The sequence below is a fragment of the Nerophis ophidion genome, linkage group LG26 (assembly GCF_033978795.1).
Source record: "Nerophis ophidion isolate RoL-2023_Sa linkage group LG26, RoL_Noph_v1.0, whole genome shotgun sequence".
Taxonomy (NCBI): Eukaryota; Metazoa; Chordata; class Actinopteri; order Syngnathiformes; family Syngnathidae; genus Nerophis; species Nerophis ophidion.
Window position 1 is genome coordinate 3,068,416 of NC_084636.1, and position 112,500 is coordinate 3,180,915.

At 40.2% G+C, this 112,500-nt stretch overlaps 5 protein-coding genes across 6 annotated transcripts in view; 2 read left to right on the top strand and 3 right to left on the bottom strand.

Moving 5' to 3' along the window:
- szt2 (SZT2 subunit of KICSTOR complex) overlaps nt 1-24,946 on the bottom strand; it is a 222,500-nt gene extending 197,554 nt beyond the window's left edge. The window contains exons 1-11 of the mRNA XM_061887771.1: nt 24,706-24,946; nt 21,610-21,735; nt 17,202-17,375; nt 16,972-17,142; nt 16,770-16,898; nt 14,320-14,482; nt 7,331-7,437; nt 2,693-2,903; nt 2,463-2,633; nt 2,173-2,404; nt 1,981-2,110 (exon numbers count right to left, since the gene is read on the bottom strand). Coding sequence (XP_061743755.1) covers nt 1,981-2,110; nt 2,173-2,404; nt 2,463-2,633; nt 2,693-2,903; nt 7,331-7,437; nt 14,320-14,482; nt 16,770-16,898; nt 16,972-17,142; nt 17,202-17,375; nt 21,610-21,735; nt 24,706-24,909 — 1,818 coding nt within the window. The 5' untranslated portion in view covers nt 24,910-24,946. The remainder of the gene's footprint in view (nt 1-1,980; nt 2,111-2,172; nt 2,405-2,462; nt 2,634-2,692; nt 2,904-7,330; nt 7,438-14,319; nt 14,483-16,769; nt 16,899-16,971; nt 17,143-17,201; nt 17,376-21,609; nt 21,736-24,705) is intronic.
- A 2,459-nt stretch (nt 24,947-27,405) lies between these two features.
- ddx10 (DEAD (Asp-Glu-Ala-Asp) box polypeptide 10) lies at nt 27,406-34,438 on the top strand. Its single transcript, XM_061887928.1, has 2 exons — nt 27,406-28,834; nt 31,905-34,438. Exons 1-2 carry the CDS (start codon nt 27,500-27,502, stop codon nt 33,036-33,038), a joined length of 2,469 nt encoding a protein of 822 aa, XP_061743912.1. The 5' UTR covers nt 27,406-27,499; the 3' UTR covers nt 33,039-34,438.
- Nucleotides 34,439-41,585: 7,147 nt separating this feature from the next.
- taf4b (TAF4B RNA polymerase II, TATA box binding protein (TBP)-associated factor) lies at nt 41,586-63,290 on the top strand. The gene is made up of 16 exons (XM_061888170.1): nt 41,586-41,970; nt 50,691-51,057; nt 51,131-51,246; nt 51,306-51,395; nt 51,461-51,562; nt 55,491-55,613; nt 55,695-55,784; nt 55,852-55,980; nt 58,172-58,283; nt 58,357-58,441; nt 58,500-58,660; nt 58,731-58,861; nt 62,553-62,678; nt 62,744-62,800; nt 62,877-62,972; nt 63,048-63,290. The coding sequence occupies exons 2-16, from the start codon at nt 50,724-50,726 to the stop codon at nt 63,171-63,173; spliced, it is 1,878 nt and encodes a 625-aa protein (XP_061744154.1). The 5' UTR covers nt 41,586-41,970; nt 50,691-50,723; the 3' UTR covers nt 63,174-63,290.
- LOC133543550 (uncharacterized) lies at nt 62,866-75,978 on the bottom strand. Its single transcript, XM_061888171.1, has 5 exons — nt 74,869-75,978; nt 72,784-72,932; nt 72,504-72,648; nt 68,063-68,344; nt 62,866-63,522 (listed from the first exon to the last, which is right to left on the bottom strand). Exons 1-5 carry the CDS (start codon nt 75,967-75,969, stop codon nt 63,355-63,357), a joined length of 1,845 nt encoding a protein of 614 aa, XP_061744155.1. The 5' UTR covers nt 75,970-75,978; the 3' UTR covers nt 62,866-63,354.
- Nucleotides 75,979-80,919: 4,941 nt separating this feature from the next.
- LOC133543277 (aquaporin-4-like) lies at nt 80,920-100,733 on the bottom strand. 2 transcript variants are annotated; one of them, XM_061887761.1, is made up of 6 exons: nt 100,592-100,733; nt 96,129-96,570; nt 95,890-96,054; nt 93,207-93,287; nt 92,800-93,131; nt 80,920-81,487 (listed from the first exon to the last, which is right to left on the bottom strand). In XM_061887761.1, exons 1-5 carry the CDS (start codon nt 100,624-100,626, stop codon nt 92,895-92,897), a joined length of 960 nt encoding a protein of 319 aa, XP_061743745.1. In that variant the 5' UTR covers nt 100,627-100,733; the 3' UTR covers nt 80,920-81,487; nt 92,800-92,894. The 2 variants fall into 2 exon arrangements, with proteins under 2 accessions (XP_061743745.1, XP_061743746.1); XM_061887762.1 differs by lacking the exon at nt 100,592-100,733 and adding an exon at nt 98,766-98,795.
- Between the last annotated feature and the right edge of the window lie 11,767 nt (nt 100,734-112,500).

Genomic DNA, 112,500 nt, shown 5'->3' on the forward strand with positions numbered 1-112,500 from the left:
AAAACCTCCTTCCATCAGTGAGAGCTTTGAATGGTTGACCAAATACTTATTTTCCACCATCATTTACAAATAAATTCTTTAAAATTCCTACAATGTGAATTCCTGGATTTTTTTTTCACATTCTGTCTCTCACAGTTGAAGTGTACCTATGATGAAAATTACAGACCTCTGTCATCATTTTAAGTGGGAGAACTTGCACAATCGCTGGCTGACTAAATACTTCTTTGCCCCACTGTATGTATGTTTATTCCCTTCCTTATTATGCATTTATGGCCGGTGCGACTTATACTCCGGAGCGACTTATATATGTTTTTCCCTTCTTTATTATCCATTTATGACCGGTGCGACTTATATTAGGTCTTTCCCTTCTTTATTCTGCATTTTTGGCCGGTGCGATGTATACTCCAGAGCAGGGGTAGGGAACCTATGGCTCGCGAGCCAGATGTGGCTCCTTTGATGACTGCATTTGGCTCTCGAATAAATCTGAGCTGATATTGCTTAACACGATAAGTAATGAATAATTCCACTTAAAAATAACGTTCAAAATATAAAACATGCTCATGCATTTTTGATCCATCCATCCGTTTCCTACCGCACCTGTTCAAGAAGTTGCGTTAAAGGTAAGAAGTTATTTATTTATTATTGGTTAGTGTGGGGCTTGCCCTCCTGGGGGTTCTTCAGACCACCAAGCACCGACATGAGAGCCTGTTTCAGGGTTACAATATTATTTTATGTTTTTAATTAGTCTCTCAGTTGCTTTTCAGCAATTGTCTTTTTCACTTTCGTTCTCGCTCGCGCTCTGGCTCCACCCCCAGCCCCAGCCCCAACCCCGTCTCTCCTCCTGGCTGCTGCTTATAACACAGCGACAGATGATTAGATAACAAGGCCCAGGCGGGCCATCTACACACCTGTCACTGATTTCAAGGCCGATCCTGGCAACACCCCGCTTTGCTGCAGGCCCGCAGGCCACGCCCCCTCCACATTTAGCTTCAGAATAACAATGTTATTACAAATAATAAGAGACCTATTATACTCTAGAAATGTTGGTCTTACTTAAAAATGCACGCGTTTAGTTGTGTTCAGTGTTAAAAAAATATTATGTGGCTCTTAAGAAAATACATTCTAAAATATTTGGCTTCTTGGCTCTTTCAGTCAAATAGGTTCCCGACCCCTGCTCCAGAGGGACTTATATATGTTTTTCCCCTTCTTTATTATGCATTTATGATCGGTGCGACTTATACTCCGGAGCGACTTATATATGTTTTTCCCTTCTTTATTATCCATTTATGACCGGAGCGACGTATACTCCGGAGCGATTTATAATCCGAAAAATACGGTATATGTTTTTCCTACTTTATTATGCATTTTTGGCTGGTGGGACGTATACTCCGGAGCGTCTTATTCATGTTTTTCCCCTTCTTTATTATGCAATTATGACCGGTGCGACCTATACTCCGCAGCGATTTATATATGTTTTTTCCCTTCTTTATTATGCAATTATGACCGGTGCGACCTATACTCTGGAGCGATTTATCTGTTCCTTCCCTTCTTTATTATGCATTTATGGCCGGTGCGACCTATACTCCGGAGCGATTTATATATGTTTTTCCCTTCTTTATTATGCAATTATGGCCGGTGCGACCTATACTCCGCAGCGATTTATATATGTTTTTTCCCTTCTTTATTATGCAATTATGACCGGTGCGACCTATACTCCGGAGCGATTTATCTGTTTCTTCCCTTCTTTATTATGCATTTATGGCCGGTGCGACCTATACTCCGGAGCGACTTATAATCCAAAAAATATGGTATGCGGAGCACCTCCACATTAGCGACACAACCGCAGGCCAGCACAAACACATTGCAACCCTCCGGGAGACGCTGATCACCTGTCAATCACAATCACGCCTGAAATCATCGATCTCGGCATCTAATGAGAGTTCAAGGTGACGACTGACCAACATGCAGCGTCTACGTTACCGGAGTCGTGGAGCCAGGAGGGATGTAGAAGAGTGGAACTCCGTTTTTGGTGCTCTCCGGAATCGTGTAGTTCTCAGGTATGGAGTTGAAGGACTGCAGGTGCACCAACATCTGATCCGTTTGGTTGATGCTGAGGGGAACAAGGACAAGGTTATCCCGCGGCTTCGTCTCCGGTGTTGGACGCCGCCGTACCTCTGCAGCGTGTTCCAGAAGCGGCGGATGACGGAGGTGCGGTAGGGACTGGTGATGGGCTTCCTCTGCGTGCAGCTGATGTCGTGCAGGATGTCGTAGCTGCCCTCCATGGTGACCTCCACGCGGGTGCTGCGCTTGCCGGGGTCCAGCGGCCAGGAGGAGGCCGCCAAGTACTCGATGTGCATGTTGTGTTTCCACAGCAGCACCAGCTTCACCTCCAGCTGGGTGCCGCCTGAAATAAAGCCAACACGTAAAGACTCGGACCTCTTTTTTTTTTCCCCCGCTCTGACCTTTCGTGAGACTTATCTCCCGGATGGTGTAGCCCTCCCTCAGCCGCACCGACACCACGCTGATCAAATGAGCGTGGACTTCCTTCTCCGTGTGCTTCTTCCTCCTCATGACCAGCGCCGGGTTTCCGCTGGCGGACACCAGGTGCTCGTTGAACAGCTTGTGCTGGGAAACTACAAAAACGTCTCCTTTTTTAGGTACTGTCGACTCCTCGGCCGTGTTATGGTCTCACCGCAGAAGGACTCGGAGTTCATGGACTCGGGGGTCTTGAGGAAGGAGTAGGTCAGGAAGGCCTTGTGGTAGGCGTTCATCTCCTGGCAGTCCCGGCCCGGTTGAGGACAGCTGGGGAGGTAGGAGCCAAAGGTGGCCATCGAGATGAACTTCATGAGCTCCACGTTGGGGATGTAGCCAAAGCTGCAGTCGTAGGAGTAGGCCCCGCCCACCTGGAGAGAAGAAAGACGGCGTCTTTTGTCAGGGCCGTGGAGGGTGTGTCAGTCCATCACCAGCCAGGCATTGAAAAAAAAAGACTTATTTATTACAGATGTTAATATCGGAAACTATCTGTATCGGTTTCAACCTCCCGATTTTCCCGGGAGACACCCAAATTTCAATGCCCTTATTTCTTTTTTTTTTCAATCCAATCAATCCAATCCACTTTATTTATATAGCACATTTAAACAACAATAACGTTTCCAAAGTGCTGCACAGCCATGTTAAAACCAATATTACGATCAACAAATGACTGAATAAAACAAAAAATAAATAAAAATAAAACCAATAAAAACAATATAAAACAAATATGATTAAAGACTATTTTAAAGGGTAAAATCAATTAAAACAATAAAATAAAAATCAAAGTGTATAAAAAACACAGAGGACAGAGGACCACACAACTCACGTAGTGTTAAAAGCCAAAGAATAAAAGTGGGTTTTAAGATGAGACTTAAAACACTCCACTGTGGAAGCAGTTTGAACATGGAGGGGCAGAGTGTTCCAGAGCTTAGGGCCGACCACAGAGAAGGCCCTGTCTCCCCTGGTCTTAAGTCTGGTCTTGGGCACCACAGCAGGAATGTATATTTGGATGAGGTCCGAGATATATTGAGGTGCCAGTCCATGTAAAGATTTAAAAACAAACAGCAATGTTTTAAAATCAATTCTAAAATGAACAGGGAGCCAGTGCAAACTCTGAAGAATTGGGGTTATATGCTGGCGTTTCCTAGCCCCTGTTAAAAGTCCTGCTGCCGTGTTCTGGACTACTGCAACCGGGAGAGAGCTTTTTGACTAATGCCAGCATAAAGTGCATTGCAGTAGTCCAGGCCACTTGAAATAAAAGCATGCACCACTTGTTGAAAAAGGTTAAAAGATAAAAACAGTTTAACCTTTACTAAAAGACAAAGGTGATAAAAACACGATTTTAAAACGCCATTGACTTGTTTGTCTAGTTTAAAATGGCTGTCTATAGTGACGCCAAGGCTGGTGACTTTGGGACACACATCATTTTGCAATAGTCCCAAGTCAGTGAGGGCCGGACCAAAAACAAAAATTTCCGTTTTTCCCTCATTCATTATCAAAAAATTCTGGGCTAACCAAGCCTTGACGTCACATAGACAGTTAAGAAGGGGTGTTTTTTTCTTCCTTGTCGTGAAAAAGGGAGGTTTTTGTGGTTGGTGCACTAACTGTAAGTGTATATTGTGTTTTTTATGTTGATTTAATAAAAAAAAATAAAAAATACATATATATATATATTTTTTTTTTGTCAAATAAAAATGAATGAAAATTCTTCTGCGGCCCGGTACCAATCGGGCCCGGTGGTTGGGGACCACTGCCTTCAAGGCACTGCCTTTAGCATCCTCTATAACCTGCCGTCACGTCCACTTTTCCTCCATACAAACAGCGTGCCGGCCCAGTCTCGTAATATATGCAGCTTTTACACACACAAGTGAGCGTCCCGGAAGAGTTAGTGCTGCAAGGGGTTCTGGGTATTTGTTCTGTTGTGTTGACGTTGTGTTACGGTACGGATGTTCTCCCAAAATGTGTTTGTCATTCTTGTTTGGTGTGGGTTCACAGTGTGGTGCATATTTGTAACAGTGTTAAAGTTGTTCATACGGCCACCCTTAGTGTGACCTGTATGGCTGTTGACCAAGTATGCCTTACATTCACTCGTGTGTGTGTGTGTGTGTGTGTGTGTGTGTGTGTGTGTGTGTGTGTGAAAAGCCGTAGATATTATGTGATTGGGCCGGCACGCAAAGGCAGTGCCTTTAAGGTTTCTCCCTACGTCCGTGTAGCGGCGTTTTAAAAAGTCATACATTTTACTTTTTGAAACCGCTAATTTCCGATATCACATTTTAAAGCATTTTTTGGCCGATAATATCAGCAGTCCGATATTATCGGACATATCTAGTCCTCAGCTATGATTCCGGCTGATATCGTATCAGATTAATATCAGTACCGACCAATACTCAAGGCTCTAATATCAGTATCGTATCGGACTTCTTTTCACTGGCGTTTGAGAGCGCTATAAATCTTGACTGACCTGAAAAAAATGACCGACAGGAAGGCCTGAAACACTTTTTCTTTCAACAGACTCTCGCGCCGTCAAAACTCTAAAAACCGACTGCACAGTTGCTGTCTTCACAATAAAAGCGCTGCTTCATCCTGCCTGCGCTAACAAAATAAGTCTCAGAAAGCCAGCGCACGCCTATGTATTTCTTGTAAAGTGTATAAAAAGGAGTATTGAAGCTGGACAAACTTTCATGTGGTGTTGGACAGGAAAGGAGGACTTTTTTTCTTCCTTCATTTGAAAATGTGGAGGTTAACATCACTACTGTCTGATTCCAATCAATGCAAGTCATCACAATCATACCTACTTATATTCTTGTCTTCATGAGAGAAACATGCTTGTATTATCATTAAACATATTTCACTTGCTAACCTCTCTTTTATGAATAGATGAATATAAATGATATATATCAGGGGTCGGCAACCCAAAATGTTGAAAGAGCCATATTGGACCAATAAAACAAAAACAAATCTGTCTGGAGGCGCAAAAAATTAAAAGCCATATTACATACAGATAGTGTGTCATGACATATAAATTGAATTAAGAGGGCTTAAAGGAAACTAAATGAGCTAAAAAATAGCTACAAATGAGGCATAATAATGCAATATGTACATACAGCTAGCCTAAATAGCATGTTAGCATCGATTAGCTTGCAGTCATGCAGTGACCAAATATGTCTGATTAGCACTACACTCAAGTCAATAACATCAACAAAACTCACCTTTGTGCATTCTGGACTAACCGCATTCTGGACTAGCTGCAACTGGGAGAGAGCTTTTTGGCTAATGACAGCATAAAGTGCATTGCGGCGCCGTTTTGTCCTAGTAATTTTGGCGGTCTTTGAACTCACCATAGTTTGTTTACATGTATAACTTTCTCCGACTTTCTAGGACGTGCTTTATGCCACTTCTTTTTCTGTCTCATTTTGTCCACCAAACTTTTAACGCTGTGCATGAGACTTAAAACACTCCACTGTGGAAACACTTTGAACATGGAGGGGCAGAGTGTTCCAGAGCTTAGGGCCAAGGGAGACAGGGCCTTCTCTGTGGTCGGCCCTAAGCTCTGGAACACTCTGCCCCTCCATGTTCAAAGTGTTTCCACAGTGGAGTGTTTTAAGTCTCATGCACAGCGTTAAAAGTTTGGTGGACAAAATGAGACAGAAAAAGAAGTGGCATAAAGCACGTCCTAGAAAGTCGGAGAAAGTTATACATGTAAACAAACTATGGTGAGTTCAAAGAACGCCAAAATTACTAGGACAAAACGGCGCTGCAATGCACTTTATGCTGGCATTAGTCAAAAAGCTCTCTCCCGGTTGCAGTTAGTCCAGAAGGCGGCAGCAGGACTTTTAACAGGGGCCAGGAAACGCCAGCATATAACCCCAATTCTTCAGAGTTTGCATTGGCTCCCTGTTCATTTTAGAATTGATTTTAAAACATTGCTGTTTGTTTTTATATCTTTACATGGACTGGCACCTCAGTATATCTCGGACCTCATCCAAATTTACATTCCTGCGCGCGCTCTGAGGTCCGAGAGCCAGTTCCAGCTCGTGGTGCCCAAGACCAGATTAAGACCAAGGGAGACAGGGCCTTCTCTGTGGTCGGCCCTAAGCTCTGGAACATTCTGCCGCTCCATGTTCAAACTGCTTCCACAGTGGAGTGTTTTAAGTCTCATCTTGAAACCCACTTTTATTCTTTGGCTTTTAACACTACGTGAGTTGTGTGGTCCTCTGTTCTCTGTTGTCCTCTGTGTTTTTTATACACTTTGATTTCTATTTTATTGTTTTAATTGATTTTACCCTTTAAAATAGTCTTTAATCATATTTGTTTTATATTGTATTATATAGCGTTAAAAGTTTGGTGGACAAAATGAGACAGAAAAAGAAGTGGCATAAAGCACGTCCTAGAAAGTCAGAGAAAGTTATACATGTAAACAAACTACGCTGAGTTCAAAGACCGCCAAAATTAGTAGGACAAAACGGCGCTCGCCAAATACTGAAATCAGTGAATCATGTTTAATATAAACAGTGTGCTTTATAACAATTAGGGAGGTCTCTGTCATGTTTGTCCTACAGAAATCATATTAAAAACAAAAAATGTTTTTTCCCCCCCATCATTTCCATTTTTCATATATTTTTGAAAAAGCTCCAGAGAGCCACTAGGGTGGCGCTAAAGAGAAGCATTCGGTTCTAGAGCCACGAGTTGCCGACCCCTGGTATATATAACTGAGGTAAATCCCCGCCACTTGGCACATTGGAAGGCCTGCTGACAAAGTGTGGCCACCCCTGGTGTGAAAAGAGGTGTGTGTGAGAACCTGCACAAAGGAGCAGGCGATGGTTCCACTCCGCAGCTGGTTCAGAAGCGTTTCGCACACGACAACATCGGGGACGCTCATCACGCCGTCGGTGATGATGATGATGCCTGGGACACAAAGTAAGCCATTCAAGTTAAAGTTAAAGTACCAATGATTGTCTCACACAGGTAAGACAATCAGGTGTGGCGAAATTATTCCCTGCATTTGACCCATCACTTTTGATCACCCCCTGGGAGGTGAGGGGAGCAGTGAGCAGCAGCGGTGGCCGCGCCCGGGAATCATTTTTAGTGATTTAACCCCCAATTCCAACCCTTGATGCTGAGTGCCAAGCAGGGAGGTAATGGCTCCCATTTGTATAGTCTTTGGTAATAATACACTATAAAAACTTTGGTATGACTAGAATAAATGTGAGTATATTAGAGAGGCACGGATCGGCAATTATTTCATCCGCAACCGCATCACAAAAGTCGTCATCCACCCGAACCAACATTTTATCAAAGCCACACCCACCCGCCCGTTGTTATATATCTAATATAGAGGATGCAAGGCATCAGTGAGGTTAGAAAGTGTAACTCCCCCCAAATAGCACAGACACAATGGCTTTCTTGAACTGATTTATTTGAAGGCTTCCTTTCCCTTCAAATCCACCGTGAAAACTGTAATAAATAAAGCACGTTACAAACGTAAAAATAAAAACATGTACAGAATGTGGATCAAACATTTTACCAAGTAAAATACCAACAAATGACAAACAAATACCTCGTAGGCCATACCCGGAAGTAACTTCCTTACATCCCTCGACAGACCAAACGAGACACTTCAAAATAAAAGTATGCACACATCCTGTTTCAAAGAGTGCTGCTTGTTCTACCGAGGATGTCGTAGTGGTTTGTGCAGCCCTTTGAGACATTAGTGATTTAGGGCTAAATAAGTAACCATTGATTGATTGTTTTTCATATGTGGGTAACAACATTGAACTATTTATAAATGGTTGATTTCTATAGGCTAGTAAGGTAAAGTGTTGTACCTGACAAGTTTGGGCTACCTTAATTCTGCAGCCTTCATCAGAGGTGTCACGTGATGTTAGCGTGACGTCGTCTGTGACGTGTTATATGGATTGTACCATCAAGTGTTGTCAGCCTTCATCAGAGGTGTCACGTGACGTTAGCGTGACGTGTCATATGGATTGTACCATCAAGTGTTGTCAGGTACAACACTTTACCTTACTAGCCTATAGAAATCAACCACTTATAAATACAAGTCAGTAGGCTGAATGAACCTCTTCAACATAACATTTAACTATGTGTATATATATTTCCCAATGGTTCAACCGCCACCCGCCCAAATCAATTTTTTCGTCATGTCACCCGCCCGACCCGCGGTTTATCCGCAGACTCGGCGGATGAGACCACAAACCGCGCATCTCTAGTGTATATGTATATATATATATATATATATATATATATATATATATATATATATATATATATATATATATATATATATATATATATATCCATCCATCCATCCATTTTCTACCGCTTATTCTCCTTTCGGGGTCGCAGGGGGCGCTGGCGCCTATCTCAGCTACAATCGGGCGGAAGGCGGGGTACACCCTGGACAAGTCGCCACCTCATCGCAGGGCCAACACAGATAGACAGACAACATTCACACTCACATTCACACACTAGGGCCAATTTAGTGTTGCCAATCAACCTATCCCCAGGTGCATGTCTTTGGAAGTGGGAGGAAGCCGGAGTACCCGGAGGGAACCCACGCAGTCACGGAGAGAACATGCAAACTCCACACAGAAAGATCCCGAGCCTGGATTTGAACCCAGGACTGCAGGACCTTCGTATTGTGAGGCAGACGCACTAACCCCTCTGCCACCGTGAAGCCCACTATATATATATATATATATATATATATATATATATATATATAAATAAAATGTGTAAAATTGTCTGTTCTTTTTTACGTATGCTGCACGAAACCATATCTTTAGATTCTACTGTATAAAACTGGCAGCTCAGTCAGCACAATTTTACCGTAATATTGGCATTTTCTTTATTTTTTTATTACAGAATATAAAATAAAAAAATACATGGAATTAAATTGAGTGCCAAATTTATATGGCGATTTCAAAAGGCCACGGCCCCCTGACACCCCTTCTTAACTGTCTATGCGACGTCAAGGCTTGGTTAGCCCAGAATTTTTTAATAATGAATGAGGGAAAAACGGAAATTTTAGTTTTTGGTCCGGCCCTCACTGACTTGGGACCATTGCAAAATTATGTGTGTCCCAAAGTCACCAGCCTTGGCGTCACTATAGACAGCCATTTTAAACTAGACAAACAAGTCAATGGCGTTTTAAAATCGTGTTTTTATCACCTTCGTCTTTTAGTAAAGGTTAAACCGTTTTTATCTTTTAACCTTTTTGAAGAAGTGGTGCATGCTTTTATTTCAAGTGGCCTGGACTACTGCAATGCACTTTATGCTGGCATTAGCCAAAAAGCTCTCTCCCGGTTGCAGTTAGTCCAGAACCCGGCAGCAGGACTTTTAACAGGGCCAGGAAACGCCAGCATATAACCCCAATTCTTCAGAGTTTGCACTGGCTCCCTGTTCATTTTACAATTGATTTTAAAACATTGCTGTTTGTTTTTAAATCTTTACATGGACTGGCACCTCAATATATCTCGGACCTCATCCAAATTTACATTCCTGCGCGCGCTCTGAGGTCCGAGAGCCAGTTCCAGCTCGTGGTGCCCAAGACCAGACTTAAGACCAGGGGAGACAGGGCCTTCTCTGTGGTCGGCCCTAAGCTCTGGAACACTCTGCCCCTCCATGTCCAAACTTCTTCCACAGTGGAGTGTTTTAAGTCTCATCTTAAAACCCACTTTTATTCTTTGGCTTTTAACACTACGTGAGTTGTGTGGTCCTCTGTCCTCTGTTGTCCTCTGTGTTTTTTATACACTTTGATTTCTATTTTACTGTTTTAATTGATTTTACCCTTTAAATAAATGATAAATGGGTTGTACTTGTATAGCGCTTGTCTACCTTCAAGGTACTCAAAGCGCTTTGACACTACTTCCACATTTACCCATTCACACACACATTCACACACTGATGGAGGGAGCTGCCATGCAAGGCGCCAACCAGCACCCATCAGGAGCAAGGGTGAAGTGTCTTGCTCAGGACACAACGGACGTGACGAGGTTGGTTCTAGGTGGGATTTGAACCCGTGCCCCTCGGGTTGCGCACGGCCATTCTCCCCACTGCGCCATATTTGTTTTTATATTGTTTTTTTTATATGGGTTTTATATTTATTTATTTTTTGTTTTTATTCAGTCATTGGTGGAGCATAATATAGTTTTTTTAATATTGTTTTTAACATGGCTGTGCAGCACTTCGGAAATGTTATTGTTGTTTAAATGTGCCATATAAATAAAGTGGATTCGATTGGATTATAATGGAAAAACGGTACCACTGTTTTTTTAAGGTAAAAATCCATGCAAGTTTTTTATACTGTTAAAACTACAGTTGTTGAGTTTTATAGTGTATTGTTACACTGTATTGAAAGTGGAAATTACTGTAAAAATGTTACATGAACAGTTTGTTGGATTACTCGCTTTGAAATCATAAGTTAAGCAGATATTTAAGTATGTATCTTAATTTGAAAGTGAGGGGACAAGCTATGATAATGACTGAGAATAAGTCCAAAAGGTGGACTATAAACGAGACCAACACCCTAATCAAATTGAAGACAAAGTTTGTTGACACTGTCATAAAAGTAGCTATGGCGATGGAATGTCTCCCAAGGTTTTCTGAGACCTAAATCTGTTACAAAATGAAGCATCTCAAGCGCCTGAGACCTTCAAGACCTGGGGCCGTATTTATCAAGCTTCTTAGAGTTACTCCTAAGAAGTCTGCTAAGAGTTGACTAATGAGTAAAGAAATTCTTCGCTGAAAGCTGCACTTAAAAGTGAGTTATCAAGCGTCTTACTCACACTTTCAGCGAAGTGTATGACTCAATCTTAAGGGGGAACATTATCACAATTTCAAAAGGGTTGAAAACAATAAAAATCAGTTCCCAGTGGCATGTTGTATTTTTTTGAAGTTTTTTTCAAAATTTTACCGGTCTCCGAATATCCCTACAAAAAGCTTTAAAGTGCTTGATTTTCGCTATTTGCGATGCGACCATCCATTTCCCTGTGACGTCACACAGTGCTGGCAATGTAAACAAACAATGGCGAATACCACAGCAAGATATAGCGACATTAGCTCGGATTCAGACTCGGATTCCAGCGGATTAAGCGATTCAACAGATTACGCATGTATTGAAACGGATGGTTGGAGTATGAAAGTATTGAAGAAGAAACTGAAGCTATTGAGCGAATAGCTATTGACGCTATTCACAGCCATAGCATGGCCGAATAGCTGCGTTAGCATCGCCGGTAAAACGATCAGGACTTTCGCATCTTGTGAAACAGGAGCAACTTAAATCCGTCGATTGGTAAGTGTTTGTTTCGCATTAAATGAGGGTGGAAGGAAACGTAATATAGTTGCAAATGCATCTGGAGGTTATCCATACATCTCTGTGCCATGTCTGCTTTAGCACCGCCGGTAAGTAGCATCGATTAGCTGGCAGTCAACATCAACAAAACTCACCTTTGTGATTTCTGTGACTTTATCGTCACAAATGCATCTGCAGGTTATCGATACATCTCTGTGCCATGTCTGCTTTAGCACTGCCGGTAAATAGCATGTTAGCGTCGATTAGCATAGCATGTTAGCATCGATTAACTGGAAGTCACGCCGCGACCAAATAATATCTGATTAGCACATAAGTCAACATCAACAAAACCCACCTTTGTGATTTTGTTGACTTTATCGTTGCAAATGCATCTGCAGGTTATCCATACATCTCTGTGCCATGTCTGTCATCGCCGGTAAAATGTGAGCCACTTTGGCACATTCAATGGGGGTCTGGCGGCAGACACTTTGGCATCTTCGGGCCAGTGGTGCAACTTGAATCCCTCCCTGTTAGTGTTGTTACACCCTCCGACAACACACCCACGAGGCATGACGTCTCCAAGGTTCCAAAAAATAGTCGAAAAAACGGAAAATAACAGAGCTGAGACCCGGTGTTTGTAATGTGTTGAAAATGAAAATAGCGCCTGTGTTACCTCGGAGACGTCACGTTCTGACGTCATCGCAAAAAGAGCGATAAACAGAAAGGCGTTTAATTCGCCAAAATTCACCCATTTAGAGTTCAGAAATCGGTTCAAAAAATATATGGTCTTTTTTCTGCACCATCAAGGTATATATTGACGCTTACATAGGTCTGCTGATAATGTTCCTCTTTAAGTGTCACACTCAGAGCTGAATGACGACATTACTATGTGCCGTAAACGGAATTTTAGGTGACGTCATTTCTGTGTCCATAGAAATGACCAATCACGGAAGGGAATCCCTTGTCTAAGAATAAAAAAATCCATCCATCCATCCATCGATTTTCTACAGCTTATTCCCTTTTGGGGTCGCTGGCGCCTATCTCAGCTACAATCGGGCGGAAGGCGGGGTACACCCTGGACAAGTCGCCACCTCATCACAGGGCCAACACAGATAGACAGACAACATTCCCACTCACATTCACACATTAGGGCCAATTTAGTGTTGCCAATCAACCTATCCCCAGGTGCATGTCTTTGGAGGTGGGAGAGGGCCGGAGTACCCGGAGGGAACCCACGCAGTCACGGGGAGAACATGCAAACTCCACACAGAAAGATCCCGCGCCTGGATTTGAACCCAGGACTGCAGGAGCTTCGTATTATGAGGCAGACGCACTAACCCCTCTGCCACCGTGAAGCCCAGAATAAAGAAATATCTTAGAAATATTTAAGTGGACAATGGGAGTGTATATTTTGACAATAAACTATAAAATAATACAACACAAACAAACAATATTGGCAATCAATCAAAAATAAATGTTTCCTTTTCTTTCCAATTCATTATTTAGGCAACTAATTAAATTTGTGGTGAGATATGGAAGCATTGTGATGAGCTTTAGTTGTGCTGTGAAAGCTCTGCTGCGTGATGCTGATGAGATCCATCCATCCATCCATTTTCTACCGCTTATTCCCTTTCGGGGTCGCGGGGGGCGCTGGCGCCTATCTCAGCTACAATCTGATGAGATGACGCCCCTTATTAAATCTGTGACAAAAATAATACCCGCTCTATCGAAACGATACCGTTTGATCAGCTGCTCGTCACCAAACAAAGCCAGGACATCCTTCCGCTCCCTGAACCTTGGCGCACGTCTCTCTGGCCTCAGTGCCAACCCCCGCTGGCAACTCCTAACCACTTAGGACACCTCTGAAGGTCTCTTAAATATCGTGGAGAGTAGGAGTGATTCTTAGACTTAAGAAAGTTGATAAATGGCTTTTATTCTTAAGTTAGAGAGGACTACATTTTGCAAATTCTCAGGACTTAAATGTAAAACGGCACTCTAAGACACTTGATAAATACGGCCCCTGACCTAAGTATTGAATCAGACCTAAGACCTAACCTGGGTGAAGGATCTCAGGCTAAAACAACAGTCGCAGTCGATCTGGTAGGCAACTTATAATACCGGGTTCAGGAAGACACCTGGAACAAGTAGTAAAGAAATGTTTCTCAGAAGAGCGGTTAGACTTCAAGTGTGGAAGAGAGCCATCGCCCTGCGGTTAAAGAATCAGAAAAGACGGTTCATTTAAGGACTAAATTGCTATAATATACATGTTTCACCTACCCTAAGATTTTTTTGTTCAAATAAAAACAAGAATGGCATTTTTTTGTGGTCCCCTTTATGTAGAAAAGAATCAAAATACATTTTGATACCGGTACCAAAATATTGGTATTGAGACAACCCTAGTGCTGACACTACTTTACTGGTTTATATCATGAGTCCAGAACAGTCCCCCTTTCAAGTTGCGTCCAAAGCAAACGTACCTGCACTGGAGTTGGGGGGCAGCAGCTGCAGGGCTAGGATGCCTTGGCGCACCATGCTGACCAGTCCCATGTCCGCTGACACCATGGAGACGCCCTGCCGCCTTTGAGGCTGCTCATCCAGGTTGTTGCTCTGAAGACCTCCGCTTTGGCTCGACTCGCCGCTCTAAAAGCAGAGAAATTGTACTCAAGTAAGAGTACTGTTACTTGAGAGATTTATTACTCAAGTAAAAGTAAGGAGTAGTCACCCAAATATTTACTTGAGTAAAATAAATAGTATGTTGTGGAAAAAACTACTCAAGTGCTGAGTAACTGATGAGTAACCTGTTCCTTTAATGATTACGGCAACAAATAATGCACAAAAACATAAAAATAGCAACAAGCAAATTCAGAGCCAGGAATATCTCTTAAGCAACTAAAACAATAATATATATTAAATAGTAATACATTAAAATAAAAAAAAATTAAGGCAAATTGAGCCACAATAACTTAACAGCACCATAGGCTCAGTAGGCATTCATTGATTGATTGAAACTTGTATTAGTAGATAACACAGTACAGTACATATTCCGTATAATTGACCACTAAATGTTAACACCCCAATAAGTTTTTCAACATGAATCAATTACTTAAATGACCAAGTCGAGGTGATCTACCTCATGAATACATATACACACACATATCATATATATACATATATACAGTATATAATTTATATTTATTTATTTTGCCGTTTTTGTTGACATGTTAAAGGTGTTTTAATGAATATACATGCATGTTTAACATATAGATTCCTATCTTTAATGAAGACAAGAATATAAGTTGGTGTATTACCTGATTCTGATGACTTGCATTGATTGGAATCAGACAGTATATTACTGATAACGTCCACGTTTTGCCGTATTAGACAGAAAAGTTCCTCTTTTCTTTCTAATACCACATGAAAGTTGTTGGTTTTTGGCATCTTATTTGTCCAGCTTCCACATTGGTTTTTATACACTTTACAAGAAATACATTGGCGGCAAACTCCGTAGCTTGCTAGCTTGTTTGCGCTGGCTTTCGAAGACTCTTATTTAGTTAGCGCAGGCGCGATGGAGCGGCACTTTTATTGTGAAGACAGGAACTGTGCGATCAGTCTTTAGGCTTTTGATGGGAAGTACGGTTGAAATAAAAAGTAGCTTTTTTCCTTTACACTTCTGATTGATTGATTAAAACTTTTATTAGTAGATAACACACCTTTCTGTTTATCGCTCTTTTAGCGATGACGTCAGAACGTGACGTCACCGAGGTACTACAGCCGCCATTTTCATTTTCACATTACAAACACCGGGTCTCAGCTCTGTTATTTTCCGTTTTTTCGACTATTTTTTGGAACCTTGGAGACATCATGCCTGGTGGGTGTGTTGTCGGAGGGTGTAACAACACTAACAGGGAGGGATTCAAGTTGCACCACTGGCAAGAAATCTGCCGCCAGACCCCCATTGAATGTACCAGAGTGTCTTCACATTTGACCGGCGATGCTAAGACAGACATGGCACAGAGATGTATGGATAACCTGCAGATGCATTTGCAACCATTAAGTCAACGAAATCACAAAGGTGAGTTTTGTTGATGTTGTTGACTTATGTGCTAATCAGACATATTTGGTCACGGCATGACTGCCAGCTAATCGATGCTAACGTGCTATTTACGCTAGCTGTATGTACATTTGAAACTAGATACCCACATTTAATGCGAAACAAACACTTACCAATCGACGGATTTAAGTTGCTCCAGTGTCACAAGATGCGAAAGTCCTGATCGTTTGGTCCGCACATTTTACCGGCGATGCTAATAAAGCAGCCATGCTATGGGCCACTTCATTAGGTACACCCATGCTATGACCGAATAGCTACTCGCTCAATAGCTTCAATTTCTTCTTCAATTTCGTTTTCGCTATCTGCCTCCATACTCCGACCATCTGTTTCAATACATGCGTAATCTGTTGAATCGCTTAAGCCGCTGAAATCCGAGTTTGAATCCGAGCTAATGTCACTATATCTTGCTGTGGTAACCGCCATGTTGTTTGTATTGGCAGCACTGTATGACGTCACAGGGAAATGGACAGTCGCATCGCAAATAGTGAAAATCAAGAACTTTAAAGCTTTTTTTAGGGATATTCCGGGAGGTGTAACATTTTGAAAAAAACTTTGAAAAATAAAACAAACCACTGGGAACTGTTTTTTCTTGTTTTTAACCCTTTTCAAATTGTGAAAATGTTCCCCTTTAATTATGAGCTCTGATTAAAAAAAACATTTCAAAATGTTCCTTTAAACCACAATTTAAAAGCAATGCCTGATTTCCAATTAGTATTTTTTTGTATATTTTGGTTAGTTTTCAATGATGTCAGTGATTCTTGTGAGTGTTTCCTTGTGTGGTATAAGACTGTGCTCGTGTGCATGCGGTTTACGTACAGCTGGCACCTCAGGCTGCTGATTGAGGGCGTCTGCAATGTTGCTCTCCACCGCTTTCAGCTGCTGGTAGATGTAGTGCAGGAACTCGCCGAGGTCCGTCCGGTCCAGCTGACAGCCCTGCACCAAAACCTGCACGTGCACAACCAGGTCAACTTTGAGGACCAAACAAAACAACAAAAGTTTAAAAAAAAAATACAAAGACCTGATGGGAGGCGAGGCCAAAAATGGAGGAGTACACCAAGATAGTGATGAAAATCTTTGGCTTGAAGAGCTGATGTGTTCCAGGGACCTCGAAGGGCTGCACCAGGCCGGCCAGACATCGCGACAAGGCGTGAAAAACCTCGTCGAAAATCATCTCCCCTGTGCTGTCGTCCTGGGAATCCACACAGAGTCAAGCTTTGCACCTTTTTCAGGTCCCTGGGCAGAACTTACCACGATCCCTGTGGAGGGGCTGAGGTCCAGCTCGATGATGAAGCGGTACCTGCGGGCCAGGAAGGTGGCCCGGGAGGAGGGCATCAGCATGGAGGGCCGCGTGGCGCTGGGGACGTCTTGCTGCCATCCTTTGGGTAAAATGCTCAGCAGGTCTAACTCGTTGTCAGAGTTGAGCTGTGAGTCAAAGGCGGGAACAAATGCTTCATGTTTTTGCTTCTCTCTAATGGCAATAGAGCACATGGCTCCGCCTACTTTTTGTCATCGGTCGAGGCTGAGGATGGGTACCAAACTTGCTACTTTTTTTTGGAAGTGAAGTGAATTATATTTATATAGCGCTTTTCTCAAGTGACTCAAAGCGCTTAACATAGTGAAACCCAATATCTAAGTTACATTTAAACCAGTGTGGGTGGCACTGGGAGCAGGTGGGTAAAGTGTCTTGCCCAAGGAAACAACGGCAGTGACTAGGATGGCACAAGTGGGAATCGAACCTGCAACCCTCAAGTTGCTGGCAAGGCCACTCTACCAACCGAGCTATGCCGTCCCACAACCGGCCAAATCCTACCGAACACCGATTCACGTAAAATCTAATGGCGCCATGTTACGGTACCTGGGTTGCACTTCAGCGATCACTCCAGCAGCACTGAGAGCTTACTTGGTCAAACTGACTCTAGGTAAAGAATTTAACTCACAAAAACTCTCAAATGCCAGTAAAGTAAGACTCCACTTTTCACAAAAATGCGCTAGCTTGATGCTAATATACATTGGCTTTGCTATTGACGTTCTACTGATTAGCATTAGCCGTTATATTTTTTTTATGTCAACACCATCCATCCATCCATCCATTTTTTACCGCTTATTCCCTTTTGGGGTCGCAGGGGGCGCTGGCGCCTATCTCAGCTACAATCGGGCGGAAGGCGGTGTACACCCTGGACAAGTCGCCACCTTATCGCAGGGCCAACACAGATAGACAGACAACATTCACACACTAGGGACCATTCCAACACTATTACATATTGTTATGAAGGGGTCTGTTACTACATTATATATATATATATATATACATACATACATACGTACATACTGTACATACATACATACATATATATATATACTTGCAGTGTGTAAATTGTACATATTACATATTGTTGTGAAGGTGTCTGTTACTACATTATAAATAAACTTGGAGTGTGTATATTGTACAAAAGCCATGAGCAGTGAAGTTGTCAGGTTGTGTAAATGTTAAATAAAAAGAGAATACAACAAATTATTTTCAACTTATATTCAATTGAATAGACTGCAAAGACAAGATACTTAACGTTCAAACTAGTAAACTGTTTTTGTTTTGTTTTTTTTACAAATTTTAGCTCATTTGGAATTTGATGCCTGCAACATGTTCCAAAAAAGCTGGCACAAGTGGCAAAAAAGAGTGAGAAAGTTGAGGAATGCTCATCAAAGACTTATTTGGAACATCCCACAGGTGAGCAGGCTAATTGGGAACAGGTGGGTGCCATGATTGGCTATAAAAACAACTTCCATTAAATGCTCGCTCATTCACAAACGAGAACGGGGCGAGGGTCACCACTTTGTCAACAAATGCCTGAGCAAATTGTTTAGGAACAACATTTCTCAAGCAGCTATTGCAAGGATTGTGGTGAACAAGGGGATGGGTCAAAGGCAGAGGACAAATTTCACCCCACTTAGTGTGTTTGACAATCACTGGTACTTTACTTTAACTTAACTTGACATTGTCTTGCTAAAATAAGCAGGGGCGTCCATGATAACGTTGCTTGGATGGAAACATATGTTGCTCCAAAAGCTGCATGGACCTTTCAGCATTAATGGTACCTTCACAGATGTGTAAGTTACCCATGCCTTGGCCACTAATACACACCCATACCAACACACATGCTGCCTTTTACACAGTCCAGATGGTTCTTTTCCTCTTTGGTCTGGAGGACAAGACGTCCACAGTTTCCAAAATCAATTTGATTGAGACCACAGAACACTTTTCCACTTTTCATTAGTCCATTTTAGATGAGTTCAGGCCCAGCGAAGCCGGTGGCATTTCTGGGTGTTGTTGACAAATGGCTTTGGTTTTGCATAGTAGAGATTTAACTTGCACTTACAGATGTAGCGACCAACTGTAGTTACTGATAGTGGTTTTCTGAAGTGTTCCTGAGCCCACGTGGCGATATCCTTTACAGACTGATGCGGCTTTTTTTATGCAGTACCGCCTGAGGCAGGGGTAGGGAACCTATGGCTCTATAGCCAGATGTGGCTCTTTTGATGACTGCATCTGGCTCTCAGATAAATCCGAGCTGACACTGCTTAACACGCTAGGTAATGAATAATTCCGCTTGTAATCACAGTGTTAAAAGTAACGTTCAAAATATAAAACATTCTTGTGCATTTTAATCCATCCATCCGTTTCCTACTGCACCTGTTCAAGAAGTTGCGTTAATGGAAAAAAGTTATTTATTTATTATTGATTCGTGTGGGGCTTGCCCTCCTGGGGGTTCTTCGGACCCCCAAGCACCGACATGAGAGCCTGTTTCGGGGTTACAATGTTGTTTTATTTTTCAATAAGTCTCCAGTTGCTTTCCAGCAATGGTCTTTTTCTCTTTCGTTCTCGCTCGCGCTCTGGCTCCAGCCCCAACCCCCTCTCTCCTCATGGCTGCTGCTTATAACATAGCGACAGGTGATTAGATAACACTACGCACCTGTCGCTGATTTCGAGGCAGGTCCTGGCACACCCCGCTTCGCTGCAGGCCCGCAGGCCACCCCCACCCTCCACAGTTAGCTTCAGAATAACAGTGTTTTTACAGAGAATAACAGACTTATTATACCCTAGAAACCCCTTCCAACCCGCACCAAGCCAGCGTGGAAGGTGTAGGCTAATAACCAGCATGAAAAGTACGCCAAATGGCAGAAACATGCTGAGGCTTTCGTCCAGCAGTGGACCGACAACGGCTGATGATGATGATACCCTACAAATGTTGGTTTTACTTTAAAATGCACATGATTAGTTGTGTTCAGTGTAAAAAAAATATTATTATTAATGGCTCTTACGGAAATACATTTTAAAATATTTGGCTTCTTGGCTCTCTCAGGCAAAAAGGTTCCCGACCCCTGGCCTGAGGGATCAAAGGTGCGTAATATCATGGCTTACGTGCAGTGATTTCTCCAGATTCTCCCAACCTTTTGATGATATTACGGAGCGTAGACGGTGAAATCCCTAAATTCCTTGCAATAGCTGCTCGAGAAATGTTGTTCTTAAACAATTTGCTCAGGCATTTGTTGACAAAGTGGTGACCCTCGCCCCGTCCTTGTTTGTGAATGAGTGAGCATTTCACACAAGCTGCTTTTATAGCCAATCATGGCACCCACCTGTTCCCAATTAGCCTGTTCACCTGTGGGATGTTCCAAATAAGTCTTTGATGAGCATTCCTCAACTTTGTCACTCTTTTTTTGCCACTTGTGCCAGCTTTTTTGGAACATGTTGCAGGCATCACATTCCAAATGAGCTAATACTTGCACAAAATAAAGTTGTCTTTGCAGTCTTTTCAATTGAATATAAGTTGAAAAGGATTTGCAAATCATTGTATTCTCTTTTTATTTACCATTGACACAAGGTGACAACTTCACTGCTTGTGTAGTACAGGGACCATTTAATGAATGAATTGAACTAGGGATGCACCGATTAATCGGTAACCGAATATATTCGGCCGAATATGGCAAAAAAAGCCACATTCGGCCATCGGTGGAATGAGTTAAAAACAAGGCCGAATAGTGGCGTGTGACGCAATTTTTTGACGCGGTGACGCAATCAACCAACGTGCAGTGACGTGGTGATATGTTGTGTACCTGTATAAGTGTATGAGGTTACAAGCACGCACTTAATTGAGATTTAGTGAGGCCTCTGTTTACATTATTAGCCTGTTGTGTAGGCTACCTGTATAAGTGTATGAGGTTACAAGCACACACTTAATTGAGATTTACTTAAGCCTTCTGTTTACATTATTAGCATATCTACTGTGGCTAAGCAGACTTTTGCCAAAAGGACAATCATTCATTTGTTGTGGGTTTATCCACTTTAATGCACTTAACTTTTTTTTGGAATGCATGTTTTATTTGAAGGCCTAATATAAATGAAAAGCTGTGCTTTTTTTTGAAAAGCAAAGACTAGTGGAATATTAAAAAAATGTCAATATTCAATAAAAAAATACTTCATTTGAAAAACATGTCTAAATATTTATTCTAGGCTATTTATGCAATATTAAAAAAATGTGAAAAACTGCATTCATTATTCGGCCAAGCGTTTAAATTTTATTCAGCTTCGGCCACAAATTTTCATTTCGGTGCATCCCTAAATTGAACACGTAACATAAACAGAAGGACGCAAACTCACCAGCTCAGGCTTGGAGGCGGGCCAGATGACTTGGTTGAGTTTACCCAGGAACCAGGCCAGGCGCACGTTCCTGGAGATGCGGTACTCCTCCTTCATCAGCAGGTAGATGTGGTCGGCCTCCTCCACCTGAGGGAACACACACGCTCAGCACGGGAACTTTGAATAGCTGCAAAGTCGCGGAGGAGCTTGCAGCTGAGGCTCCTGAGAAAGCGGAAGACGTTTCTGCAGAGGCCGGACCTTACAAGCAGCTCAAGACCGGACTTCACCCAGGTTGCTAGAGGCTTTTAAATCTCAAGTTAAAACACACTTGTTTAAACTGGCTCCAACACACAATTACACACAAGTGTTGTTTTTTTTAATTGTTTTAAAGGCCTACTGAAATGAGATGTTCTTATTTAAAGGGGGATAGCAGGTCCATTCTATGTGTCATACTTGATCATTTCGCCATATTGCCATATTTTTGCTGAAAGGATTTAGTAGAGAACATCCACGATAAAGTTCGCAACTTTTGGTCGCTAATAAAAAAAGCCTTGCCTGTACCGGAAGTAGCAGACGATGTGCGCGTGACGTCACTGGTTGTGGAGCTCCTCACATCTGAACATTGTTTACAATCATGGCCACCAGCAGCTAGAGCGATTCGGACCGAGAAAGCGATGATTTCCCCATTAATTTTAGCGAGGATGAAAGATTTGTGGATGAGGAAAGTGAGAGTGAAGGACTAGAAAAAAAGACTATACAGAGGGAGCGATTCAGATGTTATTAGACAAATTTACAAGGATAATTCTGGAAAATCCCTTATCTGCTTATTGTGTTACTGGTGTTTTAGTGAGATTATATGTTTGTACCTATACAACCTGAAGGTCCGCCCTGCACCTCTCTTCAGCACCAACCGACGGGTGGTAGCAATGCCCATCTCTGCCCTTCCAAACACGATCTTTCGAAATGATCGCTGCATAATACACTGTACTTTGTGTGTGTGGTCCAATCCAACCGTGTTCGCTTGACCGCTCTGTTCCATAGTAGAGCTTCACCGTCATCTTTCGGGAATGTAAACAATGAAACCCTGGCTGCGTTTGTGTTGCTAAAGGCGGCCGCAATGCACCGCTTCCCACCAACAGCTTTCTTCTTTGACGTCTCCATTATTCATTGAACAAATTGCAAAAGATTCAGCAACACAAATGTCCAGAATACTATGGAATTATGCGATGGAAAGAGACGACTTATAGCTGGGAACGGTGCTGGAACAAAATGTCCTCTACAATGCGTGACGTCACGCGCACGCGTCGTCATACCCTGACGTTTTAGTATGATACTTCCGCGCGAACTTTAAAATTGCAATTTAGTAAACTAAACAAGCCGACGGGTGGTGGCGATGCCCATCTCTGCCCTTTGCAGGCGACCCTCTTCCAAACATGATCTTTCGAAATGATCGCTGCATAATACACTGTACTTTGTGTGTGTGGTCCAATCCAACAATGTTCGCTTGACCGCTCTGTTCCATAGTAAAGCTTGACTGTCATCTTTCAGGAATGTAAAAAATGAAACACCGGCTGCGTTTGTGTTGCTAAAGGCGGCCGCAATACACCACTTCCCACCTACAGCTTTCTTCTTTGACGTCTCCATTATTAATTGAACACATTTTTGGTCGCTAATAAAAAAGCCTTGCCTGTACCAGAAGTAGCAGACGATGTGCGCGTGACGTCACGGGTTGTGGAGCTCCTCACATCTGAACATTGTTCACAATCATGGCCACCAGCAGCGAGAGCGATTCGGATCGAGAAAGCGACGATTTCGCCATAAATTTGAGCGAGAATGAAAGATTTGTGGATGAGGAAAGTGAGAGTGAAGGACTAGAAAAAAAGACTATACAGAGGGAGCGATTCAGATGTTATTAGACAAATTTACTAGGATAATTCTGGAAAATCCCTTATCTGCTTATTGTGTTACTGGTGTTTTAGTGAGATTATATGTTTGTACCTGTACAACCTGAAGGTCCGCCCTGCACCTTTCTTCAGCACCAATCGACGGGTGGTAGCAATGCCCATCTCTGCCCTTCCAAACACGATCTTTCGAAATGATCGCTGCATAATACACTGTGCTTTGTGTGTGTGGTCCAATCCAATCGTGTTCGCTTGACCGCTCTGTTCCATAGTAGAGCTTCACCGTCATCTTTCGGGAATGTAAACAATGAAACCCTGGCTGCGTTTGTATTGCTAAAGGCGGCCGCTATACACCGCTTCCCACCTACAGCTTTCTTCTTTGACGTCTCCATTATTAATTGAACAAATTGAAAAAGATTCAGCAACACAAATGTCCAGAATACTGTGGAATTATGCGATGAAAACAGACGACTTATAGCTGTGAACGGTGCTGGAACAAAATATCCTCTACAATGCATGACGTCACGCGCACGCGTTATCATACCCCGACATTTTAGCATGATACTTCCGCGCGAAATTTAAAATTGCAATTTAGTAAACTAAAGCGGCCGTATTGGCATGTGTTGCAATGTTAATATTTCATCATTGATATATAAACTATCAGACTGTGTGGTCGCTAGTAGTGGCTTTCAGTAGGCCTTCAAGCTGTACATCAAGCAAGAATGGGAAAGAATTCCACTTCCAAAATGTGTCTCCTCAGTTCCCAAACCTTTACTGAGTGTTGTTAAAAGGAAAGGCCATGTAACACACTGGTAAAAATGCCTTTTTTTTTGCAATGCGTTGCTGCCATTACATTCTAACTTCATGATTATAATAAAAAAAACTTAGTTTCTCAGTGTGAAGATGAAATATCTTGTCTTTGCAGTCTATTCAATTGAATATAAGTTGAAAAAGGTTTGTTGTATTTTCTTTTTATTTACCTTTTACACAACTTGACTGTGTTTGGGGTTTTACATGTGCAGTCGACGAGCCACCTTATTACTTTAACAGACAATAAATGAACTTTTAAGGAACTTTTTCAACAATGCTGTAACTGCCCTACAGACTATTAGTATTATTATTATATTTATATATATATAAAAATATATATAATAGTTTCATGGTTACACCAGCACTACTTTTAGCGGCGTAAACATGATTGTTGTTGCGACGGTACCTCATGGTCCTGTCTCTCCGCCATGCCCTGCGTCTCATAAGGGCTGCAGGGATGTAGTCGGCCCTGAAACAGCAGACTTTGAGAGAATTCAAACTGCAGACTTGGAGAAGATTTTCTCCCAAAAGAAGAATTTTGGTCGTCCTGTTTGTCATGTAGCTTCAGTCTTGTGGGCCGCCTCTTCCTCGCATCTCTTGACGCCAGCATGGAAGAGCGCCCCTCACCGCACCTCCGCCACCGTGCGGTTTGGAGTGGAACAAAGGCTTTTAGCTTTTTTTTTTTTTTTTACTTTTATTTATAAATTTCCTCATTTACAAACAGACGAGAAACAATCATCAAAATAAGTGCAAAAACGGTAAAAAACAAAAAACAGTACAAAATAAAATGTATCTGTTTATCTGGAGAAATCTAAATCCATCAAAGGAAAATAGCCCCAAATACAATTTATGGCAATATTTTTTGTTTTGAAATCTGCGATATGTAATTTAAAAAAATCGAAAAGTGGCCCTAATTTGAATGTAAGGTTCCAAATACATTCTAGCCAGTGTCACAAACCTACCATGAATTGATTAACGTGGACCCCGACTTAAACAAGTTGAAAAACTTATTGGGGAGCCAATATACTAATAAAAGTTTCAATCAATCAACCAATAGTAATCATCCCTGCTTTTACTTTGAAAATAAGCTTCCGGTGTCCGTAGATGGAAAATATTTCCCTTTTTTTGTCTGTTTTTCCGTTTCTGTTTACTATTTTTTAAAATTATTTTCATTTTCTGCAGCTTACAAAAAAAATGTATCAATAATTGTTTTGGTGTTTGAAATAAAATTGATATATATATATATATATATATATATATATATATACATACATATACATATATACATATATATATATTATAAGACGACTGCGGGACTTGTTGATGACGTCATCCTCACGTTCCTATTTACTATTTTTTAAAATTATTTTCATTTTCTGCAGCTTACAAAAAAAATAAATCAATAATTGTTTTGGTTTTTGAAAAACAAATATATATATATATATATATATATATATATATATATATATTTAAAATAAGACGACTGCGGGACTTGTTGCTGACGTCATCACCACGCACCTAAAGAAGAATGCAAAATATAATTTTGGCTCACACAAGTTCCGTAAATAATCCACATTTGGAGCACAGCATCATAGTGTCACAGCTCTTTGGTTGTTAGAGGTAGAAATGTAGGATTCCAAATACATTTTAGTCAGTAATTATTTCTGCTTTTACTTTGAAAATACAGTTTCGGTTTCTGTAAATGGAGAAACGATACATTTTTGGTCTTTTTTCCGTTCCTGCTTACTTATTTTTTAAAGTATTTCCTTTTGTGCACATTGAATACAAAATAAACCAATGTTTTTTTTTTGTTTTTGAAATAAAAGTTTATATATAAATATTTTTCTTATAAGAACGCGGGGCTTGTTGATGACGCCATCACCACGCACCTAAAGAAGAATGCAATATATAATTTTAGCTCATACAAGTTCCATAAATAATCCAAATTTGGGGCACAGCATCATAGTTTTATTTTTTACATCTTTTTGGTTGTTAGAGGTAGAAATGTAGGGTTCCAAATACATTTTAGTCAGTAATTATCTCCGCTTTTACTTTGAAAATACAGTTCCGGTTTCCGTAAATGGAGAAACGATACATTTTTGGTCTGTTTTTCCGTTCCTGCTTACTTATTTTTTTGTAAGTATTTTCTTTTGTGCACCTAAAAACAAAACAAAACAATGTTTTTTTTGGTTTTGAAATAAAGTTTAGATATATTTTTAATAAGACGACTGCGGGGCTTGTCGATGACGTCATCATCACGCACCTAAAAAAGAATGCAAAATATAATTTTGGCTCACACAAGTTCCATAAATAATCCAAATTTGGGGCACAGCATCATAATTTAATTTTTACAGCTTTTTGGTTGTTAGAGGTAGAAATGTAGGGTTTGTAATACATTTACCATGAATTGATTAACGTGGACTTAAACAAGTTGAAAAACTTATTCGGATGTTACCATTTAGTGGTCAATTGTACGGAATACGTAATGAACTGTGCAATCTACTAACAAAAGTATCAATCAATCAATCAATCAACTTTAGTCAGTAATTATCTCCGCTTTTACTTTGAAAATAGTTCCGGTTTCCGTAAATTGAGAAACAATACATATTTGGTCTGTTTTTCTGTACCTGCTTACTTATTTTTTTGTAAGTATTTCCTTTTGTGCATCTTATAAACAAAATAAACCAATCATTTTTTTCGTTTTGAAATACAGTTTATAATAAAAAACAGACGGACGACTGCAAGGGCTTGTTGATGACGTCATCCCCACGCACTTAAAGAAGAATGCAAAATATAATTTTGGCTAACACAAGTTCCATAAATCATCCAAATTTGGGGCACAGCATCATAGTTTTTTTTTACAGCTTTTTGGTTTCAAAAGGTAGAAATGTAGGGTTTCGAATACATTTTAGTCACAAACCGGTGGTAATTATCTCTGCTTTTACTTTGAAAATACAATTCCGGTTTCCGTAAATGGAAAAATATAAATTTTTGGTCGTTTACTATTTAAAAAAATATTTATCCTTTTTTGTATCTTAAAAAACAGGTAAACTAATCGTTGTTTTGTTTTTGAATTAAAGTTTAGATTTAAAAAACAAACGACGACCGCGGCGCTTGTTGACGACGTCATCAGAAAGCAACGCGTCGTCCACGCTGATCAACACATCTCGCTGACTCTCCTTCTTAGTTTCGTTTAAAAAATGGACAAACTCGCCTCTTTGGGCAAGAAAGCGCCGACGTCAGACCCGGAAGATCCCATCCGAAGCTTCGAGAAATGGAAGAAGAAATACAACCTGACCAAGTCTCGCGTGAAAGAGGAGCGGCGGGGCAGGAAGAAGCCGGAGTGGCAGGCGGAGCGGGAGAAGATTGACATGCTGATCAGCAGGTACGCTGACATCAACTCCAAAGACGCCATTAAGTTCTCCGACTTCCCCATCTCCAAGAAGACCCTGCTGGGCCTCCAGCAGTGTCAGTACAGGCTGCCCACGGAGATCCAGCGGCAGACCCTCGCCCTGGCCCTGCAGGGCAAGGACGTCCTGGGCGCCGCCAAGACGGGCTCCGGGAAGACGCTGGCCTTCTTGATCCCGGTGTTGGAGTGTCTGTACCGCCAGCAGTGGAGCTCCCCGGACGGCCTGGGCGCCCTCATCATCTCCCCCACCAGGGAGCTGGCCTACCAGACCTTCGAAGTGCTCCGCAGGGTGGGGAAGAACCACGACTTCTCCGCGGGCCTGGTCATCGGCGGGAAGGAGCTGAAGGCGGAGTCGGAGAAGATCCACCGCACCAACGTGGTCATCTGCACCCCGGGGCGGCTGCTGCAGCACATGGATCAAACGGCCGCCTTCCACGCCTCCGGCCTGCAGGTTCTGGTGCTGGACGAGGCCGACCGCATCCTGGACATGGGCTTCGCCGACACGCTCAACGCCATCATGGAGAACCTCCCCCGTGGCCGCCAGACGCTGCTCTTCTCCGCCACGCAGACCAAGTCAGTCAAGGACCTGGCGCGGCTCAGCCTGAAGGACCCGGCGTACGTCTGGGTCCACGAGAAGGCCCGCTTCAGCACGCCGGCCACCCTGGAGCAGAGCTACGTGGCGTGCGAGCTCCACGCCAAAGTCAACATGCTCTACTCCTTCATCCGGAGCCACCTGAGGAAGAAGATCATCGTCTTCTTCGCCTGCTGCAAGGAGGTGCAGTACCTCTTCCGGGTCTTCTGCCGGCTCAGGCCGGGCCTGCCGGTCCTGGCCCTCCACGGCAAGCAGCAGCAGATGAAGCGGGTGGAGGTCTACCAAGACTTCCTGCGCAAGAGCACCGCCGTGCTGTTCGCCACCGACGTCGCCGCCCGAGGCCTGGACTTCCCGGCCGTCAACTGGGTGCTGCAGTACGACTGCCCCGAGGACGCCGACACCTACATCCACAGGGTGGGACGCACCGCCAGGTACAAGGAGGGCGGCGAGGCGCTGCTGCTGCTCCTCCCCTCCGAGGAGGAGGGCATGCTGGCACAGCTGCGGCAGAAGAAGGTGCCCATCAACAAGATCCAGGTCAGGGTTTTGCTTATATTTCATTCCTACAGAGTACCGCCTCTGGAAAAACTTAACACTCCAAGTGGCAACATTGAACTACAGTAGCACAGTAGGTCCAAGTATTTATTAAAATCAAGGTTTTACTTTTTTTAAGGCATATATAATATTTTTGGCCACAATTTGAACCAGGGGTCACCAAGGCGGTGCCCGCGGGCACCAGGTCGCCCGTAAGGACCAGATGAGTTGCCCGCTGGCCTGTTCTAAAAATAGCTCAAATAGCAGCACTTACCAGTGAGCTGCCTCTATTTTTTAAATTGTATTTATTTACTAGCAAGCTGGTCTCGCTTTGCTGGACATTTTTAATTCTAAGAGAGACAAAACTCAAATACTGCGATGAGGTGGCAACTTGTCCAGGGTGTACCCCGCCTTCCGCCCGATTGTAGCTGAGGTAGGCACCCGCGACCCCAAAAGGGAATACGCGGTAGAAAATGGATGGATGGATGGACAAAACTCAAATAGAATTTGAAAATCCAAGAAAATATTTGAAAGACTTGGTCTTCACTTGTTTAAATAAATTCATTTATTTTTTTTTACTTTGATTCTTATAACTTTCAGAAAGACAATTTTAGAGAAAAAATACAACCTTAAAAATGATTTTAGGATTTTTAAACACATATACTTTTAAAATTCCTTCCTCTTCTTTCCTGAAAATTTAAATCAATGTTCAAGTAATTTTTTATTTTTTTTACTGTAAAGAATACATTTCAATTTAATTATTCATTTTAGCTTCTGTTTTTCGACAAAGAATATTTGTGAAATATTTCTTCAAACTTATCATGAATAAAATTCAAAAAAATTATTCTGGCAAATCTAGAAAATCTGTAGAATCAAATTTAAATCTTATTTCAAAGTCTTTTGAATCTCTTTTAAAATGTTTGTTCTGGAAAATCTAGAAAAAATAATGATTTGTCTTGTTAGAAATATAGCTTGGTGCAATTTGTTATATATTCTAACAAAGTGCAGATTGGATTTTAACCTATTTAAAACATGTCATCAAAATTCTAAAATTAATGTTAATCAGGAAAAATTACTATTGATGTTCTATAAATTATTTTTTTATTTTTTTCAAAAAGATTTGAATTAGCTATTTTTTCTATTCATTTCTTTCGGTTGAATTTTAAAAAGTCGAAATTGAAGATAAACTATGTTTCAAAATTTTATTTTTATTTTCTTCCTGTTTTCTCCTCTTTTAGACCGTTCAAACGTTTTTTTCATCATTTATTCTCTACAAAAAAACCTTCCGTAAAAGGAAAAAAAATGTACGACGGAATGAATGCGTGGGTTCCCTCCGGGTACTCCGGCTTCCTCCCACTTCCAAAGACATGCACCTGGGGATATGTTGATTGGCAACACTAAATTGGCCCTAGAGTGTGAATGTGAGTGTGAATGTTGTCTGTCTATCTGTGTTGGCCCTGTGATGAGGTGGCGACTTGTCCAGGGTGTACCCTGCCTTCCGCCCGATTGTAGCTGAGATAGGCGCCAGCGCCCCCCGCGACCCCGAAAGGGAATAAGCGGTAGAAAATGGATGGATGGAATGACAGACAGAAATACCCATTTTTTATGTACATAGATTTATTTATGTGGGCCTACTGAGGATGTCGTAGTGGTTTGTGTTGTGGTTTGTGCAGCCCTTTGAGACACTAGTGATTTAGGGCTATATAAATGAACATTGATTGATTGATTATTTATTAAAGGTAAATTGAGCAAATTGGCTATTTCTGGCAATTTATTTAAGTGTGTATCAAACTGGTAGCTCTTTGCATTAATCAGTACCCAAGAAGTAGTTCTTGGTTTCAAAAAGGTTGCTGACCCCTGATTTGAACAGTAATACTGTGTTTGAATATAGGAAAAAAAAACGCTGTACTTTTAATCAATGGTTATTTGGAAGGCTACACATGTAAAATTTGCTAAAAATAAAAAAAACAACCCAAAAAACTAAGCATGTGTCAAGTACCAAGTTATATATGGTGTTCAGCTGTAAAATTGGCTAAAAAAAAGAAGTTTGCATGCTAATAGTTAGCGTGTGCCAAGTTATAGGACTTTGAGGTGTTTGGCTGCAAAATTGGCTAAAAAGCATTATTCATATGTGAATAATAATAAATACAGTATTATACAGCATGATTCACATGTGAATCATGCTGTATATTACACTCTATATTATTCACATGTGAATAATATAAATATTATCTATTATACAGCAGAATTCACATGTGAATCATGCTCTATAATAGACTGTATTTATATTATTTGTATTTTTTATTCACATGTGAATAATGCTGTATAATAGACTGTATTTATATTATTCACATGTGAATAATATAAATATTGTCCATTATACAGCAGAATTCACATGTGAATAATGCTGTATAATAGACTGTATTTATATTATTTGTATTTGTTATTCACATGTGAATAATGCGGTATAATAGACTATTATATTCACATGTGAATAATGCTGTAAAATAGACTATTATTCACATGTGAATAATGCTGTATAATAGACTGTATTTATATTATTTATATTTATGTTATTCACATGTGAATAATGCTGTATAATAGATTGTATTTATATTATTTGTATTTGTTATGCGCATGTAAATAATGCGGTATAATAGACTGTAATTATTATATTCACATGTGAATAATGCTGTAAAATAGACTATTATTCACATGTGAATAATGCTGTATAATAGACTGTATTTATATTTATATTTATGTTATTCACATGTGAATAATGCTGTATAATAGATTGTATTTATATTATTCACATGTGAATAATGCTGTATAATAGACTGTATTTATATTATTCACATGTAAAAAATACTTAAGTGTTTATTGTTAATTGTGAGCAAACTGTGGTGCTGAATTTCCCCCAGGGATCAATAAAGTACTTTCTATTCTATTCTATTCTATTCAATGTACTGATTTATTTTGTATTTATGGACAAAATTAGGACACCCCTGCGCTCGTGGTGCATAGGTTGAGAATGGCTGTTGGACTTCCAGGTACTCACACAGTTTGTTTGCAGGTGAACCCGGAGAAGATTCAGGACATCCAGCCCAAGCTGCAGGCCTTCCTGGCGCAGGAGAAGGAGCAGAAGGAGCGCGCCCAGCGGTGCTTCGTCTCCTACCTGCGCTCCGTCTTCTTGATGAGGAACAAGGAGGTGTTTGACGTCTTCAAGCTGCGGCTCCGCGAGTATGCGCTCTCCCTCGGCCTGGCGGTGGCGCCGCGGGTGCGCTTCCTCAACAGAGCCCAGGCGCAGCGGGCGGGGAAGGCGCAGGAGGCGGAGTCCGAGGAGGAGGAGGAGGAGGAGCTGCGCAGTTTCACAGCCCAGCTGAGAGGAGAAGATGCTGAGTCAGAAGACGATGAGGTTGAGGTTAAAACGCTCCTGGGTGAAGACGGTGAGGAGGATGAGGACGACCTCAAAGACTTGGATATCCTGACTCTCAAAACTAAGGATGTGTTCTGCCGGGAGGAGGACCAGGACAGCGAGGAGTCCACCTGCGGCCCTGCCAAAAGCACCCAAAAACTCTCAAAGTTCAAGCAGGCCAAGAAGGTCCTGAAGAGGAACTTCAAGGTGAACACCAAAGTGGCTTTCACCGATGAAGGACAAGCCCAGCAGGTCTGGCCTCCGCTCCAGCGCCCGGCCGCCAGCCTGCAGGAGGAGGACGAGGACGACGAAGAGGAGGTGTCCGGCATCAGCTTGGAGAAAGCCAAGGAGCGTCTGAGGAGGGAAGACCGGGAGTTCGACAAGCCAGAGTACAGCCGCAAGGTGAAGGCCAAACACCGCGAGAAAAAGCTGAAGGCCAAGGAGGCCAAAAAGGAGGCCAAGAAGAAGCCTGCGCCCACCTCTGGCAGCGAGGACCAGGACGAGGAGGATGAAGTCATTGCGTACCTGGACCATGACGGCCAAGACCACTTTGACCCCAGCACCCTGCCGGACCCTGACCGACGCTCCTCGGACGAGGAGGAGGAGGAGGATGATAACGCTCGGCCCGCCAAACGGCGCCACAGCAGTGACAGCAGCAGCGAGGAAGAGGAGGAGCCCCCAGCTGGCAGGAGGAAGAAGGTGAGGGAGGAAGAGCTCGCCACGCTGGACACGGGACTGACTCTGGCCGAGGATGAGGAGCTGGTCCTGCAGCTGCTGGCTGGGAGGAGGTGAAGTGGACTGGCTCTGACCCCGCCCACGTGTACATCATCATCATCATATATATCTGACCCTGCCCAGATGTACATCATCATCACTGTCATATGAAGCTGACCCCTCCCACATGTATATTATCATCACTGTCATATGAATCTGACCCCGCCCATGTGTACATCATCATCACTGTCATATGAATCTGACCCCGCCCACATCTACATCATCACTGTCATGACTCTGACCCCACCCACGTGTGCATCATCATCACTGTCATATGAATCTCACCCCGCCCACGTGTACATCATCATCATCACGGTCATATGAATATGACCCTGCCCACGTGAACATTATCATCACTTCCATATGAATATGAGCCTGCCCACGTGTACATCATCACTGTCATATGAATCTGACCCCGCCCACGTGTACATCATCACGGTCATATGAATATGACCCTGCCCATGTGTACATCATCACGGTCATATGAATATGACCCTGCCCACGTGTACATCATCACTGTCATATGAATATGACCCCGCCCACGTGTACATCATCATCATCACGGTCATATGACTATGACCCTGCCCATGTGTACATCATCACTGTCATATGAATATGACCCCGCCCACGTGTACATCATCACTGTCATGAGACTGCACATTCAGCACTTGTGCTCATGCTGACCTTTTGTTGTGGATGATGTACACACTATTACACACTCACAAATGTTATGTCCTGCTTGATTTAAACGTTCATTCATCAACTTAGGTATAAAGTTATTCTATGAAGAATGTCTTTTGTAATGTTTCCTTCAAAACGGCATCAAATAAGACACATTTTAGTAACACTACTTCATATTTAAATATACAATCATGTAATGTACTTTGAAAAGAGAGCAAGTCATGTGTGAATGCTCTAAAACATTCACACATGCTTTTTTCTATACTAAAATGCATCTATTTAAAACTCCACATTTTGGCGCGCTTTACCTTCCTCATTTTTCATCCGATTCAAAACGTTCCAACTTCAAACTGTTCAGCCTATTCTGAATCGCGGGCTTTCCCTTGACAAATTCCAAAAATTTCCAAAATTCCAGGTTTCAAACTTCCACAGTTTCCAACCAATTCACACCATTCCACCTTCAACTTATTCCACCTCCCAGGAAATTCAAAAACATTCCAGGATTTTCCAGAATTCCTGGTTTACCAAAGCCATATTTTCACCTTTTGTTCTGGCGACTACTCCTTCCACATTTTTCAACCCACTTCAACCGTTCCACCGACAAAACTTACTTAGGACAAAAAAACAAAGTTGTTTTTTGAACTCCAAAAATTCCAGGAATTCCGTAATACCATTTCTCAATTAAAAATGTTACTACTTTGACATTTTTTGACCGATTAAAAAAATTCCAACACCAACTATCACATTTTTTTTAGCATTTTCCCCCCAAAATTCCCAAACTACAATTCACTACTTCAACATTTCTTGCCCGATTTAAACAATTCCAACACCAACCAATTCAGCTCATTCATGCTCCTAATCATTTAAAACAAAATCTCGCTTTTTCCCGCATTTCCAGGAAGTTCCCGTTGAAATGAATCGGACATTTTTCCAAGTTGCACAATTCTTACATGTTTCACCCCATTCAAAGTGTTCCAACTTCAAACTGTTCAGCCTATTCTGTACACTGCTGCTGGAATTTAAATTTTCCTGAGGAAACTCTCCCAAAGTAATCAAAGTACTATCTATCTATTCGGGAAACCTTGAAAAATTCCAAAAATTCCCCCATTTTTCCAGAATTCCAGGTTTTACGGGACATTTTTTACATTCAAAATGAATTGGCCATTTTTCTAACTTCCACCATTTCCACAGTTTTAAACCTATTCAAACAATTCCACCTTCAAGAAAATTCAAAACATTGCAGGATTTTCCAGAATTCCTAGTTTTCCAAAGTCCTATTTTCACCTTTTGTTCTGGCGACTACTCCTTCCACATTTTTCAACCCACTTCAACCGTTCCACCGACAAAACTTACTTAGGACAAAAAAACAAAGTTGTTTTTTGAACTCCAAAAATTCCAGGAATTCCGTAATACCATTTCTCAATTAAAAATGTTACTACTTTGACATTTCTCGACCGATGAAAAAAATTCCAACACCAACTATCACATTTTTTTTAGCATTTTCCCCCCAAAATTCCCAAACTACAATTCACTACTTCAACATTATTGCCCGATTTAAACAATTCCAACACCAACCAATTCAGCTCATTCATGCTCCTAATCATTTAAAACAAAATCTCGCTTTTTCCCGCATTTCCAGGAAGTTCCCGTTGAAATGAATCGGACATTTTTCCAAGTTGCACAATTCTTACATGTTTCACCCCATTCAAAGCGTTCCAACTTCAAACTGTTCAGCCTATTCTGTACACTGCTGCTGGAATTTAAATTTTCCTGAGGAAACTCTCCCAAAGTAATCAAAGTACTATCTATCTATTCGGGAAACCTTGAAAAATTCCAAAAATTCCCCCATTTTTCCAGAATTCCAAGTTTTCCGGGACATTTTTTACATTCAAAATGAATTGGCCATTTTTCTAACTTCCAGTTTTAAACCTATTCAAACCATTCCACCTTCAAGAAAATTCAAAACATTGCAGGATTTTCCAGAATTCCTAGTTTTCCAAAGTCCTATTTTCACCCTTTGTTCTGGCGACTACTCCTTCCACATTTTTCAACCCACTTCAACCGTTCCACCGACAAAACTTACTTAGGACAAAAAAACAAAGTTGTTTTTTGAACTCCGAAAATTCCAGGAATTCCGTAATACCATTTCTCAATTAAAAATGTTACTACTTTGACATTTCTCGACCGATTAAAAAAATTCCAACACCAACTATCACATTTTTTTTAGCATTTTCCCCCCAAAATTCCCAAACTACAATTCACTACTTCAACATTTCTTGCCCGATTTAAACAATTCCAACACCAACCAAATCAGCTCATTCATGCTCCTAATCATTTCAAACAAAATCTCGCTTTTTCCTACATTTCCAGGAAGTTCCCGTTGAAATGAATCGGACATTTTTCCAAGTTGCACAATTCTTACATTTTTCACCCCATTCAAAGCGTTCCAACTTCAAACTGTCCAGCCTATTCGGGAATGGCGGGGCTTTCCCTTGACAAATTCCTAAAATTCCCACATTTTTACAGAATTCCAGGTCTTCCGTGAAATTTTTCCCATTCAAAATGAATTGGCTATTTTTCAAACTTTCACCATTTCCACATTTTTCAACCTATTCAAACCATTCAACCTTCCAGGAACAAAACAATTCCAAGATTTTCCGGAATTCCTGGTTTATCAAAGCCGTATTTTCACCCTTTGTTCTGTCGACGACTCCTTCCACATTTTTCAACCCACTTCAACCGTTCCACCGTCAAAATTTACTTAGGACAAAAAACAAAGTTGTTTTTTGAACTCGAAACATTCCAGGAATACCGTGGTACCATTTCTCAATTAAAAATGTTACTACTTCACCATTTCTCAACTGATTATAAAAATTCTAACACCAACTACTTTTTTTCTTTCTTCTTTTTTTTTTTAGCATTTTTCAAAAAAAATCCCGCCTTTCCCCAAAATCCCTAATATCATTCACCACTTCAACATTTCTTGCCCTTTTTTTCAACAATTCCAACACCATCCAATTCAGCTCATTCAGGACATTCATGCATTGAATCGTTTTCCCAAAATTTCGCTTTTTCCCAAATTTCCATGGACATTTTTTCCATTGGCCATTTTTAAAACTTCCACCATTTCCACAGTTTTCAACCTATTCAAACCATTCCACCTTCAAGAAAATTCAGAGCATTGCAGGATTTTCCAGAATTCCTAGTTTTAGATTTTCACCCTTTGTTCTGGCGACGACCCCTTCCACATTTTTCAACCCACTTCAACCGTTCCACCATCAAAACATTCCTCTTAATCAGGACAAAAAATTCCATAAATTTAATTTCTCAATTAAAAATGTTACTACTTCAACATTTCTCAACACATTAAAAAAAATCCAACACCAACTGTTTCAATTCAATTACAAAAATCTTTTTTTTTTTTTTTTTTAGCATTTTCCCCAAAAATTCCCGCGTATCCCAAAATTCCCTGATACCATTTACTACAACCTATTCAAACCATTCAACCTTCCTGGAACAAAACAATTCCAAGATTTTCCAGAATTCCTGGTTTTCCAAAGTCCTATTTTCACCTTTTGTTCTGGCGACTACTCCTTCCACATTTTTCAACCCACTTCAACCGTTCCACCGACAAAACTTACTTAGGACAAAAAAACAAAGTTCTTTTTTGAACTCGAAAAATTCCAGGAATTCCGTAATACCATTTCTCAATTAAAAATGTTACTACTTTGAAATTTTTCGACCGATTAAAAAAATTCCAACACCAACTATCACATTTTTTTTAGCATTTTCCCCCCAAAATTCCCAAACTACAATTCACTACTTCAACATTTCTTGCCCGATTTAAACAATTCCAACACCAACCAAATCAGCTCATTCATGCTCCTAATCATTTCAAACAAAATCTCGCTTTTTCCTACATTTCCAGGAAGTTCCCGTTGAAATGAATCGGACATTTTTCCAAGTTGCACAATTCTTACATTTTTCACCCCATTCAAAGCGTTCCAACTTCAAACTGTCCAGCCTATTCGGGAATGGCGGGGCTTTCCCTTGACAAATTCCTAAAATTCCCACATTTTTACAGAATTCCAGGTCTTCCGTGAAATTTTTCCCATTCAAAATGAATTGGCTATTTTTCAAACTTTCACCATTTCCACATTTTTCAACCTATTCAAACCATTCAACCTTCCAGGAACAAAACAATTCCAAGATTTTCCGGAATTCCTGGTTTATCAAAGCCGTATTTTCACCCTTTGTTCTGTCGACGACTCCTTCCACATTTTTCAACCCACTTCAACCGTTCCACCGTCAAAATTTACTTAGGACAAAAAACAAAGTTGTTTTTTGAACTCGAAACATTCCAGGAATACCGTGGTACCATTTCTCAATTAAAAATGTTACTACTTCACCATTTCTCAACTGATTATAAAAATTCTAACACCAACTACTTTTTTTCTTTCTTCTTTTTTTTTTTAGCATTTTTCAAAAAAAATCCCGCCTTTCCCCAAAATCCCTAATATCATTCACCACTTCAACATTTCTTGCCCTTTTTTTCAACAATTCCAACACCATCCAATTCAGCTCATTCAGGACATTCATGCATTGAATCGTTTTCCCAAAATTTCGCTTTTTCCCAAATTTCCATGGACATTTTTTCCATTGGCCATTTTTAAAACTTCCACCATTTCCACAGTTTTCAACCTATTCAAACCATTCCACCTTCAAGAAAATTCAGAGCATTGCAGGATTTTCCAGAATTCCTAGTTTTAGATTTTCACCCTTTGTTCTGGCGACGACCCCTTCCACATTTTTCAACCCACTTCAACCGTTCCACCATCAAAACATTCCTCTTAATCAGGACAAAAAATTCCATAAATTTAATTTCTCAATTAAAAATGTTACTACTTCAACATTTCTCAACACATTAAAAAAAATCCAACACCAACTGTTTCAATTCAATTACAAAAATCTTTTTTTTTTTTTTTTTTAGCATTTTCCCCAAAAATTCCCGCGTATCCCAAAATTCCCTGATACCATTTACTACAACCTATTCAAACCATTCAACCTTCCTGGAACAAAACAATTCCAAGATTTTCCAGAATTCCTGGTTTTCCAAAGTCCTATTTTCACCTTTTGTTCTGGCGACTACTCCTTACACATTTTTCAACCCACTTCAACCGTTCCACCGACAAAACTTACTTAGGACAAAAAAACAAAGTTCTTTTTTGAACTCGAAAAATTCCAGGAATTCCGTAATACCATTTCTCAATTAAAAATGTTACTACTTTGAAATTTTTCGACCGATTAAAAAAATTCCAACACCAACTATCACATTTTTTTTTAGCATTTCCCCCCAAAATTCCCAAACTACAATTCACTACTTCAACATTTCTTGCCCGATTTAAACAATTCCAACACCAACCAATTCAGCTCATTCATGCTCCTAATCATTTAAAAAAAATCTCGCTTTTTCCTACATTTCCAGGAAGTTCCCGTTGAAATGAATCGGACATTTTTCCAAGTTGCACAATTCTTACATTTTTCACCCCATTCAAAGCGTTCCAACTTCAAACTGTTCAGCCTATTCGGGAATGGCGGGCTTTCCCTTGACAAATTCCTAAAATTCCCACATTTTTACAGAATTCCAGGTTTTCCGTGAAATTTTTCCCATTCAAAATGAATTGACCATTTTTCAAACTTCCACATGTTTCAACCTATTCAAACCATTCAACCTTCCAGGAGCAAAACAATTCCAAGATTTTCTGGAATTCCTGGTTTACCAAAGCCGTATTTTCACCCTTTGTTCTGTCGACGACTCCTTCCACATTTTTCAACCGTTCCACCGTAAAAACTTACTTAGGACAAAGAACTAAGTTTTTTTTTTAACTTGAAACATTCCAGGAATACCGTGGTACCATTTCTCAATTAAAAATGTTACTACTTCAACAAATTCTAACACCAACTAATTTTTTTCTTTTTTCTTTTAGCATTTTCCAAAAAAAAATCCCGCTTTTCCCCAAATTCCCTAATATCATTCACCACTTCAACATTTCTTGCCCTTTTTTTCAACAATTCCAACACCAACCAATTCAGCTCATTCAGGACATTCAATCATTTCCCCAAAATTTCGCTTTTTCCCAAATTTCCAGGGACATTTTTCCCATTGGCCATTTTTAACACTTCCACCATTTCCACATGTTTTAACCTATTCAAACCATTCCACATTCCACCTTCCAGAAAGTTCAAAAACATTCCAGGATTTTCCAGAATTCCTGGTTTTCCAAAGTCCTATTTTCACCCTTTGTTCTGGCAACTACTCCTTCCACATTTTTCAACACATTTCAACCGTTCCACCATCAAAACATTCCTCTTAGTCAAGACAAAAAACTAAGTTGTTTTTTGAAATCGAAAAATTCCGTGATACCATTTCTCAATTAAAAATGCTACTACTTCATCATTTCTCAACCGATTAAAAAAATTCCAACACCAACCATTTCAACTCAATTACAACAATCACATTTTTTTAGTATTTTCCCAAAAAATTACCACTTTCCCCAAAATTCCCTATTACCACTTCAACATTTCTTGTCCAATTTAAACAATTCCAACACCAATCCATTCATGCTTTGAATCATTTTCCAAAGATCTCACTTTTTCCCAAATTTCCAGTAAGTTCCCAATCAGATAAATGGGAAATGTTTTCCAAGTTGCACAATTTCCACACTTTTCGACCTATTCAAACCATTCCAACATCAACATGTTCCATTCATCCTGGACATTCAAACTTAACACTAACCCAAGTTCCAAATCAAATTCCCGTTTTCCTGGAAATTAAAACTCTTCCACATTCAAACTGTTCATTTCACTTCAACTTCAGCATTGGAACATTCACATCAGGGGTGTCAAACCTACGGCCCGCGGGCCAGATCATGCCCACGTAAAGGTTTTATCCGGCCCGTGGGATAAATTTGCTCAGTATAAAAATGAGCCGGAATTTTCGAATGAAAGAAACTGCTGTTCTAAATGTGTCCACTAGATGTCCCAATAGCAATTCTTTGTATTTTTGTCGATGATGCTACATATGTAAAAAGAAAAACACACAAAAAAACACATGTTAGTACACCAGTTGGGGAAAATGATCAAACTTCATAAATAAAATCCTGTAATTTGATTTTGATATTTTTTTATATTGATTAAAAATGAACACCAATGAGATGACTGATTACATTATCACATAATTTAATCAGAAAGTATAGAAAAACGACAAAAAAAGATAGAATGCTATTAAACGCAACATGTAAGTGTAAAAAAATATATAGCAACAACACAATGAGGTGGCGACTTGTCTATGGTGTACGCCGCCTTCCGCCCGATTGTAGATAAGATAGGTGCCAGCGCCCCCCGCGACCCCAAATGGGAATAAGCGGTAGAAATGGATGGATGGACAATGATTTGTACATTTTCCTGTTCTATTTTTAAACAAAAAAAAACAATCACAAGTTGTCTTTATTTTTAAGTTATCGTGCCGTTATTTTTACCAGTTCGGCCCACTTGGGAGTACAATTTTCTCCACCTGGCCCCCCCATCTAAAATGAGTTTGACACCCCGGATTCCTTCAAGAATTGCCTTTTCTATTCAAATAAGCCTTTCTTCTGCTTATTATTTTAAATGGATAGTAGTCTGTTTATTTAAATTCTTAATCTTTAATACTTCTTGTGTAATTTATTTTTATCCCATATTTGCTTCCACTACCGCACCTTACAAAATCGTTATTTGCAAATATAATGACAATAAAGTCCATTCTATTCTGCAGTACACAAGTGCCCCCGCAGGATGGCGGTAGTTCTCAGGTTCCAACTTCCACGAGAAGAATATTCACGCTGAAAAAACAATGACATTTGTCATTTTAACAAGCGAGTCAATGAAATTAACTAGAATTGTTTTGTTTTTTCCCGTGTGCACCTGAACGCATCACCAGGTTGCATTCAGGAAACGTGAGAGAAGTACGGAATTTACACACAAGTCCTCTTAACATTTAACTTGGCGGTTTCGTGGGAAAGTCGCTGCAATTCAAGCCCTCACTTTAATGACTTACTCCGCCAGTTGAGTTCCAAGTGTCGTGTTGTTGATAATCCAGCTGTCCCTTGTTGAGTCATCTTAAAGAGCGACGTCACGACCACCTGTGACCACATATAGCATCTCTTTCATCACATGCTAGCTGGCGTTGGCCGCTTAGCCGCACTCAGTCCGCCTTAAAGCCCACGCCGAGGTAAGTTTGTACCGCCTTTTCTCAACCATACTCCTTTTTTATGGACGCCTCTATGTTGGATACCGCCAGAAAAGTTTGGCTTTTAATTGGTTTTGTGTCACCTTGCGTTCGGAAATAGAAATGTGACGTTTGCGAACGGTTCGAGTCTTTTGAACGGCTCTTTTAAATTGAACCGATTCGAAGTTCTGAGGCAATTTTTAAGTACATTCTGATAAAGCGGCGGCAAACTAGAAAACTAGCCACCATAAGTAACAGAATTTGGATTTCATAGTTTTATTAAATAGATAAAAATTTGAAATAAAGATGTGACGTTCGCGAATGGTTTGAGTTTTTTGAACGGCTCTTAAATTGAACCGATTCGTAGTTCTCAGGCGATTTTTAAGTACATTCTAATAAAGCCATTGGCAAACTAGAAAATTAGTCACCATATGTAGCAGAATATGGATTTACTTGTTTTATTAAATGGATAAAAATTTGAAATAAAGATGTGACGTTTGCGAATGGTTTGAGTTTTTTGAACGGCTCTTAAATTGAACCGATTCGTAGTCGAGGCGATTTTTAAGTACATTCTAAGCGGCGGAAAACTAGAAAATAAGTCACCATAAGTAGCAGAATTTGGATTTCATTGTTTTATTAAATAGATACAAATTTGAAATAAAGATGTGACATTCGCGAATGGTTTGAGTCTTTTGAACGGCTCTTTTAAATTGAACCGATTCGTAGTTTTCAGGCGATTTTTAAGTACATTCTGATAAAGCGGCAGCAAACTAGAAAACTAGTTACCATAAGTAGCAGAATTTGGATTTCGTTGTTTTATTAAATTGATAAAAATTTGAAATAAAGATGTGACGTTCGCGAATGGTTTGAGTCTTTCGAACAGTTCTCAAATTGAACCGATTCGTAGTTCTCAGGCGATTTTTAAGTACATTCTAATAAAGCATTGGCAAACTAGAAAATTAGTCACCCTACGTAGCAGAATATGGATTTACTTGTTTTATTAAATGGATAAAAATTTGAAATAAAGATGTAACGTTCGCGAATAGTTTGAGTCTTTTGAACTGCTCTTAAATTGAACCGATTCGTAGTTCTGAGGCAATTTTTAAGTACATTCTAATAAAGCATTGGCAAACTAGAAAATTAGTCACCATAAGTAGCAGAATTTGGATTTCATTGTTTTATTAAATAGATAAAAATTTGAAATAAAGATGTGACGTTCGCGAATGGTTTGAGTCTTTTGAACGGTTCTAAAAAAATTTAACCGATTCAAAGTTCTGAGGGGATTTTTAAGTACATTCTGATAAAGCGGCGGCAAACTAGAAAACTAGTCACCATAAGTAGCTGAATTTGGATTTTATTGTTTTAATAAAATAAAAATGTGAAATAAAGATGTGACGTTCGGGAATGGTTTGAGTCTTTTGAACGGCTCTTAAATTGAACCGATTCGTAGTTCTGAGGCGATTTTTAAGTACATTCTGATAAAGCGGCGGCAAACTAGAAAATTAGTCACCATAAGTAGCAGAATTTGGATTTCATTGTTTTATTAAATAGATAAAAATTTTAAATAAAGATGTGACGTTTGTGAACGGTCCGAGTCTTTTGAACGGCTCTTAAATTGAACCGATTCGTAGTTTTGAGGCGATTTTTAAGTACATTCTGATAAAGCGGCGGCAAACTAGAAAACTAGTCACCATAAGTAGCAGAATTTGGATTTCATTGTTTTATTAAATAGATACAAATTTGAAATAAAGATGTGACATTCGCAAATGGTTTGAGTCTTTTGAACGGCTCTTTTAAATTGAACCGATTCGTAGTTTTCAGGCGATTTTTAAGTACATTCTGATAAAGCGGCAGCAAACTAGAAAACTAGTTACCATAAGTAGCAGAATTTGGATTTCATTGTTTTATTAAATTGATAAAAATTTGAAATAAAGATGTGACGTTCGCGAATGGTTTGAGTCTTTCGAACAGTTCTCAAATTGAACCGATTCGTAGTTCTCAGGCGATTTTTAAGTACATTCTAATAAAGCATTGGCAAACTAGAAAATTAGTCACCCTACGTAGCAGAATATGGATTTACTTGTTTTATTAAATGGATAAAAATTTGAAATAAAGATGTAACGTTCGCGAATAGTTTGAGTCTTTTGAACGGCTCTTAAATTGAACCGATTCGTAGTTCTGAGGCGATTAAGTACATTCTAATAAAGCATTGGCAAACTAGAAAATTAGTCACCATAAGTAGCAGAATTTGGATTTCATTGTTTTATTAAATAGATAAAAATTTGAAATAAAGATGTGACGTTCGCGAATGGTTTGAGTCTTTTGAACGGTTCTAAAAAAAATTAACCGATTCATAGTTCTGAGGGGATTTTTAAGTACATTCTGATAAAGCGGCGGCAAACTAGAAAACTAGTCACCATAAGTAGCTGAATTTGGATTTTATTGTTTTAATAAATAAAAATGTGAAATAAAGATGTGACGTTCGGGAATGGTTTGAGTCTTTTGAACGGCTCTTAAATTAAACCGATTCGTAGTCGAGGCGATTTTAAAGTACATTCTGATAAAGCGGCGGCAAACTAGAAAACTAGTCACCATAAGTAGCTGAATTTGGATTTTATTGTTTTAATAAATAAAAATGTGAAATAAAGATGTGACGTTCGCGAATGGTTTGAGTCTTTTGAACGGCTCTTAAATTGAACCGATTCGTAGTTCTCAGGCGATTTTTAAGTACATTCTAATAAAGCCATTGGCAAACTAGAAAATTAGTCACCATATGTAGCAGAATATGGATTTACTTGTTTTATTAAATGCATAAAAATTTGAAATAAAGATGTGACGTTTGCGAATGGTTTGAGTTTTTTGAACGGCTCTTAAATTGAACCGATTCGTAGTCGAGGCGATTTTTAAGTACATTCTAAGCGGCGGAAAACTAGAAAATAAGTCACCATAAGTAGCAGAATTTGGATTTCATTGTTTTATTAAATAGATACAAATTTGAAATAAAGATGTGACATTCGCGAATGGTTTGAGTCTTTTGAACGGCTCTTTTAAATTGAACCGATTCGTAGTTTTCAGGCGATTTTTAAGTACATTCTGATAAAGCGGCGGCAAACTAGAAAATGAGTCACCATAAATAGCAGAATTTGGATTTCATTGTTTTATTAAATAGATAAAAATTTGAAATAAAGATGTGACGTTCGCAAATAGTTTGAGTCTTTAGAATGGCTCTTAAATTGAACCGATTCGTAGTCGAGGCGATTTTTAAGTACATTCTGATAAAGCGGCGGCAAACTAGAAAATTAGTCACCATATGTAGCAGAATATGGATTTACTTGTTTTATTAAATGCATAAAAATTTGAAATAAAGATGTGACGTTTGCGAATGGTTTGAGTTTTTTGAACGGCTCTTAAATTGAACCGATTCGTAGTCGAGGCGATTTTTAAGTACATTCTAAGCGGCGGAAAACTAGAAAATAAGTCACCATAAGTAGCAGAATTTGGATTTCATTGTTTTATTAAATAGATACAAATTTGAAATAAAGATGTGACATTCGCGAATGGTTTGAGTCTTTTGAACGGCTCTTTTAAATTGAACCGATTCGTAGTTTTCAGGCGATTTTTAAGTACATTCTGATAAAGCGGCGGCAAACTAGAAAATGAGTCACCATAAATAGCAGAATTTGGATTTCATTGTTTTATTAAATAGATAAAAATTTGAAATAAAGATGTGACGTTCGCAAATAGTTTGAGTCTTTAGAATGGCTCTTAAATTGAACCGATTCGTAGTCGAGGCGATTTTTAAGTACATTCTGATAAAGCGGCGGCAAACTAGAAAATTAGTCACCATAAGTAGCAGAATTTGGATTTCATTGTTTTATTAAATAGATAAGAATTTGAAATAAAGATGTGACGTTCGCGAATGGTTTGAGTCTTTTGAACGGTTCTAAAAAAATTGAACCGATTCATAGTTCTGAGGGGATTTTTAAGTACATTCTGATAAAGCGGCGGCAAACTAGAAAACTAGTCACCATAAGTAGCAGAATTTGGATTTTATTGTTTTAATAAATAAAAATGTGAAATAAAGATGTGACGTTCGCGAATGATTTGAGTCTTTTGAACGGCTCTTTTAAATTGAACCGATTTGTAGTTTTCAGGCGATTTTTAAGTACATTCTAATAAAGCATTGGCAAACTAGAAAATTAGTCACCATAAGTAGCAGAATATGGATTTACTTGTTTTATTAAATGGATAAAAATTTGAAATAAAGATGTGACGTTCGCGAATAGTTTGAGTCTTTTGAATGGCTCTTAAATTGAACCGATTCGTAGTTCTGAGGCGATTTTTAAGTACATTCTGATAAAGCGGTGGCAAACTAGAATACTAGTCACCATAAGTAGCAGAATTTGGATTTCATTGTTTTATTAAATAGATAAAAATTTGAAATAAAGATGTGACGTTTGCGAATGGTTTGAGTTTTTTGAACGGCTCTTAAATTGGACCGATTCGTAGTCGAGGCGATTTTTAAGTACATTCTAAGCGGCGGAAAACTAGAAAATAAGTCACCATAAGTAGCAGAATTTGGATTTCATTGTTTTATTAAATAGATACAAATTTGAAATAAAGATGTGACATTCGCGAATGGTTTGAGTCTTTTGAACGCCTCTTTTAAATTGAACCGATTCGTAGTTTTCAGGCGATTTTTAAGTACATTCTGATAAAGCGGCAGCAAACTAGAAAACTAGTTACCATAAGTAGCAGAATTTGGATTTCATTGTTTTATTAAATAGATTAAAATTTGAAATAAAGATGTGACGTTCGCGAATTGTTTGAGTCTTTTGAACGGCTCTTAAATTAAACCGATTCGTAGTCGAGGCGATTTTTAAGTACATTCTGATAAAGCGGCGGCAAACTAGAAAATTAGTCACCATAAATAGCAGAATTTGGATTTCATTGTTTTATTAAATAGATACAAATGTGAAATAAAGATGTGACGTTCGCAAATAGTTTGAGTCTTTTGAACGGCTCTTAAATTGAACCGATTCATAGTCGAGGCGATTTTTAAGTACATTCTGATAAAGCGGCGGCAAACTAGAAAATTAGTCACCATAAGTAGCAGAATTTGGATTTCATTGTTTTATTAAATAGATAAGAATTTGAAATAAAGATGTGACGTTCGCGAATGGTTTGAGTCTTTTGAACAGTTCTCAAATTGAACCGATTCGTAGTTCTGAGGGGATTTTTAAGTACATTCTGATAAAGCGGCAGCAAACTAGAAAACTAGTCACCATAAGTAGCAGAATTTGGATTTCATTGTTTTATTAAATAGATAAAAAATTTGAAATAAAGATGTGACGTTCGTGAACGGTGCGAGTCTTTTGAACGGCTCTTTTAAATTGAACCGATTCGTAGTTTTCAGGCGATTTTCAAGTACATTCTGATAAAGCGGCGGCAAACTAGAAAATTAGTCACCATAAGAAGCAGAATTTGGATTTCATTGTTTTATTAAATAAAAATTTGAAATAAAGATGTGACGTTCGCGAATAGTTTGAGTCTTTTGAACGGCTCTTAAATTGAACCGATTCGTAGTCTTGAGGCGATTTTTAAGTACATTCTGATAAAGCGGCGGCAAACTAGAAAATTAGTCACCATAAGAAGCAGAATTTGGATTTCATTGTTTTATTAAATAAAAATTTGAAATAAAGATGTGACGTTCGCGAATGGTTTGAGTCTTTTGAACGGCTCTTAAATTTGATTGATACTTTTATTAGTAGATTGCACAGTACAGTACTTATTCCGTACAATTGACCACTAAATGGTAACACCCGAATAAGTTTTTCAACTTGTTTAAGTCGGGGTCCACGTTAATCAATTCATGGTAAATTGAACTGATTCGTAGTTCTGAGGCGATTTATAAGTACATTCTGATAAAGCGGCAGCAAACTAGAAAACTAGTTACCATAAGTAGCAGAATTTGGATTTCATTGTTTTATTAAATAAAAATTTGAAATAAAGATGTGACGTTCGCGAATGGTTTGAGTCTTTTGAACAGTTCTCAAATTGAACCGATTCGTAGTTCTCAGGCGATTTTTAAGTACATTCTAATAAAGCATTGGCAAACTAGAAAATTAGTCACCATAAGTAGCAGAATATGGATTTCATTGTTTTATTAAATAGATAAAAATTTGAAATAAAGATGTGACGTTCGGGAATGGTTTGAGTCTTTTGAACAGCTGTTAAATTTAACTGATTCGTAGTTCTCAGGTGATTTTTAAGTACATTCTGATAAAGCGGTGGCAAACTAGAAAATTAGTCACCATAAGTAGCAGAATTTGGATTTCATTGTTTTATTAAATAGATAAACATTTGAAATAAAGATGTAACGTTCGCGAATGGTTTGAGTCTTTTGAACGGTTCTAAAAAAATTGAACCGATTCATAGTTCTGAGGGGATTTTTAAGTACATTCTGATAAAGCGGCGGCAAACTAGAAAACTAGTCACCATAAGTAGCAGAATTTGGATTTTATTGTTTTAATAAATAAAAATGTGAAATAAAGATGTGACGTTCGGGAATGGTTTGAGTCTTTTGAACGGCTCTTAAATTGAACCGATTCGTAGTTCTGAGGCGATTTTTAAGTACATTCTGATAAAGCGGCGGCAAACTAGAAAATTAGTCACCATAAGTAGCAGAATTTGGATTTCATTGTTTTATTAAATAGATAAAAATTTGAAATAAAGATGTGACGTTCGCGAACGGTGCGAGTCTTTTGAACCGATTCGTAGTTTTGAGGCGATTTTTAAGTGCATTCTGATAAAGCGGCGGCAAACTAGAAAATTAGTCACCATAAGTAGCAGAATTTGGATTTCATTGTTTTATTAAATAGATAAGAATTTGAAATAAAGATGTGACGTTCGCGAATAGTTTGAGTCTTTTGAATGGCTCTTAAATTGAACCGATTCGTAGTTCTGAGGCAATTTTTAAGTACATTCTGATAAAGCGGCGGCCAATTAGAAAATAGTCACCAGAAGTAGCAGAATTTGGATTTCATTGTTTTTTTAAATTGATAAAAATTTCAAATAAAGATGTGACGTTCGCGAATGGTTTGAGTCTTTTGAACAGTTCTCAAATTTAACCGATTCGTAGTTCTGAGGCAATTTTTAAGTACATTCTGATAAAGCAACGGCAAACTTGAAATTTAGTCACCATGAGTAGCAGAATATGGATTTACTTGTTTTATTAAATAGATAAACATTAGAAATAGACATGTGGCGTTTGCGAATGGTTTGAGTCTTTTGGACGGCTCTTTTAAATTGAACCGATTCATAGTTGTGAGGCGATTTTCATGCACATTCTGATAAAGCATTGGCAAACTAGAAAATTAGTCAACATAAGTAGCCTTTGGATTTACTTATTTTATTAAGTAAATAGATACAAATCTGAAATAGATGTGGCGTTCACGAACGGCTCTTTTAAACTGAAGGATGAGAATTGATTCGCAGTTGTGAGGTGATTTTTATGCACATTCTGATAAAGCGTCGGAAAACTAGAAAATTAGTCAACATAAATTTACATGTCTTAAATAAAAATGTGAAATAGAGATGTGATGTTAACGAACGGTTTGAGTCTTTTGAACGGCTGTTTTAAATTGAACCGATTCGTAGTTGTGAGGCGATTTTTATGCACATTCTGATCAAGCGTCGGAAAACTGCAAAATTAGTCAACATAAATAGCAGCATTTGGATTTACTTGTAGATAAAAATGTGAAATAGAGATGTGACATTCGCGAACGGCTCTTTTTAAATTGTATGAGAACTGATTCGTAGATGAGAACTGATTCGTAGTTGGGAGCCAATTTTTATGCACATGTTGAAAAAGTATTGGCAAACTAGAAAATCAGTCAACATAAACAGCATTTGGATTTACTTGTTTTGTTAAGTAAATAGAAAAAAATCTGAAATAGAGATGTGACGTTTGTGAAGGGGTATTTTTAAATTGTGTGATGAGAACTGATTCGTAGTTGGGAGGCGATTTTTATGCACATTCTGATAAAGCGTCAACAAACTAGAAAAGCAGTCAACATAAATAGGAGCATTTGGATGTATTTGTTTTATTAAATAAATAGATAAAAATGTGAAATACAGACGTGACGTTCGTGAACGGTTCCAGTCGTTTAAACGGCTCTTTTAAAATGAACGGTGAGAACCGACTCGTAGTTGGGAGCAGATTTTTATGCACATGTTGATAAAGCGTCGGCAAACTTGTACATTTGTCAACATTAATAGCAGCGTTTGGATTTACTTTTTTTGTTAGATAAAACAAATATTTGTATTCACTTCCGGTTCATTTTTCTGATATGTGAAGTAGTTCTACAGTAGCCTCAAAATTCTACACACAATACCCCATAATGACAATGTGTCGGTAAATGTATCCTCATTTTTATTATATTCAGATTTTTACCTGAGTTGTACACATTTTATTCTTACATTTCATTGGTATATTTTTTTCTATCGGTAAAATGCGCTTGTGCTACAATATTTTTTAGCTGAGGAACATTTCAAAATAGTGATGTCACTGTCTAAGCCTGGGGATCTGGCCCCGCCGTATGGAATATTTACGATAAAAATGCAAATAAGCGCTATTTCAGAATACAGTAACTCCCACAAATAGTGTGATATTTCTGTGAATTGAAATAATTCTCATGCACGTAATACAAGTATTTTTCAAGGGCCCCTCAAGATCCCATCTCAATTGGGAAATAATGATGTCCACAAGTAAAGAACCCACTGGGACGATGACGTCAGCCAAGTGTGGCCCCGTACCTTCTTCAGCTGTCTCCACTGGGCCCGTCCACCAAGCCAACATCTCCTCAGTTCTGTCCCCGCAAACGTCCCCCGCCGCCGTCATGGTGGTGACCAAGGTCTCCAAGGGCGTGGTCGGCACTAACTATTTGGGCAAAGCGCCTCTGGGCCAGGCCGGCACCACTCAGGGCAGGACCATGGTCATAACCGTGCCGAAGTCGGCGGGGCCGCCGGTGGCCGTGGCCCCTCGGCCGGTCCAGACTCAGCTCCCCACCAACCTCCAGATCCCGCCGGGTGAGCCTCGGGTGTTGTTGATTTCTCCGGTCCTGCGGAGTGAAAGTGAAAATGTGCGTTGACGGGTCGACAGGCATGGTGCTGATCCGCAGCGACAGTGGTCAGCTGATGCTGATGTCCCAGCAGGCCCTGGCGCGAGCTCAGCAGGGAGTGAGGAGCAGCCAGGCCGCAGGATCCCTGACCCCGCAGGTGTGCGTCGGGACGCTGGGGTGGGTCGGGTCATCCACGCTTTTTTTCTCAATCTCCAGGCGTCCACGGCGGCTGCCGGTCAGAGCAAGGAGAAGGTGACGGTGATCCACGTGACGGCGCCGGCGGTCCAGAAGACGGCTTTGGTGAAGGTACCGCCGTCCGGGGTTGGGGAAGGAACCGCGCCAGGGTGACCCGTACTGTACTCTGCCTTCAGGTGATCAACGTGGCCCACAAACCAGCCGTGGTTCACGCCCGCAGCCTGGTGCCGCCGGTCGCCGTGGAAACCAAGAAAGAGCCTCCGCCGACATTTAGTCAAGTGAGCGTCGCATTTTTGTAGCCCAAGGCTGTGTCTCAGTTAGCACACTTAAGTGCATTCAAACCAAGTACACTTAACACGAGCGCTTAGGGTTGTACAGTATACGAATACTAGTATGGTACTGCGATACTAATGAATCATATTCGGTACTATACTGCCTCTAAAAAGTACTGGTACTGTTGCGTTTGGACCAGATGTTCCTCCAAGGGAATTTAAATTACTGGTCATTCCTAAGTTCTTTTGATGACACATAAGCTGAGTTTAAATGATCACTCTGAACAGAATAGGTATTTTGCAATTTATTCCAAAGCTCTGGGGAGACCAACCTAAAAAAACACATTCAAATCGCGTCGCCAAGTTGATCTGAAAACGTTACAGACGTTTTGTCTTTTTCAATATGTCCCTAGAACGAATACACATGTCTATTGTTCTCCTTAGCTGGGAACAGGATGAGATAAGAAGGGAGTATTGCTACTCCTCACATTCCTAAAGCCAAGGTTAACTAGCAGTGTACCATGGACATGAGATTAAAAAATAGAAAGAGTACAAATGGAAAACACTAGCTATTTCAAATATGACTATAGAAAGAAATAACTCTTAAATATAGATATCTATCGACGTCAGTACCCTGCCCCCCATCGTCGTCATGACATTGCTGGTTTTACGAGCAGAGGAGCATGTTCGGCAGCGCGCACACACTGAGTACTTACAAGCAGACACAGTGTGTAGACAGAAAAGGAAGAAAGGATGCATTTTGGTGTAAAAAGTCAAGATAAAGGTGAAGTTATAACACAAACACCCTCAGGAAGAGCTGCTTTAAGACATTGGTTGGCTAGCTAGCAGCTAACCTCCATCCACAGTGTTTTAACTACTTCTAAATCACTAATCCTCGCCTCCATGGGGACAAAGTAAGTACGTTTCTTACACGTAACATTATCACTGGAGGACGAGGAATAGCTAAACATGCTTCGTAGGAGGATACAATAGCTCAGCGGGCGTCACATTGTAAACAAACGTCATGGGTGGATCCACACCTGACATCCACTGTAATGATACCAAGTACAGGAGCGTATCGAGTCGATACCACTATAATTACATCGGTATTTTTGGGCATCACATCTCCTTTCATTTAAAAAAAATTCATATGTTTATAAAGTCAGTAAATATGTCCCTGGACACATGAGGACTTTGAATATGACCAATGTATGATCCTGTAACTACTTGGTATCAGATCGATACCTAAATGTGTGGTATCATCCAAAACTAATGTCAAGTATCAAAGAAGAGAAGAATAAGTGATTATTACATTTTAACAGAAGTGTAGATAGAACATGTTAAAACAGAAAATAAGCAGATATTAACAGTAAATGAACAAGTGCATTAATAAAACATTTTTTACAGTTTGTCCCCTCATAATGTGTACAAAATAATAGGTGTATAAATGACACAATATGTTACTGCAGACTAATTAGGAGTCTTTGTTTGTTTACTTCCTACTAAAAGACAAGTTGTCTAGTATGTTCAACATTTTATTTAAGGACTAAATGACAATAATAAACATAAGTTTCATGTACACTAACATTTTTGTTCCAATAAAAACAATATTTTAGATTAGCATCTAAATATATTTTGGTACCGGTACCAACATATTGGTATCGGGACACCCCTAGTAGTTTCCTGATCGGTTTTGGATGATATCAGCTTGCATGTAATCTACATATTCTTGGTAATACAATGCCCATCATAGCTCGGTTGGTAGAGCGGCCGTGTCAGCAACTCAAGGGTTGTAGGTTCGATTCCCGCTTCCGCCATCCTAGTCACTGCCGTCGTGTCCTTGGGCAAGACACTTTACCCACCTGCTCCCAGTGCCACCCACACTGGTTTAAATGTAACATAGATATTGGGTTTCACGATGTAAAGCGCTTTGAGTCTCTCGAGAAAAGCGCTTTATAAATATAATTAACTTCACTTTCAACTGATTCCGACCTTTCAACAATCAATTTTGTTTCAACAATCCTCCCACACGCTTGAGACTCCCCAATTTCAGTGCCCCTCCCAAAAATCTCCCGGGGCAACCATTCTCCCCAATTTCTCCCCATTTCCAACCGGACAAATATTGGGGGGGCGTGCCTTTAGTGTCCTCCACAACCTGTCGTCACTTCTGCTTTTCCCCTATTTGAACAGCGTGTCAGTCACGCAATGTATGCGGCGTTTATATACACACACACACGCAAGTGAATACAAGGCATACCTGGTCAACAGCCATACAGGTCACATAAACAACTTTAACACTGTTACAAGTATGCGCCACACTGTGAAGCCACACCAAACAATAATGACAAACACATTTCGGGAGAACATCCACACCGTAACACAACATACTGTATTTCCTCGAATTGCCGCCGGGGCGCTAATTAATTTAAAACCTCTTCTAACTCCGTCGCTTACCAAAGGCATGTGGTAAATTTAGACCTGCGCTTATAAATTTGAGTGTGATGTAAGGATACCATCATAAAAAGCACATTTAATAAAAAAAACGTTATTATGGTCTTACATTTACTTATAAATGAAGTCCATGCACAGCTCCTTCTGATCAAAGGCATCGATAACTTGTTTATAGAAGTCTTCTTTATCTTTCTTCAGTTTTAAAAGTCTCCCTGTCTCGATGGAGATCTTCCTTTATTACCTCCTGCTTCCATTGAAAGTCCAGTTTAGAAAACAGTTTTATTTTAGATATGTAATCCTCCATGTTAAAAGTGCAAGCGAGAGGAAAAAATAAACGATCGCTGCTTGTTGTCACTTCTTCTGCAGCCGAGTAGTCGCAAGAAGGATCACTAGCGCCCTCTACCACCAGGGGGCGGGAGTCATTTAGTGACTCATATTTGACACAAGCAGCTACGGTATATTAATAAAACATAGCTGCTTGCTGTTCTTTTTAGCATATTCAATAGTTTGGACCTTAAATGATAAATAAATGATAAATGGGTTGTACTTGCATAGCGCTTTTCTACCTTCAAGGTACTCAAAGCGCTTTGACACTACTTCCACATTTACCCATTCACACACTGATGGAGGGAGCTGCCATGCAAGGCGCCAACCAGCACCCATCAGGAGCAAGGGTGAAGTGTCTTGCTCAGGACACAACAGACGTGACGAGGTTGGTTCTAGGTGGGATTTGAACCAGTGACCCTCGGGTTGCGCACGGCCACTCTCCCACTACGCCACGCCGTCTTAATCTTCTTCCCTTTATGCCATTTGAAATGATTGAAATCAGCCTCCTCCATTTTGAAAATGATGACAGGTGAAGTGTCAGTCGTGACGTGACGAGTTTGACCCGGGGGAAATTCTTGGCATATGCTAATTATTTGGCGAAACGAGTTTGACCCGGCGGAAATTCTAGACATTCGCTAATAAAAATTATATTTTGCGACACGAGTTCGACCCGGCGTTAATCCTGAGCCGGCGGTAATGCTAAGCATGCGCAAATTATTTTGTGAAACGAGTTTGACCGGTAGTAATTCTAGGCAGGCGCATACTATAAACCCGGCGGCAATTCAAGGAAATACGGTAACAACACAACAAATAGCCAGAAGCCCTTGCAGCACTAACTCTTCCGGGATGCTATAATATACACCCCCGCTACCAACCCCTCCATCTCCTGAATTCGGAGGTCTCAAGGTTGGCAAATATGTCCCACACTACTTTCTGATATATCAGAACTTCCCGGTTTTCCTGGAATGTTCTCCCCATTGACAAAGTACTGCACAGGAAGTGTTGTCATGACAACAGCGGCGCCCTCAAAGCATGAATAAAAGTAGGCACACAGGGGCACTCGGCAGGATGGCAAAGATTGCAAATAGAGGCGAGGTTCCACTTGAAGTGACGAGAAATTGACCAAGTCCTTGTGTGCGGGACTTCCACCCGGCAGGAGACCATGGAGAGCGTGAAGAAGTGCAAGAACTTCCTGGTGACCCTCATCAAGCTGGCGTCCAGCGACTCCAAGTCCACCAGCATGGCCAACAACGTGCGAGGCCTGGTCAGGAGTCTGCTGGTGTGCTTCTACCCTCTCCTGGTCCCGGTCCCAGGTCCACGTCGGCCGCCTGGTCACGTGTCCGCCCTGTCTCACCCGCAGGAAGGCAAGATGGAGGCGGAGGAGTTCACCGAGGCGCTGTACCGGGAGCTCAAGTCCACGCCGCAGCCGTGCTTGGTGCCTTTTCTCAAGGTGCATGGTCACATGACTTCTCCCGCTCACTAAGCACACAACTCAACTTCTGTTCTCCAATCCACAGAAAAGTCTTCCGGCCGTGCGTCGCCTCACCTCGGACCCCCAGTCCTTCATCCAGCAGGCCTCCTGCTGCCCCCCTGCTGTGAAGAAGCCCAGTGCCAACGCTGCGCCAAGTCCAAGACCAGCCCAGCAGGTGGACTTCCTTTTGAATTATGGATGTAACGTGTCAATGATGATGATTCTCAGTCCTCACCATCAAGCTGCTCAGTGGCTTAGTGGTTAGTGTCCGCCCTGACATGGGTACGTCGTGAGTTCAAACCCCGTCCAAGTCATACCAAAGACTAAAAAAAATGTGAGCCATTACCTCCCTGCTTGGCACTCAGCATCAAGTGTAGGAATTGGGGGTTAAATCACCAAAAATGATTCCTGGGCGTGGCCACTGTTGCTGCTCACTGCTCCCCTCACCTCCCAGGGGGTGAACAAGGGGATGTGTCAAATGCAGAGGACAAATTTCATCAAACTCATTTTATACTGGTACACCTCAGATTCAAATACCTTATTACTTGACACATACTAACTGCTAGCATGCTAACTTTATTTGCTAATTCTGCAGCTGTGCACCTCAGAGTCAAATACCTTATTACTTGACACATGTTAACCGTTAAAATGCTAACTTTTTTGTTAGTTTTGCAGTGAAACGCCTTAAAGTCAAATACCTTATTACTTGACACATTAACTGTTAGCATGCTAACCGTCTTTGCTAATTTTTTCAGCCATACACCTCAGAGTCAAATACCTGATTACTTGACACATGCTAACTGTTAGCATGCTAACTTTTTTTTGTTAGTTTTGCAGTCAAACACCTTAGCTTCAAATACCTTGACACATGTTAACTGTTAGCATGTTAACTGTCTTTGAGAATTTTGCAGCTGTACCCCTTAAAGTCAAATACCTTATTACTTGACACATGTTAACCGTTAAAATGCTAACTTTTTTGTTAGTTTTGCAGTCAAACGCCTTAAGGTCAAATACCTTATTACTTGACACATTAACTGTTAGCATGCTAACCGTCTTTGCTAATTTTTTCAGCCATACACCTCAGAGTCAAATACCTGATTACTTGACACATGCTAACTGTTAGCATGCTAACTTTTTTTTGTTAGTTTTGCAGTCAAACACCTTAGCTTCAAATACCTTGACACATGTTAACTGTTAGCATGTTAACTGTCTTTGAGAATTTTGCAGCTGTACCCCTTAAAGTCAAATACCTTATTACTTGACACATGTTAACCGTTAAAATGCTAACTTTTTTGTTAGTTTTGCAGTCAAACGCCTTAAAGTCAAATACCTTATTACTTGACACATGTTAACTTTTAGCATGTTAACTGTCTTTGATAATTTTGCAGCTGTACCCCTTAAAGTCAAATACCTTATTACTTGACACATGTTAACCGTTAAAATGCTAACGTTTTTTGTTAGTTTTGCAGTCAAACGCCTTAAAGTCAAATACCTTATTACTTGACACATGTTAACTTTTAGCATGTTAACTGTCTTTGCTAATTTTGCAGCCGTACCCCATAAAGTCAAATACCTTATTACTTGACACATGTTAACTTTTAGCATGTTAACTGTCTTTGATAATTTTGCAGCTGTACCCCTTAGTCAAATACCTTATTACTTGACACATGTTAACCGTTAAAATGCTAACTTTTTTGTTAGTTTTGCAGTCAAACGCCTTAAAGTCAAATACCTTATTACTTGACACATTAACTGTTAGCATGTTAACTGTCTTTGCTAATTTTGCAGCCGTACCCCATAAAGTCAAATACCTTATTACTTGACACATGTTAACCGTTAAAATGCTAACGTTTATTGTTAGTTTTGCAGTCAAACGCCTTAAAGTCAAATATCTTATTACTTGACACATGTTAACTTTTAGCATGTTAACTGTCTTTGCTAATTTTGAAGCTGTACCCTTTAAAGTCAAATACCTTATTACTTGACACATGCTAACTGTTAGCATGCTAACTTTTTTTTGTTAGTTTTGCAGTCAAACACCTTAGAGTCAAATCCCATATCACTTGACACATGTTAACTGTTAGCATGCTAACTGTCTTTGCTAATTTTGCAGCCGAACACCTCAGAGTCAAATACCTTATTACTTGACACATGTTAACTGTTAGCATGCTAACTGTCTCTGCTAATTTTGCACCCGTACACCTGAGTGTAAAATAACTTATTACTTGACACATGCTAACTGTTAGCATGCAAACTTTTTTTTGTTAGTTTTGCAGTTGAACACCTTAGCGTCAAATACCTTATTACTTGACAGGTTAATTTTTTGGTTAGTTTTACTGTAAGGAACATCATGTGACCTCACTTAGCTTCAGGTCCAGCAGTCCAGTCTCAGACCTGAGCTCACCACGTTGGCCCAGTCCAGAACGTTCCCCTCCATGAGCATCAGACCCAGCTTCCAAACAGGAAAACATGTCCCAGGTGAGAGATGACTCCTATCAAAGATCCTTTATTGGAGCAGGAGGTCCTCCTCTTGCCCTCCATGTGGTCTTAGGAGCCATGACGCTGAAGCAGCCTTGTGCAGGAGATCCAGCTGGCACCAGCAGAACTTCATCCAGGGAGAACTCCGCATCTTACAAGTAAGAAGACCACCTCCTCCTATGTAAGTCCTGGTCTTATCCGCCCGTGTCCTCTCAGAGAAGACGACGACATTAACGACGTGGCGTCCATGGCCGGAGTCAACCTGCGAGAGGAGAACGCTCGGATCCTGACCAGCGCGGTCGGCGCCGTGGTCCAGTCCTGCCAGGACCAGCTCTTCCTGTCTTCTCCACCCGTGCTCAGCAGAATCCTCCACACAGGTGCAGGCCACTTGACCCATGACCCCCCCCCTCGAATAATGGACTTGTTTTAATTCCGCGCACGTCTCAGGGCGGGAACTGGGGGTGACTGAGGTGGGCCCGGAGGTGGTGGCTCTGGTCTCTCATGCCACCCAGGAGTGTCTCCGTGGGATCCTGGAGAAGCTCTCAGCCATGGCAGAACACCGCAAGGCCGGTCTTAAGGTACTGACCCGTCTGTGTCTTCAAGTACACTTCTCTATTCACATGTCCTGTGGGATACTTTGTTGTGGTCTACTGAGTCAAACAAAAGTGTTTTTTAGCATCTATCCCTCGTACATTAAAGGCCTACTTAAAGCCACTACTAGCGACCACACAGTCTGATAGTTTATATATCAACGATGAAATATTAACATTGCAACACATTTAGTTCACTAAATCGCAATTTTAAATTTCCTGCGGAAGTATCATACTAAAACGTCGCGGTATGATGACGCGTGCACGTGACGTCACGCATTGTAGAGGACATTTTGTTCCAGCACCGATCCCAGCTATAAGTCATCTGCTTTAATCGCATAATTTTACAGTATTCTGGACATCTGTGTTGCTGAATCTTTTGCAATTTTTTTCAATTAATAATGGAGACGTCAAAGAAGAAAGCTGTAGGTGGGAAGCGGTGTATTGCGGCCGCCTTTAGCAACACAAACACAGCCGGTGTTTCCTTGTTTACATTCCCGAAAGATGATAGTCGAGCTTTACTATGGAACAGAGCGGTCAAGCGAACACGGTTGGATTGGACCACACAGACAAAGTACAGTGTATTATGCAGCGATCATTTCGAAAGATCGTGTTTCGAAGAGGGTCCCTTGCGAAGGGCAGAGATGGGCATCGCCACCACCCGTCGACTGGTGCGGAAGAAAGGTGCGGGGCCGACTTTCAGGTTGTACAGGTACGACTATATCTCACTAAAATACTAGTAACACAATAAGCAGATAAGGGATTTTCCCGAATTATCCTAGTAAATTTGTCTAATAACATCTGAATCGTGGGGCTTCACGGTGGCAGAGGGGTTAGTGTGTCTGCCTCACAATACGAAGTTCCTGCAGTCCTGGGTTCAAAATCCAGGCTCGGGATCTTTCTGTGTGGAGTTTGCATGTTCTCCCCGTAAATGCGTGGGTTCCCTCCAGGTACTCCGGCTTCCTCCCACCTCCAAAAACATGCACCTGGGGATAGGTTGATTGGCAACACTAAATGGTCCCTAATGTTTGAATGTGAGTGTGAATGTTTTCTGTCTATCTGTGTTGGCCCTGCGATGAGGTGTACCCCGCCTTCCGCCCGATTGTAGCTGAGATAGGCGCCAGCGCCCCCCGCAACCCCAAAAGGGAATAAGCGGTAGAAAATGGATGGATGGATGGATGGAACATCTGAATCGCTCCCACTGTACAGTCTTTTTTTTTCGTCCCTCACTCTCACTTTCCTCATCCACAAATCTTTCATCCTCGCTCAAATTAATGGGGAAATCGTCGTTTTCTGGGTCCGAATCGCTCTCGCTGCTGGTGGCCATGATTGTAAACGATGTTCAGATGTGAGGAGCTCCACAACCCGTGACGTCACGCGCACATCGTCTGCTACTTCCGATACAGGCAAGGCTTTTTTATTAGCGACCAAAAGTTGCCAACTTTATTGTCGATGTTCTCTACTAAATCCTTTCAGCAAAAATATGGCAATATCGCGAAATGATCAAGTATGACACATAGAATGGAGCTGCTATCCCCCTTCAAATAAGAACATCTCATTTCAGTAGGCCTTTAAAGCAGGGGTGGACCTAAAGTAGTGTTGGGTTTGGTACCGGTACCAAAATGTATTTTGATACTTTTCTACATAAAGGGGACTACAATAACGTCATTATTGACTTTATTCTAACAAAAAATGTTAGTGTACATGAAACATATGTTTATTATCATCATTTAGTCCTTCAATAAAATGTTGAACATAGTAGACAACTTGTCTTTTAGTAGTAAGTAAACAAACAAAGACTCCTAATTAGTCTGCAGTAAAATATTGTATCATTTATACACCTATTATTTTGTACACATTATGAGGGACAATCTGTAAAAAATCAGTTATTAATCCATTTGTTCATATCTTCTTATTTTCTATCTACACTTCTGTTAAAATGTAATAATCACTTATTCTTCTCTTCTTTGACACCACACATTTAGTTTTGGATGATACCACACATTTAGGTATGGATCTGATACCAAGTAGTTACAGGATCCTACATTGGTCATATTCAAAGTCCTCATGTGTCCAGGGACGTATTTACTGACTTTATGAACATAATATCAATTTTAAAGGAGGGAAAAACATTTTGTGGTACTAAAAATATCAATGTAATCATAGTTGTATCGGCTATATACACTCTTATCCACTTGGTATCATTACAGTGGATGTCAGGTGTAGATCCACCCATTGCGTTTGTTTACATTGTGACTAGAGATGTCCGATAAATGCTATAAAATAATATCGGAAATTATTTGCATCCGTTTCAAAAAGTAACATTTATGACTTTTTAGAACGCCGCTGTGTACACGGAAGTAGGGAGAAGTACAGAGCGCCAATAAACCTTAAAGGCACTGCCTTCACTTGCCGGCCCAGTCACATATCTACAGCTTTTCACACACACAAGTGAATGCAAGGCATATTTGGTCAACAGCCATACAGGTCACACTGAGGGTGGCCGTATAAACAACTTGAACACTGTTACAAATATGCGCCACACCAAACAAGAATGACAAACATTTCGGGAGAACATCCGCACCGCAACACAACATAAACACAAATACCCAGAACCCCTTGCAGCACTAACTCTTCCGGGACACTACAGTATACCCCCCCAACCCTTACCTTGTTTCATTGTTTAATGCACACAGCCGGGTATCACAACAAAATTAGGCATAATAATGTGTTCATTCCACCACTCTATATATTGGTATCTGTTGATATCGGTATCGGTTGGTCAATATCGGATACCAACAATAAAAGCCATTATCTGACATCTCTAATTTCTATCTGCACTTCTGTTAAAATGTAATAATCACTTCTCTTCTTTGATACTTTATATTAGTTTTGGATGATACCACACATTTACGTATCGATCTGATACCAAGTAGATACAGGATCGTACATTGGTCATATTTAAAGTCCTCATGTGTCCATGGACGTATTTCCTCAGTTTATAAACATAATATGATTTTTGAAAAAAGATTGTGTGACGATTAAAAAAATAAATGTAATCTCAGTAGTCGACGCGATACGCTATTGTACTTGGTATCATTACAGTGGATGTCAGGTGTCATGGCCTTTGTTTACATTGTGACTCTGGTGAGCTATTGTATCCTCCTACGGTGTGTAGTGAAGCATGTTTAGCTATTCCTCGTCCTCCAGTGATAATGGTACTTGTAAGAAAGTTACAATTTTGTTGTCGCCATGGAGGCGAAGGTTATCCAAATATAGCAATGTTTGATTAAACGTGAATCGATACATTTAGTATCCGACCCAACTGTACACCTTATAAAGCTTTAGTGATGCCACCGCTGGAACTGATTATTATGTTATATTATACTTCCGGTTGAAAGCTCAGTCCAAAAGAGGATGCTGTAGCACAAACGACAACACACCTAGTCTGTGTGTTTGCTTGTTTTTTTTTTCTTCCAAAAACTATTTGCATTAAAAATCCATAAATGAGCTGCGCCATTTTATAAGCTGCAGGTTTCAAAGCGTCGGAAAAAAGTAACGACTTACAGTCAATCGAAGTAGAATTGCAAGATGAATCTAAAATGCTCACCTTCGCCAGTCCTCCATGGGGGTCTAGAGAGAGATGTCCCGGTTGTAAGGATTGCGATCATGTCCCAAGGAAGACCCGCTGCACGCCAAGGTGAGCGACGTGCGCGGCCAGCTGCGCTTCCTGGAGGAAGTGGAGAGCGTGAAGAAGAGGAGGAAAGAAGAGGAGGAGCGGGAGAGGCTGCTGCGCCTGGCCCGGGTAAGTCGGGGACACCAGGTGGACCACCTGACCATCAGTCCGTCTCACGTCCATCCCTCTCACAGAGCCGCTCCCACCCCGAGGACCCCCTGCTGCAGCAGCTCAAGCAGCGCGCCAAAGAGGTGACCCTTGACCCCGACTAAACACCCCCCCCCCCCCCCCCTTCCCCCCCGCTGAGATTGTGACCTCTGCCTTCAGTTGCAACAGCTGGAAGAAGCCGAGCTGCAGCAGCGTGAGGCCAACCTCGCCGCCCTGGCCGCCATCGGGCCGCGCAAGAAGCGAGCGGAAGGCCAGGTAAGGGTTTTGTGAGACCACCTGTCCCATGCCCCCCCTCCCCCTGCGGGTCTTTATTCTTCTCTCGGGCGTCAGGTGTCTCTGCCGCCAAGACCGGGCTTCCAGCGCGTGACCCGGGTCATGCTGCGTGACCTCCTGCTGTGCATGGAGCAGGACCACTTCCTGCGCCGCTCCCTCACCTTCTACAGAGCCATGCTCTGATGCCTCCTGGCTCCTCCCACTATCACATCTACACCTTTTGTAAATAGCTCTTCTTTTCATTTCTTCACAAAATGGGTTTAATGGTTTGAGCGCCACATTAAAAAATGTCCACAAGCATTTTCTTGTCTTGTTGTTTTGTGGCGGAGGTGACTCAGACACAATGACATCACCTCACTTCCTGTCAGGCGCAGTCCAGCTCTTCCTGTTTGACTCGTCCGGGGGAGGGACTCCGGCCACTGAGCCCCGCCCTCTGCAGCACGTACTCGCTGAAGTGGGAGGGGGAGTCTGCGCCGCCGCCGCACGAACCACACGTGATGCGGAATCTTCTCTGCTGCAGTCGCTCCAACACCTGCACACAAGTAACACACACACCTGTCATGTTACAACACACATGTCAACAGATGTTTCATGTTACCACAACACATGTGACATGTTACCACAACACACCTTTCTTGTTACCACAACACGTGTCCTCTTACCACAACACATTCCTGTTACCACAACACATGTGGCATGTTACCACGACATGTGTCGTTGATACAACACACCTGTCATGTTACCACAACACACCTGTCATGTTACCACAACACACCTGTCATGTTACCACAACACATCTGTGTCATGTTACCACAACACATCTGTGTTGTGTTACCACAACACATCTGTGTCGTGTTACCACAACACATGTGTCATGTTACCACAACACATGTGTCATGTTACCACAACACACGTGGCATGTTACCACAACACACGTGGCATGTTACCACAACACACCTGTCATGTTACCACAACACACCTGTCATGTTACCACAACACATCTGTGTCATGTTACCACAACACATGTGTCATGTTACCACAACACATCTGTGTCATGTTACCACAACACATCTGTGTCATGTTACCACAACACATGTGTCATGTTACCACAACACATCTGTGTCATGTTACCACAACACACCTGTCATGTTACCACAACACACCTGTCATGTTACCACAACACACCTGTCATGTTACCACAACACATCTGTGTCATGTTACCACAACACACGTGGCATGTTACCACAACACACCTGTCATGTTACCACAACACACCTGTCATCATGATACCACAACACATATGTGTCATGTTACCACAACACATATGTGTCATGTTACCACAACACATAAGTGTCATGTTACCACAACACATAAGTGTCATGTTACCACAACACATAAGTGTCATGTTACCACAACACATAAGTGTCATGTTACCACAACACATCTGTGTCATGTTACCACAACACATGTGGCATGTTACCACAACACACCTGTCATGTTACCACAACACACCTGTCATGTTACCACAACACATCTGTGTCATGTTACCACAACACACGTGGCATGTTACCACAACACACCTGTCATGTTACCACAACACACCTGTCATCATGATACCACAACACATAAGTGTCATGTTACCACAACACATAAGTGTCATGTTACCACAACACATAAGTGTCATGTTACCACAACACATCTGTGTCATGTTACCACAACACACCTGTCATGTTACCACAACACATCTGTGTCATGTTACCACAACACACGTGGCATGTTACCACAACACACCTGTCATGTTACCACAACACACCTGTCATGTTACCGCAACACATCTGTGTCATGTTACCACAACACATGTGTCATGTTACCACAACACATGTGTCATGTTACCACAACACATCTGTGTCATGTTACCACAACACACCTGTCATGTTACCACAACACATGTGTCATGTTACCACAACACATCTGTGTCATGTTACCACAACACATCTGTGTCATGTTACCACAACACATGTGTCATGTTACCACAACACATCTGTGTCATGTTACCACAACACACCTGTCATGTTACCACAACACACCTGTCATGTTACCACAACACACCTGTCATGTTACCACAACACATCTGTGTCATGTTACCACAACACACGTGGCATGTTACCACAACACACCTGTCATGTTACCACAACACACCTGTCATCATGATACCACAACACATATGTGTCATGTTACCACAACACATATGTGTCATGTTACCACAACACATAAGTGTCATGTTACCACAACACATAAGTGTCATGTTACCACAACACATAAGTGTCATGTTACCACAACACATCTGTGTCATGTTACCACAACACATGTGGCATGTTACCACAACACACCTGTCATGTTACCACAACACACCTGTCATGTTACCACAACACATCTGTGTCATGTTACCACAACACACGTGGCATGTTACCACAACACACCTGTCATGTTACCACAACACACCTGTCATCATGATACCACAACACATAAGTGTCATGTTACCACAACACATAAGTGTCATGTTACCACAACACATAAGTGTCATGTTACCACAACACATCTGTGTCATGTTACCACAACACACCTGTCATGTTACCACAACACATCTGTGTCATGTTACCACAACACACGTGGCATGTTACCACAACACACCTGTCATGTTACCACAACACACCTGTCATGTTACCGCAACACATCTGTGTCATGTTACCACAACACATGTGTCATGTTACCACAACACATGTGTCATGTTACCACAACACACCTGTCATGTTACCACAACACACCTGTCATGTTACCACAACACATCTGTGTCATGTTACCACAACACATCTGTGTCATGTTACCACATTACACGTGGCATGTTACCACAACACATCTGTGTCATGTTACCACAACACACGTGGCATGTTACCACAACACACCTGTCATGTTACCACAACACACCTGTCATCATGATACCACAACACATATGTGTCATGTTACCACAACACATAAGTGTCATGTTACCACAACACACCTGTGTCATGTTACCACAACACACCTGTCATGTTACCACAACACATGTGGCATGTTACCACAACACACCTGTCATGTTACCACAACACACGTGGCATGTTACCACAACACACCTGTCATGTTACCACAACACACCTGTCATGTTACCACAACACATCTGTGTCATTGATACCACAACACACCGGTCATGTTATCACAACACATGTGGCATGTTACCACAACACACCTGTCATGTTACCACAACACACCTGTCATGTTACCACAACACACCTGTCATGTTACCACAACACACCTGCCATGTTACCACAACACATGTGTCATTGATACCACAACACACCGGTCATGTTACCACAACACATGTGTCGTTGATACCACAACACGTGTCGTTGATACCACAACACGTGTCGTTGATACCACAACACGTGTCGTTGATACCACAACACACGTGTCGTTGATACCACAACACGTGTCGTTGATACCACAACACATGTGTCGTTGATACCACAACACACGTGTCGTTGATACCACAACACGTGTCGTTGATACCACAACACGTGTCGTTGATACCACAACACAGGTGTGTGATGTATGGGATGAATATGTTGAGTGTAAAAGTTGCATGGAGACATGCTATCTTAATTTGATGACCAATACATTCCAAATAAATTAATATTTTTGCATAAACAGAATGAAGTTACATCCACCTAATGTGCACCTTCTTTAGAAGTGACTTACTGCCACAAGTGGTGGGAAGGTGCATTACATGTGAGAGTTTTGGTGTTTAAGAATTGAAGTAATGCTGACTAAAGATGATGCAACTAAATATCAGGGTGACTTTTTGAGGCCAGACAAGGTTCAACTTTTGTCGGCGTTACTGGAAACTAAAGTGCAGTACCAGCTAGAGTTGTTCCAATACCAATATTTTGGTACCAGGACCAAAATGGATTTTGTTACTTTTCTAAATAAAGGGCACCAGAAAAAATTTCATTATTGTTTTTATTTGCAAAAAGTCTTAGCATACATGAAACATATGTTTATTGTCATTTAGTCCTTAAATAAAATGTTGAACATACTAGACAACTTGTCTTCTAGGAGTAAATAAACAAAGACTCCTAATTAATCTGCTGTCATTTATACACCTATTATTTTGTACACATTATGAGGGACAAACTGTAAAAAATCAGTTATTAATCCATTTGTTCATTTACTGTTAATATCTTCTTATTTTCTATCTACACTTCTGTTAAAATGTAATAATCACTTCTTCTCTTCTTTGATACTTGACGTTAGTTTTGGATGATACCACACATTTAGGTATCGATCTGATACCAAGTAGTTACAGGATCATACATTGGTCATATTCAAAGTCCTCATGTGTCCAGGGACATATTTACTCAGTTTCTGAACATATGATTTTTTTAAAAAGGAAGAAGGATTGTGTGACGATTAAAAAATAGATGTAATCCTAGTAGTATCGATGCGATCTGCTATTGTATATGGTATCATTGCAGTGGATGTCAGGTGTAGATCCACCCATGGCGTTTGTTTACATTGTGACGGCGGTGAGCTATTGTGTCCTCCTACGGTGTGTGGTGAAGCATGTTTAGCTAGTCCTCCTCCTCCAGTGATAATAGTACTTGTAAGAAACTTGATGGATGTTGGCTGCTAACTTGCTAGCCATGTCTTAAAATGTTTCAGTCTTATAACTTCACCTTTATCTTGACTTTTTACACCAAAATGTGTCCGTTCTCTCTTTTCTGTCTACACACTGTGTCTGCTTGTAAGTACTCTGTGTGCGCGCGCTGCCGAACATGCTCTTCTGCTCGTAAAACCAGCAATGTTACCACGTGAAAGGGGGGGGGGCAGTACTTTTTAGAGGCGGTATAGTACCGAATATGATTGAAATACTAGTAAATGACACTGTAGTGTACTAGTAGGGGTCTAGCGTACAAGTGCAGTCCTGAGTAGAAGGTAGTGCACTAGTAGCTGACCAAGATGGAGGCTGAGTTGAGTACCTGGACAGAGTTGAGGCCGCAGTGGTCACTGAGGTGAAAGTGCGTGAGGTGGGTGGAGTCGTCGGGGGAAGCGCACAAGGCCTCCGTCACCTCCGGGAAGACCTCCTCGATGGCGGCGCGGCGGCCGCTCACGCCGATCCTCTCTTGCGCCACGCGGACCACCACGCACTCCCGCGCCTCCGACGCCTTGTCGCGCTGGCGCTCCGCCCGCCAGCGCCGCAGTTCCGCCTGCAAGGGCGCCAGCTGGAAGAAGGAGGCCTCCTCGTACAGCAGAGAGTACTCCTGAAAGGTCAGAGGTCAGACTGGACTTGTCTTATCACGCTGCACCTGTGTGACCTTGACCCCGCCTTATGGCTAACATGACAAATATACTCGGGCAGCACGATTGTAGGGGACAAGGTGGGCGGGGATAGTGACAAGGTGGGCGGGGATAGTGACAAGGTGGGCGGGGATAGTGACAAGGTGGGCGGGGTTAATAATACCTTAAAGCTACTTTTTCAATTGACCTCATTCATCTACACTATATTGCCAAAAGTATTTGGCCACCCATCCAAATGATGAGAAGCAGGTGTTCTAATCCCTTGGCCCAGTGTATCAAATACAGCACTTAGGCAGGGAGACTGTCTCTACAAACATTTGTGAAAGAATGGGCCGCTCTCAGTGATTTCCAGCGTGGAACTGTCACAGGATGCCACCTGTGCAACTAATCCGGTCCTGACATTTCCTCGCAGCTAAATATTCCAAAGTCAACTGTTGAAACAAAAATACAAAACTATAATAGTACATAACATAACTAAAAGTAATTACCATAACTATAAAAGTAAATGATAAATAAATGATAAATGGGTTGTACTTGTATAGCGCTTTTCTAGCTTCAAGGTACTCAAAGCGCTTTGACACTACTTCCACATTCACACACACATTCACACACTGATGGAGGGAGCTGCCATGCAAGGCGCCAACCAGCACCCATCAGGAGCAAGGGTGAAGTGTCTTGCTCAGGACACAACGGACGTGACGAGGTTGGTTCTAGGTGGGATTTGAACCAGGGACCCTCGGGTTGCGCACGGCCACTCTCCCACTGCGCCATAACAATTATAATAGTAATTAAAACAACTATAATTGTAACTAACATAACTATAATTTTAAATAACTTTAATAGTATATTACACTACAAATACTATTAATTACCATAACTATAATTGTAATTAACATAACTATAATAGTAAATAACTATGATAGTATATTACACTACAAATAGTAATTAACATAACTATAATAGTAAATAACATAACTATAATAGTAATTACTATAACAAATATAATAGTAAATAACAACTAATAGTAATTAACATAACAGCTATAATAATAAATAACTATAACAGTAAATAACAATAGTAATGAACATAACAGCTATAATAGTAAATAACATAACTGTAACAGTAATTAACATAACTATAACAGTAAATAACATAACTATAATAGTAATTAACATAACTATAACAGTAAATAACATAACTATAATAGTAATTAACATAACTATAACAGTAAATAACATAACTATAATAGTAATTAAAACAACTATAATTGTACTTAACATAACTATAATTTTAAATAACTTTAATAGTATATTACACTACAAATAATATTAATTACCATAACTATAATTGTAATTAACATAACTATAATAGTAATTAACACAACTATAATAGTAATTAACAGCTATTATAGTAAATAACATAACTATAATACTAATTAACATAACTATAATAGTAAATAACATAAGTATCAGTAAATATTCATAACAATTATATTAGTAACATACTATAATAGTAATTAACATAACTATAATAGTAAATAACATAACTATAATAGTAATTACTATAACACATGTAATAGTAAATAACTAATAGTAATTAACATAACAGCTATAATATTAAATAACTATAAAAGTAAATAACATAACTAACAGTAAATAACATAACTAATAGTAATGAACATAACAGCTATAATAGTAAATAACTAACAGTAATTAACATAACTATAACAGTAAATAACATAACTATAATAGTAATTAACATAACTATAACAGTAAATAACATAACTATAACAGTATATAACATAACTATAATAGTTATTAACATAACTACGATCGTAATTAACAGCTATCATAGTAAATACCATAATACTAATTAACATAACTATAATAGTAAATAACATAAGTATCATAGTAAATATTCATAACAAATATATTATTAACATACTACAATAGTAAGTAACATAACTATAATAGTATAAAACATAACTGTAATAGTAATTACCATAACTATAATAGTATACAACATAACTGTAATAGTAATTACCATAACTATAAAAGTAAATAACAATTGTAATAGTAATTAAAACAACTATAATTGTACCTAACATAACTATAATTTTAAATAACTTTAATAGTATATTACACTGCAAATAATATTAATTACCATAACTATAATTAACATAACTATAATAGTAAATAACTATGATAGTATATTACACTACAAATAGTAATTAACATAACTATAATATTAAATAACATAACTATTATAGTAATTACTATAACAAATATAATAGTAAATAACAACTAATAGTAATTAACATAACAGCTATAATAATAAACAACTATAACAGTAAATAACATAATAGTAATGAACATAACAGCTATAATAGTAAATAACATAACTGTAACAGTAATTAACATAACTATAACAGTAAATAACAAAACTATAATAGTAATTAACATAACTAACAGTAAATAACAACCATAACAGTAATTAACATAACTATACCAGTAAATAACTATAACAGTAATTAACATAACTATAACAGTAAATAACATAACTATAACAGTAAATAACACAACTATAATAGTAATTAACACAACTATAATAGTAATTAACAGCTATTATAGTAAATAACATAACTATAATAGTAATTAACATAACTATAATAGTAAATAGGGCTTCACGGTGGCAGAGGGGTTAGTGCGTCTGCCTCACAATACGAAGGAATAGTAAATAACATAAGTATCAGTAAATATTCATAACAATTATATTAGTAACATACTATAATAGTAATTAACATAACTATAATAGTAAATAACATAACTATAATAGTAATTACTACAACAAATGTAATAGTAAATAACAACTAATAGTAATTAACATAACAGCTATAATAATAAATAACTATAACAGCAAATAACATAACTAACAGTGAATAACATAACTAATAGTAATGAACATAACAGCTATAATAGTAAATATCAACTGTAACAGTAATTAACATAACTATAACAGTAAATAACATAACTATAACAGTAAATAACATAACTATAACAGTAAATAACATAACTATAATAGTTATTAACATAACTAATAGTAATTAACATAACTGATAGTAATTAACAGCTATCATAGTAAATAACAACTAGAATACTAATTAACATAACTATAATAGTAAATAACATAAGTATCATAGTAAATATTCATAACAATTATATTAGTAACATACTACAATAGTAATTAACTTAACTATAATAGTAATTAACATAACTATAATAGTATAAATCATATCTGTAATAGTAATTACCATAACTATAATAGTATACAACATAACTGTAATGGTAATTACCATAACTGTAATAGTACAAAACACAACTATAATAGTTAATAACATGAAAAATCCATTATAGTAAATAACATAAAAACTACAATAGTTAACATAAAAAAACTACAATAGTAATGAACAAAAACTCTAATAGTTATACATAAAAATGTTGCTGCGCAAATCAGCGGGACAAGTAATAACACAACTATAATAGTTAATAACATTCAAAATATATTCAACAAATAATTTTTGCAACAACATTTGGGGAGATTTAAAATGGTGGGGTGGGGGGCTGCTATGAATAATACATTCATAACATAATAGTAAACAACATAATGATAATAGACATGTGGGGGGTCTGCTATGAATAATAATACATTAATAACTTAATAGTAAATAACATAATAATAATAGACATGTGGGGGGCTGCTATGAATAATAATACATTAATAACATAATAGTAAACAACATAATGATAATAGACATGTGGGGGGTCTGCTATGAATAATAATACATTAATAACTTAATAGTAAATAACATAATAATAATAGACATGTGGGGGGCTGCTATGAATAATAATACATTAATAACATAATAGTAAACAACATAATGATAATAGACATGTGGGGGGGCTGCTATGAATAATAATACATTAATAACATATAATAGTAAATAACATAATAATTAGACATGTGGGGGGGGGGCTGGATGACATCACTGGTTAGAAAATGTATTTTGGAAGATGTTGAAAAGAAGTTATTTGAATATTTTCTTGGATAAAGGATCCAACTCACCTGGAAGTCATCGGGGAGGAGGAGCTTGGAGGTGCGCAGGAAGTTGAGGACGTGGCGGAACATAACGCCGTCGCGGTCGATGAAGTAGCGGCGCTTGAGGCGGTCCAACACCACGGGCTCGCTGCCGTCGAACAGGCGTCCGATCCTGACACACACACACACACACACACACACACACACACACACACACACACACACACACACACACACACACACACACAGACACAGCTAGCACGCCTCCCCGACAGGAAGTAGTGTTGTTCCAGTAAGTGTAGATTACCGTGACTCGGGGTACCTGCCCAGCGTGGCCAGGCTGCTGGTGTACATCTGCCCTCCTACGTCCATGTGCACCGCCCCCCTGCTCACACTCAGCTGGCCTGCACACGGCACGCAGGGGGAGTCCAGCACCGTCACACTGCTGTCATCGTCCTGACACACACACGCACACACAAACAAACACTCACGCACACACACACACACACGCGCGCGCGCACACACAGACACACACACATGCACGCGGACAGACAAGCACGCACACAAACACGCACGCACACATGCACATGCGCACACAGACACACACGCGCGCGCGCAAACAGACACACACACACATGCACACTCACACACCGACACGCAAGCACTCACACATGCACATGCGCGCCCACACACATGCACACGCACACACACACATGCGTGCACACACACACACATGCACACACACGCGCACAGACACACGCACACATGCACGCGGACACACAGACACGCAAGCACGCACACGAACACGCACACACACGCAAGCATGCACGCGCGTACACACAAACAGACACGCAAGCACGCACACATGCACATGCGCGCACAGACATGTACACGCGCACACACACCGACACGCAAGCACTCACACATGCACATGCGCACGCACACACACATGCGTGCACACACACACACACCCAGACACACGCACATGCACGTGGACACAGACACGCAAGCACGCACACAAACACGCATGCGCACACACGCAAGCATGCACACGCGCACACACAGACACGCAAGCACGCACAAATGCACATGCGCGCGCACACACACCGACACGCAATCACTCACACATGCACACGCGCGCGCATACACATGCACACGCACACAGACACACATGCATGCACACACACAGACACACATGCACGCACACACACACACACCCACACACACAATTTACCTTTAATAAATAAATCTATATATATAAAAAAAAAAATGTATTTCTGTCCGTCATTCCGTCGTACATTTTTTTTTTTCCTTTTACGGAACGTTTTTTGTAGAGAATAAATGATGAAAACAACTCTTAATTGAACGGTTTAAAAGTGGAGAAAACAGGAAAAAAATTTAAATACAATTTTGAAACATAATTTATCTTCAATTTCGACTCTTTAAAATTCAAAATTCAACCGAAAAAAAGAAGAGAAAAACTAGCTAATTCGAATCTTTTTGAAAAAATTTAAAAAAGAATGTATGGAACATCATTAGTCATTTTTCCTGATTGAGATTAAGTTTTTGAATTTTGCTGACATGTTTTAAATAGGTTAAAATCCAATCTGCACTTTGTTAGAATATATAACAAATTGGACCAAGCTATATTTCTAACAAAGACAAATCATTATTTCTTCTAGATTTTCCAGAACAAAAATGTTAAAATAAATTCAAAAGACTTTGAAATAAGATTTAAATTTGATTCTACAGATTTTCTAGATATGCCAAAATATTTTTTTTGAATTTTAATCATAAGTTTGGAAAAATATTTCACAAATATTTTTCGTAGAAAAAACAGAAGCTAAAATGAAGAATTAAATTAAAATGTATTTTATTATTCTTTACAATAAAAAAATAATAAAATACTTGAACTTTGATTTAAATTGTCAGGAAAGAAGAGGAAGGAATTTAAAAGGTAAAAAGGTATATGTGTTTAAAAATCCTAAAATCATTTTTAAGGTTGTATTTTTTCTCTAAAATTGTCTTTCTGAAAGTTATAAGAAGCAAAGTAAAAAAATTAAAGAATGTTTTTAAACAAGTGAAGACCAAGTCTTTCAAATATTTTCTTGGATTTTCAAATTCTATTCGAGTTTTGTCTCTCTTAGAATTAAAAATGTCCAGCAAAGCGAGACCAGCTTGCTAGTAAATAAATACAATTTAAAAAATAGAGGCAGCTCACTGGTAAGTGCTGCTATTTGAGCTATTTTTAGAACAGGCCAGCGGGCGACTCATCTGGTCCTTACGGGCACCGCGTTGGTGACCCCTGGTGTAAATAAAACCAAATAAACACCAAAAGTCGAAGTATGACGCAACAGAAACATCATGACGTCACGGGTCAGGTGATTTTTACCTGTTTGACGGCGCGCCGCGCGTGTCTCTTCGGGTGAGAGGCGGCGACGTGACCCTGACGCGTCTCCGCGGCGGCGCCCACGACAGCGTCCAGCGTCGCTATGGCAACGGCGCCGATGCAGTGGTTGGTGTAGGTCTTGGACAGGCCGGCGGCGCGCGACAACATCTGCATGCGCGTGCCCAGCAGGTTCTTGCCGATGGCCTTGTTCTCGAACCACGTGACCTCAGCGGCGCCGCAGCGGTCCCGCGGCCGCTGGAAGAAGGCGCGGCAGAGCGGGTGGCGCTTGGCCAGGTAGCGGCGGAAGCTGGCGTAAGGACACAGCGGCGTGCGTGTCTCGTACATCCGCGGCAGGGTGACGTCATCGCGCGCCGCCGCCTCGGGCTTCCTCCTCGGGGGCGGGGCTTTGAAGTAGACGAACTTCCGGCCGTCCCGGTCCGCGGCCAGGCCGAAGGAGTCCTCCCGCAGCTCGCGCTGGTTCTCGCGGCCGCGGGTGCAGAAGTACATGCAGGTCTCGAACCAGACCTTGTTGAGGAGTCCGAGCGGCGTGTCCGCGTCGAACATGGACGACGCGTACAGCCTGCGCAGGTCCGCGCGCGCGATGGCCTGCTTCTGCACCACCGGCCCCGCCCCCTGCGCCTCCAGACGCCGGATGACCGCCGCCAGGGTGAGGTTGGCGCCGCGCAGCTCCGGGTCCTTGGTGAGGTCCAGGGTGCGGCAGAAGGGCGGCTCGTTCAGGTGGCGGTTGAGCGAGCTACGGATGCTGACGAGGGACGACTTGCTGTACAGGTGGCCGCTTTTGGCGCGCGCCTCCGCGTAGAAGGAGCGCAGCCGCGCGCACAGCTCGGCCTTGGGGAGACTCTCGAAGTCCGGACTGTGGGCCTTCTCGCCCAGGTAGTCCCGGAAGATCCGCACCGCGTAGCGGGTCGCCAGGCGCGTGTTCTCGCTCAGCTTGTCCCGCGGCGGCGGGAAGTGCGCGGCGGCCAGGTGAGGGTCAGTCCCCGCGCGGGGGACCTCCGCGTCCGCGTCTCCGCTGATCCGCGCCTCCCGGACGTCCTCTTCGTCCCCGCGGCCGGCGTGCTGCGCGTCGGACATTCCCGCCATATTGCAGGCTGCATCCCGCACTGCGCATGCGCTATATTGGACCGCAGCGCCAAAAAAAAAAAAAAAATGGGTAAAAAAAGCCCGGCTGTGTTTTAGTGACCTTCACCATCATCCTGCTCACTAACCTGTTTGTTCTAGCGGAAGTGCCTCCTCGCGGACACGTGACAGCACACACCTGGGCTCCGGTTGAACATACCTGCGGCGACCACTTCATTAAGTACACCATCACACTCATAGACATGTTATAGGTACACGCAGCATTGGCTGCTGTGACGCGAGAAATCGGGCCGCCATCTTGAAGTGGTGATGAGGAGCCGGCGAGCAGCCTAAACTGACAGTTGACAGGTAGAAAACAAAGATGCTAAAGTGACAGTTGACAGGTAGAAAATAAAGATGCTAAACTGACAGTTGACGGGTAGAAAACAAAGATGCTAAACTGACAGTTGACGGGTAGAAAACAAAGATGCTAAACTGACAGTTGACGGGTAGAAAACAAAGCTGCTAAACTGACAGTTGACGGATAGAAAACAAAGATGCTAAACTGACAGTTGACAGGTAGAAAACAAAGATGCTAAACTGACAGTTGACAGGTAGAAAACAAAGATGCTAAACTGACAGTTGACGGGTAGAAAACAAAGATGATAAACTGACAGTTGACGGGTAGAAAACAAAGATGCTAAACTGACAGTTGACGGGTAGAAAACAAAGATGCTAAACTGACAGTTGACGGGTAGAAAACAAAGATGCTAAACTGACAGTTGAAAGGTGGAAAACAAAGATGCTAAACTGACAGTTGACAGGTAGAAAACAAAGATGCTAAACTGACAGTTGACAGGTAGAAAACAAAGATGCTAAACTGACAGTTGACAGGTAGAAAACAAAGATGCTAAAGTGACAGTTGACAGGTAGAAAACAAAGATGCTAAAGTGACAGTTGACAGGTAGAAAACAAAGATGCTAAACTGACAGTTGACGGGTAGAAAACAAAGATGCTAAAGTGACAGTTGACAGGTAGAAAACAAAGATGCTAAACGACAGTTGACAGGTAGAAAACAAAGATGCTAAAGTGACAGTTGACAGGTAGAAAACAAAGATGCTAAACTGACAGTTGACAGGTAGAAAATAAAGATGCAAAACTGACAGTTGACAGGTAGAAAACAAAGATGCTAAACTGACAGTTGACGGGTAGAAAACAGAGATGCTAAAGTGACAGTTGACGGGTAGAAAACAAAGATGCTAATGTGACAGTTGACAGGCAGAAAGCAAAGATGCTAAAGTGACAGTTGACAGGTAGAAAATAAAGATGCTTAACTGACAGTTGACAGGTAGAAAATAAAAATGCTAAACTGACAGTTGACAGGTAGAACACAAAGATGCTAAACGACAGTTGAGAGGTAGAAAACAAAGATGCTAAAGTGACAGTTGACGGGTAGAAAACAAAGATGCTAAACTGACAGTTGACAGGTAGAAAATAAAGATGCTAAACTGACAGTTGACAGGTAGAACACAAAGATGCTAAACGACAGTTGACAGGTAGAAAACAAAGATGCTAAACTGACAGTTGACGGGTAGAAAACAAAGATGCTAAACTGACAGTTGAAGGGTAGAAAACAAAGATGCTAAAGTGACAGTTGACAGGTAGAAAGCAAAGATGCTAAAGTGACAGTTGACAGGTAGAAAACAAAGATGCTAAAGTGACAGTTGACAGGTAGAAAACAAAGATGCTAAAGTGACAGTTGACAGGTAGAAAACACAGATGCTAAACGGACAGTTGACAGGTAGAAAACAAAGATGCTAAACTGACAGTTGACAGGTAGAAAATAAAGATGCTAAACTGACAGTTGACAGGTAGAACACGAAGATGTTAAACTGACAGTTGACGGGTAGAAAACAAAGATGCTAAAGTGACAGTTGACGGGTAGAAAACAAAGATGCTAATGTGACAGTTGACAGGTAGAAAGCAAAGATGCTAAAGTGACAGTTGACAGGTAGAAAGCAAAGATGCTAAAGTGACAGTTGACAGGTAGAAAACAAAGATGCTAAAGTGACAGTTGACAGGTAGAAAACAAAGATGCTAAAGTGACAGTTGACAGGTAGAAAACACAGATGCTAAACGGACAGTTGACAGGTAGAAAATAAAGATGCTAAACTGACAGTTGACAGGTAGAACACAAAGATGCTAAACGACAGTTGACAGGTAGAAAACAAAGATGCTAAAGTGACAGTTGACAGGTAGAAAACAAAGATGCTAAACTGACAGTTGACAGGTAGAAAATAAAGATGCTAAACTGACAGTTGACAGGTAGAACACAAAGATGCTAAACGACAGTTGACAGGTAGAAAACAAAGATGCTAAACTGACAGTTGACGGGTAGAAAACAAAGATGCTAAAGTGACAGTTGAAGGGTAGAAAACAAAGATGCTAAAGTGACAGTTGACAGGTAGAAAGCAAAGATGCTAAAGTGACAGTTGACAGGTAGAAAACAAAGATGCTAAAGTGACAGTTGACAGGTAGAAAACAAAGATGCTAAAGTGACAGTTGACAGGTAGAAAACACAGATGCTAAACGGACAGTTGACAGGTAGAAAACAAAGATGCTAAACTGACAGTTGACAGGTAGAAAATAAAGATGCTAAACTGACAGTTGACAGGTAGAACACGAAGATGTTAAACTGACAGTTGACGGGTAGAAAACAAAGATGCTAAAGTGACAGTTGACGGGTAGAAAACAAAGATGCTAATGTGACAGTTGACAGGTAGAAAGCAAAGATGCTAAAGTGACAGTTGACAGGTAGAAAGCAAAGATGCTAAAGTGACAGTTGACAGGTAGAAAGCAAAGATGCTAAAGTGACAGTTGACAGGTAGAAAACAAAGATGCTAAAGTGACAGTTGACAGGTAGAAAACAAAGATGCTAAAGTGACAGTTGACAGGTAGAAAACACAGATGCTAAACGGACAGTTGACAGGTAGAAAACAAAGATGCTAAACTGACAGTTGACAGGTAGAAAATAAAGATGCTAAACTGACAGTTGACAGGTAGAACACGAAGATGTTAAACTGACAGTTGACGGGTAGAAAACAAAGATGCTAAAGTGACAGTTGACGGGTAGAAAACAAAGATGCTAAAGTGACAGTTGACAGGTAGAAAGCAAAGATGCTAAAGTGACAGTTGACAGGTAGAAAACAAAGATGCTAAAGTGACAGTTGACAGGTAGAAAACAAAGATGCTAAAGTGACAGTTGACAGGTAGAAAACAAAGATGCTAAAGTGACAGTTGACGTGTAGAAAACAAAGATGCTAAAGTGACAGTTGACAGGTAGAAAATAAAGATGCTTAACTGACAGTTGACAGGTAGAAAATAAAAATGCTAAACTGACAGTTGACAGGTAGAACACAAAGATGCTAAACGACAGTTGAGAGGTAGAAAACAAAGATGCTAAAGTGACAGTTGACAGGTAGAAAGCAAAGATGCTAAAGTGACAGTTGACAGGTAGAAAACAAAGATGCTAAAGTGACAGTTGACGGGTAGAAAACAAAGATGCTAAAGTGACAGTTGACAGGTAGAAAACAAAGATGCTAAAGTGACAGTTGACAGGTAGAAAACACAGATGCTAAACGGACAGTTGACAGGTAGAAAACAAAGATGCTAAACTGACAGTTGACAGGTAGAAAATAAAGATGCTAAACTGACAGTTGACAGGTAGAACACAAAGATGTTAAACTGACAGTTGACGGGTAGAAAACAAAGATGCTAAAGTGACAGTTGACGGGTAGAAAACAAAGATGCTAATGTGACAGTTGACAGGTAGAAAGCAAAGATGCTAAAGTGACAGTTGACAGGTAGAAAACAAAGATGCTAAAGTGACAGTTGACGTGTAGAAAACAAAGATGCTAAAGTGACAGTTGACGTGTAGAAAACAAAGATGCTAAAGTGACAGTTGACAGGTAGAAAATAAAGATGCTTAACTGACAGTTGACAGGTAGAAAATAAAGATGCTAAACTGACAGTTGACAGGTAGAACACAAAGATGCTAAACGACAGTTGAGAGGTAGAAAACAAAGATGCTAAAGTGACAGTTGACAGGTAGAAAACAAAGATGCTAAACGACAGTTGACAGGTACAAAACAAAGATGCTAAACTGACAGTTGACGGGTAGAAAACAAAGATGCTAAACTGACAGTTGACGGGTAGAAAACAAAGATGCTAAAGTGACAGTTGACGGGTAGAAAACAAAGATGCTAAAGTGACAGTTGACGGGTAGAAAACAAAGATGCTAATGTGACAGTTGACAGGTAGAAAACAAAGATGCTAAACTGACCGTTGACGGGTAGAAAACAAAGATGCTAAACTGACAGTTGACGGGTAGAAAACAAAGATGCTAAGGTGTTTAAAATGCTAACTCGGGCCGTGAATCCTTGGGCACCACCCGATTCAATTTGTGGGGGTAATTATTCCACTCAGAACCGATTCTCGATTCAAATCAATACTTTTTTAATAACATTGTGTGCCAGTTTTATGATGAACTACATTCCTCAACAAAATAAACAAACAGCTCTAATGTTTGTATTAAATAAAAGAAAACTGGTTTTGTTTAATAAAATTCTAGCCAAACATTTAATAAAGTGAAATACAAATAAGACAACAGAAGTATCCGACATATCTCTTTTCTAAAGTCAATGTGCACAGCAATTATGATCATCTACTATAGGATGTATCTGAGTGTCTAAACAGGACAAGTAAAAAAAAAAAATATATATATATATATATACACATAAATATATATATATGTGTATATACACACACACACATATATATATATATATACACATATATATATATATGCACACACATATATATATATAAATATATATATATATACACACACACATATATATATATATATATATATATATATATATACACACACACACAATTATATATATATAAATATATATATATACACACACATATATATATTCTAAGAATCATTACAAGTAGAAATTCATTCAAAAATCAATTTTTTGACAAACACTAATACTAGCCTTAGCATACAAGTACCAAAATATGACTGAGGTTTGTACCTACAAAATGCACTAAAACAAGCTAGCATACTAACCTTAGCATGCTAACAGGTGACATCCGTCAGGTAACAAGATATTTGACGCCAATGTGTATACGGTAGCTGCAAAGTTAGCAAAACCAACTAGCATGGTAATACAAAAATGCTAATGATTGTACCGCAAATGTCCACCGGGCCGCACTTTGGACAGCCTTGAATGAGATGAAGCTTTTGTTTTCAGACTGGATTGTTGAGCACAGAGCGCAAACACGCCCACAGACACAGGTGGGTTGTACCTCAGGGATCCTTCTTAGGTACACTTCTGTTCTCTTGAAAGGACGTCTCCAGTCTTTCCTCTTCTATTAAACCTCTTTTTTGTTTTCTTTAGACTCCAACTGTCCAAACCATCCAGACTTGAGTCCACTCCTGCTCCTCCTCCAGGTAGATTCCATGCAGGATCTAAAAGGAAGTAGAAGCTGTAGATGTAAACCAAGCCAGTGTACAATTATGCATTAAGAATGTCTCCAAACTTCAAATTCAGTTATTGAAATTAAAGTTGAATTATGATTTGAACTAGGATTTAAATTTCAATTGATAATTTTTGTGTAGGGCAGCACTGTGGTAGAGGGGTTAGTGCATGTGCCTCACAATACGAAGGTCCTGAGTAGTCCTGGGTTCAATCCCAGGCTCGGGATCTTTCTGTGTGGAGTTTGCATGTTCTCCCCCGTGATTGCATGGGTTCCCTCCGAGTACTCCGGCTTCCTCCCACCCCTAAAAAGACATGCACCTAGCACCTAGGGATAGGCCCCTCCCACCTCCAAAGACATGCACCTAGGGATAGGCCCCTCCCACCTCCAAAGACATGCACCTAGGGATAGGCCCCTCCCACCTCCAAAGACATGCACCTAGGGATAGGCCCCTCCCACCTCCAAAAACATGCACCTGGGGCTAGGCCCCTCCCACCTCCAAAGACATGCACCTGGGGATAGGCCCCTCCCACCTCCAAAAACATGCACCTGGGAATAGGCCCCTCCCACCTCCAAAGACATGCACCTGGGGCTAGGCCCCTCCCACCTCCAAAGACATGCACCTGGCGATAGGCCCCTCCCACCTCCAAAAACATGCACCTGGGGCTAGGCCCCTCCCACCTCCAAAGACATGCACCTGGGGCTAGGCCCCTCCCACCTCCAAAGACATGCACCTGGCGATAGGCCCCTCCCACCTCCAAAAACATGCACCTGGGGCTAGGCCCCTCCCACCTCCAAAGACATGCACCTGGGGATAGGCCCCTCCCACCTCCAAAAACATGCACCTGGGAATAGGCCCCTCCCAGCTCCAAAGACATGCACCTGGGAATAGGCCCCTCCCACCTGCAAAGACATGCACCTGGGGATAGGACCCTCCCACCTGCAAAACACATGCACCTGGGGATAGGCCCCTCCCACCTCCAAAGACATGCACCTGGGGATAGGCCCCTCCCACCTCCAAAAACATGCACCTGGGGCTAGGCCCCTCCCACCTCCAAAGACATGCACCTGGCGATAGGCCCCTCCCACCTCCAAAAACGTGCACCTGAGGCTAGGCCCCTCCCACCTCCAAAGACATGCACCTGGGGATATGCCCCTCCCACCTCCAAAAACATGCACCTGGGGCTAGGCCCCTCCCACCTCCAAAGACATGCACCTGGGGATAGGCCCCTCCCACCTCCAAAAACATGCACCTGGGAATAGGCCCCTCCCAGCTCCAAAGACATGCACCTGGGGATAGGCCCCTCCCACCTCCAAAGACATGCACCTGGGGATAGGCCCCTCCCACCTCCAAAGACATGCCCCTGGGGATAGGCCCCTCCCACCTCCAAAGACATGCACCTAGGGATAGGCCCCTCCCGACTCCAAAGACATGCACCTGGGGATAGGCCCCTCCCACCTCCAAAGACATGCACCTGGGGATAGGCCCCTCCCACCTGCAAAACACATGCACCTGGGGATAGGCCCCTCCCACCTGCAAAACACATGCACCTGGGGATAGGCCCCTCCCACCTCCAAAGACATGCACCTGGGGATAGGCCCCTCCCACCTCCAAAGACATGCACCTGGGGATAGGCCCCTCCCACCTCCAAAGACATGCACCTGGGGATAGGCCCCTCCCACCTCCGAAGACATGCACCTGGGGATAGGCTCCTCCCACCTCCAAAGACATGCACCTGGGGATAGGCCCCTCCCACCTCCAAAGACATGCACCTGGGGATAGGCCCCTCCCACCTCCAAAGACATGCACCTGGGGATAGGCCCCTCCCACCTCCGAAGACATGCACCTGGGGATAGGCCCCTCCCACCTCCAAAGACATGCACCTGGGGATAGGCCCCTCCCACCTCCGAAGACATGCACCTGGGGATAGGCCCCTCCCACCTCCAAAGACATGCACCTGGGGATAGGCCCCTCCCACCTCCAAAGACATGCACCTGGGGATAGGCCCCTCCCACCTCCGAAGACATGCACCTGGGGATAGGCCCCTCCCACCTCCAAAGACATGCACCTGGGGATAGGCCCCTCCCACCTCCAAAGACATGCACCTGGGGATAGGTTGATTGGCAACACTAAATGGTCCCTAGTGTGTGAATGTTGTCTATCTGTGATGACATGGCAACTTGTCCAGGGTGAACCCCGCCTTCCGCCCAAATGCAACTGAGATAGGCTCCAGCACCCCCTGCAACACTGAAGGGAATAAGCGGTAGGAAATGGATGGATGTCATGCTTCACAGTACATTCCATAGAAATATTAATATTACTACTTTTAACTTTTTAAATGATGGAAAACAGTAGAACAGTGGAACTTCCATTTACAAACCTGTCTATCCATCCATACATTTTCTACCGCTTGTCCCTTTTGAGGGGGCTGGAGCCTATCTCGGCTGCGTTCAGGTACACCCTGGACAAGTCCCCACCTCAGTTCAGCTTGCTGTTGTTGTTGAGGCTTGTTATTAAAGTGATAGTTAATTCATCACCCACCTTGTTGACTATACAGTACTGTATAATACTTTATGTTGTGTTCAAAGTGCACAAACCTTCACTAAAATATGGAGATTTGTCCAGGCCAGAACCAATTATTCACATTTACATTGTTTCTTATAGAGAAATTTGCAAACTATGCAAACCTTTTGATTTGTGAAACCCATTTAAGAACCAGTTAAGTTGCTAATTCAAAGTTCGTATTTTGAGTATTTTTTAAAACCTTTTACAAATCCTTTCAGTGCAAAAAGGAGCTGACAAAATATAAGATGAAAGTACTAAAACTGGTGAAATGAGCCGTCCAACGAAACCAGTTCATTTGACTTGATAAGACAATTCTGTATCCATAGTTTAAGGCAGAAATACATATTTTATTCTGCAATTCTTAAATTAAGCAGCCTCGGGATGTTTAAACTACATTTTCTATGTTGGAAAAAAATAAATATTTTATTTGAATAGGTTTTTTTCCAAACTTTTTACATTTTTAACTTCTTAAGGCCCAAGCTGTTTGTTTACATGTTTTTTTCATTTCTTTGTTATTTGGGCTTATTGGACCCTAATTAGAATAAAAACTAAGAATCATCTTTTAATATGATGTACTTATTAGCCCATAAGTACACAAATGTGTACTTCATGTTTAGTGACATGCTAATTCTTATTTTTCCAAATTCCATTGTATGTTGTACTCTTCTGACACCAGCAGATGGCAGTATAAGTGTCCACATAAGTGGCCATAAGACCCCAATTTAGTAGTGTACACCATTTTGGAAATAAGAGCTAAAATGTGCTGTCCACGCATATGGAAAGTACCGTATTTCCTTGAATTGCCGCAGGGTATATAGTATGCGCCTGCCTAGAATTACTGCCGGGTCAAACTCGTTTCGCAAAATAATTAGCGCATGCTTGGCATTACTGCCGGCTCAGGATTAAGGCCGGGCCAAACTCATTTCGCAAAATATTTTTATTAGCGCATGTCTAGAATTTCCGCCGGGTCAAACTCGTATCGCTAGATAATTAGCATATGCCTAGAATTTCCGCCGGGTCAAACTCGTCACGTCACGAGTGACACTTCACCTGTCATCATTTTCAAAATGGCTGATTTCAATAATTGAAATCGCATAAAGGGAAGAAGATTAAGATCTATTCAGTAGGATTTAAGGTCCAAGCTATTGAATATGCTAAAAAGAACAGTAAGCAGCTATGTTTTATTAATATACCGTAGCTGCGTGTGTCAAATATGAGTCCGCCTCCTGGTGGTAGAGGGCGCTAGTGATCCTTCTTGCGACTACTCGGCTGCAGAAGAAGTGACAACAAGCAGCAAGAGTGAGCAGCGATCCTTTATTTTTTCCTCTCGCCTGCACTTTTAACATGGAGGATTACATATCTAAAATAAAACAGTTTTCTAAACTGGACTTTCAATGGAAGCAGGAGGTAATAAAGGAAGATCTCCATCGAGACAGAGAGACTTTTAAAACTGAAGAAAGATAAGGAAGACTTCTATAAACAAGTTATCGATGCTTTTGATCAGGAGTTGCGCATGGACTTCATTTATAAGTAAAGGTAAGACCATAATAACGTTTGTCGGAGCCTAAATGCTGTTTAAATTAATTTACATTTTATGAAAGGTGCTTTATGTTTATTCAGCCAAAAGGGGACTATTTACTTTATTTGCATGATAAGAAAATTGATATATTGAATGCTTAGAGTAATTATATAAAGCTCACTTTAATTGTAATTATTACATTTGTCAAAATAATTTGATGACGTAACTGTTTTAAGTGCATATATGGCGGAAGGATCTGGGAGGTAAGGGGGGTTTTGGACGCAAGGTGTTATGGGTAATTGCTGTCAGGTGCGGTGGAATCGAGCCACACAGTTTTTTGAACTCACTCATACTTATTCTCATTCATACTTTTCCCAACTCGTACTGCAACAAACTCTCTTTATTTTGTCATTCATTTGTTCCCACATCGTGACTGTTTTATGTTTTGAATGATTAAGATCACAAGTAAACGAAGAAGAACGTCTGGAGTTTTGTTTTGTTGTTGCCGCAACAAGCGGAGTGAATGTGATAGTAGAGGAGCGTCAAGCTTAAGGCTACTTTAGGAATCTACAACGTTTTTTTTTGTTTTTTTATTAAATGTGCTTTTCATGATGGTATCCTTACATCACACTCAAATTTATAAGCGCAGGCCTAAATTTACCGCATGCCTTTGGTAAGCGCCGGACTGAGAAGAGGTTTTAAATTAATTAGCGCCCCGGCGGCAATTCAAGGAAAAACGGTAAGCTTTTAGTTAAACTGCAATAAACAAATGATAAAGATTACTGCTAAATGATGACTGAAAATAACTTTTAAAACTACCGACATTTCTAGAAATAACATGTTAAATCTTGGCAAGTGGCATGTTCTTTCTCTTGGATGAAGTATATTTCTCAATTCATTTCATTCCAATTCAAAATCTAAAATTCCAATCCTTCAATGAACTTTGAATCAAAATTCGCAATTTTGCACAAGCCTGCATGTTTGTTGACATATTTCCCGCTCCGCCGCCGCCGTCATGTGACCAGAAGTAATTCAATAGTGAGTCAGTTGCTGCTCACTTAAAGGCCTACTGAAAGCCACTACTATGCAGTCTGATAGTTTATATATCAATGATGAAATATTAACATTGCAACACATGCCAATACGCCCGCTTTAGTTTACTAAATTGCAATTTTAAATTTCCCGCAAAGTGTCGTGTTGAAAACATTGCAGAATGATGACGTGTATGATGATGCGTGTTTGTGACGTCTCGGGTTGTAGTGGACATATTAGCACAGCACCACTTACGGCTAAAAGTTGTCTCTTTTCATCGCATAATTACACAGTATTTTGGACATCTGTGTTGCTGAATCTTTTGCAATTTGTTCAATTAATAATGGAGATATCAAAGAAGAAAGATGTAGGTTGGAGGCGGTGAATTGCAGCTGCCTTTAGCAACCGAAACACAGCCGGTGTTTCTTTGTTGTGAAGCTTTAACACAGAGCGGTCAAGCGAACATGTTTTCTCTACGTCAACCAGCAAGGTTTTGGATTGGAAAATTGTGATATTAAGTCAGCTCTTACCGGAGACTTCAGTGGATTATGGGACCTCCTCCTCTAACCGTCAAAAAGGCAGCTGTGATCTTGGCTCCTCCATCGGCTTCTCTCTGAGACACTGGCGTTCACCGCAGCCATCCGACTTTCAGGTATGACTTTAGAATCTCACTAAAACACTATGAAATACTAAGCAGATAAGGGATTTTCCAGAATTATCCTAGTAAATGTGTCTAATTACATCTGAAATGCTACCACTGCCGCCGCCCAGAGCAGTGGCTTTTTTTTAGTGCCTCACTCTAACTTTCCTCATCCACAAATCTTTCATCCTCGCTCAAATTAATGGGGAAATTGTCGCTTTCTCGGTTTGAATAGCTCTTGCTGCTGGTGGCCATGATTGTAAACAATGTTCAAATGTGAGGAGCTCCACAACCCGTGACGTCACGCGCACATCGTCTGCTACTTCCGGTACAGGCAAGGCTTTTTTATTAGCGACCAAAAGTTGCAAACTTTATCGTGGATGTTCTCTACTAAATCCTTTCAGCAAAAATATGGCAATATATTATCTCACTAAAACACTAGTAACACAATAAGCAGATAAGGGATTTTCCAGAATTATCCTAGTAAATGTATCTAATAATATCTGAATCGCTCTGCTGTCCAGTTTTTTTTCCCCCTCGTCCTTCACTCTCACTTTCCTCATCCACGAATCTTTCATCCTCGCTCAAATTAATGGGGAAATTGTCGCTTTCTCGGTTTGAATAGCTCTCGCTGCTGGTGGCCATGATTGTAAACAATGTTCAGATGTGAGGAGCTCCACAACCAGTGACGTCACGCGCACATTGTCTGCTACTTCCGGTACAGGCAAGGCTTTTTTTTATTAGCGACCAAAAGTTTATCGTGGATGTTCTCTACTAAATCCTTTCAGCAAAAATATGGCAATATCGCAAAATGATCAAGTATGACACATAGAATGGACCTGCTATCCCCCTTTAAATAAGAACATCTAATTTCAGTAGGCCTTTAAACAATTAGCTGTGCTTCTTTCTGATTTGTCTGCTCTTTGGTCATACGCTGAGTGCACAAGCACCTTTTCTCTCTTTTTTTTTTTTTTTTTACAACGCCATTTTATCACCGCTTGCATGCCAGTGCTCCTGGGGGCCAGCCTGGGGGAATAATGTGGCCCATTTCTTGGAGTAGCAGGTCATTTGCTCCCTGACTAATCAGCAAAGCATTTACACTAAAAAAACACTTTAGCTTGGAGGCAACCTGGGCCTATTGAAGGGGTGTGTGTGTGTGTGTGTGTGTGTGTGTTCTTGTATTTCTAGCCTTCTTGAGACATGAAGGAAAAGTATCTTCCATATGAGGAGGTGTGAAGAAGTGATGACATAAATGATGGTCCCAATAACATTGCATCTAACAGACAATGTCTCATTTGTGGTGATATCTATCAAAATGAGGGTGCTCCCAAAAAGGAGGAATTGGTCAAATTGACTGTGTGTCGCTTTTAAAAGTGCTCCCCCTCTGGTCAACATATGAAAAAAACAAGTGTGTGTAAGCAATTAAAATGTGCCCCCTTTGGTCAAAATTAAATTAACAAATGAATAAATATGTATATATTTATACAAGCTCATCTAAGATGGACTGATGCAAAGTGGAAAATGTCAAACCGTGGACTTTGGGGTTTGGATTGTTTTTCCGAGGCAAAGGAAAGTTGGCGCGAGCAAGACTTGAGTGTAAGTACATATTTATTTTTAACGCTATAACTAAAAAAGCCAAACAAAAGGCGTGCACAATGGCGGAGAACAAACTTGACTAATGGAAACAAAAACTAGCACAAAGGCATGACTATGGACAAAAAAAACAAAACTCAATAACTGTGACGTAAAAAAAACAAAAAATTACATGGCATGGAGAGAATGATTAAACAGGCATGGCATGGCATGAAGGAAATGTAGGTAAAGTCGCCAGGCTGACCACCTGGCAACTACAGGTTTAAATATTGGACATGACTAGTGCAAACAGGTGTGAGACATGAGGACAAGGTGAAAACTAATGAGTAGCTATGGTAACAAAACAAACCAGGAAGTGCAAACACAGGAACTGATTGTCCAAAAAACAAAACCAAACATGACCAAAACAAAACATGATCCCATAGACGGGACAGAAAAGTGTTCTGTGGTCTGACGAGTCCACATTTCAAATTGTTTTAGGAAACTGTGGACCAAAGAGGAAAAGGACCATCTGGACAGTTCTAGGGTCAAAGTGTAAAAGGCAGCATGTGTGATGGTATGGGGGTGTATTAGTGCCCAAAGGCATGGGTAACTTACACATCTGTGAAGGCACCATTAATGCGGAAAGGTACATACAGGTTTTGGAGCAACATATTAACTTCATCAAGGACGCCCCTGCTTATTTCAGCAAGACAATGCCAAGCCAGGTGTTACAACAGCGTGGCTTCGTAGTAAAGGAGTGTGGGTACTAGACTGGCCTGCCTGTAGTCCAGACATTGAAAATGTGTGAAGGCTAAAATATGAGGCAGGAGACTGTTGAACAACTTAAGCTGTACATCAAGCAAGAATGGGAAAGAATTCCACTTCAAAAATGTGTCTCCTCAGTTCCCAAACCTGCACTGAGTGTTGTTCAAAGGAAAGGCCATGAAACACACTGGTAAAAATGCCTTTTCTCCAATGTGTTGCTGCCATTACATTCTAACTTCATGATTAATTGCAAAAAATAAGAAAGTTTCTCAGTGTGAAGATGAAATATCTTGTCTTTGCAGTCTATTTTAAGTGAATATAAGTTGAAAAGGATTTGCAAGGATTTGTGACAACTTCACTGCTTTTGGCTTTTGTATTACACCAAATAATACAACAATGTATCTTCAATATCATTTATAGAACATTGTTTATATTTAATGTACCCCGCCTTCCGCCCGATTGTAGCTGAGATAGGCGCCAGCGCCCTCCGCGACCCCAAAAGGAAATAAGCGGTAGGAAATGGATGGATGGATGTTTATATTTTTAAAAGTGAGTTTCTTCCTGTCACACTATAGCAGACCTGGGCAATTATTTTGACTCAGGGGCCACATTTAGAGAAAAAAATGTGTCCAGGGGCCGGTATATCTATTTTTTAGGAAAACTAATACAAAACCTCACAATTTCTGATTGAATGCCAAAAACGTCATGACAGACCAACCTTAAAAAACGTAATGGAATTTTACATTTTTCTATGAAGTATAAAACACTGAATATTGACAAAATATGAACGTCATACCCCCTTTCCATCGACATATTTTACAATCAAGTGAATCGCAACAAAAATGCAACAATGAATTGATGAACGTGGACCCCGACTTAAACAAGTTGAAAAACTTATTGGGGTGTTACCATTTAGTGGTCAATTGTACAGAATATGTACTGTACTGTGCAATCTACTAATAAAAGTATCAATCAATCAAAAACAAACCGTGCAAAATGTACACAAAGGGTACAAAATAAACCCACCTCAAATCTGATATATCACTAAGCTTTAGAACTTTGTTGTGAAAATCTCCTTCCGCGTGTGTGGAAACGCACCCCGCCCACATTGCTTGGTGCCTCGTCTGAGCTGCTGTGACTTACATTACCATAGTAACTAATTAGATGACCATAGTAACTAATTAGATGACCATAGTAACAAATTAGATGACCATAGTAACAAATTAGATTACCATTGTAACAAATTAGATTACCATTGTAACTAATTAGATGAACATAGTAACTAATTAGATGACCATAGTAACTAATTAGATGACCATAGTAACAAATTAGATGACCATAGTAACAAATTAGATATATACATAGTAACTGGTATATCATCAATAAGAGCAGATTCCAAGCATTGAAATACTTAGTATAGTTGAGGACTTACATTAGGGGTCACCAACACGGTGCCCGCGGGCACCAGGTCGCCCGTAAGGACCAGATGAGTCGCCCGCTGGCCTGTTCTAAAAATAGCTCAAATAGCAGCACTTACCAGTGAGCTGCCTCTATTTTTTTACATTTTATTTATTTACTAGCAAGCTGGTCTCGCTTTGCTCGACATTTTTAATTCTAAGAGAGACAAATTTCAAATAGAATTTGAAAATCCAAGAAAATATTTTAAAGATTTGGTCTTTACTTGTTTAAATAAATTCATTTATTTTTTTACTTTGCTTCTTATAACTTTCAGAAAGACAATTTTAGAGAAAAAAATACAACCTTAAAATTGATTTTAGGATTTTTAAACACATTTACCTTTTTACCTTTTAAATTCCTTCCTCTTCTTTCCTGACAATTTAAATCAATGTTCAAGTATTTTTTTTTTTTTATTGTAAAGAATAATAAATAAATTTTAATTTAATTCTTCATTTTAGCTTCTGTTTTTTGGACGTAGAATATCTGTGTAATATTTCTTCAAACCTATTATGATTAAAATTCCCCCCAAAAATATTCTGGCAAATCTAGAATATCTGTAAAATCAAATTTAAATCTTATTTCAAAGTCTTTTGAATTCCTTTTAAAATGTTTGTTCTGGAAAATCTAGAAGAAATGATAAATTTGTATTTGTTAGAAATATAGCTTGGTCCAATTTGTTATATATTCTAACAAAGTGCAGATTGGATTTTAACCTATTTAAAACATGTCATCAAAATTCTAAAATTAATCTTAATCAGGAAAAATTACTAATGATGTTCCATAAATTCTTTTTTTAATTTTTTCAAAAAGATTCGAATTAGCTAGTTTTTCTCTTCTTTTTTTCGGTTGAATTTTGAATTTTAAAGAGTCGAAATTGAAGATAAACTATTTTCAAAATGTAATTTTCCTTTTTTTCGTGTTTTTCTCCTCTTTTAAACCGTTCAATTAAGTGTTTTTTTCATCATTCTCAACAAAAAACCTTCTGTAGAAGGAAAAAAAATGTACGACGGAATGACAGATAGAAATACCCTTTTTTGGGGGGATATTTATCTGTTTTCTATATATGTTTAATGTGAGGAATCATTAAGATGATCAGTGTTTCCACAAAGATAAATATCATTAATTATTAATAATAGAGTTAAAGGTAAATTGAGCAAATTGGCTATTTCTGGCAATTTGTGGGGCGGTATAGCTCGGTTGGTAGAGTGGCCGTGCCAGCAACTTGAGGGTTGCAGGTTTGATTCCCGCTTCCGCCATCCTAGTTACTGCCGTTGTGTCCTTAGGCAAGACACTTTACCCACCTGCTCTCAGTGCCACCCACACTGGTTTAAATGGAACTTAGATATTGGGTTTCACTATGTAAAGCGCTTTGAGTCATTAGAGAAAAGCGCTATATAAATATAATTCACTTCACTTCACAATTTATTTAAGTGTGTATCAAACTGGTAGCCCTTCACATTAATCAGTACCCAAGAAGTAGCTCTTGCTTTCAAAAAGGTTGCTGACCCCTGACTTACGGTCATTAGAAATCATGACAGTACATCATAATGGTGGCTACAGTTTCCATCTTAAAGATCTCAAAAAGTTATTTGGGAATGTCCGGGGGGCCAGATTGGCCTTAATTTGCCCAGGTCTGCACTGCAGTGTAAGTGAGGCAGTAACATCTCACACAAAGTACGAATAAAAACTCCCAATAAAGACCAAGTACTTTCTGCGGTTAAGTAGAAGAAGCTACATGTTTCGCGGTACCTTTTTAGTCATTTGATGTTGCTCTACAGCAGGTCCGTCTCCTTCAGACCCGGCGCCGCCTCGGCCAAGCAGACCCGGACCCGCTTCCGGTCTAGTCATACGGAGGACAGCACCTCCCCCGAGACCTCCCGCTCGCGGCCCCGCTCCGCCTCCATGGCGGCGAAGAGCGGCTCCTGAGCCGTGACCGAGTCCTGCCGCTGTTTGGAGCCCGTGAACGCCGTCTTGCTGAAGCCGTCCGAGTAACGTGTCTTGGCTTCCGGGTCCGGACAGAAGAGGTACTCGTACAGGGCCGCCGCCACGCCGCCTCCTAGGGCCGGGCCCACCCAGTACACCTGGATGAAGATGACAGGTGAGTACTCTGAGAAGGAACGAGCGCTGATGAGACTTCTTTGGAAGGAATACGTTACCCAGTGGTTCTCCCAGGACCATGTGACCACGGCCGGGCCCAGGGAGCGAGCGGGATTCATGCTGGCGCCCGTGTACGGGATCTGTGGACGGAATACACGCTCACTCCTCACCATCGACCCACAACCATGACAAATAACATCACAGACATCCTTTCTGTGTTCATTCAAGTCGCTACGCAGAAGCTAAGCTACATCATAACATACAGGTGACAATCTTTGGACACCTAATTGGATTTAGAATGGATTTAAAGCAGATTCCTCCAACGTATTATTTGGTATAATACGATACTAATGAATCATTTGGGTACTATATCGCCTCTGAAACGTAGCGGTCCCGCCCCCCACGCTCGCGTCATGTAACATTGCCGGTTTTACGAGCAGAGGAGCATGTTCAGCAGCGCACACACACCGAGTGTCATGTCTTTGTGATCATGTTCTGTTTAGTTACCGTATTTCCTTGAATTTCCAGCGGGGCGCTAATTAATTTAAAACCTCGTCTTACTCCGGAGTTTAACAAAGGCATGCGGTAAATTTAGGCCTGCGCTTATAAATTTGAGTGTGATGTAAGGATACCATCATGAAAAGCACTCAAAAAAACGTTATTATGGTCTTACCTTTACTTATAAATGAAGTCCATGCGCAGCTCCTTCTGATCAAAAGCATCGATAACTTGTTCATAGAAGTCTTCCTTATCTTTCTTCAGTTTTAAAAGTCTCTCTGTCTCGATGGGGATCTTCCTTTATTACCTCCTGCTTCGATTGAAAGTCCAGTTTAGAAAACTGTTTTATTCTAGATATGTAATCCTCCATGTTAAAAGTACAAGCGAGAGGAAAAAATAGACGATCGCTGCTTGTTGTCACTTCTTCTGTAGCCGAGTAGTCGCAAGAAGGATCACTAGCGCCCTCTACCACCAGGAGGCAGGAGTCATTTAATGACTCATACTTGACACACGCAGCTACGGTATATTATTAAACATAGCTGCTTACTGTTCTTTTTAGCATATTCAATAGCTTGGACCTTAAATCCTACTGAATAGCTCTTCTTCATTTTATGTGATTTCAAATGATTGAAATCAGCCTCCTCCACTTTGAAAATGATGACAGGTGAAGTGTCACTCGTGATAGTTTGACCCGGCGGAAATTTTAGGCATATATCAATTATTTAGTGAAACAAGTTTGACCCGGCGGAAATTCTAGACATGCGCTAATAAAAATAATATTTTGCGAAACGAGTTTGACCCGGCGTTAATCCCTAGCCGGCGGTAATGCTAAGCATGCGCTAATTATTTTGCAAAACGAGATTGACCCGGCAGTAATTCGAGGCAGGCGCATACTATGTACCCGGCGGAAAATCATGAAAATACAGTATTTTCTGTTTTGTTTTTGACTCCATTAGTTCCTGTTTTTGCACACCCAGGTTTGTTTTAGTTTCCATGACTACCAATTGGTTTTCACCTGTCATGTCACGCACCTGGTTCATTTGGACTCATGCACCTATTTTCCAGCACCACAATACTATTTAAGCCTGTAGTTGCCAGGCAGTCAGCCAGGGGGTGAACAAGGGTAATCGGTCAAATGCAGGGAATAATTTGGCCACACCTAGTGTGTGTGTGACTATCATGGGTACTTTAACTTTACACATATATGCATAGGCTACATATATATAACTACTTTACATGCAGTCGGCTTTCAGCCCCTGGCCAAATTTTTTCCGCCCAACGCGACTGGACTGGGTGTTCAGTCAAAAAGACTGGACACCCCTGGCCTAAATAAAATCAAGGATCTGGACTAAGCTAATTGAGCTCCATGGGCTGGGATAAGCTAGCTAATGAGCGGGACGCGCCATGCTAAACTAGGCTAAGATTAATAGTTGGAATAATTATGTATAAGTTATCACACAACTCTCATGCTTAAGGGCCGTTGCTATAGTTATTATCAATTGTGCTGAAGTTGTATTTTTCTCTCTGTGCAAATAGAGAACTTGCAATCTTGGATTGCGAGTCGTCTCGTGTCAGTGTTTGTGTCCAGACCCGGCCTGCTGACCGCCAAGGGCGAAAATAGAGTACCTTGACGCAGACAAAGCAGAGACGGGGCGATATCACGGGTGTCAGCATTTCTGAATAATCATATATTGTGTCTAACTGGGGCTGCGGAAATTACCCCCTTCCTTATATACCGCTCTACCAACCGAGCGGTATAGCTCGGTTGGTAGAGCGGCCGTGCCAGCAACTTGAGGGTTGCAGGTTCGATCCCCGCTTCCGCCATTCTAGTCACTGCCGTTGTGTCCCTGGGCAAGACACTTTACCCACCTGCTCCCAGTGCCACCCACACTGCTTTACATGTAAAAAAATAGATATTGGGTTTCACTATGTAAAGCGCTTTGAGTCACTAGAGAAAAAGGGCTATAAATATGTAATTCACTTCTTCAGCAGCAGCCTCAGTGATGTAACCAGGCACCTCCCACATGAATAGAGGAGCACTTGGGCTGTGCCTTAGAGCGTAGGTTGGTTCTGTAACTAAGAGTAAACCCCAAACGTCTCTCCTCATTGAGCCAAATTGAACTCTGTCTCTGCATGATTCCTTGCTTCTTGTCTGTTTAATAAATGTCATCAGTGTTTGAACCTAACAGTGAGCGGGACGTGCCATGCTAAGCTAGGCGTGTTAGGCGACAATGAGGACCTTACAGCGAACAGGTGGCCGACACACACCGACAGGCCGATGGCCAACGCCGCCGAGCCCTTCAGGTCGCTGCGCTTGTGGTCGCAAGTGGCGAAGATGGTGAAGATGAGCTGGAAGCTGATGAAGATCTCAACCATCAGCGCGTTTCCCACCGACACCTTCTTGTTCACCTGTGGAATGAAAATTAAAAAGACGGCGTGACGGTGAAAGCTTCCTTGGCGGAGGGTCATGAAAAGGATCTTACCGCCGTGACGCCCAGGGCCCCCGCGACTGAAGCCGGCGTGACCCCGTAGAGGACGGCGGCCCCCGCCGTGGCGCCCAGGCACTGGGCCAGAACGTAGAACACGGCCTTGGCCACGCTCAGCTTGCGGGTCACCACCATGGCGGCCGTCACCGCCGGGTTGATGTGAGCGCCGCTGATGTGTCCGAAGCACTGGACCATGGTGCCGATGGTCAGGCCGAAGCACAGCGAGATGTGCGCCAAGTCAGGCGCCCCTTCGCCGGGCCCCCAGTTGACCGTGGAGCCGAGGCCCAGCAGCACGAAGAGGAGCGTGGCCGAGAACTCGGCGCCGACGCAACGCCAGAACTCCTGAGTCCAGATGCCCTTGAAGGCGGTCATGGCGTCGGCGATACAAGACGGCGGCCGGCGGTGACCGTGTGGCGCGCGGCGGGGGAAACAGCACCTCCTGTAGCGGGAACACACCAGACTGGAAAAGGTTCTGTCTGCTGGTTCTGCACATTTCATGTAAGCAAACACACACATTCTTCTACTTCTGACCTTCTTGAGACCCGAGTAAAAGGCTTCCCTCTTAAGGAGCAGCCTTTCTAGATATATAAAGATGTGTATTTACAACATTAATAATATATAAATAAATAAATGATAAATGGGTTGTACTTGTATAGCGCTTTTCTACCTTCAAGGTACTCAAAGCGCTTTGACACTACTTCCACATTTACCCATTCACACACACATTCACACACTGATGGAGGGAGCTGCCATGCAAGGCGCCAACCAGCACCCATCAGGAGCAAGGGTGAAGTGTCTTGCTCAGGACACAACGGACGTGACGAGGTTGGTTCTAGGTGGGATTTTAACCAGGGACCCTCGGGTTGCGCACGGCCACTCGCCCACTGCGCCACGCCGTCCCTATACATGCTATGCACATATAAAAAAGCTTGTTGTGAAAAATTAGTTCGAATTTCACAAGAAAAAGGTCACAAATTCACAAGTAAATTTAGAATTTTGCATTATGATAAAAAGTCATCATTTTACTTAAAGCAAGTCAAAATGTTACGAGAAAAATGGAAAATTTGTGCAATATGATAAAAGTTGGAATTTTACACAATAACTATTTTACGCATTAACAATCAGAATTTTACAAGAAAAGCGTAACATTTGGGCAATTTTATGAAAAGAGTCCTAATTTTACTCGACAAAAGTCACCATTTTGTAGGAAAACTTTAAAATGTTGGCCATATTATAATAATAATCTGAATTTTACTTGGCAAAATTATGACCAAAGTCATACTTGTACTCAGAAAATGTCACTATTTTACAAGGACAGCAAATAAATGGGTAATATTGTTATGAGTCAGAATTTTACATGACAAATGTCACCATTTTGCACTAAAAAGTAATAATTGTACATAAAAAAGTACAATTTTCAGGAGAAAATATTGCAATATTACAGAAACAGAAAGAATATGAGAAATTGTTCCCAATTTTATGAGGAAAAAGTCGACACATTGTGAGAAAAAGAATAGTTTGTACTTGTTTATTAATCTTCATTATTTACTTCAAGTTATTACAGTATGTCTCAATATACATATTTATTTTTTTTAAATAAATTTTAGCCAAAGGAGGCATATTATAATTCCTTACACACACTTGTTATTTCATATGTTGACCAGAGGGGGAGCACTTTTAAAAGCGACACACAGTCAATGTGAACAATCCCTGCTTTTTGGGAGCACCCTCATTTTGATAGATATCACCACAAATGAGACATTGTCTATTAGATGCAATGTTATTGGGACCATCATTTATGTCATCACTTCTTCACACCTCCTCATATGGAAGATACTGTTCCTTCTTCATGTCTCAAGAAGGCTAAAAACACAAGAACACACACATTCTTGTATTTGTTACCTTTCTCTTTATATATATTTTACATTTTTAAATTGTTTTAATTATTATTTTTTTAATTAATTTTGGCCAAAGGGGGCAAACTTCTTACACAGACTTGTTATTACATATGTTGGCCGGAGGGGGAGCACTTAAGTCTTTTACACACACTTGTTATTTCATATGATGACCAGAGGGGGAGCACTTTTAAAAGCGAAACACAGTCAATGTGAACAATCCCTCCTTTTCGGGACCACCCTCATTTTGATAGATATCACCACAAATGAGACATTGTCTATTAGATGCAATGTTATTGGGACCATCATTTATGTCATCACTTCTTCACACCTCCTCATATGGAAGATACTGTTCCTTCTTCATGTCTCAAGAAGGCTAAAAACACAAGAACACACACATTCTTGTATTTGTTACCTTTCTCTTTATATATATTTTACATTTTTAAATTGTTTTAATTATTATTTTTTTAATTAATTTTGGCCAAAGGGGGCAAACTTCTTACACAGACTTGTTATTACATATGTTGGCCGGAGGGGGAGCACTTAAGTCTTTTACACACACTTGTTATTTCATATGATGACCAGAGGGGGAGCACTTTTAACAGCGAAACACAGTCAATGTGAACAATCCCTCCTTTTTGGGACCACCCTCATTTTGATAGATATCACCACAAATGAGACATTGTCTATTAGATGCAATGTTATTGGGACCATCATTTATGTCATCACTTCTTCACACCTCCTCATATGGAAGATACTTTTCCTTCTTCATGTCTCAAGAAGGCTAGGAACACGAACACACAAACACACAAACACACACACACACACACACACACACACACACACACACACACACACACACACACACACACACACACACACACACACACACACACACACACAGTTCAGTGTAGAACATAGTCGGCCCTTTGTCCCTGTGAAGTCCACCAGAACCAGAACCTCCAAAGTCTTTGGTTAATGGCAGCACAAACACAATGAAGGCATCACAACATCTTCACTAATCACAATAATTGTTCACATCACACAAAGTGGGTCGTGGGAGTTTATCTATGGAGATTCTTTTTGTACAGTAATTTGTTATCTATTATTGTTTTTTTTAAGTTATGAATTATTATGATCACTCATCACTAACAATCTTGGGTTTAATCAACCTTATTTGGTATCAGTTTATTACTTTTGTGATGTTTTAGCATATGTTTAGCATAATCATTTTGTAGAACATGTATGTTAGTTTAGAAAATTCTTTAAACATGTTTTTTTCTCAAGAAAGGCCAATAATTTGCAGCATAAAGCAACAAAAGACAATTATTGTGTACATACATTGTCAAAAGTAAAATGTAAGTAAGACATCAACATAAATAATGCATTAAAATAGTAACGATTGCAAAACTACTGAAATTATTACAATTTTGATTAAAAAAAATGTTAACATGAAACAGTTATTAAATTTAAATTAAATTAAAATAACCCGAATTTTTATATTTTTTTACATTATAAATACATGACAATTTGAAATATAAAACAAAACACTAATACATGCATTTTTGCATCATCAATAATAATTTGGGGTTTAATTAACCTTATTTCATATCAGTTTATTACTGTACCTATTGTGTTGTATGAAAATAAAAAACTCACTAAAGTTTTTTAAGTAATGCATTGATAATTTTAAAGGAATTATGCTACTTTTGAGAGAAATGGCCTCATCATTCGCAGCTTATAGAAAATAACACAATTATTGTGTATAAATAATTACACAGGGAATGCCTGAAAGTCAAATGTAATTAATCAATTATAACATGAAAATAACTACATGAAATTAGAAATTATTGGAAAAAGATTTTAATTTGAATAAAAAAAGGTAAATATGTAACAAAAAATATTAAAATTATTACATCACTAGGAAATGGATATCCCAACTTTGAAGCAATGGATGGAAACCACAATGGACATATATAAAATGGAGAAGATAACTGCCTTTATTAATTATAAATTGGAGAAATTTGCCTCATACTGGGAAAACTGGGTCAATTATGTCACGTCCCATAAGCCTGACTTAAATCTCTGGAATTAGTGTACTGTTTAAAAAAAACAAAAAAAAACAAAAACAAAACAATATTACTCCCTATATGTGTATATATACATATAAGTATCTGTATATATTATTTAATTTTATTTCTGTTCATTATTATTAATATATTATCTATTTAAAAAAAATTAAATAAATGAAAAAAAAAAAATAAATACAATTATTACATTTAACAAAGTTTGTTACATATATTCATGTTCATATATACAGTATATATACAGTATATATATGAACAATTTGAAATATTTTTAATACACATATTTTGGATGTGTCCAAACTTTATAATAAAAAATAATATAGGAAAACACCTTTGAGTTAAATCATTAATTCCACAAGCTTAAAAATCCATAAAAAACTCACATGAAAACATTAAAAAAGAGAAACCGCACAAATGAAAAAGTGACTAAGACTATTACATAAAGTTCTATCACGTACATTTATGTTTCTGCACTCACCTGATCTGCTCCACACCCTGGCCACTCTCACTCATGACTCCACAGCCCGAGACCACCCTGCACTTTTATAGGGGGATGGAATGGGATGGGGGGGGGGGCAGGCCAACTCATTTAGGACTGCAGTCGATGATCCCAAGCCATACCAAACGTCCTGGAAAAAAATATTCCACAAAAACATTTCGAATGAGACCAGCTGGGAAGCCTGTGATGGAAACCATAGAACTTACAGTGACATAGACCAAGTCTGGCAGCTCAGTCAAATACAAGCAATATTATTTATAATGCTAAAGCCTTCATTAAATCATCAGTACACATACAAGACCACAGGGTGGCAGCATCCCCTTGTACACAACTTCCTCCTCACTTCTACTCTTTGGATTCCACCGTGGTTGTTTCAGCTCACACTTGTGTTTACTCTCCATGAATGCATGGATTATTTGTTTATTTGTTACGATGGCCACAGTTTGACTCGGGAACAGATTATTTCTTATTACAGGATGTCCTATGGCGGTGTTTGGCCACCCGCGGCTCGAGAGCCGCATGCGGCACTTTAGCGCCGCCCGAGTGGCTCTCTGGAGCTTTTTCAAAAATGTATGAAAAATGGAAAAAAACGAGGGGAAAAAAATACATTTTTTGTTTTAATATAATTTCTGTAGGAGGACAAACATGACACAAACCTCCCTAATTGTTATAAAGCACACTGTTTACATTAAACATGCTTCACTGATTCCAGTATTTGGCAAGCGCCCTTTTGTCCTACTAAGTTTGGTGGTCCTTGAAGTCACCGTAGTTTGTTTACATCAGGGGTGTCCAAACTTTTAGGGCTGCCGGGGACCATGAAGGGTTTAATGTTAAAAACAAGTCAAACTATTATTTTTGTATTATTATTTCATGCTTATAGTAAATATCTACAGTATATCAACTTCAGGTTGATATAAAGTTAAAAAACCCAAAAAGGTTTAATACCTTTTCTGTCAAAGACCTCTTTGTTTTTTATAATAACACTCAAATATGCAGTATTTCTCCCACTGCCCAAAATATTCATAAAAGGAATGTTTGATCTGAATTAATTAGAGCCTTAAAAAGATCAATAATGCAGGACACCATTGATTTTAAATATTGTTTTTTTTAGTAATCACAGTGAAAATATAAATAAAATCCCAATAAATATATTTGGGATCGAAAAGGTGCCCCACTCATAAAGTGATACATGTTTATTAGTTTTTTTTTACTTTCAACACTTAAGTTACGAAATCAACTTTAGATATATCTGTCGATTTTACGTTTGAACTATTATTTTGTTTGTTATATGCTCTTTTGTCACATGAAACGTTTACGTTTTTGTATGCCAACCACACAAAATATGTAATATTTTCAACATTAATACATTTTAAAGTGAAATATTTGTAGCCTTAATAGGGCAGTAATTAATTATAACATTGATTTTTTTTTTTTTTGAGCAATGGCTAAAAAAGAAAAATAAAGAAAGACAAAAGAATAAAAAAAACAGCCTGCATGGCAGCTTTATGTCAACATTGCAACTTGTTCTAGTTAGATTTCACCTCATTCCACTTTTTTTGATTTTTTAAGTAGCATTTCCTAAATGTGTCCCCCCGCAACCCCAAAAGGGAATAAGCGGTAGAAATTTCCTGAATGTGTGGGGGGCCGGTAAACAATTCGCTGCGGGCTGCAAATGGCCCCCGGGCCACACTTTGGACATCCCTGGTTTACATGTATAACTTTCTAAGATGTTTTTTCTGTCTCATTTTGTCCAACAAACTTTGAACGTTGTGCATGAATGCACAAAGGTGAGTTTTGTTGATGTTATTGACCTGTGTGGAGTGCTAATCAGACATATTTGGTCACTGCATGACTGCAAGCTAATCAATGCTAACATGCTATTTAGACTAGCTGTATGTACATATTGCATCATTATGCCTCATTTGTAGCTATATTATAGCTCATTTAATTTTATTTAAAGGCCTACTGAAAGCCACTACTAGCGACCACGCAGTCTGATAGTTTATATATCAATGATGAAATACTAACATTGCAACACATGCCAATACGCCCGCTTTAGTTTACTAAATTGCAATTTTAAATTTGGCGCGGAAGTATCATGCTAAAACGTCGCGGTATGATGACGCGTGCGCGTGACGTCATGCATTTTAGAGGATATCTTGTTCCAGCACTGTTCACAGCTATAAGTCGTCTCTTTTCATCGCATAATTACACAGTATTCTTGACTTCTGTGTTGCTGAATATTTTGCAATTTGTTCAATGAATAATGGAGACGTCAAAGAAGAAAGCTGTAGGTGGGAAGCGGTGTATTGCGGCCGCCTTTAGCAACACAAACGCAGCTGGTGTTTCATCGTTTACATTCCCGAAAGATGACGGTGAAGCTTTACTATGGAACAGAGATGTCAAGCGAACACGGTTGGATTGGACCACACACACAAATTTCAGTGTATTATACAGCGATCACTTCGAAAGATCGTGTTTCGAAGAGGGTCCCTTGCGAAGGGCAGAGATGGGCATCGCCACCCCCTGTCGACTGGTGCTGAAGAAAGGTGCAGGGCCGACCTTCAGGTTGTACAGGTACGACCATATAATCTCACTAAAACACTAGTAACACAATAAGCAGATAAGGGATTTTCCAGAATTATCCTAGTAGATGTGTCTAATAACATCTGAATCGCTCCCACTGTATAGTCTTTATTTTTTCTTTTTTTCCTCTAGTCCTTCACTCTTACTTTCTTCATCCACACATTTTTCATCCTCGCTCAAATTAATGGGGAAATCGTCGATTTCTCGGTCCGAATCGCTCTTGCTGCTAGTGGCCATGATTGTAAACAATGTTCAGATGTGAGGAGCTCCACTACCCGTGACGTCACGCGCACATCGTCTGCTACTTCCGGTACAGGCAAGGCTTTTTTATTAGCGACTAAAAGTTGCGAACTTTATCGTGGATGTTCTCTACTAAATAATTTCAGCAAAAATTTGGCAATATCGCGAAATGATCAAGTATGACACATAATCCCCGTTTAAATAAGAACATCTCATTTCAGTAGGCCTTTAGGTCCTTTTAATTCAATTTATATCTCATGACACACTATCTGTATGTAATATGGCTTTTAATTTTTTGCGGCTCCAGACGGATTTGTTTTTGTACTTTTGGTCCAATATGGCTCTTTCAACATTTTGGTTGCCGACCCGTCCTATGGAAACAGTTTGTGTTGGAATGACAACAATTTGGAGGTCACGTGTCATTGAACGCAGCTGAGATAGGCTCCAGCAACCCTCTGCCACCCCAAAAAGGGACAAGCGGTAGAAAATGAATGAAAAATGGTGTCAACAACAACTGAAGCAGTTGGAAAATGATTGTGCTTGTTCATAGTTGTAGTAATGAAAGCGTCCAGCAGGGGGCCGTAAAGCTCTGCTCCTAATTATGCATGTGTGGCTGTGAGTGTTGCTCTGTAAGCAGAGGTCGTTACAAAAATACATATCATTATTTCCTCCTCTAATCAATCAGATGCAGTTATTGTGACATTTCCACCTGCGTGCGTGTGTGTGTGTGTTACCTGCATGATGACATTTAAAGAGCTCCCCCCTCTTTACGGTGGCATTGTCACATGACCACAAGCCCCGCCCCCCAATCAGCCAATTAGCCCGGCACACCTGAGGAAGAAAGGACAAAGTTACGCAAACAAATTAGTCGACAGGAATAAAATAACTCAGAGTACACATGACATGTCAACAGGTGAACTCACGGAATTAGAAACGATCAGTTCCAGGGTCAAACTGCGGGCAAGTGTGCAGTGTTCAGTGTCTTTTTTTATTTTTATTTTGTAAAAGTTCAGTGTAAAACAAAAATCAGTGTAAATGAATAATCAGTGTATAAAGATTCAGTGTAAAAAAAAAAAATAATGTGTAAAAAATCAGTATGAATCAAAATTGAGGTTTTAAACCAGTGGTGTCCAAAGTGCGGCCCGGGGGCTATTTGTGGCCCGCAGTTAATCGTTTACCGGCCCGCCACACATTCTGCAAAAATTGCAAAATTGATAGTATTGCAAAAATAAAAAGGTGGACTGAGGTGAAATCTAATGAGAAAAAGTGACAATGTTGACACAAAGCTGCCAAGCAGGCAGTTTTTTTCCCTTTTGTCTTTATTTTCTTTTTTTTCCCATTGCTCCAAAAAAAAGGACAAAAAAATCTGTTATAATGAATTTTTACTTAAAAACTATCACTTTAAAATGTTTTATGTGGAAAAATATTGCATATGTTGTGTGGTTGCCATATAAAAACATCAAAGTTTTGACATAAGAGCATAAAACAAACTAAATAATAGTTCAAACTTAAAATCGACAGATATATCGGAAGTTGATCTTGAAATTTAAGTGTTAAAATAAAAAAAAAAACTAATAAAAATGCATCACTTTATGAGTGGGGAACCTTTCAGATCTGAAATATACTTAATAGGATTTTATTTAACTTTTCACTGTGATTACTCAAAAATATTAAATAATTAAAATCAATGTTGTCCTGCATTATTGACCTTTGAGGGCTTTAATTGCTAAATAAAGGAACTCTCCTGAAGGAATCAATAAACTACTATCTATCTATCTAAACACTGCATATTTCAGTTTTACTATAAAAAACAAAGTCATCTTTGACAGAAAAGGCATAAAACCTTATTTGTTTTACTTTATATCAACCTCAAGTTGATATAGAGATTTACTGTAAGCATTAAATTAAAAATAATAATAATAATTTGACTTATTTTTAACATTTTAGTGACTGGGACCCTCTATGCTCCTCAGGAGCCCTAAGGATGAAAAAAAAAAAATCCATATATTTTGTTATGGTTTGAAAATGAAAAATATCAAAATGGCCCCCGCATGCTTACATTTTGTGCGGCCCTCTGTGGAAAAAGTTTGGACACCCCTGTTTTAAACCTTAAGTATAGTGTTAAAAATTCACTGTAAAAAAAGCAGGGTATAAAAATTCAGTGTAAAAAAAAAGTGTGTGTAAAAGTTCAGTGTAAAAAAATAAAAAATGTTTATAAACATTCAGTGTTAAAAAAATCTGTGTGAAAATGTTCAGTGTATAAAATTGTTGTGTAAAATAATGCAGTAAAGATTCAGTGTAAAAAAAAATGTGGAAAAAAAATCAGTAAGTATAAAAATTGAGGTTTTAAACCTTAAGTATATAGTGTTAAAAATTCACTGTAAAAAAAGCAGGCTATAAAAATTCAGTGTAAAAAAAAATGTGTGTAAAAGTTCAGTGTGCAAAAATAAAAAATATTTTTATAAACATTCAGTGTTGAAAAAAATCTGTGTGAAAATGTTCAGTGTATAAAATTGTTGTGTAAAATGATGCAGTAAAGATTCAGTGTAAAAAAAAATGTGCAAAAAAATTAAATGTAAAAAAACATCAGTGTTAAAAAATTGAGTGTGAAAATTTTCAGTGTATAACATTGTTGTGTTCTCCCTATGAACACAACAACCCGCAACGCAAAATGTTGAAAGAGCCATATTGGAACAAAAATACAAAAACAAATCTGTTTGGAGCCGCAAAACATTAAAAGCCATATTACATACAGTGTGTCATGAGAAATACATTGAATTAAGAGGACTTAAAGGAAACTAAATGAGCTCAAATATAGCTACAAATGAGACATAATGGTACAATATGTACATGCAGCTAGCCTAAATAGCATGTTAGCATCGATTAGCTTGCAGTCATGCAGTGACCAAATATGTCTGATTAGCACTCCACACAAGTCAATAACATCAACAAAACTCACCTTTGTGCATTCATGCACAACCTTAAAAGTTTGGTGGACAAAATGAGACAGAAAAAGAAGTGGCATAAAACACGTCTTAGAAAGTCGGAGAAAGTTATCCATGAAAACAAACTAGGGTGAGTTCAAAGACTGCCGAAATTAGTAGGACAAAATCGCGCTCGCCAAATACTCCAATCAGTGAAGCATGTTTAATACAAACAGTGTGCTTTGTAACAATTAGGGAGGTTTTTGTCATGTTTGTCCTCCTACAGAAACTATATTACAACAAAAAATTTGTTTGTTTTCCTCTCATCTTTTTCCATTTTTCATATACTTTTGAAAAAGCTCCAGAGAGCCACTAGGGCGGCACTAAAGAGCCACATGTGGTTCTAAGGCCGCGGGTTGCCGACCCCCGCCTTATACCGATATTTTGGTGCCGGTACTGGATTTCAATACTTTTCTAAATAAAAGGCACCACAAAAAAATAACCTGCATGTTATTTTGAAATGACTTACTGCCACAAGTGGTGGGAAGGTGCATTACAAGTTAGAGTTTTGGCGTTTTTTTAAGAATTGAAGTAATGCTGACTAAAGATGGTGCAACAAAATATTAGTGTGACTTTTTGAGGCGAGATAAGGTTAACCTTCTTTTACAAAGTGCAGACTGCAGATTTTTGTAGTACCATAAACTAAAGTGCAGTCCTGACTAGGCTTGTTCTGATAACAATATCTTGGTACCGGTACCAAAATATATTTCGATACTTTTCTAAATAAAGGGCACCACAAAACAAAACAAAAATAGCTTTATTTGAACAAAACATGTTAGTGTACATGAAACATATGTTTATTAATGTCATTTAGTCCTTAAATAAAATGTTGAACATACTAGACAACTTGTCTTTTAGTAGTAAGTAAACAAACAAAGACTCCTAATTAGTCTGCAGTAACATATTGTGTCATTTATACACCTATTATTTTGTACACATTATGAGGGACAAACTGTAAAAACTGATTATTAATCTGCTTGTTTATTTACTATTAATATCTGCTTATTTTCTGTTTGAACATGTTCTATCTACACTTATGTTAAAATTTAATAATCACTTATTCTTCTCTTCTTTTATACTTTACATTAGTTCTGGATGATACCACACATTTAGGTATCGACCTGATACCAAGTAGTTACAGGATCATACGATAAAATATAATACCTAATAAACCAATACTGATGAAGAAATACTGATGTAAAGGGTAGGTGTCGCGCTATTTTCTGTTTAACATGTTCTATCTACACTTCTGTTAAAATGTAATAATCACTTATTCTTCTCTTCCTTGATACTTGACATTAGTTTTGGATGATACCACACATTTAGGTATCGATCTGATACCAAGTAGTTACAGGATGTTACATTGGTCATATTCATAGTCCTCATGTGTCCAGGGACGTATTTACTGACTTTATAAACATAATATGAATTTAAAAAAAAGGAAAAAAGATTTTGTGACGATAAAAACATGGATGTAATTATAGTAGTATCGATTAGATACGCTATTGTACTTGGTATCATTACAGTGGATGTCAGGTGTAGATGCACCCATGGCATTTTTTTTACATTGTGACGCCGGTGAGCTAAGGTGTGTAGTGAAGCATGTTTAGCTGTTCTTCGTCCCCCAGTGATAATGTTACGTGTAAGAAACTAATTTTATTTGTTGCCATGGAGGCGAGGATTAGTGATTTAAAAGTAGCTAAAACACTGTGGATGGACATTAGCCGCTAGCTCGCTAGCCATGTCTTAAAGCAGCTCTTCCTGAGGGTGTTTCAGTGTTATAACTTCACCTCTATCTTTACTTTTTACACCAAAATACGTCCATTCTCCCTTTTCTGTCTACACACTGTGTCTGCTTGTAAGGACTCTGTGTGTGTGCGCTGCCCAACATGCTCCTCTGCTCATAAAACCAGCAAAGACACTACTTGATGACGTGCCATCATGCCCGTTGTGAACTGTTTTTTTTTCAAACAGTATAGTATGGAATATGATTCATTAGTACCGCAATACTAGTATCGGTATATGTTAGAACCCCAATGAGCAGGGAGATCACTTTGCAGAAGTACAAGCCACACATTTTAATGTTGTCAGGCAGTCCTGGAGAGATGGATTTTGTGGGTCAGTAGATTTTTGGGGAGAAAAGTTAAAGCAAATTTGACTACTTTTCCAGTGTTTGGAGAATATTTTTTAACCTTGGCCCAGAGAGAACTGTACAGGGGTCCAGGGAGAAGAGGTACCAGGAACAAGCTGACAGGAGTGTGGATAGACGTGTGCCCAAAATGCACACCAAGTTAACTTTTGGTTTCGATCTCTCCAGCGCTGGTATTGCTAGTTCCTACTTACTCCTTTTTTGTAGAATAAATGGTGAATCATCAGTTCTTGTCACTTCTTCAGGCAGCCAAAGAATAAAATCATTTGGGAGGAGCATTCCCTGCCAAAGGAAGGGTCGCAATACCAGTGACACCACTAGGAAGGATCTAAACCAGACCTGGGCAAATCAAGGCCCGGGGACCACATGCAGCCCGTTAAGCTTTTCAATCTGGCACGCCGAACATTCCCAGATATTTTTTTTAGATGTTTAAGATGTAAAGTGTAGCTGCCATTGTGATGTGCACTCATGTTTTCTAATGACCTACTGAAATGAGATGTTCTTATTTAAACGGGGATAGCAGGTCCATTCTATGTGTCATACTTCATCATTTTGCAATATTGCCATATTTTTGCTGAAAGGATTTAGTAGAGAACATCCACGATAAAGTTCGCAACTTTTGGTCGCTAATAAAAAAGCCTTGCCTGTACCAGAAGTAGCAGACGATGTGCGCGTGACGTCACGGGTTGTGGAGCTCCTAACATCTGAACATTGTTTACAATCATGGCCACCAGCAGCGAGAGCGATTCGAACCAAGAAAGCGACGATTTCCCCATTAATTGGAGAGAGGATGAAAGATTCGTGGATGAGGAAAGTGAGAGTGAAGGACTAGGGGAAAAAAAAAAAACTAGACGGCAGAGCGATTCAGATGTTATTAGACACATCTACTAGGATAATTCCGGAAAATCCCTTATCTGCTTATTGTGTTACTACTGTTTTAGTGAGATTATATGGTCGTGCCTGTACAACCTGAAAGTCGGAGGGGTGTGGTGACCACCAGTGTCTCCGAGGGAAGCCACGTTTCTCGACGAGGCGAAAACAGCCGTTGGGACCTGAGATTATTTTCCCCCCCCCTCCTTCACGGTTGAAACATCAGACGGTCGGGGGCGGCCGGTGGGAGGAGGAAAGAGAGTCGCAGCTGCCTCTTTGACAGGAGCAGGAGGAACGACGCAAGCTCTCTGCTCATGTCAACGGTAAGAGCTGACCTATTACCACCATTTTCTCACCGAAACCTGCCGGTTGACATGTAGTAGGGAACCATGTTCGCTTGACCGCTCTGTTCCATAGTAAAGCTTCACCATCATCTTTCAGGAATGTAAACAAGGAAACACCGGCTGTGTTTGTGATGCTAAAGGCAGCTGCAATACACCGCTTCTCACCTACATCTTTCTTCTTTGACGTCTCCATTTTTAATTGAACAAATTGCAAAATATTCAGCAACACAGATGTCCAGAATACTGTGGAATTATGCGATGAAAAGAGACGACTTATAGCTGTGAACGGTGCTGGAACAAAATGTCCTCTACAATGCGTGACGTCACATCGCGATGTTTTAGCATGATACTTCCACGCGAAATTTAAAATTGCAATTTAGTAAAGTAAAAAGGCCGTATTGGCGTGTGTTGCAATGTTACGATTTCATCATTGATATATAAACTATCAGACTGCGTGGTCGCTAGTAGTGGCTTTCAGTAGGCCTGTAAGTCTTCAACTATACAGGTGCTGGTCATATTATTAGAATATCATGAATAAGTTGATTTATTTAATTAATTCCCTTTAGAAAGTCAAACTTCTAGAATGTATACATTCATTCCAAACAGACTGATACATTTCAAGTGTTTTTTTGCCAAAAAGGAGATGATTATAGCTGACAACCAATGAAAACCCTAAATTCAACATCTCAAAAAATTAGAATATGGTGAAAAGGTCAGATATTGAAGACACCTGGTGCCACACTCTAATTAGCTAACTAACTCAAAACACCTGGAAAAGCCTTTAAATGGTCTCTCGTTTTCATTCTGTATGACACACAATGATGGGGAAGACTGCTGACTTGACAACTGCCCAAAAGATGACCATTGATACTTTAAAAAAGGAGGGCAAGACACAAAAGGTCATTGCCAAAGAGGTTGGATGTTCCCAGAGCTCTGTGTCCAAGCACATTAATAGAGAGGCGAAGGGAAGACAAAGATGTGGTAGAAAAAAAAGTGTACAAACAAGAGGGATAACCGCGTCCTGGGGAGGATTGTGAAACAAAACCGATTCAAAAATGTGGGGGAGATCCACAAAGAGTGGACTGCAGCTGGAGTCAGTGCTTCAAGAACCACCACGCACCGACGTATACAAGATATGGGCTTCAGCTGTCGCATTCCTTCTGTAAAGCCACTCTTGAATAAGAGACAACGTCAAAAGCGTCTCGCCTGGGCTCAAGACAAAAAGGACTGGACTGCTGCTGAGTGGTCGAAAGTTATGTTTTCAGATGAAAGTAAATTGTGTATCTCCTTTGGAAATCAAGGTCCCAGAGTCTGGAGGAAGACAGGAGAGGCACAGAATCAACGTTGCCTGAAGTCCAGTGTCAAATTTCCACAATGGGTAATGGTCTGGGGTGCCATGTCATCTGCTGGTGTTGGTCCACTGTGTTTCCTGAGGTCTAGGGTCAATGCAGCAGTCTACCAGGAAGTTTTACAACACTTTATGCTGCCTGCCGCGGACCAATTTTATGGAGGTGAAGATTTCATTTTCCAACATGACTTGGCACCTGCACACAGTGCCAAATCTACCAGTATCTGGTTTAAGGACCATGGTATCCCTGTTCTTGATTGGCCTGCAAACTCACCTGACCTTAACCCCATAGAAAAGCTATGTGGTATTGTGAAGCGGAAGATGCGAGATGGCAGAGCCAACAATACTGAAGAGCTGAAGGCCACTATTAAAGCAAGCTGGGCTCTCATAACACCTGAGGAGTGCAACAGACTGGTGGACTCCATGCCACGCTGTATTGCTGCAGCAATTCAGGCAAAAGGAGCTGCAACTAAGTATTGATTGCCGTACATGCTGAAACTTTCCATTTTCATACTTTTCAGTTGGCCCACATTTCTAAAACAATTTTTTGGTACTAGTCGTAACTAATATTCTAATTTTCTGAGATACTGAATTTGGGATTTTCAGTAATTGTCAGTACTAATCATCAACATTTAAAGAAATGAACATTTCAAATATATCACTATGTGTGTAATGAATTGATATATGTAAGTTCTACGTTCTGAATATAATTACTGAAATAAATAAACTTTTCATGATATTCTAATAATATAAATAAGCAACTGTACTAAGTGTTTCAACGGCTAGAACCTGTGGATTTGCATGATATACTAGCTACTAAGGTAATCTAATGAGTTACTATGGTAATCTAATGAGTTACTATGGTAATGTAAGTCACAGCAGCTCAGACGAGGCGCCAAGCAGTGTGGGTGGGGAGCGTTTCCACAGAGTGTTTCCAAAGCCTGAAATGTGGGTGTCAGGGACAGACGCGGAAGGTGATTTTTACAACTATGTTCAACAAGAAAAATGATATTATGTCAGATTGAAGAATTTTTGTTTTTCTTCTACCCTTCGCATTCATATTTCACCGTGTTTGTTGTATTTTTCTTGTGTTTCGCTTGATTGTAAAATGGATGGAGAGGGGGTGTGACGTTCATGTTGTCAATATTCAGTGTTTTATCCTTCATAGTTAATATTGTAAATCCCACATTCATTATATTCATGTACATTCTGTGTGTCTCATTCAGTAAAACATTTAAAATTCCATTCTGTTTTTTAAGGGCGTCTGTCATAATGTTTTTAGCTTTCAATCAGACATTATTGTGAGGTTTTGTATTAATATTCCTAAAAAAAGGACCCAAATACACACAAATTACACAGCAGATTGT

Excerpts from the sequence above, each read along its gene's own strand:
- LOC133543277 (XM_061887761.1), bottom strand. The coding sequence starts at position 100,626 with ATGAGTGAGAGTGGCCAGGGTGTGGAGCAGATCAG. Across the intron at positions 96,571-100,591 it reads CAGGGTGTGGAGCAGATCAG|GAGGTGCTGTTTCCCCCGCC; the intron begins GTGAGTGCAGAA and ends TTCCCGCTACAG. Across the intron at positions 96,055-96,128 it reads GGGCCCTGGGCGTCACGGCG|GTGAACAAGAAGGTGTCGGT; the intron begins GTAAGATCCTTT and ends TTCATTCCACAG.
- LOC133543550 (XM_061888171.1), bottom strand. The coding sequence starts at position 75,969 with ATGGCGGGAATGTCCGACGCGCAGCACGCCGGCCGCGGGGACGAAGAG. Across the intron at positions 72,649-72,783 it reads GGCAGGTACCCCGAGTCACG|GATCGGACGCCTGTTCGACG; the intron begins GTAATCTACACT and ends TGTGTGTGTCAG. Across the intron at positions 63,523-68,062 it reads GCGGCCTCAACTCTGTCCAG|GTGTTGGAGCGACTGCAGCA; the intron begins GTACTCAACTCA and ends ACTTGTGTGCAG.
- taf4b (XM_061888170.1), top strand. The coding sequence starts at position 50,724 with ATGATGTCCACAAGTAAAGAACCCACTGGGACGATGACGTCAGCCAAG. Across the intron at positions 55,614-55,694 it reads GCCTGGTCAGGAGTCTGCTG|GAAGGCAAGATGGAGGCGGA; the intron begins GTGTGCTTCTAC and ends TCTCACCCGCAG. Across the intron at positions 55,981-58,171 it reads GTCCAAGACCAGCCCAGCAG|CTTCAGGTCCAGCAGTCCAG; the intron begins GTGGACTTCCTT and ends GACCTCACTTAG.
- ddx10 (XM_061887928.1), top strand. The coding sequence starts at position 27,500 with ATGGACAAACTCGCCTCTTTGGGCAAGAAAGCGCCGACGTCAGACCCG. Across the intron at positions 28,835-31,904 it reads TGCCCATCAACAAGATCCAG|GTGAACCCGGAGAAGATTCA; the intron begins GTCAGGGTTTTG and ends GTTTGTTTGCAG.